At 44.0% G+C, this 144179-nt stretch overlaps 1 protein-coding gene and 1 long non-coding RNA gene across 2 annotated transcripts; both read left to right on the top strand.

Annotated features, from left to right (window-relative positions):
- Window positions 1–25859: 25859 nt before the first annotated feature.
- RBM15 (RNA binding motif protein 15) lies at window positions 25860–31728 on the top strand. The gene has a single exon (XM_069756316.1). It carries the CDS (start codon window positions 25904–25906, stop codon window positions 28424–28426), a length of 2523 nt encoding a protein of 840 aa, XP_069612417.1. The 5' UTR covers window positions 25860–25903; the 3' UTR covers window positions 28427–31728.
- A 67-nt stretch (window positions 31729–31795) lies between these two features.
- Window positions 31796–121049, top strand: LOC138669656 (uncharacterized). The gene is made up of 6 exons (XR_011319216.1): window positions 31796–36499; window positions 78411–78572; window positions 94569–94707; window positions 97672–97745; window positions 117156–117349; window positions 118251–121049. It is a non-coding gene; the product is annotated as an uncharacterized lncRNA (long non-coding RNA).
- The last annotated feature ends 23130 nt before the right edge of the window (window positions 121050–144179 follow it).

Below are 144179 nucleotides of genomic sequence, written 5' to 3'. Positions count from 1 at the left end.
CTGATCCTTTATGTGCGTCAAACTTTGCATCAGCAGACGCATTAGGGGGATGCTCATGCTTATTATGGCGTTGTCTGCACTAACCCGCCGTGTGCATTCCTCAAAACACTGAAGGAATTGACACATGTCTTGAATCTTCGACCACTGCACACCTGACAACTCCATGTCTGCCATCCTACTGCCTGCCCGTGTATGTGTATCCTCCCACAAAAACATAACAGCCCGCCTCTGTTCGCACAGTCTCTGAAGCATGTGCAGTGTTGAGTTCCACCTTGTTGCAACGTCTATGATTAGGCGATGCTGGGGAAGGTTCAAAGAACGCTGATAGGTCTGCATACGGCTGGAGTGTACGGGCGAACGGCGGATATGTGAGCAAAGTCCACGCACTTTGAGGAGCAGGTCGGATAACCCCGGATAACTTTTCAGGAAGCACTGCACCACCAGGTTTAAGGTGTGAGCCAGGCAAGGAATGTGTTTCAGTTGGGAAAGGGAGATGGCAGCCATGAAATTCCTTCCGTTATCACTCACTACCTTGCCTGCCTCAAGATCTACAGTGCCCAGCCACGACTGCGTTTCTTTCTGCAAGAACTCAGACAGAACTTCCGCGGTGTGTCTGTTGTCGCCCAAACACTTCATAGCCAATACAGCCTGCTGACGTTTGCCAGTAGCTGCCCCATAATGGGAGACCTGGTGTGCAACAGTGGCAGCTGCGGATGGAGTGGTTGTGCGACTGCGGTCTGTGGACGAGCTCTCGCTTCTGCAGGAGGACGAAGAGGAGGAGGAGGGGGTGCGAACGGCTACAGCCAACTGTTTCCTAGACCGTGGGCTAGGCAGAACTGTCCCAAACTTGCTGTCCCCTGTGGACCCTGCATCCACCACATTTACCTAGTGTGCCGTGATGGACACGTAACGTCCCTGGCCATGCCTACTGGTCCATGCATCTGTTGTCAGGTGCACCTTTGTGCTCACAGATTGCCTGAGTGCATGGACGATGCGCTCTTTAACATGCTGGTGGAGGGCTGGGATGGCTTTTCTGGAAAAAAAGTGTCGACTGGGTAACTCGTAGCGTGGTACAGCGTAGTCCATCAGGGCTTTGAAAGCTTCGCTTTCAACTAACCGGTAGGGCATCATCTCTAACGAGATTAGTCTAGCTATGTGGGCGTTCAAACCCTGTGTACGCGGATGCGAGGCTAAGTACTTCCTTTTTGTAACCATAGTCTCATGTAGGGTGAGCTGGACTGGAGAGCTGGAGATCGTGGAACTAGCGGGGGTGCCGGTGGACATGGCAGACTGAGAGACGGTGGGAGATGGTATTGTTGCCGCCGGTGCCCTAGATGCAGTGTTTCCTACTACGAAACTGGTGATTCCCTGACCCTGACTGCTTTGGCCTGGCAAAGAAACCTGCACAGATACTGCAGGTGGTGCGGAAAATGGTGGCCCTACACTGCCGAAAGGGATGTTGCGTTGCTGACTAGCTTCATTGGCCGAGGGTGCTACAACCTTAAGGGACGTTTGGTAGTTAGTCCAGGCTTGCAAATGCATGGTGGTTAAATGTCTATGCATGCAACTTGTATTGAGACTTTTCAGATTCTGTCCTCTGCTTAAGGTAGTTGAACATTTTTGACAGATGACTTTGCGCTGATCAATTGGATGTTGTTTAAAAAAATGCCAGACTGCACTCTTTCTAGCATCGGATACCTTTTCAGGCATTGCAGACTGAGCTTTAACCGGATGGCCACGCTGTCCTCCAACAGGTTTTGGCTTTGCCACGCGTTTTGGGCAAGATACGGGCCCGGCAGATGGAACCTGTTGCGATGTTGATGCCTGCTGCGGCCCCTCCTCCTCCGCTTCAGAACTGCTGCCGCCTGCACCCTGTTCCCCCAATGGCTGCCAATCGGGGTCAAGAACTGGGTCATCTATTACCTCTTCTTGTAGCTCGTGTGCAACTTCGTCTGTGTCACCGTGTCGGTCGGTGGTATAGCGTTCGTGATGGGGCAACATAGTCTCATCAGGGTCTGATTCTTGATCATTACCCTGCGAGGGCAATGTTGTGGTCTGAGTCAAAGGACCAGCATAGTAGTCTGGCTGTGGCTGTGCATCAGTGCACTCCATGTCAGATTCAACTTGTAATGGGCATGGACTGTTAACTGCTTCACTTTCTAAGCCAGGGACGGTATGTGTAAAGAGCTCCATGGAGTAACCCGTTGTGTCGCCTGCTGCATTCTTCTCTGTTGTTGTTTTTGCTGAAGAGGACAAGGAAGCGACTTGTCCCTGACCGTGAACATCCACTAACGACGCGCTGCTTTGACATTTACCAGTTTCACGAGAGGAGGCAAAAGAGCTAGAGGCTGAGTCAGCAAGATAAGCCAAAACTTGCTCTTGCTGCTCCGGCTTTAAAAGCGGTTTTCCTACTCCCAGAAAAGGGAGCGTTCGAGGCCTTGTGTAGCCAGACGACGAACCTGGCTCCACAGCTCCAGACTTAGGTGCAATATTTTTTTTCCCACGACCAGCTGATGCTCCACCACTACCACTACCCTCATTACCAGCTGACAATGAACGCCCCCGGCCACGACCTCTTCCACCAGACTTCCTCATTGTTTTAAAAACGTAAACAAACTAACGGTATTTGTTGCTGTCACACAAATTACACGGTGAGCTATAACTTCAGTATGATTTAGCTACCCCTTTACAGGTGAGTGAGACCACAACGAAAATCAGGCACAATGTTACACACTCTGTTGTTGGTGGCAACAAATGAGAGAGATGCCACACACGCAGGACTGTCACTGAAGCACAAATGTAAATATTAATCTCCCACTGATTTGATTTTTTTTTTTTTTTCAGGGAGACTTTAGGAAAAAAAAATAATAGAATAAAATGATTTTTTCAGGAAGAATTTAGAAACCAAATAAAATAAAATGATTTTTTCAGGGAGAATTTAGAAAACAAATAAAACAAAAAAAGGCTTTCTATGGCCCACTGAGTGAGAGATGACGCACACAGGAGTCAGGAGTGGCACACAAGCCCAGAGGCCAATATTTATCTCCCACTGATTGATGTAGTGATTTTTTCAGGTAGATTTTGGAACCCAAATCAAGCTAAAAAAATAATAGGCTTTCTATGGCCCACAATTGGAGAGAGAGAGAGAGAGATGGCACACCCAGGAGTCAAGACTGGCACACAAGCAGAAAGGGCAATATTAATCTCCCACTGATTTGTTGTTTTTTTTTTTTTCAGCGAGACTTTAGGAAAAAAAAATAATAGAATAAAATGATTTTTTCAGGAAGAATTTAGAAACCAAATAAAATAAAATGATTTTTTCAGGGAGAATTTAGAAAACAAATAAAACAAAAAAAGGCTTTCTATGGCCCACTGAGTGAGAGATGACGCACACAGGAGTCAGGAGTGGCACACAAGCCCAGAGGCCAATATTTATCTCCCACTGATTGATGTAGTGATTTTTTCAGGTAGATTTTGGAACCCAAATCAAGCTAAAAAAATAATAGGCTTTCTATGGCCCACAATTGGAGAGAGAGAGAGAGATGGCACACCCAGGAGTCAAGACTGGCACACAAGCAGAAAGGGCAATATTAATCTCCCACTGATTTGTTTTTTTGTTTTTTTTCAGCGAGACTTTAGGAAAAAAAAATAATAGAATAAAATGATTTTTTCAGGAAGAATTTAGAAACTAAATAAAATAAAATGATTTTTTCAGGGAGAATTTAGAAAACATATAAAACAAAAAAAGGCTTTCTATGGCCCACTGAGTGAGAGATGACGCACACAGGAGTCAGGAGTGGCACACAAGCCCAGAGGCCAATATTTATCTCCCACTGATTGATGTAGTGATTTTTTCAGGTAGATTTTGGAACCCAAATCAAGCTAAAAAAATAATAGGCTTTCTATGGCCCACAATTGGAGAGAGAGAGAGAGATGGCACACCCAGGAGTCAAGACTGGCACACAAGCAGAAAGGGCAATATTAATCTCCCACTGATTTGTTTTTTTTTTTTTTTTCAGCGAGACTTTAGGAAAAAAAAATAATAGAATAAAATGATTTTTTCAGGAAGAATTTAGAAACCAAATAAAATAAAATGATTTTTTCAGGGAGAATTTAGAAAACAAATAAAACAAAAAAAGGCTTTCTATGGCCCACTGAGTGAGAGATGACGCACACAGGAGTCAGGAGTGGCACACAAGCCCAGAGGCCAATATTTATCTCCCACTGATTGATGTAGTGATTTTTTCAGGTAGATTTTGGAACCCAAATCAAGCTAAAAAAATAATAGGCTTTCTATGGCCCACAATTGGAGAGAGAGAGAGAGATGGCACACCCAGGAGTCAAGACTGGCACACAAGCAGAAAGGGCAATATTAATCTCCCACTGATTTGTTTTTTTGTTTTTTTTCAGCGAGACTTTAGGGAAAAAAAATAATAGAATAAAATGATTTTTTCAGGAAGAATTTAGAAACCAAATAAAATAAAATGATTTTTTCAGGGAGAATTTAGAAAACATATAAAACAAAAAAAGGCTTTCTATGGCCCACTGAGTGAGAGATGACGCACACAGGAGTCAGGAGTGGCACACAAGCCCAGAGGCCAATATTTATCTCCCACTGATTGATGTAGTGATTTTTTCAGGTAGATTTTGGAACCCAAATCAAGCTAAAAAAATAATAGGCTTTCTATGGCCCACAATTGGAGAGAGAGAGAGAGATGGCACACCCAGGAGTCAAGACTGGCACACAAGCAGAAAGGGCAATATTAATCTCCCACTGATTTGTTTTTTTTTTTTTTTTCAGCGAGACTTTAGGAAAAAAAAATAATAGAATAAAATGATTTTTTCAGGAAGAATTTAGAAACCAAATAAAATAAAATGATTTTTTCAGGGAGAATTTAGAAAACAAATAAAACAAAAAAAGGCTTTCTATGGCCCACTGAGTGAGAGATGACGCACACAGGAGTCAGGAGTGGCACACAAGCCCAGAGGCCAATATTTATCTCCCACTTTTTTTTTTTTGTTCCAGGGAAAATTTATAAACCCAATAAAAAAAATAATAAATAGGCTTTCTATGGCCCACTATCTGAGAGAGAGAGAGAGATGGCACGCTTAGGACTGGCACACAAGCCCAAAGGCCAATATTAATCTCCCTTTTTTTTTTCAGGGAGAATTTATAAAACCAAAAAAAAATAAATAAATAGGCTTTCTATGGCCCACTATTTGTGAGAGAGATGGCACGCTCAGGACTGGCACACAAGCCCAGAGGCCAATATTAATCTCCCACTTTTTTTTTTTTTGTTCCAGGGAAAATTTATAAACCCAATAAAAAAAATAATAAATAGGCTTTCTATGGCCCACTATCTGAGAGAGAGAGATGGCACGCTTAGGACTGGCACACAAGCCCAAAGGCCAATATTAATCTCCCACTGATTGATTTATTGATTTTTTCAGGTAGAATTTAGAACCCAAATCAAGCAAAAAAATAAATAGGCTTTCTATGGCCCACTGACTGAGAGATGGCACACACAGGAGTCAAGAGTGGCACACAAGCCCTGAGGCCAATATTTTTCTCCCACTGATTGATGTAGTGATTTTTTCAGGTAGATTTTGGAACCCAAATCAAGCAAAAAAATAAATAGGCTTTCTATGGCCCACTGACTGAGAGATGGCACACACAGGAGTCAGGAGTGGCACACAAGCCCTGAGGCCAATATTTTTCTCCCACTGACTGATGTAGTGATTTTTTCAGGTAGATTTTAGAACCCAAATCAAGCAAAAAAATAAATAGGCTTTCTATGGCCCACTGACTGAGAGATGGCACACACAGGAGTCAAGAGTGGCGCACAAGCCCTGAGGCCAATATTTTTCTCCCACTGATTGATGTAGTGATTTTTTCAGGTAGATTTTATAACCCAAATCAAGCAAAAAAATAAATAGGCTTTCTATGGCCCACTGACTGAGAGATGGCACACACAGGAGTCAAGAGTGGCACACAAGCCCTGAGGCCAATATTTTTCTCCCACTGATTGATGTAGTGATTTTTTCAGGTAGATTTTAGAACCCAAATCAAGCAAAAAAATAAATAGGCTTTCTATGGCCCACTGACTGAGAGATGGCACACACAGGAGTCAAGAGTGGCACACAAGCCCTGAGGCCAATATTTTTCTCCCACTGATTGATGTAGTGATTTTTTCAGGTAGATTTTATAACCCAAATCAAGCAAAAAAATAAATAGGCTTTCTATGGCCCACTGAGTGAGAGATGGCACACACAGGGATGGCACTCTAGCAGAAATGTCAATCTTAATCTCCCACAAAAAAAAACAAAAACAAAAAAAAAAACAGGGAGTGTCCTTCAATTACTATCTCCCTGCAGTAATCTCAGCCAGGTATGGCAGGCAGCAATAAGGAGTAGACTGATGCACAAATTAAATAAAAAGTGTGGACAAACAAAAAAGATAGCTGTGCAGAAAGGAAGGAACAAGAGGATTTGTGCTTTGAAAAAAGCAGTTGGTTTGCACAGCGGTGTACACACAGCAATGCAGCTATCAGGGAGCCTTCTAGGGCAGCCCAATGAGCTACAGCGCTGAGGGGAAAAAAAAAAAAAAATGTAGCTTCCACTGTCCCTGCACACCGAAGGTGGTGTTGGGCAGTGGAAATCGCTACAGCACAAGCGGTTTGGTGGTTAATGGACCCTGCCTAACGCTATCCCTGCTTCTGACGAAGCGGCAGCAACCTCTCCCTAAGCTCAGATCAGCAGCAGTAACATGGCGGTCGGCGGGAACGCCCCTTTATAGCCCCTGTGACGCCGCAGACAGCAAGCCAATCACTGCAATGCCCTTCTCTAAGATGGTGGGGACCAGGACCTATGTCATCACGCTACCCACACTCTGCGTTTACCTTCATTGGCTGAGAAATGGCGCTTTTCGCGTCATTGAAACGCGACTTTGGCACAGGGGTCGGATCGGGTTTCATGAAACCCGACTTTGCCAAAAGTCGGCGACTTTTGAAAATGAACGACCCGTTTCGCTCAACCCTAGTTGTAGCGTTTTGACTAAAATTTTAATTTTTTTTCCGCTTGAGTTTTTCGGTTAAAGCATGGCAAAGGCAAAGCTAAATTTATCACCAGATATCAGGAAGCTCACTATTCTAACAGTGAAGTCAGGCAAAAGCCCAAAAGAGTTAGCTATGGAATTCAACTGCTCTCAGAGTCAGGTGTCACATTTAATAAAGAAAGAAAAAGAAGGTTATGGAACAGCTGACAAACTTAGAAGTGAACGACCATGGAAAACTTCTTCATAAGTTGATTGCATTATAAAGAAAAAGTTAGTATCTGATGTCCATGAAAGTGCTGTACAGATTTCGCACTAAATGAACAAAGTATATAGGGACAGAGTTGTCAAACGGTGGAGCAATGGCTAAGAGCAGTAGGGTTAAATGCATGACTTCCAGGGAAGAAGCCTTTCATCTCTGCAGGAGATGTAAAGATGTACAGTCATAGGTACATCATAGGTAGACCACAACTTTGAGAGTCAAAATTAAAAAAACAAATCCAGAAAATCACCTCGTCTGATTTGGCAAAATTTATTTTTAACATTCAACAGGAAATGTAATTTTATCATTTTAATACTTTTTCTGGCCATGTGGTTTCTGAGACATCATCAGGCACAATGAAAGTCGCAATTTATTTTTTTAACGCCATCACTAGTTGCAGAGGGCCATCAGAAGGACCTTTCTATTTTTTACCCCTTGGTAAACTCTATCTTGGTCTCATCTGTCCAAAAAACACCTGCAGGCCTTCTAACAATATGAGTTTTTTTGGCTCTGCGCAACATTTTACTGTTTACTGCAAATGGAATGAGGCCTACAAATAAAAGATAGCAGTAATTACAGTCAAATATGGTGGAGGTTCAAGATATTTTTTAATTGTTTTACTGCCTCTGACCCTGGGTGCCATGACTGTGTGCAAGGCATCCTGAAATGTGAATATTCCCAAAGGATTGTACTGCCAAAGAAAGCTGGGTTTGCATCATAGGTCATGGGTCTTCCAGCAGGACAATGACCCCAAACACACTTCAAGAAGCACCCTAAAATAGATGAAAACAATGAAAACAAAGCAATGGAAAGTTCAGAAGTGCCAATTCCAGCTCCAGTACCGTAAAGTCTCCCACCACTACCTCTTACATACACCTGCTAAAGAAACTGTAAATGGACACATTACATCAGCTTTCATGAATTTCTGAGTACAAATTACCGTATAAAACATCAATTGCTCAATGTGTCCATGGAAAAAACAGCAGCAAGGCTTACAATTTAGAAAACAATAATCCCTGACTAGATGCCTGTCATACACTATACTTACTGCAGCACCTCACTGTAGACGAATTGCAGATAAGAGCAGTATTATTATAACAAAATAGAGTCTATTTGACTTAGCCATGAAAAAAGCTATTACGGTAGTTTAACGTAGCAGCATCAAGTACTATTATTTCATCATCCTGCTGGGTAAGATAGCGGAGCGTTTCACATCTACTAGCCTGATATAGAGGATACCAGGCTCTTCTGTACATATTATACAAACTCTCCTGTCCAGGCTGTGAAATCCTGTATGCAGTTGTGACGCCCAGGAGACCGGGATACCCAGCACCGGACCAATGGAGTCTGTCTCTTGAGGGGGATGTCACGGGTGGCTTGACCCGGTGCTGTGGCCTCAGGCAATGCACAGTGTAAGGGGTATCATGAGGGGACAGGCACTTACTTGATCAGCAGCAGGTTCTCCCAGCGGTGACGATCTCGATCCTGGATAGATGGCTATTGTCCAAATGAAAGACTGAGGCACTGAAACGTTTAACCAGTTTACTTTAACATAAAAGGATTTACAACCAGTCCTGTCACCGGAGTCTGTATGGGAACTCTGAGTTACTTTGACCCTGCCGGGGTCTTCGCCTCTTATTGTGCGCAATTTCTGTGTGGCCCTGCTGCTGTATGTGAACTGGCTGCCGGCCCAATCTGTCCCCTCCGGGTCCTGGTTCGACGGGCAACCCGAGTCCTTTTATAGGTTTACCCCCTCTGGGAGTACCGCTGAACTCTGTGTCTGTTGCTGCATCCGACCCTAGTGAAGCTGATATCACCTCACGTTTTTCCGGTTGCTGTATTATATATAATGAATACAGCCACGGATCCGGTATCCGTCTTTGCGCCTGTTCTGGGTAGTGATTAATGCTACCCGGTTCTCACAATGTCCTTTTTCTCTATCCCTCTACTCCTCAGGCCGGTGATTTAGGCCTGGTAACAGTCACAGGGCTGTTAGAGATTCAACTGTATGACCTCTCACTATCAGCTCCTTGGCCCAACTGCCATTTCTTCTCTCAGACCAGAATGGATCAAGGGGAGTCTCTGGAGCTCCCCCTTCTGGCCGGAGGTGGTAGTGCAGTCTTGCTATTTTAGTATTTGTACTTACTGTCAGTAACTATTTTTGTGGCAAATACCCCTAGGGGTGCCACACAGTGTGAGAACTCCCTATGTGATGACCACCTGACAGCCCACAACAAATATACTAATAGAAAGCATCATCTCTTTTAGTTTAAAAAGAAATTCCCTCAACTAAAAGGTGGATCCACAGGAAAGCATTTTTTTTCCCATTACTAAGGAGTGGGTCTCCTACACTTGTAAAGTGTATGCACTAAGTGCAAGGGATGCCAAAAATTAGAAGGAGGCGTTCAAACATTGACATTACACACCAGTCGGTGAGCTGCAAGTTTCAAACACTGCTGCAGCATTGCCAGGGCAGCAGCAACTGTAACCAACTTGCGGAAATGGGCACACATGGCATACTTTCACAAGTAGCTCAGGCACATCTGGGTAGATTTTGAGAAACCGCTGAACCACTAAGTTGAGCACGTGGGCCAGGCATAGTACATGTGCAAGGTTGCAAAGTTTCAGAGCAACCACCAGATTACTGTCACTGTCACACATGACCATGCCTGGTTGCAGGTTCAGGAGTGAGAGACACAGATCAGTCTAGTCTCTAAGGGTACCGTCACACAGTGGCATTTTGATCGCTACGACGGCACGATCCGTGATGCTCCAGCATCGTAACAATATCGCTCCAGCGTCGTAGACTACTGTCACACTTTGCAATGTACGACGCTGGAGCGATAATTTCATGACGTATGTGCGATGTAGAAGCCGTTGGTTACTATGCGCACATCATATACAATATCGTGCACACCTTTGTTACACCATGCGATCATGCCGCCACAGCGGGACACTAGACGACGAAAGAAAGTTTTAAACGATCTGCTACGACGTACGATTCTCAGCGGGGTCCCTGATCGCACGAGCGTGTCAGACACAGCGAGATCGCTGGAACGTCACGGATATATCGCTGGAACGTCACAAATCGTGCCGTCGTAGCGATCAAAATGCCACTGTGTGACGGTACCCTTAGACCTTTCAACAATGGCGGTGTGAAATTTGTCACCTAAGCAGATTAGCTTCAGAAGAGCTTCCTGCCACTTGGCCAAGGCAGTGCTGCAGTGCTTCCAGCTTGAGACTGATATGGATGTTTGTGAGATGAAGGGTGAGGACGAGAAGGAGGTGCAGGAACTTTTGTAGATGGTGGGGAAACCCTGATTGAACCAGGGCCCACAATCCTCAGTGTAGGTAGCACATGTTCCGTCCAAGGGTCCCACTGGGTCCCGATTTCCACAATGTTCATTCAGTGCTGTCAGGGAAATGTAGCATCCCTCGCCACAAGCAATTGTCCAGGTGTCCATGGTTAAGTGGGCCTTCCCAGACACAGCGCTGGTCAGGGAATGGCTAATGTTATGTGACACGTGCTTGTGTTAGGCAGGGATGGAACACATGGAGAAATAGTGGTGGACGGGGACCGAGTACTGAGGGATGGCCTCCGCCATGAGGTTGCAGAAAGGTTCCATCTCCCCAAGCCTATGGCAAAGTTTCCAGGGCAAGCAGTCTGGAAATGTGGCAATTTAGTATTGTAGACTGTGGGTGAGTGGCTGCATATTTATGCTTGCGGTCCAAACTCTGGGGTAGGGACAACTGAATGCTGCGCTGGGACAAGGACGTGGTTGCTGATGGTGGTTGCAAGTGTGCAACGACAAGTGCAGGGTGGGAGGCATCTTCGCCTATGTCATGAACATGGAATTGGCATGCACGTAGAACAGGAAAAGAGCCAGTGGTGGCACCTGCAGACACTGTCGAGTGCTTTGCTTGCATGTGCCTTAGCATGCTGGTCGTAGTCAGGCTGGTAGTTGTGTGCCACTGCTGATACTGGCATGGCAGATGTTGCAAATAGCTTTTTTGGGGTTAACTGGACTATCTTTAAAAAAGCACCAGACTCGTGAACACCTAAACCTTGGCTTGGTAACTTCACTTATGTTGGTGTCCTGGGGAACAGTTGCCTGCTTTGAGTATCTGGCCACCCCACTGCCTCTTCCTGCCTGTTGTGGAGCTGTGGATCCCTCCCTCTGTGCGCTGCTGTCCTTGCTCTGCATGTCACCTTCTCAGAGTGGGTCAGTGACTTCATTGTCCACCACCTCATCTTCCATTTCCACACCCTGGTCCTCCTCTTGACTTGCTGTTGTAACAACACCACATTTTGGCAATTGTGCCTCATCATCATCATCATCATCCTCTACGACTGGCGACAGTAATTGCATTTTCCCACAGTTACCTTCTTGTGAGAGTGGCTGCTCAAGTATTTGGGCATTTCTACATGCAATTTCCCTCATGTCCAACTTGAATTGGGCAGGGCGAGAGGCCAGAATTCCTAAATGGAAATGTGAACAGCTCTGCAAAGTGTCCAAGAGCGGGATCACTTGTTTCCGGGCACTCGGCATGGTGGGAGGAAGGAGGATCAGGGTGAGGATTATCTAGTCCAGAATCACGGCTACTCAGACTGGACCATGTGGTAGACAAGTTGGTGCTCGAAAAGTGACTGGAAGCATTATCTGCAATACATTCAACAACTTTTTTACACTGGTCTGGCTTCAAAAGTGGTGTTCTGCGCCCCACCTACAAAGTGGGACAAGAAGCTTGATTGACATGATATGTGTGTTTGTTGTGCTCCCGTGGCAGGCACAGTTTCACCCTGCCCACGGTCTCGGCCTCTGCGCTTACCATCAGCATCACGTCCACTTCCCTGTCTCTTACCACACGCCTTCCCATTTTAATTTACGGATGATATATCCCTGTTGAGAGAACATTGCAGAGAGTATTACAGTGCCCCAGGGTCCTGGTCGTTGCAGTTATATCGTTCTCCTCTAGGGGGGGAGTGATGTTATGTTTGGAGGCAATAAAGGAGATCTCTTTACCAGGTAACACCAACATACAACACATTTCATACTCCAATCCACCAGGGGGAGCTATGCTCTTATTTATTAGGGCACTCTTCACAATTAGATAAAACTGGTGGCCTGGATAGGAAGTTAGGCAGATGCTGGCTGAGCTTTGCTCTGGCAGTTGCTAGCTGAGCTCCGCTCAGGTAGTTGGTCCCTGACAGGGGTGGGATCCTGTCAGAGGCCTAGACAGAAGGACAAGGAGCTGCGCCTGCCCCACGTGCGGCAGTTCCTAAGGAAGGACACGAACAGAGAACTGTATTGTAGAGAGTGAGAAGAAGTCATAGCAAAAGGAGTGGAAACCAGAAGGAGTTCTGCCCTGTACAGGCTGCCTCCTTCTGAGGCGCAGGATCCGGTAGCCGGAACACCGAGGGAGCAACAGTCCTTTATGCTAGAAACCAGCAGGACAGCTAATTTCACGTTACTGATCTGCCCCATACCCAGGAGGCAAGGTGGCACCCACGAGAGGCCGGGGCGTGCTACAGTCCCTGTAAAAAGCCTCAGGCCACCGGTCCAATCCATCTGGGGGACAGAGAGAGACATAACATCTAGAACATCAACAACAGTTGTGAGGACCTTATGAGAGGCTCAGCAGTAAGGTACTACAACACCCAGACACTAGAGGAAGGCTACTGATTTCCACCTGGATAAGGGGACTCTGGATTTGCCTTCAAACAGGTCGGACTCTGCCTGCCCTATGATCTGGTGCTCTGGACTGTGGATGCTGAAGTCTTCAGTAAAAAGGTAAAGAGACTGCAACCTTGTGTCCTCATTCTTCACTGCGCCTTACACCATTCACCATCCACCATCTACGCACTGGGAAGCCTTGGGGACATACTTCACCTGTGGGAAGGTATACCATCTAGCTGCCATAACATCACCCCAGCGGACCCCTTAAAGCAGCGTCGGTCATCCTGACCGAATACCACAGGTGGCGTCATGAACATATCCCTTTAAAGACCTTTCCCTTTTACACGGACCTCCCGAGGGCCACGGACCGGGTCAGCCACCGTGACATCCCCCTTGAGAACCGAAGGACCCGGTACCAAGTATCCCCTAGCTCTTGGGGGCGCTCCAGTATTACAATGCCAGCAAAATTTGCCAACTACAGATGGACGCATAAGACTGCAGTATCAATATAGCAATGCAATATTATTAGCCCTGATAAGGGTTTTGGCACGAGTTGTAGGATGCAGCATAAAGGACTTGCAATTCACTGTATCCTGACCTACACGATCCCTTCGACACAATCTCTCCCTAATTGCTGCTAATAGCAGTATTACTATTGATTATCATTAGCTTTAAGAAGGGATGTTGTTGAACTTAAAAGAAATATAATTGTGGTTGAATACCTGCCTATACCCAGTTTCAATTCTGTCCCTCTTTTAGCTGCTCCTTTCTCTACGCTGCCTGTGTTCGTGGTACAGTATGCCGACCAAGGCGTCACAATTTTTATATAGACCTGATGACACTATGCAGCCAGCCAATCACAGTAATGCCACAACCAAGATGGCTGCTATCAGTGAGGATATTAATGGTCGTGTGAGGAAGGTTCTGCTGCAAAATGCAGTGGAGAAATAATCAAGATCCACTGCTGGCAGCTCTTGTCATCCAAGATGTGCTCAATGTGAGATAAGTAGACCCTGCAGACCGTGTTAGCAGGTAAGGCCATTAAAGGGGTTGTCCAGGCTTGGTATGTAAGTCTGCTGTCACTCTATGTGACTGCAGACTTGCGAATCCCCACAGCGCAGGGCCGGGGTCAGCACCCGGGCAAGTGCCGGGGCCCTGGCGAGAAGGAGGGGCCCATTCACGGTACGGTACACTGAGGCTCCGGGGGGCCCCTGAAGGCCTGTTAGGGGCAGGCAGCTGCCTAGGGCCCCCGTCCCCTCAGGGGCCCTCAGCTAGCGGCACATCACGCGGTTGCTATGGGGTCACTGTGAGGCAGGGGGGCCCACCTGCCACCGGAGCCGACTCCCCCACCGCCGCCGCATTGAACTATACCGGCGTCTGCCAGTACAGTTCAAAGCAATGATGGAGGAGAGAGCGTCATCTGACACTCCCTCTCCCATCATTCCCCGCTCTGCCTCTGACACTGCGGGTGCGCGATGTCGTCATTGCGCACTCACTGTGTGCCAGGCAGTGCAGCCGCTGAGACTGGAGCAGCGCGGACACGACGAGGTGAGGAGTGGTTTTTTTTTACTATAATAGTGAGTACTGGACTGTTGGGCCATACTCGAGGGGGGAGATGCGGGCTGTGTTATATGCTACGTGGCTGTGCTATATACTACGTGGTCTGTGCTATATACTATGTGGGCTGTGCTATATACTACGTGGCTGTGCTATATACTATGTAGGCTGTGCTGTATACTACGTGGGCTGTGCTATATACTACGTGGGCTGTGCTATATACTATGTGGCTGTGCTATATACTACGTGGACTGTGCTATATACTACGTGGGCTGTGCTATATACTACATGGCTGTGCTATGGTACTATGTGGGCTGTGCTATATACTACATGGGTTGTGTTATATACGTGGCTGTGCTATATACTACGTGGCTCTGCTATATGCTACCCATTTTGCACTTTTACAAATGTTCTATGTTAATACTTTTTAATGTTTACGTCACGCGAGTCTCTCGCATTAAGTCCAGGCACTGCCGCCGGCACTCGGGACCAGAGCATGCGGCTGCATAGAAATACAAGAAGTTGGAGGGGGAGAGGGGTTGATGTCAACAGGTGAGGTTAGTAATAGAGAGGCGTCAATAAGCTGCCCCCATTACTGTCCCCATAGTTACATTGTAAGGAAACAGACACCCAGAATAAGGTCCTTTCGTTGAAAGAAACACACAGATTCCTTTATTATTCTTAATTAAACCATACTTACAAGCACACCTAATTCCTGCGAAGCCCTTTATCTCCTGTAATAAAAGTAAAATAACTAACCAACAATATACCCATACCTGTCCATCGCTGTTATGATCTGGTGGTTTATGAGCAACATGGAACGAGCTCTGAAGGAAGTGGTATCTGTACTGACCACAGTCCCTAAGCTCAACACAACACTAGAAGTAGCCGTGGGAGGCTCCTAACACTCCCTAGGCACCTCGTCACAGCCTAAGAACTAACTACCCCTAAAGATAGAAACAGGAAAACTATCTTGCCTCAGAGAAAATCCCCAAAGGATAGATAGCCCCCCACAAGTAATGACTGTGAGTTGAGAGGAAAAAGACATACACAGAATGAAACTAGGATGAGCATAGGAGGCCAGTCTAGCTAGATAGATAGGACAGGATGGAATACTGTGCGGTCAGTATAAAACACTACAAAAAATCCACACAGAGTTTACAAAAATCTCCACACCTGACTAAAGGTGTGGAGGGTAAATCTGCTTCCCAGAGCTTCCAGCATCACAGAATTAATTCATACTGACAAGCTGGACAAACATAGAAAGCACAGAACAGATAAGTCCACAACCTGTGGACAGAAAAGAGCAAGCAATGACTTAGCTTTGCTGAACTGGTCAGGATAACAGGGAAATCCAAAGAGATGTGAATCCAACCAGGAACCATTGACAAGTGGCACAAGCTGAAGGAAAGAGCCAGGCTAAATAGCCGAGCAGAAAAGACAATCAGTGGAAGCAGCTGCTGACAGCTAAATCCAAGGAGCAGCCATTCCACTTAAAACCACCGGAGGGAGCCCAAGAGCAGAACTCACAAAAGTGCCACTTACAACCACCGGAGGGAGCCCAAGAGCGGAATTCACAACACATCGCTGTGTCCCACACCGTAATCCATATCTGGAGAATATCTGGAGAATATACAGTTTTCAACCTGGACGGTGCACAGATGCGACTGTCCTGGCTGAAAACAAATGATGAATGAGCTGCTGGGAGCGGAGCTTCAGTGACTAGAGGTGACGTCACTGAGGCTGCCCTCCCAGCCGTGCTGAACTGCGGTGAACTCTGGACCGTGGGAAAATGCCCGTGCATTGTACTCGCATGACACTCCCATAGCACACGTCCGTTTTTCTGGTCCAGATTACGGACCGTTTTTTTTCACATGTGTATGAGCCCTAATACTGATTTTACGTGAGAACCACAGCATGCTGCGTGTGTATCCGAACTCATCACACCCATACAAGTCTATGGGTGCATGTGAAACATCGGACTGTACTTGGATGTCATCTGAGTGCAGTCCGATTACTGCGGACGCAGGCAATGAAGATAAAGAAATTAATTTCTCCTTATTCTCCGCACTGGTGCTCCGATTCTCTCATGCGAGAGAATCGGATCACAGTAGAATGACACTAGGCTCAAATTCTGACAGAGTTTAAGCTAAGTGTCATTTACATACTCGACCCAATTCTCTTGCATGAGAGATCATACGGCCGTCTGACCCCGGCCTTAGATCCTTACATGATATTGGGCTATGCACCAGAAGCCCAGCTACAGGTGTCCATTAACCTCATGTCTCAAAGGCTATCAAGACAGCAATGGAGGATGGGCTAGAGGTACCGTATGTCCTCTTCAGCGATGTCTTCATTTTTTCTTGAATGCAATGACAACCTGAGATTGGCCTGAGGACCACGTGGGAGGCCTTCGTGAAGGGACGTTACATCAATCCTACTCCCAGAATCATGGTGGCACAATTTACAGTAGGAGGACCCCTTTAGCCTTCATTCCAGGTGCACGAATAGCTCGGCATTACATTTGATTCGGCCGTGGAACCAGTGGTGCGGCCATCTCTCCCTGAAGTCATTATTCCACATGACAACACCAGACATCGCAATGTGTTGCTGTAGCTACTGTGAGCAGCCTGTGTGGATGATCGCAGCATCTACTGTAGTCTCTCAAGGAGGAACCTCAGCAGATGACCGGGCTGTTACTGAAGATAATCTCTATATAAAGACCAATATTGATATTACCGCCATATGGTCAGTGGTAGATACCAGCCCTACAGAAAATCTAAGAGATCACAGCAGTTACAGATAATGACTTACCGCTGACGTTCTTTCTGATGGAACTGTTCACTTTTCCATCTGCCCCAGACCGACATGACATCTTCTTCCAGCAACGACTCACCTGCAGAGAATACAACAAAGACACATTTCATTTCTCATATTCCAGCCATCACCATCTATTCCAAACCTGCACAAACTCCTCATCCTGCTGATACCCCAAATACTGAGCCGCTGCTGCCGTATGTGTCCCTATTACTGCCCCTGATACCGCAATACTGAGCTGCTGCTGCCATATGTGTCCCTAATACTGCACCTGATATCCCAATACTGAGCCGCTGCTGCCGTATGTGTCCCTATTACTGCACCTGATACCCCAATACTGAGCTGCTGCTGCCGTATGTGTCCCTATTACTGCACCTGATATCCCAATACTGAGCCGCTGCTGCCGTATGTGTCCCTATTACTGCACTTGATACCCCAATACTGAGCCGCTGCTGCCGTATGTGTCCCTATTACTGCACCTGATATCCCAATACTGAGCTGCTGCTGCCGTATGTGTCCCTATTACTGCACCTGATACCCCAATACTGAGCCGCTGCTGCTGTATGTGTCCCTATTACTGTACCTGATACCCCAATAGAGAGCCGCTGCTGCTGTATGTGTCCCTATTACCGCACCTGATATCCCAATACTGAGCCGCTGCTGCCGTATGTGTCCCTATTACTGCACCTGATACCCCAATACTGAGCTGCTGCCGTATGTGTCCCTATTACTGCACCTGATATCCCAATACTGAGCCGCTGCTGCCGTATGTGTCCCTATTACTGCACCTGATACCCCAATACTGAGCTGCTGCTGCCGTACGTGTCCCTATTACTGCACCTGATACCCCAATACTGAGCCGCTGCTGCCGTATGTGTCCCTATTACTGCACCTCATACCCCAATACTGAGCCTCTGCTGCCGTATGTGTCCCTATTACTGCACCTGATACTCCAATACTGAGCCGCTGCTGCCGTATGTGTCCCTATTACTGCACCTGATACCCCAATACTGAGCTGCTGCCGTATGTTTCCGTATTACTGCACTTGATATCCCAATACTGAGCAGCTGCTGCCGTATGTGTCCCTATTACTGCACCTAATACCCCAATACTGAGCCGCTGCTGCCGTATGTGTCCCTATTACTGCACCTGATATCCCAATACTGAGCTGCTGCTGCCGTATGTGTCCCTATTACTGCACCTGATACCCCAATACTGAGCCGCTGCTGCTGTATGTGTCCCTATTACTGCACCTTATACCCCAATACAGAGCCGCTGCTGCTGTATGTGTCCCTATTACTGCACCTGATATCCCAATACTGAGCCGCTGCTGCTGTATGTGTCCCTATTACTGCACCTGATACCCCAATACTGAGCTGCTGCCGTATGTGTCCCTATTACTGCACCTGATATCCCAATACTGAGCCGCTGCTGCCGTATGTGTCCCTATTACTGTACCTGATACCCCAATACTGAGCAGCTGCTGCCGTATGTGTCCCTATTACTGGACCTGATACCCCAATACTGAGCTGCTGCTGCCGTATGTGTCCCTATTACTGCACCTGATACCCCAATACTGAGCCGCTGCTGCCGTATGTGTCCCTATTACTGCACCTCATACCCCAATACTGAGCCTCTGCTGCCGTATGTGTCCCTATTACTGCACCTGATACCCCAATACTGAGCCGCTGCTGCCGTATGTGTCCCTATTACTGCACCTGATACCCCAATACTGAGCTGCTGCTGCCGTATGTTTCCCTATTACTGCACTTGATATCCCAATACTGAGCAGCTGCTGCCGTATGTGTCCCTATTACTGCCCGATACCGCAATACTGAGACGCTGCTGCTGTATGTGTCCCTATTACTGCACCTGCTGTGTGGTTCTCTGTGCCCTCTAAATTCTAAGGCTGCCGTCACACGCTCAGTATTTGGTCAGTATTTTACATCAGTATTTGTAAGCCAAAACCAGGAGTGGAACAAATAGAGGAAAAGTATAATAGAAACATATGCACCACTTCTGCATTTATCACCCACTCCTGGTTTTGGCTTACAAATACTGATGTAAAATACTGACCAAATACTGCTAGTGTGACGGCAGGCTAAAGCAACCTTCTATAATATAGTAATGCTGGGCGCAAGTGCCGTAGAAAACAGTGCCCACATTTTGCCCCCTAGAAATATTAAAAAGAAAGCAGCGAACAGAGAATATAAAATCAAAAGGACAAAAATAATAAATGTAAAATAAAAAATAAGAAGTAATAAATAATGAATATCACCTCAAAGTAGTGTATTAATGTCCAAGTGAAAAAATATGTATATATACACAATATGTATACGTGACCACTACTTAGAAGCTGAATGGAAGACCATTCGGTGATTTGAAACAAAGGAAAATCCCTACTTAAGGAAATAAACTCGTATATAGAGAAAAATGATACTGACCAAATTAGAAACCAAAAATAATATAATACCAAACAGGTATAGTATATTAAAATGCCTTTATTACAAATATATATATATATATATATATATATATATATATACTGGGCAAAAATGGCAACAGCAGTAATGTGCCTGTAGCTGGAGGTAAAGGTATACAAAACAAAATATAAAGCAAAAAAGCAAGGATAAAAACGGACGCAAAAAGGAGGCAAGGTACGTATGAAACAAAAATAATAAAAAAATAAAAAAATATATATAAGACAGACAATTGTCATATGCTAAGAGAAGGGAATCCACATATAATACATCAAAGATGGTTATAATGATATACAGTTATGCTGCAAGATGTGAAAAAAATACATTCAAATGTGAAAAACAAAAAATGTAGTATAACAATATATAGAAAAATACAGTTAGGTCCATATATATTTGGACAGAGACAACATTTTTCCAATTTTGGTTATAGACATTACCACAATGAATTTTAAACAAAACAATTCAGATGCAGTTGAAGTTCAGACTTTCAGCTTTCATTTGAGGGTATTCACATTAAAATTGTATGAAGGGTTTAGGAGTTTCAGCTCCTTAACATGTGACACCCTGTTTTTAAAGGGGCCAAAAGTAATTGGACAGATTCAATAATTTTAAATAAAATGTTCATTTTTAGTACTTGGTTGAAAACCCTTTGTTGGCAATAACTGCCTGAAGTCTTGAACTCATGGACATTACCAGACTCTGTGTTTCCTCCTTTTTGATGCTCTGCCAGGTGGTTTTCAGTTGCTGTTTGTTTGTGGGCCTTTCTGTCTGAAGTTTAGTCTTTAACAAGTGAAATGCATGCTCAATTGGGTTGAGATCAGGTGACTGCCTTGGCCATTCAAGAATATTCCACTTCTTTGCTTTAATAAACTCCTGGGTTACTTTGGCTTTATGTTTTGGGTCATTGTCCATCTGTAGTATGAAACAACGACCAATCAGTTTGGCTGCATTTGGCTGGATCTGAGCACACAGTATGGCTCTGAATACCTCAGAATTCATTCAGCTGCTTCTGTCCTGTGTCACATCATCAATAAACACTAGTGACCCAGTGCCACTGGCAGCCATGCATGCCCAAGCCATCACACTGCCTCCGCCGTGTTTTACAGATGATGTGGTATGCTTTGGATCATGAGCTGTACCACGCCTTCGCCATACTTTTCTCTTTCCATCATTCTGCTAGAGGTTGATCTTGGTTTCATCTGTCCAAAGAATGTTCTTCCAGAACTGTGCTGGCTTTTTTAGATGTTTTTTAGCAAAGTCCAGTCTAGCCTTTTTATTCTTGATGCTTATGAGTGGCTTGCACCGTGCAGTGAACCCTCTGTATTTACTTTCATGCAGTCTTCTCTTTATGGTAGATTTGGATATTGATACGCCGACCTCCTGGAGAGTGTTGTTCACTTGGTTGGCTGTTGTGAAGGGGTTTCTCTTCACCATGGAGATTATTCTGCGATCATCCACCACTGTTATCTTCCGTGGGCACCCAGGTCTTTTTGCATTGCTGAGTTCGCCAGTGCTTTCTTTCTTTCTCAGGATGTACCAAACTGTAGATTTTGCCACTCCTAATATTGTAGCAATTTCTCGGATTTTTTTTTCTGTTTTCGCAGCTTAAGGATGGGTTGTTTCACCTGCATGGAGAGCTCCTTTGACCGCATGTTTACTTCACAGCAAAACCTTCCAAATGCAAGCACCACCCCCCAAATCAACTCCAGGCCTTTTATCTGCTTAATTGAGAATGACATAATGAAGGGATTGCCCACACCTGTCCATGAAATAGCCTTGGAGTCAATTGTCCAATTACTTTAGGTCCTCCTAAACCCTTCATCCAATTTTAATGTGGATACCCTCAAATGGAAGCTGAAAGTCTGAACTTCAACTGCATCTGAATTGTTTTGTTTAAAATTCATTGTGGTAATGTCTATAACCAAAATTAGAAAAATGTTGTCTCTGTCCAAATATATATGGACCTAACTGTATATGAATGGATAAATAATAAAAACAAAAAATAAATAAAAAATAAAATAAAAACTGTGTTGTATATAGACAGAAAACACAAAAAATAAAAATTATAAGCAACTGAAGACCGTGGTGATATTGAGGGCAGTGTATAACAAAGTGTAAAAATGTGTTACAAACGGCTCATCAATATAGAATGAGCTGAACGGTAATTGCAAATATTAGTGCAAAAATAACAATAAAGTGCGATGCGCAGCAAAACCTGCAGCACCTAAATACAGGAGAACATGTGTAAAAGCCGGCCCATAGATCTAGAATGGGCTGTACGACAATTGCGTATGTTTGTGCAAAAAATTGAGCTGTGCGCCAATTGCGTATACTTGTGTAAGAAGATGGGTGCAATGCGTAACGAAACATGCGGCGCCTAAATATCGGAGAGCATGAATCTGAGAATAGCTCACAAGCAAAACAGCTCACAAGCAAAAAGTGCAAGTACACACAATAAAGTGTGGGTGATGCAGCATGAACTGAAAAGTATGGAAACCAATCCAAAGTAGTATACAAAAAGCAGTAATATTACCTCCTCCTAAGTGCCGTCCGGACCTCCAGGTACAGAGCACCCCGACGCGTGTGTCGGACAGTGTCCTTTGTGAGGGGGTGATTATTTTATTTTTTATTTATTTTTTGTTTTTATTATTTATCCATTCATATATTTTTCTATATATTGTTATACTACATTTTTTGTTTTTCACATTTGAATGTATTTTTTTCACATCTTGCAGCATAACTGTATATCATTATAACCATCTTTGATGTATTATATGTGGATTCCCTTCTCTTAGTTAGCATATGACAATTGTCTGTCTTATATATATTTTTTTATTATTTTTGTTTCATACGTACCTTGCCTCCTTTTTGCGTCCATTTTTATCCTTGCTTTTTATTTTGTTTTGTATACCTTTACAGCCAGCTACAGGCACATTACTGCTGTTGCCATTTTTACCCAGTATATATATATATATATTGTAGCATGGCTAAAGGGTGTGTAGTCGACGGGAGGTATGTGCCACATAAGTGCCTTGTTGCTGTAATGTAGCCTGGAGTATTTCTTTGTTGTACATAACCATGTATATATATGTGTTTCAGGACCTGTGGTAATGTCAGACCACATGGCTAATCATGTGATGGGTTACTGGGTGTGGTTAGCTCTATATAAGACTGGCTAATGCTTAACACAGCAGATATGTGTGGAGGTGAAACCCTCCTGAGTGTGCTAAGGCTCCAGGACTGAGCCTGGTGGACCGGACACTTTGTTTTCTTTTCCTGAACTAAAGGCTATTTGCTGTTATTTTGCCATGTGGTTTATGAAGTAATAAACCCTGTGAACTTTTAAAGGAACGTGCCTCCTGAGTGTCAGCCGTCGCACCTGAGTGAGTGAAATCCCTACAATATATATATTTGTAATAAAGGCATTTTAATATACTATACCTGTTTGGTATTATATTATTTTTGGTTTCTAAATTGGTCAGTATCATTTTTCTCTATATACGAGTTTATTTCCTTAAGTAGGGATTTTCCTTTGTTCCCCTAGAAATATTGCCGTGTGCCCATTTGATAGTCACTGTAACCTGAGTTCCCCTATAACAATAAGTACCCACTTTACATTTAATAATGTAACGAGTCTCCCCCTGTACAGCTCCCCTATACACAGTATAATGCTCTCTTATACACAGTATAATGCTCCCTCACTGTATAGTACCACCCATATACTGACCCCTTAGTAGCCTTCAAACTGTTTGATGGCTCCAACACTGTATGATGGCCCCTTCAATGTAATCCCCACACTGTATGACGGCCCCATAGATAACCTCCATATAGTGTAATGTGCCAGATAGTCCTCAATATAGTACAAGGCAGCACCTCTATAGGCAGACCCTGTAGTATAAGGCAGCACCCCATAGGTAGACCCTGTAGTATTAAGCAGCACCCCCATAGGCAGACCCTGCAGTATAAGGCAGCACCCTCATAGGCAGACCCTGTAGTATAAGACAGTACCCCTATAGGCAGACCCTGTAGTATAAGACAGTACCTCCATAGGCAGATCCTGTAATATAAGACAGTATCCCCATAGACAGATCCTGTAGTATAAGACAGCACCCAACAGGCAGACCCTGTAGTATAAGGTTGCACCCCCCATAGGCAGACCCTGTAGCAAAAGGCAGCACCACCATAGGCAGACCCTGTAGTATAAGACAGTACCCCCCATAGGCAGAGTCTGTAATATAAGACAGCACCCCCCATAGGCAGATCCTGTAGTATAAGACAGCACCCCCCCATAGGCAGACCCTGTAGTATAAGGCTGCACCCCCCCCATAGGCAGACCCTGTAGTATAAGGGGGTACCCCCCATAGGCAGATCCTGTAATATAAGACAGCACCCCCTATAGGCAGGCCCTGTAGTATAAGGCTGCACCCCCCCCCATAGGCAGACCCTGTAGCAAAAGGCAGCACCACCATAGGCAGACCCTGTAGTATAAGACAGTACCCCCCATAGGCAGAGTCTGTAATATAAGACAGCACCCCCCATAGGCAGATCCTGTAGTATAAGACAGCACCCCCCATAGGCAGACCCTGTAGTATAAGGCTGCACCCCCCCCATAGGCAGACCCTGTAGTATAAGGGGGTACCCCCCATAGGCAGATCCTGTAATATAAGACAGCACCCCCTATAGGCAGGCCCTGTAGTATAAGGCTGCACCCCCCCCCCATAGGCAGACCCTGTAGTATAAGGCTGCACCCCCCATAGGCAGATCCTGTAATATAAGACAGCACCACCATAGGCAGACCCTGTAGTATAAGACAGTACCCCCCATAGGCAGATTCTGTAATATAAGACAGCACCCCCATAGGCAGACCCTGTAATATAAGACAGTACCCCCCCATAGGCAGACCCTGTAGTATAAGGCAGCACCCATAAAAAAAAATACAATACTCACCTCTCTGCTTGTTCCTGCGGTGCTCCCTGCTCCCGCTCATCTCTTGACAGCGGGCAGAGACGTCATCGCGCTGCTGTCAGTGTCGGCAACGTCAGACACTGACAGGGGATGATGGGAGGAGCGCAGCGCTCCTTCCCTCATCAATGCGGTGAGCTGGATCGGCTAGATGCCAATACAGCTGACCTTGCGATGATGGGTAGGGGCCCACTGCTGGAGTGGCCCCTAAACCCTCCCCCGCAAGCTCAGGGGCCCCATAGCGGCAGAGCAGGGAGATGGATTCTCCCTGCTCTGCCGCAGAATGTAACTGCATCGGCGCGCTCCGGGTGGGCCCCTCTCAGGGTGTGGGGCCCTGGGCGACCGCCCCCTGTAGCTACGCCACTGGGTCTTGGACATCTGCTGAATGTCCCTCACTGCCAGCGCCCCTCTCTGACATCTCCGGGCAGGGAAGAAAGAAACGGTAAATGGGCGTGGATTGGGGGGTGGTCAGGGCATAGATTGGGGGGTGGTCAGGGCATGGATTGGGGGGTGGTCAGGGCATGGATTGGGGGTGGTCAGGGCATGGATTGGGTGTGGTCAGGGCATGGATGGGGGGGGGGGTCGGGGCGCGGTCACAATTTGCCACCACACTTAGAGCGCTGCATGGTTTGTCTTCCTATTCTGTAACCGTAGGGTGCATTGGTCAGCCACTGACTACTCTGTGGAGGCGGGTGGGATTAGGGTGCCCCTTATAAATAGCATAGGGAATGACACTGACTGGGCGCCACACATTCCTCACAATTAGCTCTGAAGCGCTTCCGACGTGATGCAGTGAAAGTGCCAACAGCGCCACGGACACCGTTGTGGACACAGCAAACATTACACCTACATGCGCTCAGCCAGCACCCGCCTCACCACTAGGCCCCGCCCACCGACTGCACGGACACGACGTTCATCCGCGTTACGTGTGGCAGATACCGCCTGATGCGCTGCGATTGACAGCCCAATCGACCTATAGAAATTCTAGGCTGAAGCATTTTGTCCAATCAGAACACAGGGTGTACCCGATTCAGCAAAAACTGCAAGATGGCGCTGAGCAGCCGTGTTTGAGGACGCGAGCCCTCCACAAGTCACCATGAAAGGAAAAGAGCGCTCCCCGGCTAAGGCCAAACGGTCCCGGGGGGCGGACGAGCCTTCTCGGGAGCGGTGCGGGAAAAAGCTCAGCTCTGCTAGTGGCAGTAACGGCAGCGGGTCGGTCGGCAAATCCTCCGAGAGCAGCTCCGGCCGCCGAGGCCTGCACCTAGACAAGAGCCTCTCCAGCAGCCGAGAGTACGAGCCGTCCGGGAGAGCCGCCGGCCTGCACAGCTATGCCTCCCCCGGAGCCAGCAGCGGCAGCAGCAGCAAGGGCGCGGAGGGCAGAGCGGGCGCCCGGAGCGCGGAGGCCCGCGGGGAGTCCGAGTACAAGTCGCTGCGCATCAGTGAGCTGGGCTCGTCCCTCAGCGATGAGGCCATAGAGGACGGCCTCTTCCATGAGTTCAAGAAGTTCGGGGACGTCAGTGTGAAGATCTCCCGCACCGGGGATGAGCGGGTGGCGCTGGTCAACTTCCGGCGCCCCGAGGATGCCCGCGCCGCCAAGCACGCCCGCGGCCGCCTGGTGCTGTATGACCGGCCGCTGAAGATCGAGGCGGTGTACATGACTGCCAGCACCCGGCGCCGGAGCAGGTCGCCGGCAGACAAGGACACGTACAGCGGCCTGGCCACAGCCGTGCCCTCCCTGCCCGCACACCGGCAGCCGCACGGCCAGCGGGCCCTGTCCCCGGGCGGCCTGGGCTACAGGGACTACCGGCTGCAGCAGCTCGCCCTAGGCCGCCTGCCGCCCCCTCCTCCCCCACCGCTGCCCAGGGACCTAGACCGGGACCGCGACTACAACTTCTATGAGGGCCGGGTGCGGCCTGCCTACCCCCTGGACTCCCGGCTGAGCCTCCGGGAGGAGGGGAGCTCGCCCGAGAACGACATGCGGGCCAACAGGACTCTGTTCCTGGGCAACCTGGACATCGATGTGACCGAGAACGAGCTGCTCAGGGTGTTCGAGCGCTTTGGGACAATTACTGAGGTTGACATCAAGAGGGCGGCTCGTGGGCAGACGTCTACCTACGGATTTCTGAAATTTGAGAACCTGGACATGGCACACAGAGCCAAGGTGGCAATGTCTGGCAAGTGTATCCTTCATAACTGTGTGAAGATTGGCTATGGCAAGGCCACTCCAACCAACCGCTTGTGGGTAGGAGGGCTCGGCCCCTGGGTGCCCATGGCATCCCTTGCCCGGGAGTTTGACAGGTTTGGTACCATCAGATCCGTTGATTACAGGAAGGGGGACAGTTGGGCCTACATTCAGTACGAAAGCTTAGATGCCGCCCAGGCTGCTTGCTCGCAGATGAGAGGCTTTCCACTGGGAGGTGAACGCAGAAAGCTGCGTGTGGACTTTGCTGATACAAACCTTATGTATCAGCCCCCCTACCTCCAGACGTTGCCTGTACCCCACTATGACTTGGTGGGAGATGGCTTTGGCCATAGGGCACCTGATCCTTTACGAGCCAGAGACCGCACACCGCCTCTGTTGTATAGGGACCGAGAGAGAGACCTGTACTCGGACTCTGAATGGGCTCCCCTTCCTGTTAGAGACAGAAACAGAGTTGCTTATGAGCCTATAGAGACATTAGATCGACGAACTGATGGTTGGTCTTTGGACAGAGAACGTGGGAGAGATGGCGTAAGCAAAGACCAACCTAGAAAAAGGAGACTCATGGAGGAAAGTCGTCATATTGACCGATCTCCTGAAAGTGATCGGTCCAGAAAGAGACACTGTAACAGTCCCGGCAGAAGTCCTGATGGCAATGGTGGACGGGACAGTCGCTACAGTGATATAGAGCGCCCCGCCGTCCGCACTGAGCAGGCGTCGCCCCCCAGAGACTGGCGCAGCAGCCTTGAGCGGGGCGTCGTAGACAAGCGTGACAAAAAGAACTCAAACTCTGTTGAAAAAGAAAGAAAGCATCGTATTGTGGAAAGTAAGAGCCCTGTCAGGAAAGACGAGCGCTCTGAGCTCAACAGTAAAGTCAAATCCCCCCAAAAACCTGATCCAACTCAAAAACTGTGCCTGGCTTGGCAAGGTATGCTGCTCCTGAAGAACAGTAACTTTCCGTCCAACATGCATTTGTTACAAGGGGATCTTGCTGTCGCTACCGGCCTGCTTATTGAAGGACCCTCCGGTGGGAAAGTCGCCCAGTTGAAAATTACACAACGTTTACGCCTGGATCAACCCAAGCTGGATGAAGTGACGCGTCGCATCAAAGTAGCCGGTCCTAATGGCTATGCCATATTGCTTGCAGTTCCTGGTACATCTGATGGCATTTTCACTGGAGATCAAGCAAGTTCAACTCAACGTCCTCTGAGAAACCTTGTCTCCTACCTAAAGCAAAAACAGGCAGCAGGTGTCATTAGCCTTCCAGTGGGGGGCAGTAAAGATAAAGAGAACACTGGAGTTCTTCATGCATTTCCACCTTGTGAATTTTCCCAGCAGTTCTTGGATTCTACAGCTAAAGCCCTTGCCAAATCTGAAGATGACTACCTTGTAATGATAATAGTGCGTGGGGCGTCCTAATTCAGTGTTTGTTCTCATGACCTGTCTACATGGTATTATGGGATACAGTACAAAAGTTTAGTTTTGCTAATTCATTTTGTGCAGTGATATCGTAAGGAATATACAAGTCCACTATCCCATATGCTTAAACATGCTATTCCTATGTGCTTTTTTTCTGTCTCTATTTCTGCTTTTCTGCTGTCTATAATTTTCTCACTAACTGCTTTAACAATTTATTCCTAGATATTTACAAGCATTTTTTATGCAGATGTAACATTTCTGAATCTTTCCAGCTTATGCTTAGATTTAACTGTGACATATTATGTGCTCTGTCATGGATAGAAAATGTACTCTATAAAGTTTTTATTTCTGCCAGTAGAACAGATTACTGAAGTTTCAGCTAACATACAAGCTGTCATAAAACAGGTCGTCCCCATCAATTCAGTGTTCATGATGGGGAATGGTAAATTCTTCCTTTGCCCTGCAGGCTCACACATTGGAAGGTTAGGGCAGTAGTAATTTAATGTTCCCATGTCTCTCTCCACCTGCTTGCCTCCCTCTCCCTTGCTTTCCTGCCTGCTCTCCTCCCTCTCGCTTTCTTTGCTTGCCTCCATTTCTTGCTTCCTTTGCCTGCTTGCCTCCCACTCTCCCTTCCTTTGCCTGCTTGCCTCCCACTCTCCCTTCCTTTGCCTGCTTGCCTCCCACTCTCTCTCCTTCTCCCATTCTTTGCCCAGCTTGCCTCCCACTCTCCCTTCCTTTGCCTGCTTGCCTCCCACTCTCTCTCCTCCCATTCTTTGCCCAGCTTGCCTCCCACTCTCCCTTCCTTTGTCTGCTTGTCTCCCTCTCTCCTCACTTTGCCTGTTTGCCTCCCTCTCTTGCTCTCTGCCTGCCTCTCTCGCTGCCTGCCTCACTCTTAAATACGGTAGGTCATGTTCACATTAGTAGTGTTGGAGCGGGTATCTTCTGTTTACAAACCGTCCAAGCAGAAAGTAGTGCCCACTGCCATTTGCCTGTATGTAGACACTCTGTTTTAGGTATGTATCCTGTGTTATGACAGCTTGAATGTTACCTTAAGTTGTCCCCGAAATCCCATTGTCTTCAAGTTGTAAGAACTTATAATAGTTTTACGTTTTGGTTAGTTTTTAATAGAAGGTAGCTTGAAACTTACCTTTAACACAAAGTATGAGTCTCTGTCAGACGTAACTTATAAAATAGTAATTTAACTCTCCAGGCATGGTCTGTAACAAGCAGGTAGTTCTTAAATTTTTCTAGTTATTTCTCAAGTGTTTGTCGTTCAGTACAACTTGCTCAAAGTATCCCAATTCATCTCCAGCCAGATGTTTCCTTTGAACTTTGATCATACAAAGTAAGGTGTCACACACAAATGGGCTAGAATTGGTCAAAGTGACGACGACTGATATGGGTGCTAATGTTGGGGATCTAAAGGAGTGTTTTTTTTTTTTTTGTCCTTAAATGACACTACATTCCTATATGATTGCATGGTATAGCTATTTAATTTCTTTGAATGTTGCGCTTTTTAGAATAAGTCTGACATTTCAGTAAGAGCAGGGGATAGCTCATGGCTAGCCTGTGGACATCATGGAACTGCTTATACAATGGCTGTTGCCTACCTCGTGCTTCATACACATCCATTAGATAATTGTGGTATATTTATTACCTTGTTAGTGGCTACCTAAAGCATGAAAGCCATTGTATAAGTGTTGCCGCTATACTGTTCTGTATCTATACTGTATCCCATAATGCAGTCCAGGGTTGTAGCTGTTCCTACATTTGGTAAATGTAGAAGAAACCTGTTTAAACTGCTAGAACGTGCTATACATTAGAAATTGTCATCCAGTCGTCTGACAATTGCGGAGACGGGCATAATGGTTTTGAAATGTTAAACTGTGTTCTGCACATTCCAACTTGGGAATGAGTTAACATTACATCTTAACTGCTTGTTATCAGAAAGAACTCAAGCTGTGTGAGCAAATATATATTCACTTGCATGATCTAAAGAGCCAGTGAATAACAGAAACAAAGGGTATCTGTCACCGGGATTATGCTTCTCTACACGAGATCATGTTCACAGTGGCATATTATATGCAACGTATTCAGGTGTGTAAAATGCGTAGCATTCTACAGTACCAGTGTAAATGATGAGAAAGCTGAAATTTTGCAGCACTTTTCACCCATTAAAATGAGTGCGTGAAAAACGCACATAAAAATAAAACCATCATGTCTATTGTATGCAGAAATGTAATGTGTGAACGTACCCTAAAGTAGTGGCAGATACCATGACCATAGCGCTGTCACCAGCTTGTCGATATGGTATGGTTTTCATATCATCAGTGCCAAACAAGCAGTGTGTGAACTCAGGGGTCCTCCCTAGTCACAGACTGTGGTCCCCCTCACCCACCCATCATTGCCTGCTTTCTCCCTAATCTGCAGAGGAAGGAAGCTGTCAATCAGTGATAACCTGATTTTCTGAAAACTATACTGTATTGTCACATAGCACTGAAATTAGAGTTTGTCTTCTACTTTATGCTGCCCTCCTGCAGCATAAACCTGGTGACAGTCAGTGTCCACACTAGACTGCTGACATCCTTGGAAGAAAAAAACTAGTTTTTTGTTGAGGATTTTGTAACAAATACGAAGGGTTAAATCTGTGAAAGTGCAGTTTCAATTGATAAGTGCAAATTAAAGGTAATCTGTCAGCAGGTGTTTGCTATGTAAGCTGAAGACCACATGCTGTAGAGGTTAACACCCAGATTTTTGTGACGCTCGGACACAGCGGGTCATGCCTCCTGGTCCAGCAATGCCACCTCCTGTGATGAGCAGAGCCTGTTGTGGGCGAGTTAGCTTTCTCTGCTCTCCTTCATTGCTAAAGTTAATAACTCTGTTAGATCTGCTGCCCAAAATAAACCAAGTGATACATCATGGATTCAGCTTCTCATTGCCTACACCATGCTGCTATAGGATGAGATAGCAAAAACCTGCTGATAGATTCCATTTAAATATCCGCCCCACAAGTCAATTTACTAAGATTTTTTATGCAGTATGTGGATGAGATTTGGTGAAATCTCAGCAACACTGCTGCTATAATAATGCACTGAACTTTCTGCCCACAAAATCTGGATAAAAAAAACTGCAGCATATAAATCCTGTGTGGACATGATGTGCAAGTTTGTCAGAAATTCTATTCTTTATACATTTTTATTATCTATATGGTTATTATAAGTCTGTGCTCCCACAATGAGGTTTTGGTGAGTTCTTGATGTTGCAGACTTACTGCACCCTTAAAGTAAAATAGCTTACTTGAGATATATATATATATATATATATATATTTTTTTTTTTTTATTTTTTTTTTTAAATACGCAGCGTAAGTCAACAAAACCTCATTGTGGGACCTCTCATGTCCCCTAACAATGTTAGGCCATTTTCACACCTCAGTATTTGTAAGCCAAACCCAGGAGTGGGTGATAAATCCAGAACTGGTGATGAGTTTCTATTATACTTTTCCTCGGATTGTCCAACTCCTGGTTTTGTCTTACACATATTGAACGTGTGACCGTGGCCTTAAAGGGACTTTGTCAGCACAGGATGACTGTTAAAAGTACAGGCACTCAGTGCTTCACGGTGGGGCCAGTCATTAAAATATGCCTTCCCACCTGCTCATTTTCCTCCATTCCCTCACCCTTTTGAAGCCAAAGCTGTTGGTCAAGGAGGAGAGGGTGGAGATTGAGGGAAAACAAGCAGATGTATGTAAATGATTGGCCCTGTCATGAAACACCGAGTGGTGGGACTTGGTTTGAACAGTCACTCTGTGCTGACAGTCCCTTTAACCTGCCATTATAGGGTCAATTTGCTGCTTAAGAGCATTACAATGGTGTCCGCCCATCGCACTGAAAAATGTAGTGCAACTGTAAATAAAATACTTATTCCTTCCCGGGAGCTGCCAGCTTTCACTCATTGTTTAGTGTCGCTGTCCTGTACTCACTTCTCTGTATTTTGGCAGCTCATCTAGCACAGATGTGCTGCAGAGCGAGCAGTCAACTAGACGGCCAACACTGTGTACTGAGTGGTGACTGTGGCTTCTCCAGGCTCTCCTCTGACTGAAAGCCAGCAGCTCCTGGATGAAATAAAGTTAGTGTGACTACTTCAGTAATGTAGGAGGAAAGCTTTTTAACACTATTAACATGCAGATTAACGCCAAATCTTCAGGTTAATAGCGTTTGGGGACATGACGGTTCCCTTTGGAACCTGTTGGGGGCCAGTAGTCGGGCATCATTTTAGACCTGCATCTTGGCCCTATAGAAAGTCATACACCAGTCTGGGTGATGTCGCTTATCCATGCCAGCCCTAAAAATAAAGATCTAAACATAACATAGTGACTTACGCTAATCCAGAAACACTGGCATATTGCACACTACTCATTAGACACACAAGACCCTTCCGGTCTCGTTCAGTAGCTCCATCTGTATGGGAACATCTCGTCTGTCTGCATATGAACATGATGGCACATGATTTGTTCTGTTCAACAGCATTGAATCTTTCTGTTACCAACACCAGTTTTTATTCTAGTCCTTATTGTGATTATTCTGCATCAACTGTTCCCATTATAACCTGGTACTACGTACATGAGGACTTTGTGTGCTTGTATATGAAGAGTTTGGTTTCCAGTCACCCATGTGCTTTGACTGTAACTTCTGTTCCTTGTTAAAAAGAAAAAAAGTGAATTTGTGTAATATCCTGAGTAGTTGTTCTATGCAGGAGATCTCTGCACAGGCTGGGAATGAAAGCGTAGGTCTGATTTTTCTGAGATGTATGGTTGCTATTTAGGGTTCTGACAGAAGCTGCCACAATGTCTGCATGTTTAGTTCATTGTTAAGCAGCATTTTACGGAGTGTTAAATGTTTGGTGAATCTCCGCAAAACCCGGGCCTACCTTTCCATTCTCCTAATGAGAACAGTGATGACATAAGATCATGACGTATCGTATATTTAATCTATGGCATTGCTGTAGATGTGGTCCGAACAGATCTCCATAACATAACATATCTCGGCATCACATGGTGTTTGGGATTGATATCACAGACATATGTGCTGTTAGTTGATCATTGTCAACCTCCAGTTTTTTAGACGTACAGTTTTTTTTTTTTTTTTGTATTCCCCTCCCCCCTCATAGATTCTGCCTCCTAATATGTGAGAAGTGTTTAGCACGACGGGCTGTAGTCAGATATTCTCCCATGGAAGTTTTGATTTTAAGATAAGAATATAATTTCTCCTAATACATGCAATCCATGTACCTACCATATGAGGTCTGTGCACATGACATTGTGCATGATCCTTATGTTCTGGTTCCTATAAGTAGGGTTTTTTATTGTTAAAGTTGGCAGAACAATTGGGGTGTATGGCAATATTAAGAGAATCCAGCTTACATTGGATATGTACATACATTAAGGCAAGGGAAATGTATAAAAGGGAATCTGTCTAATATCAATCCCCCAAACTGCATATTACAGCATGCTGGTCTTTGAAATGTAAATCCAGAGACCCCTTTATATTTTGTTGCTGCATTCCTGATTTATTAAGCATTTTCATTAATATGCAAATGAGTCTTAAGTGCTCTGGGCGTGACAGAGCACTGAAGAAGTCACTGTCTGCTGATGTTGTTTCACTGTCCTGCACCAGATTCTTCAGCTTGATTGCATTAACTAGCACATAACGTCGCACAGTGAGCCATTAGTGTTGAGCGAATGTACCCGGGTGCTAACAGAACAGTGTGGCTTCGGCGTGCTTGAAAAATATGTTCGAGTTCCCGCAGCTGCATGTCTCAGCTGTTAGACAGCTGGACCATATGCATGGATTGCCTGTTTTTTAGGCAATACCTGTATGTTGCAGCTGTCGAACAGCCTCGTGACATGCAGGCGCTGCGACATGAACATATTTTTCGAGCACGCCAAAGTCGCTCTGTTAGCACCCAAGCTCGTTCGCTCATCAATATGAGCTATCGATCAAGCTACAGAGGCTGGTGCTGGGCTTAATCTCAAGAGGTAGTGGTTCCTTAAGTTCAGTCATGCCCTAATGTCTTGAATACCTCATTTGCAGCAACAGAGAACATATAAGGGTGTCCATGGATTCACATTTGGAAGACCTGCATGCTATATATCCGGTAGCGGGGTGGTTGATCTTACGGATATATTGCCATTAATATAGAGCTGGGATTTATTTAGCATGTAGATTATTTGTTCAGTTGTGTAATGTCAGTATTGTTTGACTTGTATCTGTGTGCACAGCGGACTATCATCGTTTGTATACAAACCTGGCAGTCAGTGTCATAGCACCAAACACTGCCTGAAAATAAGGATGAGTCTAGCAAATAGTATCTGGATCTCGGTGAGGACAGTTCTGTTCTCCAGCAGTATAGTCTCAGTCCTTCTTTCACAGACTTTTTCCACAAATGAAAGTGCCGGGTGGGTTTCTAGAAAAGCTTTGGTGTTCTGAGCACACCATACATTTCATGGGTTGCTATTTGACAGAACCCATGCCATTTTTGGGTTCAGTGATGCAGAATAATCTGAAAGGTGTTTGAAACGATTTCTACACTCCACTGTAATGATTTTGTTTGCTATTTAACTCTCAATTTCACTTCCTCCATGTACAGCACAAGTTGGGAGAAAAGAAGATTCTGCTCCTCATGTGGCTGTTAACAGATGGAACATTGATGGAGGAAAGTGTCTGTTAGTAATTGCGCATTTTACTCTTCTGGCAGCAAAAAAAAAAAAAAAGAAAACCCAGAAAAATATGCATATTGTGTATCTGCTTTTGTGATGCCAGTTCCCGTGTTTTAAGTGAAAACGTGATGACTTCATTGCTTTGTGGTGTATACACAAGATTTCTGGAAAGTGAGGCGTTACCCACTCTGGCTCACAAGTTATCATAATGGTCATACAACGCGTGCACACAGTTCCGACTGGTTTTGTTTTCATTCTCAATAAATTGTTTCTTATGAGGAAAATGTCTTTCTGCCTGGAAGTGAATTGACAACAAACGGCTGATGGTTTTGGTTGAGGGGTACACAATTCCTGAATGCTTGAATTGTAGCAGACAAAATGATGTTTCATAATCTTCAGGAAGTAAAGCATTGACATCCTCATTTTAAAGTCTATTTTTCTTTTTCCTTTTGTTTTTTTTTTAATTTGAAAACATTGTGTTGTGCAAGTGGAGTAACCTCTTGTTCTGATTGCTGTATCTATTGAACGGATCATGATGGCTGCTGATTGTCCTTAGGAGGGATCCGTAATAATCTTCAAGAAGCAGAAAACCGTCTTCATTACTCACTGTAACATGCAGCTGTTTGGAGAATCCAGTAAAGATTTTGATTTGTTGGATCATCAGCAATGATCCTGATTTGTTTTCATTTGAAATTTTACTTTTATATCATATTTCGTTTTCAGCAGTCAGAACCCAAATCAATCTCCGTAGCAGATTTAAAAAAAAAATGCTGTAATAAAGTGTTCCATGACAAGGAGAAGAATCGTCCGCTTCGGGGATCCGAGCTCTGTTTGTGCATAGGTGGTGTTGGCCCTGCAGGAGAAGATTTTCTGTGCGTCACCAATGAGTAATCCTTTTAATTGGTCCTTGTGAGACCATTTGGGAAGGGTTCTGTGACACACTGGATATGCTTTCATTCTGTTATTTAGCGTGAGGAGCCACTGTGTGTGCCTTATATCTCTGAGGTCAAGCATGAATTCTCTGGAGCCTTCCTTGAAATGAAATTTGCTACATCCTTCTGTACCATGTTTCGCACTTTGTAGCTCCCTGTTGGAAGTCATTTGCGGTTACAAAAGCGTAGAGTGTTACAGCAGGATATGCCCACAGCGCCTAGTGAAGAACACATGGAGTCTTCTGTCTCTTGCTCTAATCTTGGTCAGGATGCGGCACTGACAGAGGTGGTGAAGTCGTGCATGCGTTGGTCACTTGCAGCTGATACTGTTTCCATCTACCAACGGATGGGAAGTTGCATCCACGTGAGCGGTCCGCTGCTAGGAGACAGGTGATTGGCCGCTTCCCTGATATCATATCTGCAGGTGGGTTCCATGGAAATCTCTTGTACAAAGGTAAGGTAGTGAAAGCTCAAACTGCAAATCGGCTATTTTGTTAAGCTCTCGGTGCCAATGATGCAAGCTTTCAGTTCACTGTATAAGGCAAGCTTCACAAATTTTGTAAATGTATCCCAGATAAGAAATATATTACTTTTTACCATCCTAAGTGTAAGATACATGTAATTGTGAATCTGTACTGACTCATTTTATACCTTTTTTTTTTTTCAATTCCATTTTTTTTTTCCATTTTTCAGTGAATCTTGTTGATAAGGAAAATTTGTGCTAAGTCTACATTTTCTACAAGACTAAGTGCGGAGTCGTTTGCTGGTTTTAGACTTGTAAGGGTATATTCACATTACATTCATGATCTCTGCTTACCGTAAACATCTGGGAAAGCTCCTTCCATATAAATGAAATGGGAACCATAACCGTGGCATCATCACTCCGGCTACAATGGAATCTCGTATAGATCTATCAGTGAAACAGATGCCTTTGTAGCTTCCAGGTGACGGCGCCATTGTTAGCTTATAATTGTATTATGGCCAGTATAACCCTATAGATTGTGTAGTGTGTACGCTGGGAGCTCCTAATATCTGCTGTAGATTTTAATCCTTTGAATTACCAGATTAAAAAAAATCCACAAAGTCTGAAACAAAGAATGTGAGAATGGGCTTGAACCCCCTTTTACCTACATCGTACAGGGCGATGGTACAGCATAAGAAATGATAATGTGCCACATCCACAGTCATGTTTCACTTTTGGGGTGAAGCCAAAGAGCGGCTGATCTCATGTTTGCAAAATCAATGTAGCCATTTCCCACGACAGGTGACCGTTGTTTTTGTAATCCTGTGTTCAGCTGTGCCATCTGGTTCCACCCTTGTAGTGGGTAGTATTGTGCGGTATGTAAGGAGCTTTTCTTTGATTCAGTGAATGACCTAACACCTGTTTACTCTCCTATGTGTTATATCATGTTCTACACCTGATTTCTATACCATAAACTAGTTTTTCTGCATTAAAGAACAGGAAGAACCCTGGCCCATTCATCATCAAGACCGGTGATTTTTCTCAGCAGTCTTCCTGATTCATGAAGAAATGCAGCATACTTTGTGAATCTGAAGCGTCTGAGTGGTGTGCGCCTATGTATGCCATAAATCTCACTCCAGTCAGGTACTGGCATAGGGAATGCCCCAGCTCGCCATGAATATAGACAATCTGTGGCTTCATGGCACCACGCCAGCTCTGCCCATTTCGGTAGATCTGGGTCAAAATACCAAAAGTCGCAACATTTTAGCACAACTCCCAAGTTGCACCAAAATGTCTTGCCTTTTCAAAGTTTTTACGCAACTTAATGGGTAAAAGCTTTGATGAATCTGGGCCTGTGTGTGATTGTGGCATTAGCCATCGGTTTGTGATCATAGCATTTGCCTGTCGTGTGGACGCAGCATAGGTGTCGTTTCCTGACTTGCTTTCACATCACTACATGGCATTATAAATGGAGGACTGGTGGCAGAAATAGTAGTAGTGATAAGCGAACGTGCTCGGATAAGGTGTTATCTGAGCACGCTCGTGTCCTAATAAGTATCTTTGGGGTTCGGGTCATTCCATGTCAAGTGAACCAATGATTTTTACCTCTATATTTTTAATTCTTTTGAGATTTTGTTATTTGGTAATAGTGTGTCAGAGAATGCAAAATGTAAAGAAGAAAAAATTTTAGAAATTTTTTTTTATTGATTTTCAAAGTTCGGAAAAAGTGCGAATTTCGGTGTTGCCTGCCTTTACATTTCTCATAGCTCAGGCTAGAAAAAAGAGAGAAACAAAATAAACACCATTCTACTCAGAACTGTACATGCTTTCACCAGATATGTCACAAGAGTATGTTTGATAATATTTTACCCATGCGAATGCAAAATTTTAAAACGCATTTCCGAAAAAAGCGTTTAATTTCAAAATTTCAAAAACTGCACATGTGCCTGGCATGCTCTTAGCCACATCCGTACCAAAATACAAGCTGGAATCGTGATCGGATCATATTTTAAAAAATGAAAACTATTACAGTCTCAATTCGAAGATCTTGATTTCAGATCTGTTCTATATTTACCAAATAATCCATGATTTTTAGATATTACTGTATTATTTTCTTACGTTAGAGTATTAGAAGCAGGAGAGGACAGAGGAGAAAGCTTTGTTAGGGCTGAGAATGAGCAGGGGTAGCCAGTGAATGCAGAGCAGATGACCGGCCAGCAGCTCGAGCTATCCTCCAGAGGTCATATTCACACCAAATCTTAACACCCATGCAACTCCTCAAATGGAGGGAGAAAAATATTCTTAACATCCAGCTCATGTAGTGAACAAACCAGGACTACGAAGAGGAGGAGAGTTTGTGAAAACATCGGTTACAGGAAGCAGAACCCATCAGAGGGACTCGGCAATTACCAGACTGTCATCCCATGTAGGGAAACATAAATAAAAACAAGGATTTCTTCATTCAGCAAAGACCATGAAGTGGTAGAAGGCGGCACGAGATCGGCAATGGATGACATAACTGGTGATGTGACCTGTGAATGATTGGCGCTGATGGCGGCTACTGGACTCTCCAAAGATTGTGAAAATGAAGACGTAGAAGTGACTTTTCTGCACCTTTGTGTATCCAAGAAAACCAGACATTGTAAGAGTTACAAAAATCAGATATTAACTCAGGTGGAGCCGAGCACCATGACAGGCCGCCAATGCTAGTAAGTGCTTATGGACAAGATGACATTTCACCCACTAGAAGGGACACATCTACTATATAATTGTCTAAGGGTCACTTCCGTCTTTCTGTCTCCTTTCTGTCGCGGATATTCATTGGTCGCGGCCTCTGTCTGTCATGGAAATCCAAGTCGCTGATTGGTCGCGGCAAAACGGCCACGACCAATCGGCGACGGGTACAGTCCGGAAGAAAATGGCCGCTCCTTACTCCCCGCAGTCAGTGCCCGTCATCCGCATACTTCCTTCCAGTCACCGCTCATACAGGGTTAATGACGGCGGTAACGGACCGCGTTAGGCCGTGTGTACCGCACTCCGTAACCGCTTCTATTAACCCTGTGTATCCCCAACTTTTTACTATTGATGCTGCCTATGTGGCATCAATAGTAAAAAAATGTAATGTTAAAAATAATAAAAATAAAAACCTGCTATTCTCACCCTCCGTAGGCCGCCGAGCCGCTCGCGCCGGCCGCCATCTTCCACTCCCGGCGATGTATTGCAAAATTACCCATAAGACTTAGCTAAGTCATCTGGGTAATTTCGCAATGCATCCTGGGAACGGAAGATGGCGGCAGCCGCGCGCGTATCGCTGGAGTTTCGGTGGATCCCAGGGGGTGAGTATATAACTATTTTTTTTATTTTAATTATTTTTTTAACAGGGATATGGTGCCCACACTGCTGTATACGTGGGCTGTGTTAGATACCGTGTGGCTGCTATATACCAGTGTTATATACTATGTGGGCTGTGCTATATATTACGTGGCCACTGTTATATACTGCGTGGGCAGTGTTATATACTACATGGCTGCTATATACTGCGTGGGCAGTGTTATATACTACGTGGCTGCTATATACTGCGTAGGCAGTTATATACTACGTGGCTACTATATACTGCGTGGGCTGTGCTATATATTACGTGGCCAGTGTTATATACTGCGTGGCCTGTGTTATATACAGTCATGGCCAAAAGTATTGACACCCCTGCAATTCTGTCAGATAATACTCAGTTTCTTCCTGAAAATGATTGCAAACACATTCTTAGGTATTATCTTCATTTAATTTGTCTTAAATGAAAAAACACAAAAGAGAATGAAGCAAAAAGCAAAACATTGATCATTTCACACAAAACTCCAAAAATGGGCCAGACAAAAGTATTGGCACCCTCAGCCTAATACTTGGTTGCACAACCTTTAGCCAAAATAACTGCGACCAACCGCTTCCGGTAACCATCAATGAGTTTCTTACAATGCTCTGCTGGAATTTTAGACCATTCTTCTTTGGCAAACTGCTCCAGGTCCCTGATATTTCATGGGTGCCTTCTCCAAACTGCCATTTTTAGATCTCTCCACATGTCTTCTATGGGATTCAGGTCTGGACTCATTGCTGGCCACCTTAGAAGTCTCCAGTGCTTTCTCTCAAACCATTTTCTAGTGCTTTTTGAAGTGTGTTTTGGGTCATTGTCCTGCTGGAAGACCCATGACCTCTGAGGGAGACCCAGCTTTCTCACACTGGGCCCTACATTATGCTGCAAAATTTGTTGGTAGTCTTCAGACTTCATAATGCCATGCACACGGTCAAGCAGTCCAGTGCCAGAGGCAGCAAAGCAACCCCAAAACATCAGGGAACCTCCGACATGTTTGAATGTAGGGACCGTGTTCTTTTCTTTGAATGCCTCTGTTTTTCTCCTGTAAACTCTATGTTGATGCCTTTGCCCAAAAAGCTCTACTTTTGTCTCATCTGACCAGAGAACATTCTTCCGAAATGTTTTAGGCTTTTTCAGGTAAGTTTTGGCAAACTCCAGCCTGGCTTTTTTATGTCTCGGGGTAAGAAGTGGGGTCTTCCTGGGTCTCCTACCATACAGTCCCTTTTCATTCAGATGCCGACGGATAGTATGGGTTGACACTGTTGTACCCTCGGACTGCAGGGCAGCTTAAACTTGTTTCCATGTTAGTCGAGGTTCTTTATCCAACATCCACACAATCTTGTGTTGAAATCTCTTGTAAATTTTTCTTTTCCGTTCACATCTAGGGAGGTTAGCCACAGTGCCATGGGCTTTAAACTTCTTGATGACACTGCGCACGGTAGACACAGGAACATTCAGGTCTTTGGAGATGGACTTGTAGCCTTGAGATTGCTCATGCTTCCTCACAATTTGGTTTCTCAAGTCCTCAGACAGTTCTTTGGTCATCTTTCTTTTCTCCATGCTCAATGTGGTACACACAAGGACACAGGACAGAGGTTGAGTCAACTTTAATCCATGTCAACTAGCTGCAAGTGTGATTTAGTTATTGCCAACACCTGTTAGGTGCCACAGGTAGTTACAAGTGCTGTTAATTACGCAAATTAGAGAAGCATCACATGATTTTTCGAACAGTGCCAATACTTTTATCCACCCCCTTTTTTATGTTTGGTGTGGAATTATATCCAATTTGGCTTTAGGACAATTCTTTTTGTGCTTTTTCATTTAAGACAAATTAAATGAAGATAATACCAAACAATTTGTGTTTTCAATCATTTTCAGGAAGAAAATGAGCATTATCTGACAGAATTGCAGGGGTGTCAATACTTTTGGCTATGACTGTACCACGTCGCCTGTGTTATATACTGCGTGGCTGCTATATACTGCGTGGGCTGTTATATAGTACGTGGCTGTGTTATATATTGCGTGGCCTGTATTAACACATCGGGTATTCTACAATATGTATGTATATAGCAGCCACATAGTATATAGCACAGGCCACGTAGTATTTGCTATATACTACATGGCTGCTATATACTATGTGGCTGCTATATACATACATAAATACATATTCTAGAATACCCGATGCGTTAGAATCGGGCCACCATCTAGTTGACGATAAAAGGCCAGTTTAAAAACCTATTAATTTGATTAGTTCATATTTTATAGAACGAGGATTTAACTACTGTACTATTCTTCTTAAACACTTCAGAAATGACATGTTTAGTGATATCGTAGAAAAAAAAATTGTTACATGTATAAATAGGTGGTAAAAATATTGGTTCTTTTAATCTGGTTTTTAACATATAATTAGGATGAGACTGTATTTAGAAAACCACACTTAAGGATGTGATCACCTTTTTTCTTTTGGCTTGTTCAATGCATTCAGGTTGAAAATGCTGGGCAAGTTGTTATGATGATTAAGATGTATTCTGGCACTTCGGTATTTGTTTTTTGTGTTTCTTTATTGTTGCATATATATGTTGAATTCAATAAGTTGTAATTTGAAAAGAAAAAGGAAAGAAACTCGCACAAACATAAAATCAGATGATTCAAGGCTTAAAAAAAAAAATACAAGTTTGATAGGTCCCAAGTTGAGTCTCTGTACAAATATAAACAAGGACACGAGTAACACACATGCATGTTTTCACAATTTTAAAGCCTACGCTTTTTCATAATTGCGCAAAAGTGCAAAATTTTGAATTTGATTTCTCCAAAACAAATTATAAAGAAGCAGTCTTGTGACATATCAAATGAAAGCCAGTACCGTTCCGAGAAAAATGATGCCTCTCCCACCTCTTTTATCTTAATTCTAGCCCGAGATATGATAAAAAATGTAAAGCCATAATAGGCCAAAATCCACGCTTTTTCAGAACTTTAGAAATCTGTAAAAAAAAATTAACTGATGAAGAAAAAAAATCAAAACTTTTAATTTGTAATTAAAGTTGTACTTCATAAAAACAAACAAAAAATCTAAAGACGTCAGGTAAACAAATATTCATATTTGGATCACTTGATATGGAATGACCCGTGCTCGAATACTACTAACACATGTGCGTGCTCGCTCATCACTAGTAGTGATGAGTGAATATACTCGTTGCTTAGGTTTTCCCAAGCATGCTCGGGTGACCTCCGAGTATTTGTTAGTGTTCGGAGATTTAGTTTTCATCGCTTCAGCAGCATGATTTACAGCTATTAGCCAGGCTGATTATATGTGGGGATTTCCTAGCAACCAGGCAACTCCCACATGTACTCAGCCTGGCTAATAGCTGTGAATCATTCAGCTGCCGTGATGAGAACTAAGTCTCCGAACACTAACAAATACTCAGAGATCACCTGAGCGTGCTCGGGAAAACCTGAGCAACGAGTACACTCGCTCATCACTAGTTGTGATCTATTTTATGAACCGTTGACTCATTTTATTTTCCTATAAACTACCATACAGCTTACTGCAGTTTTGCTAAAAATTCATTATATCTGTTGCAGATCTAGGAGATCTCTGAAGGCTGAGCTCTGTATAACCCCACTGATTTGCAGCTTTCTGTGTACTGTGCATAGGCAGCAGCTGCTAATCAGTGGGGGGTGGTGTGGTTGGACTACGTGGCAGCAGATATATTAGCAGACTAGTGATTTGCTGATAAAACAGTGATTTTATAAAGACTAAACAGCACAGTAAGGCCGGCTTCACACTAGCGAGTTTTACGGACGTATGAGCGCATAGAATATGTCCGTAAAACACGCATTACACACGGCCCAATGCTTCTCTATGCCCCTGCTCTTATCTGCCGTATTTTACTGATCCGTATTATACGGTCTTCTACGGCCGTAGAAAATCGCAGCATGCTGCGTTTGTCACCGTATTGCGCAAAAAATACGCCAATGAAAGTCTATGGGGGCCAGAAAAATACGGATTACACACAGACCAGCAGTGTGACTTGCGAGAAATACGCAGCGGTGTTAGAGAGAGAAGCCGGTAATTCAGTGCGGTGTACAGTAAAATCACACTGACAGCTTACAATAGAATAGGTAGAATAAATGTGTACACATAGTGTGTGTGTATATATATATATATATATATATATATATATATATATATATATATATATATATCCTATGTCAGTGAGACACATATATGTGTATATATATATTAATATTTCATACAGCGCTAGATAGCTTAAAAGCCGGTCATTCAATTGCCAGCTTTTGCCATCTCCTTCCTAAACCCGACATGATGAGACATGGTTTACATACAGTAAACCATCTCATATCACCATTTTTTTTGCATATTCCACACTACTAATGTTAGTAGTGTGTATGTGCAAAATTTGGGCGCTCTAGCTATTAAATTAAAGGGTTAAATGGCGGAAAAAATTGGCGTGGGCTCCCGCACAATTTTCTCCGCCAGAGTAGTAAAGCCAGTGACTGAGGGCAGATATTAATAGCCTGGAGAGGGTCCATGGTTATTGGCCCCCCCCTGGCTAAAAACATCTGCCCACAGCCACCCCAGAAAAGGCACATCTGGAAGATGCGCCTATTCTGGCACTTGGCCACTCTCTTCCCATTCCCGTGTAGCTGTGGGATATGGGGTAATGAAGGCTTAATGTCACCTTGCTATTGTAAGGTGACATTAAGCCAGATTAATATTGGAGAGGTGTCAATTATGACACCTATCCATTATTAATCCAATTGTCTGAAATGGTTAAAAAACACACATTAGTAACATAGTTAGTAAGGCCGAAAAAAGACATTTGTCCATCCAGTTCAGCCTATATTCCATCATAATAAATCCCCAGATCTACGTCCTTCTACAGAACCTAATAATTGTATGATACAATATTGTTCTGCTCCAGGAAGACATCCAGGCCTCTCTTGAACCCCTCGACTGAGTTCGCCATCACCACCTCCTCAGGCAAGCAATTCCAGATTCTCACTGCCCTAACAGTAAAGAATCCTCATCTATGTTGGTGGAAAAACCTTCTCTCCTCCAGACGCAAAGAATGCCCCCTTGTGCCCGTCACCTTCCTTGGTATAAACAGATCCTCAGCGAGATATTTGTATTGTCCCCTTATATACTTATACATGGTTATTAGATCGCCCCTCAGTCGTCTTTTTTCTAGACTAAATAATCCTAATTTCGCTAATCTATCTGGGTATTGTAGTTCTCCCATCCCCTTTATTAATTTTGTTGCCCTCCTTTGTACTCTCTCTAGTTCCATTATATCCTTCCTGAGCACCGGTGCCCAAAACTGGACACAGTACTCCATGTGCGGTCTAACTAGGGATTTGTACAGAGGCAGTATAATGCTCTCATCATGTGTATCCAGACCTCTTTTAATGCACCCCATGATCCTGTTTGCCTTGGCAGCTGCTGCCTGGCACTGGCTGCTCCAGGTAAGTTTATCATTAACTAGGATCCCCAAGTCCTTCTCCCTGTCAGATTTACCCAGTGGTTTCCCGTTCAGTGTGTAATGGTGATATTGATTCCCTCTTCCCATGTGTATAACCTTACATTTATCATTGTTAAACCTCATCTGCCACCTTTCAGCCCAAGTTTCCAACTTATCCAGATCCATCCGTAGCAGAATACTATCTTCTCTTGTATTAACTGCTTTACGTAGTTTTGTATCATCTGCAAATATCGATATTTTACTGTGTAAACCTTCTACCAGATCATTAATGAATATGTTGAAGAGAACAGGTCCCAATACTGACCCCTGCGGTACCCCACTGGTCACAGCGACCCAGTTAGAGACTATACCATTTATAACCACCCTCTGCTTTCTATCAGTAAGCCAGTTACTAACCCATTTACACAAATTTTCCCCCAGACCAAGCATTCTCATTTTGTGTACCAACCTCTTGTGCGGCACGGTATCAAACGCTTTGGAAAAATCGAGATATACCACGTCCAATGACTCACCGTGGTCCAGTCTATAGCTTACCTCTTCATAAAAACTGATTAGATTGGTTTGACAGGAGCGATTTCTCATAAACCCATGCTGATATGGAGTTAAACAGTTATTCTCATTGAGATAATCCAGAATAACATCCCTCAGAAACCCTTCAAATATTTTACCAACAATAGAGGTTAGACTTACTGGCCTATAATTTCCAGGTTCACTTTTAGAGCCCTTTTTGAATATTGGCACCACATTTTCTATGCGCCAGTCCTGCGGAACAGACCCTGTCGCTATAGAGTCCCTAAAAATAAGAAATAATGGTTTATCTATTACATTACTTAGTTCTCTTAGTACTCGTGGGTGTATGCCATCCGGACCCGGAGATTTATCTATTTTAATCTTATTTAGCCGGTTTCGCACCTCTTCTTGGGTTAGATTGGTGACCCTTAATATAGGGTTTTCATTGTTTCTTGGGATTTCACCTAGCATTTCATTTTCCACCGTGAATACCGTGGAGAAGAAGGTGTTTAATATGTTAGCTTTTTCCTCGTCATCTACAACCATTCTTTCCTCACTATTTTTTAACGGGCCTACATTTTCAGTTTTTATTCTTTTACTATTGATATAGTTGAAGAACAGTTTGGGATTAGTTTTACTCTCCTTAGCAATGTGCTTCTCTGTTTCCTTTTTGGCAGCTTTAATTAGTTTTTTAGATAAAGTATTTTTCTCCCTATAGTTTTTTAGAGCTTCAATGGTGCCATCCTGCTTTAGTAGTGCAAATGCTTTCTTTTTACTGTTAATTGCCTGTCTTACTTCTTCGTTTAGCCACATTGGGTTTTTCCTATTTCTAGTCCTTTTATTCCCACAAGGTATAAACCGCTTACACTGCCTATTTAGGATGTTCTTAAACATTTCCCATTTATTATCTGTATTCTCATTTCTGAGGATATTGTCCCAGTCTACCAGATTAACATTATTACAAAGTCTTTTAATGAAATAAAGACACAGGTTGTTGTAATATTTTTAGTTTCTTTTACCAACTCATCCTCTTACCGCCACCTTCTATACAACACCAAAGGTGCACAAAGGATTGAATCCAATAAAAGGCCGGCCAATTGTCAGGGTCTGACTCTCTAACTCAAAACTTCGGGATTTATATAGATGAAATTTTAAGACCATTTGTTCTAGCCCTCCCGTCATACATCAGAGACACCTCAGACCTGCTCCTCAAACTGGAAGGGATACATCTAGCCGAGGGTTCCTTCTTAGCCTCGATTTGACGTGGAGGCTCTCTACAGTAACATCCCACACAACTTAGGCCTGGAAGCAGTAGGACACTTTCTGAAAACGAGAGCAGTTCAGTGTACAGCACATAGTCGATTTGTACTGGACCTCCTGCATTTCACACTCAGGAGAAATTATTTTATTTTTGACATGAAGTACTTCCACCAGCTCAGGGGCACAGAGATGGGGAGCCCCTGCGCCCCGTCGTATGCTAACTTGTTCCTGGGCTGGTGGGAGGAAACCATTGTCTTTCCTGATGAGGTGAAATGGTGGCATCAATATGTGGGGGTCTGGTACAGATTTATAGACGACATCTTTATCTGGCAGGGGACACGAGTCATTTGGTGACTTCATCCAACAATTAAATGACAATACTATTGGCAAATTGTTTCTGCAATTTAACCCTTTAATTTAATAGCTAAGAGTGCCCAAATTTTGCACATACACACTACTAACATTAGTGTGGAATATGCAAAAAAATGGGGATGTGAGATGGTTTACTGTATGTAAACCATGTCTCATCATGTCGGGTTTAGGAAGGAGATAGCAAAAGCCGGCAATTGAATTACCGGCTTTAAAGCTGTCTAGCGCTGTATGAAATATGTGTCTCACTGACACATTATATATATATATATATATATATATATATATATACTAGATGGCAGCCCGATTCTAAAGAATCGGGAGTCTAGAATCCATATATACTTGAAATTCGGCAGGAGCTTGAAGAGCAACGTCACTGGGCCCGCCTCCACGCAGTAGAAACTTGCTGTGAGGTAAAAATTCAAAAATCACACCAAAATGGCGGGCGGAGTGTGTCATAGTACGGCACGTTTCTGATTGGTCGCTCGCAGCAGGCGGCAACCAATCAGACACTGGACACTGTTGACGTCACTTATCTCCGGACATTAGCTCCGGACGGAAGTTGGCACAAATTGCAGGAAGTAGTATTCTAGGCAATTATATATAAGATACATGAGTATATATGATGTTACGATTTTTTGAGAACGTGGATCCATTGTATGTCCGTATGTCGGTTTTGCAAGCCTGCGAGAAAATCTCGCAGTACGGATGAGATACGGATTACATACGGAGGATGCCATGCGCAAAATATGCTGACACACCCTGCCTAAGGAGGAGATACGGACCACTATTTTGGGGACTTTTCTGCGTATTACGGCCGTAAATTACGGACCGTATTTTTATACGTTGAGTGTGACGCCGGCCTAAGTGACATATCGCTGGAATTACGGTAGGGCAAAAACCTAGTGACAGATTCCCTTGCAGTAAAGACTCTGTTTTTTCCAGAAGACTTGAAGGCCTACTCTAGTTCATTAGCAAGATTTTATTTAGATTAGTTCTGCATAGCTTTTATTTTATGGCTAGGTGATTTTCAAGTGGTGGTGGGGGATTATTGTAATGACTCCTCAAATGTAAACTTCTGACCAATACCAAGTGCATTATGGCTGTCTTGAAAGGGGTTATCCTCTATTTGGACAGCTGTCTCTTTAAATGCATGAGTCCCGCCAAGTGAAAGGAAAGCTTTTACTCCCCTCCTGCACCAGAGCTGTTGTAGAGATGGTGGAAACAGGTCTCCAATCGCTCGCATGACATTGTCACGAGTGCTGCAGAAAGTTCATGGCTACTGATGGGCTGCAGCATTTACTATTTTACCAAAGTCCATGTCCGCTCTGAATGAATATTAATGAGCAGTCAGTGAGGGGAATTTGTCTTTCTTATTGGGGCGTTTAAGAAGAGGTTATCCAAAGAGTGGACAACCCCTTTTAAGGCATCCATACACATTAGGTGAAAGTCGACCAAATCGGTCTATGACCTGGTGTCCATTCCTGACTTTCCCCCAACACTTTCTTGGAATTTCAACATCCAATCTTTGTTTTCCAAAAGATACACAGCGTCTCCTCTGCTCGCACCCTAGTGCAAAACACGAGAGTTTGACCAAAACATAATTTAATTTTTGTCGGCAAAGCTGTTTGACCATTTTTTTTTTTCCACTTATTTTATGGCCGGACAAGTTGGAGTTTTGAATCACACCATTCACTGAACCATAAAATGTGCCAAAAAATAATTCTTAACGTTACTTTGTTATACGTGTCAGTACAGTTATGGTGACAAATTGTGTATACATCTATATAGTATATATCTTTAAAAATGGCTTGTCACAGTATTGAAAGGCAGAACTTTTATTTTTCCGTTGATCGTGTGCTAGGAGGGCTTATGTTTTTAGAGAATGAGCTATAGTTGTATGAATCCCATAGTTTGTATTGTAACAAGTATCTGCTGGTTTTTTTTTTTTCCTCAGTTTTTGTTTTAGTAGGCAAAGTGTTTCTGCCATTTCACTTTTTTGTTATTGTCAGTTCACTGCATGGGATAAATAGTATGATATTTTATTAGCTGGACTGTAACAAACGTAGCTATATCAAATCTCAATTTTTTTGGGGGGAATTCAGTTCTATTTCAGAAATATTTTTATGATATGATTGACAGACAATTAACCCCTTCACACCGCTGGCAATCTTTCCTTTTTCTTCTTCCCTCTCTTCCAGTAAACAGCTGAGTGCTCAGCCAGCACCCCAGTGTATTTAGCCTGTTACTGCTTTATACACCCAGTGCACACCTCATCACTGGATTGCTACACAGCTGTTTTCAACTGTAACTTAAGGTACCGTCACATTTAGCGACGCTGCAGCGATCTAGACAACGATCCCGATCGCTGTGTGGTCGCTGGAGAGCTGTCACACAGACAGCTCTCCAGCGACCAACTATGCGAAGTCCCCTGGTAACCAGGGTAAACTTAAAAACAAACAAACGCGACATACTTACATTCCGGTGTCTGTCCCCCGGCGCTGTGCTTCCTGCACTGACTGTGAGCGCCAGCCGGAAAGCACAGCGGCGGTCTCTGCTTTCCGGCCGGCGCTTACACAGTGCAGAGATGCACAGCGCCGGGGGACAGACAGCGGAATGTAAGTATGTAGTGTTTTTTTTTTTTTTACATTTACGCTGGTAACCAGGGTAAACCTCGGGTTACTAAGTGCGGCCCTGCGCTTGGTAACCCGATGTTTACCCTGGTTACCAGTGAAGACATCGCTGAAGCGGCGTCACACATGCCGATTCAGCGATGTCTGCGGGAGTCCAGTGACTAAATAAAGTTCTGGACTTTCTGCTCCGACCAACGATGGCACAGCAGGATCCAGATCGCTGCTGCCTGTCAAACTCAACGATATCGCTAGCCAGGACGCTGCAACATCACGGATCGCTAGCGATATCGTTCAGTGTGACGGTACTTTTAGGCTGAGCTCTATAGGAGACAGATTTTCACTATATATTGGAAAATTCCATCACTTAAAAATCGAAAAAATACACATCCATGAAGTTTTATCCAACGTCTGATCTATGTTCATCTTAAGACAGTAACAAAAAAAAAAAAAACTCAACATGGCAAATAAAAATAGATTATTGATCGGCTCCCTCCCCTCCGCCAAGTCTAGATCTTGTAAAATATCTTTCATTAAAAGCGTGCAGGCCCCTCTTGAACTACTTCAATGAATCAATTACCCCAACATGTGGTAGAGTTCCATAGTCTCACTGCAAATACACTTTCCTCTTTAACTAGGGCTTCTAGAGCCTAAGGCTACAATCACACTATCAGTATTTGACCTCCGTATTTGTTCCACTCCCGGTTTTGGCTTACAAATACTGATGTAAAATACTGATAGTATAACTGTAGCCAAAGGCTGAGTTTCACAGGAGTACTGGGATAACAGCAAAGTACACCTTTAGCAGCCCTCTTGCTGCCTTGTTACCCATTGGTCCTATATGGTTGCATCATGGTGGATTAACCCCTTAGTGACAGAGCCAATTTGGTACTTAATGACCGAGCCAATTTTTGCAATTCTGACCACTGTCACTTTATGAGGTTATAACTCTGGAACGCTTCAATGGATCCCGCTGATTCTGAGATTGTTTTTTCGTGACATATTGTACTTCATGTTAGTGGTAACATTTCTTCGATATTACTTGCGATTATTTATGAAAAAAACGGAAATATGGCGAAAATTTTTGCAATTTTCAAACTTTGTATTTTTATGCCCTTAAATCAGAGAGATATGTCACGAAAAATAGTTAATAAATAACATTTCCCACATGTCTACTTTACATCAGCACAATTTTGGAAACAAAATTTTTTTTTGTTAGGGAGTTATAAGGGTTAAAAGTTGACCAGCAATTTCTCATTTTTACAACACCATTTTTTTTAGGGACCACATCACATTTGAAGTCATGAGGGGTCTATATGATAGAAAATAATGAAGTGTGACACCATTCTAAAAACTACACCCCTCAAGGTTCTCAAAACCACATTCAAGAAGTTTATTAACCCTTTACGTGCTTCACAGGAACTGAAACAATGTGGAAGGAAAAAATGAACATTTAACTTTTTTTTTGCAAACATCTTAATTCAGAACCATTTTTTTTATTTTCACAAGTGTAAAAACAGAAATGTAACCATAAATTTTGTTATGCAATTTCTCCTGAATACGCCAATACCCCATATGTGGGGGTAAACCACTGTTAGGGCGCACCGCAGAACTTAGAAGTGAAGGAGCGCTGTTTGACTTTTTCAATGCAGAATTGGCTGGAATTGAGATCGGACACCATGTCACGTTTAGAGAGCCCCTGATGTGCCTAAACAGTGGAAACCCCCCACAAGTGACACCATTTTGGAAACTAGACCCCTTAAGGAACTTATCTAGATGTGTGGTGAGCACTTTGAACCCCCATGTGCTTCACAGAAGTTTATAACGTAGAGCCGTGAAAAAAAAAAATTGCATTTTTTTCTACAAAAATGATCTTTTTGCCCACAAATTTTTATTTTCACAAGGGTAAAAGGAGAAATTAGACCACTAAAGTTGTTGTGCAATTTCTCCTGAGTACGTCGATACCCAATATGTGGGGGTAAACCACTGTTTGGGCGCACCGCAGAGCTTGGAAGAGAAAGAGTGCCGTTTTACTTTTTCAATGTAGAATTGGCTGGAATTGAGATCGGACGCCATGTCGCGTTTGGAGAGCCCCTGATGTGCCTAAACAGTAGAAATCCCCCACAAGTGACCCCGTTTTGGAAACTAGACCCCCCAAGGAACTTATATAGATGTGTGGTGAGAACTTTGAATGCCCAAGTGCTTCACAGAAGTTTATAATGCAGAGTCATAAAAAAATATATATATATATTTTTCCACAAAAAGGATTTTGTAGCCCCCAAGTTTTTATTTTCACAAGGGTAACAAGAGAAATTGGACCCCAGAAGTTGTTGTCCAATTTATCCCGAGTATGCTGATGCCCCATATGTGGGGGTAACCCACTGTTTGGGCGCACGGCAGAGCTCAGAAGGGAGGGAGCACCATTTGACTTTTTGAGCGCAAAATTGGCTGTCGTCTTTGGAGACCCCCTGATGTACCTAAACAGTGGAAACCCCCCAATTCTAGCTCCAACCCTAACCCCAACACACCCCTAATCCCAACCTGATCCATAATCCTAATCACTAACCCTAACCATAATCACAACCCTTACCCCAAAACAACCCTAATGTCAACCCTAACCATAACCCTAATCAAAACCCTAAATCCAACACACCCCTAGTCCTAATCTCAACCCTAACCTCAAACCTAACCCTAATCCCAATACACCCCTAATCACAACCCTAACCTTAACCCTAATCCCAAACCTAACCCTAATCCCAAGCGTAACCCTAATGCCAACCCTAACCCTAATCCCAACTCTAACCCTAACTTTAGCCCCAACCCTAGCCCTAACTTTAGCCCCAACCCTAACCCTAGCCCTAAGGCTACTTTCACACTTGCGTCGTTTGGCATCCGTCGCAATCCGTCATTTTGGACAAGAAACGGATCCTGCAAATGTGCCCGCAGGATGCGTTTTTTGCCCATAGACTTGTATTGCCGACGGATCGTGACGGATGGCCACACGTCGCGTCCGTCGTGCACTGGATCAGTGTTTTGGCGGACCGTCAGCACAAAAAAACGTTCAATGAAACGTTTTTTTGTACGTCGCATCCGCCATTTCTGACCGCGCATGCGTGGCCGTAACTCCGCCCCCTCCCCAGGACATAGATTGGGCAGCGGATGCGTTGAAAAACTACATCCGCTGCCCACGTTGTGCACAATTTTCACAACGTGCGTCGGTATGTCGGGCCGACGCATTGCGACGGCCCCGTACCGACGTAAGTGTGAAAGAAGCCTAACCCTAAATTTAGCGCCAACCCTAACTCTAAATTTAGCCCCAACCCTAACCCTAAATTTAGCCCTAACCCTAATCCTACCCCTAACCCTAGCCCTAATCCTACCCCTAACCCTAATTTTAGCCCCAACTGCTCTTCTCCTGCCGGCCGGCAGATGGGGACAGATGGCGGGCGCACTGCGCATGCGCCCGCCATTTTCTTTTCCCCAGAAGACGCCGGCGGCCAGGAGGAGCAGCAGGAGGACCCAGGGACACCGGTAAGTATGATAGGGTCCCCGAATCCCCCTATTTCTCTGTCCTCTGATGTGCGATCACATCAGAGGACAGAGAATTGCACTTAGCTTTTTTTTTTCTTTTTTTTTTTTGCGGTCGCCGGTAAACAGTTAATTACCGGCGATCGCAAAACAGGGGTCGCTAAAACCGACCCCGATCATGCTCTTTGGGGTCTCGACCCCAAAGATTCTCGCGGGGCCGGGAGCCACGAGGAGCATCGGGGGAGACAGTTGAGTATCGGGGGGCTATCTGGGACCCCTTTTCTCCCCTTTTCTCCCCTTTTCTCTGTCCTCTGATGTGCGATCACATCGGAGGACTGAGAAATTAAAAAGAGATCGCATTTTTTTTTTTTTGCGATCGCCGGTTAATTACCGGCGATCGCAAAAGCGGGGTGGGTAAAAAAAACCCCCGAATCATGTTCTCTGGGGTCTCGGCTACCCCCGGTAGCCGAGACCCCGGAGAAAATCCGACTCTGGGGGGCGCTATTCACTTTTTCCACAGCGCCGTTAATTAACGGCGCTGTGGTTTAAGTACCCTTAGCGGCCGCCGTTAAAAGGCGTATCGGCGGTCGCTAAGGGGTTAATGTACATGAGCACCAGCAAGCATTCCATTTAAGTGCCGCTGTCCGAGATTGATGGTGACATCTAAATGGTTAACTGTGTCGTTGAGGTCTTCTCGACTATTTAGAATGAGTCGCACATCTCGCGTCCAAAAATTGTGTTATGCTCCTGCGAAGCACACTGTAATGTAAGTGAATGCTTTTAATTCTGGTTACAAGGCAGCCAAAGGTCTTCTTTTCCCAATGTTTCTTATTTGCACGACTGCATTCACCAATGATACCATTGCGTTCTAGCTACAGCTAATGTGATCATTGACTACACGTGTGACTATCAAGTCCAAGGTGGGCACATTATTGCAGCCCAATATTATGTACCTTCTTGCAAATCAATTCTTAGACATTTAACTACGCGCAATTCCATGTATTAAATAGCATTTCACACTTATACTACCAATCCACAGCTGTACTTAAAGTGAGGTAGAAATCATCCGCGTGACAGCCCACCTGCAGGTTCTGTCCTGAGGGTTAGAAATTAATTTAGGCCATACCATATAATTGCATATTTTACATTCAGCGCGAAGGACCTTTGTGCAAGAATTGTGTTTGGGCCTTCCACAGCTAAGTAACACACGGCATACAATAGGACCACATACATACTTTAGAATATCATAGTACATGTATCAGAAAATCCCTGCGCACTCAAGTGCAAAGTATACATTCCAAACTACTACTTCACCAGCCATATTATTAACATGTCAGAAAAGCATCAGTCACATGTTATGATTACTTGCCAAATCCTGTCACTCCAGCTCTCCCGATTGCTGGAGCAGTCTGTTGCCTTCTGTGAATTTGGACAGCGTGCCCATTGGTAGTCTGCCTGGTTAGGCAGACCCTCTCTATTATATTGATCTATAGGTGATGCCTATACATAGATAAATCGAGATCACAACATGGGATGGTCACAGCACACCTCCTCCTCCTTCTGGCACAACGACCATCGTGCAGGTCGCAAAATAAAAAAAAAAAAAAAAAAAAAAAAATTATATATATATATATTTGTTGCCTAGAGTGAAGTTACCAAGAATATAGGGGTACTCGGAGAGACTGAATTGAGGCTAATCAAAGTATTAATGGCACATCAAACAAGAAATGGTCGTGATGCAACAAATATGAGAATTACAAATAAGTACATATAATCCTGTTGAGGTAGTATCAGGGCAGCGCAAAAGTAATTCAGAAAAATACACATGAATGATAATAGTAATAGAAGGAAACGGATCCATCAAAGATCCTCTTCTGCTGGAATGGCGCCATTGCGTTTGGATTAAATTACCAATAGTGTAAACAGAAAAGCACCATCACATCTTACCCTTCCATGCTTGGGTACCATGCATGTAGAAACCACTTTCTGTGCCTCACAAACACATGGTTGGTAGCGCAAATTTCAAATTTGACTTGTTATTCCACAATATAGATATCCACTGATCTACAGTCCAGTCTTTGTGCTGTGTGGCCTAAACTAGTCTCCTCTTGTTTGCGGTCCTCAGTTATGGCTTCTTAGTCTCCTTTGGATAGCTGCTGCTGAGATGTCTGCCCCATGCCCCCTGCTTTTGAGGATACTTGCAAAGTTCTAGCCATTTCCATATTGACTGACCTTCAAGTGTGAGGCTATGTGCACACGTCAGGATTTCTTGCAGAAATTTCCTGAACAAAACCGACATTTTCTGCAAGAAATCCGCATGCGTTTTTTTGCGTTTTTTGCACTTTTTCAGAGGTTCCCAATGCAATAATATAATGGAAAATCCGCAAAATTAATGAACCTGCTGCGTTTTTTACTGTGATGCGTTTTTTCCACGGAAAAAAATGCAACATATGCACAAAAATTGCATAATGCATTATAAATGATGGGATACATATGTATGCGTTTTTATAGCGAAAAATAACGCGAAAAATCCTGAACATGTGCACACAGCCTGAATGGGAGTCAGTCACCACTAATGCACATAACCATTGGGGGAGGGATATAGGGGACTTGGCCCCAATAACGGTCATCCTAGCATGCTATATTTTATAGAATCGTAGAATGTTAGAGTTGGAAGGGGCCTCACTGGTCATCGGGCCCAACCCCCTGCTCAATGCAGGAATCACTAAACCATCTCGGACAGATGCCTGTCCAGCCTCTGTTTGATGACTTCCATGGAAGGAGAACTTTCCACCTCTCGTGGCAGCCTGTTCCACTCATTGATCACCATAAGGCTGTGTGCGCACGTTCCGGATTTTCACGTTTTTCTCGCTATAAAAACCCCGAAAAAATGCTCACATTAAGCATCCTATTAAAAGAATGCAATCCGCGTTTTGTATGCACATGCTGCGTTTTTTTTCCTGAGCGGAAACGCATTCCGGAAAAAAACGCAGCATGTTCATTAAAGGGAACCTGTCACCCCGTTTTTTGAGATTGAGCTATAAATACTGTTAAATAGGGCCTGCGCTGTGTGTTCCTATAGTGTATGTAGTGTACCCCGATTCCCCATGTATGCTGAGAAATAACTTACCAAAGTCGCCGTTTTCGCCTGTCAATCAGGCTGGTCAGGTCGGGAGGGCGTGGTGACATCGCTGGTTCTTCCTCAGCTTTACGTTGGTGGCGTAGTGGTGAAGACACAGCGCGCGATCTGCGCTGTCATCCCTTTCGTCGGTGGGGGCGGCCATCTTCCTGGGGCCGCGCGTGCGCAGATCGAGTGCTCTGCTGCACGGGGCTTCAGGAAAATGGCCGCGGGATGCCGCGCGTGCGCATTAGAGATCGCGGCGGCCATTTTCCCAAAGCCGAGTTTGCATCTCGGCTTTGGGAAAATGGCCGCCGCGATCTCTAATGCGCACGCGCGGCATCCCGCGGCCATTTTCCTGAAGCCCCGTGCAGCAGAGCACTCGATCTGCGCACGCGCGGCCCCAGGAAGATGGCCGCCCCCACCGACGAAAGGGATGACAGCGCAGATCGCGCGCTGTGTCTTCACCACTACGCCACCAACGTAAAGCTGAGGAAGAACCAGGAAGTAAGCGGATCGTGCGGATGGTACCACAGGGTGGAGGAGAGGACATCTCCACGGGCTGGGCAACATATCACTGTTTAAAAAATAAAAAAATAATAATTATACTCACCTTCCAATGGCCCCCGGAGTCCTCCCGCCTCTCAACGGTGCACACGGCGCCTTCCGTTCCCAGGGATGACAGTGCCGTCATCCCAGGTCCTTCGCAGAAAGCATCCCTGGGAACGGAAGCCGCCGCATGCACCACTGAGGAGATCGGGGGCCGTCTGAAGGTGAGAACTTTTTTTAATTTTTTTTAATTTTTAAGATTGGATCTTTTTACTATTGATTATAGGCAGCATCAATAGTAAATGTTTGACATGTGTGACCAACTTGTCGATCAGTTTTCCAAGCGATACTACAGATCGCTTGGAAAACGCTAGCATTCTGCAAGCTAATTATGCTTGTGAAACGCTATTGTTTAGCGGGAAAACGCATGCAAATTCTGCATGCGATATACCCGCGGCAGGAGTTGCAGAATTACTGTGGAAATTTCCGCGGCAATTCTGCAACGTGTGCACTTAGCCTAACTGTCAAAAAGTTTTTTCTAACATCTAATCTGTATCTTCTCCCTTTCAGTTTCATCCCATTGCTTCTCATGTTTCCATGTGCAAATGAGAATAAGGATGATCCCTCTACACTGTGACATCCATTCAAATATTTGTAGACCACTATTAAGTCTCCTCTTATCCTTCTTTTTTGCAAGCTAAATATTCCCAGATCCTTTATTTGTTCCTCATAGGACATACTTTACTGCCCACTTACCATCCTGTATCTCTTCTCTGAACTTGCTCAAGTTTTTCAATGTCTGTTTTTAAAATGTGGTCCAGAAATGGACACAGTATTCCAGATAAGGCATGACCAAGGAGGAGTAGAGGGGGATAACTAATTCACGTGATCTAGACTCTGTGCTTCTCTTAATACATCCTGGAACTGGTTACCTTTTTTTCTGCTGCATGACACTGTTGACTCATGTGCAGTCTGTGATCTATTAGTATACAGTCTTATTCACACATTCTGTTTCTTAGTTCTATTCCTCCCTTTCTATAGATGTAATTTCTGCTTTTCTTGCCCAGATATAGAGTCTTGCATTTCTCATTGTTAAATACCATTTTATTAGTCACTGCTCGTTGTTTAAGCTTATCTAGATTCTTCTGAATCCTTTCTCTGTTTTCTCAAGTGTTGCTATCCACTCTAGCTTTGCATCGTCTGCAAATTTGATTAGTTTACCTTCAGTTCCCTTACCTAGATCATTTATATTAAGGTACCGTCACACTAAGCGACAACGATCCGGATCGCTGCAGCGTCGCTGTTTGGTCGCTGGAGAGCTGTCACACAGACAGCTCTCCAGCGACCAACGATGCCGGTAACCAGGGTAAACATCGGGTTACTAAGCGCAGGGCCGCGCTTAGTAACCTGATGTTTACCCTGGTTACCATCGTTAAAGTTAAAAAAAACAACCACTACATACTTACCTTCTGCTGTCTGTCCTCGGCACTGTGCTTCTCTGCTCTGGCTGTGAGCACAGCGGCCGGAAAGCAGAGCGGTGACGTCACCGCTCTGCTTTCCGGCTGCCCGGCGCTCACAGCCAGAGCAGAGAGGCAGAGCGCCGGGGACAGACAGCAGAAGGTAAGTATGTAGTGGTTGTTTTTTTACTTTAACCCCTTCATGACCCAGCCTATTTTGACCTTAAAGACCTTGCCGTTTTTTGCAATTCTGACCAGTGTCCCTTCATGAGGTAATAACTCAGGAACGCTTCAATGGATCCTAGCGGTTCTGAGATTGTTTTTTCGTGACATATTGGGCTTCATGTTAGTGGTAAATTTAGGTCAATAAATTCTGTGTTTATTTGTGATAAAAACGGAAATTTGGCGAAAATTTTGAAAATTTCGCAATTTTCACATTTTGAATTTTTATTCTGTTAAACCAGAGAGTTATGTGACACAAAATAGTTAATAAATAACATTTCCCACACGTCTACTTTACATCAGCACAATTTTGGAAACAAAATTTTTTTTTGCTAGGAAGTTATAAGGGTTAAAATTTGACCAGCGATTTCTCATTTTTACAACGAAATTTACAAAACCATTTTTTTTAGGGACCACCTCACATTTGAAGTCAGTTTGAGGGGTCTATATGGCTGAAAATACCCAAAAGTGACACCATTCTAAAAACTGCACCCCTCAAGGTGCACAAAACCACATTCAAGAAGTTTATTAACCCTTCAGGTGCTTCACAGCAGCAGAAGCAACATGGAAGGAAAAAATGAACATTTAACTTTTTAGTCACAAAAATGATTTTTCAGCAACAATTTTTTTATTTTCCCAATGGTAAAAGGAGAAACTGAACCACGTACGTTGTTGTCCAATTTGTCCTGAGTACGCTGATACCTCATATGTGGGGGTAAACCACTGTTTGGGCGCACGGCAGGGCTTGGAAGGGAAGGAGCGCCATTTGACTTTTTGAATGAAAAATTGGCTGCACTCTTTAGCGGACACCATGTCACATTTGGAGAGCCCCCGTGTGCCTAAAAATTGGAGCTCCCCCACAAGTGACCCCATTTTGGAAACTAGACGCCCCAAGGAACTTATCTAGATGCATAGTGAGCCCTTTAAACCCCCAGGTGCTTCACAAATTGATCCGTAAAAATGAAAAAGTACTTTTTTTTCACAAAAAAATTCTTTTAGCCTCAATTTTTTCATTTTCACATGGACAACAGGATAAAATGGATCCTAAAATTTGTTTGGCAATTTCTCCTGAGTACACCGATACTTCACATGTGGGGGTAAACCACTGTTTGGGCACATGGTAAGGCTCGGAAGGGAAGGAGCGCCATTTGACTTTTTGAATGAAAAATTATCTCCATCGATAGCGGACACCATGTCGCGTTTGGAGAGACCCTGTGTGCTTAAACATTGGAGCTCCCCCACAAGTGACCCCATTTTGGAAACTGGACCCCCCAAGGAACTTATCTAGATGCCTAGTGAGCACTTTAAACCCTCAGGTGCTTCACAAATTGATCCGTAAAAATGAAAAAGTACTTTTTTTTCACAAAAAATTTATTTTCGCCTCAATTTTTTCATTTTCACATGGGCAATAGGATAAAATGGATCCTAAAATTTGTTGAGCAATTTCTCCCGAGTACGCCGATACCTCATATGTGGGGGTAAACCACTGTTTGGGCACACGGCAGGGCTCGGAAGGGAAGGCGCGCCTTTTAACTTTTTGAATGGAAAATTAGCTCCAATTGTTAGCGGACACCATGTCGCATTTGGAGAGCCCCTGTGTGCCTATGCAATGGAGCTCCCCCACAAGTGACCCCATTTTGGAAACTAGACCCCCCAAGGAACTTATCTAGATGCATACTGAGCACTTTAAACCCCCAGGTGCTTCACAGAAGTTTATAATGCAGAGCCATGAAAATAAAAAATAATTTTTCTTTTCTCAAAAATGATTTTTTAGCCTGGAATTTCCTATTTTGCCAATGGTAATAGGAGAAATTGGACCACAAATGTTGTTGTCCAGTTTGTCCTGAGTATGCAGATACCCCGTATGTGGGGGTAAACCACTGTTTGGGCGCACGGCAGGGCTCAGAAGGGAAGGCACGCCATTTGGCTTTTTAAATGGAAAATTATCTCCAATCATTAGCGGACACCATGTCGCGTTTGGAGAGCCCCTGTGTGCCTAAACATTGGAGATGCCCCACAAATTACCCCATTTTGGAAACTAGACCCCCAAAGGAACTAATCTAGATGTGTAGTGAGCACTTTGAACCCTCAAGTGCTTCACAGAAGTTTATAACGCAGAGCCATGAAAATAAAAAAAAAAAATTATTTTCTCAAAAATGAATTTTAGCCCGCAATTTTTTATTTTCCCAAGGGTAACAGGAGAAATTTGACCCCAAAAGTTGTTGTCCAGTTTCTCCTGAGTACGCTGATACCCCATATGTGGGGGTAAACCACTGTTTAGGCACATGCTGGGGCTCGGAAGTGAAGTAGTGACGTTTTGAAATGCAGACTTTGATGGAATGCTCTGCGGGCGTCACGTTGCGTTTGCAGAGCCCCTGATGTGGCTAAACAGTAGAAACCCCCCACAAGTGACCCCATTTTGGAAACTAGACCCCGAAAGGAACTTATCTAGATGTGAGGTGAGCACTTTGAACCCCCAAGTGCTTCACAGAAGTTCATAACACAGAGCAGTGAAAATAATAAATACGTTTTCTTTCCTCAAAAATAATTTTTTAGCCCAGAATTTTTTATTTTCCCAAGGGTTACAGGAGAAATTGGACCACAAAAGTTGTTGTCCAGTTTCTCCTGAGTACGCTGATACCCCATGTGTGGGGGTAAACCACTGTTTGGGCACACGTGGGGGCTCAGAAGGGAAGTAGTGACTTTTGAAATGCAGACTTTGATGGAATGGTCTGCGGGCGTCACGTTGCGTTTGCAGAGCCCCTGGTGTGCCTAAACAGTAGAAACCCCCCACAAGTGACCCCATTTTGGAAACTAGACCCCCCAAGGAACTTATCTAGATATGTGGTGAGCACTTTGAACCCCCAAGTGCTTCACAGACGTTTACAACGCAGAGCCGTGAAAATAAAAAATCATTTTTCTTTCCTCAAAAATGATGTTTTAGCAAGCAATTTTTTATTTTCTCAAGGGTAACAGGAGAAATTGGACCCCAGTAATTGTTGCGCAGTTTGTCCTGAGTATGCTGGTACCCCATATGTGGGGGTAAACCACTGTTTGGGCACACGTCGGGGTTCGGAAGTGAGGGAGCACCATTTGAATTTTTGAATACAAGATTGGCTGGAATCAATGGTGGCGCCATGTTGCGTTTGGAGACCCCCTGAAGTGCCTAAACAGTGGAAACCCCTCAATTCTACCTCCAACACACCCCTAACCCTTATCCCAACTGTAGCCGTAACCCTAATCACAACCCTAACCCCAACACACCCCTAACCACAACCCTAACCCCAACACACCCCTAACCCTAACCACAACCCTAATTCCAACCCAACTCTAAGGCTATGTGCCCACGTTGCGGATTCGTATGAGATTTTTCAGCATCATTTTTGAAAAATCCGCGGGTAAAAGGCACTGCGTTTTACCTGTGGATTTACCGTGGATTTCCAGTGTTTTTTGTGCGGATTTCACCTGTGAATTCCTATTGAGGAACAGGTGTAAAACGCTGCGGAATCCGCACAAAGAATTGGCATGCTGCGGAAAATACAACGCAGCGTTCCCGCGCGGTATTTTCTGCACCATGGGCACAGCGGATTTGGTTTTCCATATGTTTACATGGTACTGTAAACCCGATGGAACACTGCTGCGGATCCGCAGCGGCCAATCCGCACCGTGTGCACATAGCCTAATTCTAAAGGTATGTGCACACGCTGCGGATCCGCAGCAGTTTCCCATGAGTTTACAGTTCAATATGAACCTATGGGAACCAAAAATCGCTGTACACATGCTGCGGAAAAACTGCACGGAAACGCAGCGGTTTACATTCCGCAGCATGTCACTTCTTTCTGCGGATTCCGCAGCGGTTTTAGAACTGCTCCAATAGAAAATCGCAGTTGTAAAACCGCAGTGAAATGCGCAGAAAAACCGCGGTAAATCCACGATAAATCGGCAGCGGTTTAGCACTGTGGATTTTTCAAATCCGCTGCGGAAAAATCCGCATAGGACCAGAATACGTGTGCACATACCGAAACCCTAGCCCTAACCCTAACCCTACCCCTACCCCTAACCCTACCCCTAACCCTAACCCTACCCCTAACCCTAACCCTACCCCTAACCCTACCCCTAACCCTAACCCTAGTTCTTACCCCAACCTTAGTGAAAAAAAAAAAAATTCTTTATTTTTTTTATTGTCCCTATCTATGGGGGTGACAAAGGGGGGGGGTCATTTACTATTTTTTTTATTTTGATCACTGAGATAGGATATATCTCAGTGATCAAAATTCACTCTGGAACGAATCTGCCGGCCGGCAGATTCGGCGGGCGCACTGCACATGCGCCCGCCATTTTGGAAGATGGCGGCGCCCAGGAAAGAAGACGGACGGACCTCGGGCGGCCAGGTAAGTATAAGGGGGGGGAGATCAGGGCACGGGGGGGGCGTCGGAGCACGGGGGGGTGGATCGGATCATGGGGGGGGTGGATCGGAACACGGGAGGGAGGATTGGAGCACGGGGAAGGATTGGAGCACGGGGTGAGGGATCGCTGTGCGGGGGGGGGGTGGATCGGAGCACGGGGGGGGGGTCGCTGTGTGCGGGGGGGGGATCGGAGTGCGGGGGGGTTTGATTGCAGCACAGGGGGTGTGATTGGTGCACGGGGAAGCGGACAGGAGGACGGGGGAGCGGAGCACAGGACGGAGGGGAGCGGACCACAGATCGGGGGGCTGGGGAGGCGATCGGAGGGGTGGGGTGGGTGCACATAAGTGTTTCCAGCCATGGCCGATGATATTGCAGCATCGGCCATGGCTGGATTGTAATATTTCACCAGTTTTTTAGGTGAAATATTACAAATCGCTCTGATTGGCAGTTTCACTTTCAACAGCCAATCAGAGCGATCGTAGCCACGGGGGGGTGAAGCCACCCCCCCTGGGCTAAACTACCACTCCCCCTGTCCCTGCAGATCGGGTGAAATGGGAGTTAACCCTTTCACCCGGCCTGCAGGGACGCGATCTTTCCATGACGCATATGCTGCGTCATGGGTCGGAATGGCACCGACTTTCATGACGCAGCGTATGCGTCAAAGGTCGGGAAGGGGTTAACGATGGTAACCAGGGTAAACATCGGGTTACTAAGCGCGGCCCTGCGCTTAGTAATCCGATGTTTACCCTGGTTACCAGCGAAGACATCGCTGAATCGGCGTCACACACACCGATTCAGCGATGTCAGCGGGAGATCCAGCGACGAAATAAAGTTCTGGCCTTTCTTCCCCGACCAGCGACATCACAGCAGGGGCCTGATCGCTGCTGCCTGTCACACTGGACGATATCGCTAGCCAGGACGCTGCAACGTCACGGATCGCTAGCGATATCGTCCAGTGTGACGGTACCTTAAATGTTGAACATCACTGAGGACAGAACAGAGACTTATGGTACCCCACTTGAAATACTTTTCCAATTGGATATGCAACCATTCACTACCACTCCTCTGTGAGTATAATCACTGAGCTAGTTATGACTAGAGATGATCGCTGAATCAGAGTGTGCCATATTCGTGCCAAATTTTTGCTTGATTATCGGTTCCCGAACATATTCGTTCATTTTTACTTCCATTGACTCCAGTGACGTTTGGGGAATATTGAAAAAAACAATATTCGGCACCGATCACAATCGGAACCAAATTTTGAAAAATTTGCTTAATTCAAGTTATGAATAAAGATCAGCGATTATGTGTGGGTCCTTCATTATTCGGCAAGCACTTATCAAATAAGCTGCAGAGGGACCCCGGCTACCTGGATTGCTCCTTCTGATCAGCTGTCCGGTGCTGCAGCTGCATGTGTCCGCGGCTGTTTCACTGTCACAACACGCATGGAGAGCCTGTTTAGTGTAGGACTACATAATGGCTTCTCGTTCATATGCAAATAAAGGATCTTCTGTATCAACATTTTGGGGACTTCCACTTCTGTTTGAGATATCTCACTTACCAAGAGTGAGCACTGCTTGAACCCTGCCCATGGGTATGTGCACACTGATGCTTCCTTAGCTCAGTCTTGCGCACACAGTGAGGGTGGGTGCGGTTCTTTTTCTGGCTCCTCTCTTCATCTCAAACAGTTTGTGAAGGCCGGAGATCCCAGAAATGAACCCTTGACAAGGCATATTCATTGCCTATTCATTGGAAGCCATTCCAGGAGACTCCAGAAGCTTCATCAGGTAATGCCGAGGGTGTGTAAAGCTGTCATCAGAGTGAGTGAGACTTTTTGAGTAACTAAGGTTTAACGTATATTCTGGTCTGTCACATGTTTTTTTTCCTTGTTTCCATATGTTCATATTCCTTTATGATTTTGCTGCTTTAAGTCTGAATCTACATAAGAACAAGGAAAACCATTGCATGGACAGGAGTGCCCATATGTGTGACTGGTTCTGTACACCACTTAAAAATAGAACCTATGTTGAAAATGGTATAAAGTCTGCAGATGCAGTGTTCTAGAGCAGCAGGATCTGATTAAGTGTATCATTTTGTGGGAAAAGTTTCAGTAAAACTTGTATTTTATTCATTGAAATCCCAGGTGTTCTATACATGAGTCCAGTGGGCGGTCCTATTAAGTGATTGACAGTCTCCCCTGACTATGTGCTCAAGATATGGCATGACTCACAACATAGACTTTTTCATGGCCAAGTCTGATCCAGAATACCATGAGAATAGGACTTGCTCGGAGCTTCATGGACTCCTTTTTAAAACTGATGTATGTATGGATAAGTGAAACTGTATGGGTGAGTGTGCTGTCAACATAAAAAAAATCATGGATGTAAACATAGCCTAATGTTACATACAGTTAGGTCCAGAAATATCTGGACAGGGACCAAATCTCTTGATTTGGGCTCTGCATTCCAATATTTTTTTTTTTTTATTTAAAATGAAACAACTGAGACACAATTGAAGTGTAGAGTTTACAGTTTAATTAAAGGGGTTGAACAAAAATATGCTACAAAACATGTAGGAGTTGCAACCATTTTTCTACAAAGCCTCCTCATTTCAAGGGCTCAAGTAATTGGACAAGTTAACTTTACCATAAAGAAAAAATGCCTTAAAGGGATTTTCCCACAAACAAAAATTAATTTTAATCATTGGTCTTGGAATAATAAGTCCCACAATTGGATGTGTTTAAATAAAATGTTTCTCTCTTGCCCAGGAGATGTAGCATGATCAGACCATGTTCCTACATGGTATGACACGGCCATTACACAGTACACAGGAGGGGCACATTTATAAGATTATCTCAGCGCAGGAACATTTTCTTTAAAAACATTCAATTGTGGGACTTATTATTCCAAGATCTAGTGATTAAAATGAACTTTTGTTTGTGGGAAATCCCCTTTTAAAGGGGCGGTCCCGGTCCGGCTCGATGGGCGTCACGGTCCGGTCTGGGACCTCCCATCATCATAGGATGACGTCCTCTTCACGCTGTGGCTCCGGTGCCTTTCCCGGTGCCTATGCACTGCAGTACTTTGCCCTCAACAGGGCAGACAAAGTATGCCTGCGCCGTTGCCGCAGCGTGAAGACAAGAGGAGGACGTCATCTTATGAAGATGGGAGGCGCTGGACCCGGACCGCGATGCCCATTGGATCGGAACCCAGCGGGAACGCCCCTGGGTGAGTATAATCTAACCTTTTTCTCATCTTTCAGGTTACATAGGGGGCTTATCTACAGCATTACATAATGCTGTAGATAAGCCCCTGATGCCGGTGGGCTTAGCTCAACTTCCATTTTGGGGGTGACAGGTTCCCTTAAAGTTTTGTCTTAAACCTGTGAAATGCATGATTAATGAGTTTGTGATCTGGTGATTGACTCAACCATTGCAGAATATTCTACTTGCATTAAAAAAAAAAAACTCCTGGGTTGCTTTTGCAGTATATTTTGGGTCATTGTCCATCTGTACTGTGGCGTGCCATCCAATCAGCATTGCTGCATTTGCTTGAATATGATTAGAAAGTGTAACCCTGTACACTTCAGGATTCATTCAGCTGCTTCTGTCTTCAGTCACATTATCAATAAACACTAGTCACCTAGTGACATTGGATGCCTTGCATGCCCATGCTATCGCACTGCCTCCACCATGTTTTGCAGAGGATGTGGTGTACTTGGGATCATGAGCTTTTCCAAGCCTTCGCCATACTTGCTCTTCCCATCAATCTGGTGCAGGTTGATCTTTATCTGTCTATGGAATGCTCTTCCAGAACTGGGCTAGCTTATTTAGATGTTTGTTGTGTTTTTTTTTTTTTTTCTTTTAGCAAAATCTAATCTGACCTTCCTATTTTTAAGTGTGATTAATAGCAACTTGTGGTGAACCCCCTGTATTTGCTCCCATGAAGTCTTCTCTCTATGGTACTACCTGGAGAGTGTTCTCCCCTCGGGTGGATGTTTTGAAGGGGTTTTTCTTCAATATTGAAATATTTCTATGATTATCCACCACTGTTGTCTTCCATGAATGTCCAGGCCTTTTTGAGTTCCCAAGATCACTAGTGCATTTTTTTTTCAGAATGTACCAAACTGATCATTTGATCACTCTTGATATTTGTGCCATCTCTCTGATGGATTTTTTTTTTTAAGCCCAATTCTGTTCTGTTTCTCTTTGATTGAGAGCTCCTTTGACCGCATTTTGTGGGTTCACAGCAACAGATTCCAAATGCAAATTCCACACCTGGAATCAGCTATAGACCTTTTACCTGATTAAATGATGATGAATTGACAAGGGAATTGGCAATACAGCCCATTAAAGAGCTTTTGAGATAATTGTTCAATTACTTTTGGTCCCTTTGAAAAGAGGCAGCTACATATTAAAGATCTGTAAACCTTTCCTAAACCATTACTCAAATAAAAGGGAATAAATGCTGCATTCTGTGAAGGTGGCTCTTCTTTTTGTGCTCCCTTCCAACGCAGCAATATTAATTTTTATCATTTTCGTGTCATACCTTTAGTCTGTCTGGGGGGGGCACGTCTTTTCCCCTAGACACAACTACCTCCCGGCCATCAGTCAGCCCCTCCGAGATGAATTCCATCAGGTGATGTGAGTCGAAGGGCAGCGTAAACGGCGCATGCGCAAAAAAGAAAAGCACAGCGCAGGCTCCGGGTACATTACTGAAGACAGAGGAGGCGGCACCCGGCACACGGAGGGGCTGACTGATGGATGGGAGGCAGTTGTGTCCCGGGGAAAAGATGTGCCCCCCAGACAGACTAAAGGTATGGTGCGAAAATTATAAAAATTAATATTGCTGCGTTGGAAGGGAGAACAAAAAGAGCCACCTTCACAGAATGCAGCATTAGTGCTGCACAGGGTGGCTCTTTTAGTTAAAAATGCCAGAGGGGGTTGACAGGTTCCCTTTAAGATATGAATACCCTCCAAATAAAGCTTAGAATCGGCACATTAAACCAATATTGATTATATAATTGTATCTTGAATATGTTTTAGTAAATAGCCAAAACTTGTAATTGTTCAAATATAAGGAATAAGGCTGTAGCGCCCCCTGAGTCGGAAAATCTCCCGAGTCTTGGCTATCGGGTGTAGCTGAGACCCCGGAGAATATGGTGTTCGATTACAAAAAAAAAAAAAAGTATGCCAGCTGTTTCAATAATTCTCTTTTGACATGATATATGTCAGAGGAGAGAGAAATGAGATCTCCCGAACCCTTCTGCTCTGTTCCCCGACCTGGCGTCATCTTCCTGGGAAAAAAAGTAATGCGCAGTGCGCCCGCTGAAATTTGCAGGCCGGTACCCGACAACAATAGGTAGAGAAAATTACGATATTACGGCTAATGTTGAGCGCAAGTGCTTGCTACTCTAGTTTGCATCAGGTGCTCAAATATGCACGAAGTATTGCAGATCACTGCTTATTTTTGGGGGGCGTCTAACAGCCGTGTAATATGCGGAACAGAGACTCGGGCATCTCAAGATATTTGGTGTATACCCGAGCGCCCAATGCAAAAGGTGGAAGCGAGCACTTGCACTCAACATCAATGACTTTATATTCAGTATGATGACTTATGTTTTCAAATTCTGCGTCGTACCTGTGTATTCAAAATGCTCCCTATACTCCTGGATAAAATCCTTAAGGGGTGTGGTTTCCAAAATGGGGTCACTTGTGGAGGGGTTTCCACTTGTCAGGTACATCGGGCTCTCCAAGCGGAATATGAGGTCTGCTAATTATTCCAGCAAACTTTGCATTCAAAAAGCCAAATGGCGTTCGTTCCATTCTGAGCCTTGCCGTGCTGCCAAACAGTGTTTTTATTCGTCACATATGGAGTATCAGCATGCTCAGGAGAAATTACACGATAAATTTTGGGGTTGATTTTTTTTTTTCCTGTTATCCTTGTGAAAATAAAAAATAAAGTGGTCTAAAGTATTTCCCTTTTCATCTGAAGAGTTAATAAACTTTTTTATTTTTTTGAGTATCTTGAGGGGTTCAGTTTTTAGAATGGTGTCACTTTTGGGTATTTTCTGTCATATAGCCCCCTCAAAGTCACTTCAAATGTAAGGCTAGGTTCACATTTCGTTAATGGGTTAACGCTAGCGGACGCCGTTACATGGCGAAATTGTCGCAATTAACACCATGCAACGGATCCGTTAGCGCACCCATTGACGGCAATGTGCTAACTGATCTCTAGCGCATGCCATTTTCCTCACGCGCTAGTTATGTCCCGTTAGTTTCGGACGGACCGCGGACGCTGCTTGCAGATCGGGTATCTGCGCTAGCGGGATCGGCAAACGCGATCCCCTTTCAGACATTGCGTTAGCGCAGTACGTAGCGCTATGCGCTAAACGGACTGCCCTAACGCAATGTGAACCTAGCCTAAGGTGGTCCCTTAAAAAAAAAAAAAAAAAAGTTTTGTAAATTTTGTAGGAAAAATTAGAAATCTCTGGTCAACTTTTAACCCTTTCAACTTTTTCACTTTGACGTTATAGCTCTGAAACACTTCAAGGTATCCCACTTATTCTGCGATCACATCACATTTTTTGCGGTCACCGTTATTTCGTTAATAATAGCGATCGCAACACTGGGGTCATGTTCTCTGGGTTCTCAGCTACCCCCAGTAGCTGAGACCTTAGAGACATTCCAACCCTGGCGGGGGCACTGTACACTTATTTCTCAGCGCTGTCAAAAAGCAGCGCTGAGGCATAAGTACCCTTAACCGCCGCCATTAAAAGGCGTATTGGCGGTCGTTAAGGGGTTAAACACTGGAACCTGATTACATTGGAATTCTGACCTGTTTTTGTGGCTGGGGCCTGAAACGATCAGTTACCCTTTGCTTAAAGGGAATCGGTCACTCCAAAAATCGTATATAAGCTAAGGCCACCGGCATCGGGCTTATCTACAGCCTTCTGTGATGCTGTAGATAAGCCCCCGATGTAACCTGAAAGGTAAGAAAAACAGGTTATATTATACTCACCCAGGGGCAGTCCCGCTGCGGTCCGGTCCGGGACCTCCCATCTTCATACGATGACGTCGTCTTTTTGTCTTCACGCTCCGGCGCAGGCTTACTTTGCCCTGTTGAGGGCACAGCAAAGTACTGCAGTGCGCAGGTGCCGGGAAAGGTCAGAGAGCCCCGACGTCTGCGCACTGCAGTACTTTGCTCTGCCCTCAACAGGGTAAAGTATGCCTGCGCCAGAGCCTCGGCAGGAATACAAGAAGAGGACATCATCGTATGAAGCTAGGAGGAGCTGGACAGCGATGCCCATCAGACCCAGACCGCAGCAGGACCTCCCCTGGGTGAGTATAATATAACCTGTTTTTCTTACCTTTCAGGTTACATCGGAGGCTAATTCTCAGCATTACAGAATGCTGTAGATAAGCCCCTGATGACAGTGGCCTTATCTCATATGCGATTTTTGGGGTGACAGATTCCTTTTAAGTAGTGATGAGCGAGTGTACTCGTTGCTCGGGTTTTCCCGAGCACGCTCGGGTGACCTCCGAGTATTTGTTAGTGTTCGGAGATTTAGTTTTCATCACTGCAGCTGAATGATTTACAGCTGCTAGCCAGCCTGAGTACATGTGGGGGTTGCCTGGTTGCTAGGTAATCCTCACATGTAATCAAGCAGGCTAATAGCTGTAAATCATGCTGCTGAGGCGATGAAAACTTAATCTCCGAGCAGTCATAAATACTTGGAGACCACCCGAGCGTGCTCAGGGAAAACTCGAGAAACAAATACACTCGCTCATCACTACCTTTAAGGCTTCAATTAGATGTCCATAATGTGACAGCATTTTAGAGTATGTGTTATGGTTAGAACCCTAATGATCAGCACTAACTGCATTGTTATAATTTTAGATTGGGACATTAAAGGGTTTGTCCAGTGCTCAGAAAACCCTGATGACTGCACTGGCTCTCCAGGGACTCGCGTGATGTTGTGCCACGTGAGCCTTGTATCCAATCTGTGTCTGCTTCACTCTTCCTTTGGATGTAACTGACATTTGGTGGAAGTCAGAGACCAGCAGCAGCGCTCGTTTCTTGAAGTCGTCAGTTTAATTTTGAAGGAAGCGACAATGAAGCTGTCACTGATTGGCTGCAGGGTTCACGTGGCATAACATCACATGAGTCCCGGGAGTCCAGGCACTGACATTTCTGGAATGACCCAGGCACCAAAGTTGAGTAGAGCTGTTATTTTATAAAGGGAATATACCAATTGATAAATGGTTGTCCGAGGAGAGAACCCCTTTAAGGCCACATTCACATGTTGCGTTCTGTCCTGCGGGTTCTCCCGCAGCGGATTTGATAAATCTGCAGGGCAAACCCGCTGCGGTTATCCCTGCAGCTTTATCGCGGTTTGTCCTGCGGGTTCCGCTGCGGGATTTTACCTCTACTATTGATGCTGCATATGCAGCATCAATAGTAATGTTAAAAATAATAAAATTATATACTCACCCTCTGACGTCCCGATCTCCTCGGCGCTGCAGGCGGCAGTCCGGTTCCAAAGATGCTGTGCGACCAGGACCTTCGTGACGTCACGGTCATGTGACCGCGACGTCACCGAAGGTCCTGGTCGCATAGCAAACCTGAGACCGGACGGCTGCGTGCAGCGCTGAGACTTCAGAGGTGAGTATAGCTTATTTTTTATTTTAATTCTTTTTTTTTTTTACCACAAACAGGGTGGATTTGATTTAATTCTAACTGATTTAAATCACGATTTAAATCACTAGTCAGTAAGGCTTGATTTAAATCAGTGATTTAAATCAAAGTTTCTACCTAACTGAATTTGACTCCGCAGAGGTCCCAGCCTCTTCTTCACGGCAAAAATGTTACAACACGAACAGAGTTGAGAAAAAGACCTTAATCCTATTGTTCTACAAACCTATGAATACAGAATCAACCCCTTCAGTGCCAAGTCCAAGAAGTTAGACAATATGTTTCTGAATGTTTGGAGTGGAATAGATCTGCACAACACAAGAAGAATGTGAATCTAAGTGTGTGCCTGCCTTACCGATAGGCGAAGGAGCTTCATTAAAATATTCCCAAACTGGGTCTCTTTTACGGCCTGCTGCCATTATAAGGAAAGAATGTAATAAACCTCAGATCGTACACACAAACAGATCCAGACTTGTCTGTCTGTGGCTGTGCTGCAGTATTGTGCTCAAAGTTTCACTTTCATTTTCTTGTCTGCTTGCCCTTCCTCCTCCTCACACTTAGATTCACATTCTTCTTGTGTTGTGCAGATCTATTCCACTCCAAACAATCAGAAACATATTGTCTAACTTCTTGGACTTGGCACTGAAGGGGTTGATTCTGTATTCATAGGTTTGTAGAACAATAGGATTAAGATCTTTTTCTCAACTCTGTTCGTGTTGTAACATTTTTGCCGTGAAGAAGAGGCTGGGACCTCTGCGGAGTCAAATTCAGTTTTGAGAACTGTGTAAGTAAAGCGAGCGTCTGTGATAATATAGGAGAGAAACTGCCCACTAATCCTACAGAAACCTCTGGAAGAGCATGGCATTGTGAATGTTACACATATACAGCCTATATTCTACTGAGTTAAACAACTCAGCTTTATCTCATGATGGAAGAACCTTTGGATGGTAAAATATTTTCCTCAAAAAGCAGTTTATTGAAAAAAATCCGATTTAAATAAAAAAAATCTGATTTAAATAAAAAAAATCCGATTTTTTTTTATTTTTTAAAAAAAAAACATTGATTTTTATCCACCCTGACCACAAATATGGTTCCCGGGGCCTGGAGGTGATTCTCCTCTCCTCCACCCCGGGTATAACCCGCACATTATCTGCTTATTTCCCGCATGGTGTGCACAGCCCCATGCGGGAAGTAAGCGGATCAATGCATTTCTATGGGTGCAGAATCGCTGCGATTCTGCACAAAGAAGTGACATGGTCCTTCTTTTTTTCCCGCAGCAATTCAGCGCGGTTTTTTTCGGGATTTTCCGCATCATGTGCACTGCGGTTTTTGTTTTCCATAGGGTAACATAGTACTGTACCCTGCATGGAAAACAGCTGCGGACCCGCAGCGGCAAAATCGCCGCGGTTCCGCAGTAAAAACCGCATAGTGTGAACATAGCCTAAGGCTATTTGAATAGGACATGAAGCCCTGAAGACAGCATTCCAATTGAACATTGTTTCAGAGTTCAGAAGTTATTGGGGCCAATTCATCAAAGCTTTTATTCTAGAATTGTGTCATACAAACTCTGTGTAGTCGTAGAGTATATGAGTAATGCGGAGTTGGGCAAAGATATTAAGATTCTTTGACATTTTCATGACACTTTCGATCAGCTTAGCCAACATCGACCGAGCTGGGGAAGAGCCTGGGCAGAGGGCATGGCTATGTTCGGCATCAAATTAACCAAAAATGCCTACGTTTTCTATGCCTGAATTGCTACTTGAGTCGCTGACAGGAGAAGTGTTTCCGGTGTAGCACACAGTGGCGCCTACTACTTGCCAAATTCATTGTGATGTGAAGAATTTGGTGCAATGTACTCTGTCAAGACTGATGTAGCACCATCTTGCACTATGTCTTCATATATCCACTCCATTGGTTCCACATTTGGGCACTTGTTAATTTATATACAGTTAGAGGTTGAAGAAAGACCTAGGTCCATCAAGTTCAACCTTTTGTGCATTTTGACACTAAATTAACTATAACCTGCAATTTTATGTATATCGAGGAAATCATCTAGCCCTTTATTAAATCTGTTGTAGTGTCTGCCAGTACCACCTCTTGTGGTCGGGCATTCCACAGTCTGACTGCTCTAACTGTAAAGAACCCTTTCCTATTTATCTGCTGGAATCGCTTTTCTTCCACACGTAATGAGTGCCCCTGGTCCTTAGTATGGTCTCTGGAAGGAATAAGGGTATGTGCACAAGTTGCAGATTTCCTCTGGATCCGCAGCGTTTTTTTCCGAAACGCTGCAGATCCGCAAGTGAATTACAGTACAATGTAAATCAATGGCAAAAAAAAAAAAAAATGCTGTGCTACTGGTGCGGAAAAATCCGCACTGAAAACGCAGCAGATTCAAAAAAGGACCATGTCAATTCTTTTTGCGGATCTGCTACGTTTCTGCACCTATTCATAGAAATCCGCAAGGATTAAAAAGGAAGTAATCCACACAAAATCCACAGCAAATCCGCAAAAAAAGCGCAGATTCTGACCTGCGTTTTCTGCCAAGAAATGCAGAATCTGCGCAGAAAATTCCACATTCAAATCTGCAACGTGTGCACATAGCCGGAGTCGTGTGCCAGTCCTTTGTACTGACCACACATATATTTATACATTGATGCTGGTAATCTGAGAAGACATGACCGGTGTCTTCCTAACTTATTTCTGTATACAGACCACTGATATCTGTGACCGTGATCTGTTTGCATGGAGATGGGGGATTCACAGATCATTTTTCCTTTGCCATAATAATCCCAGAATGAATCAGCATGTATTGGGTGTGCTTATGCTTTGCCCCATAGAAACTGATAAACGACAAATGGGACAGCCTTTATAAAATGAAGATTGCATTTGATATTTAATGACGTGCAGTAGCATTGCACCAGCTACATAGGTAAAAACTAATGAGCGGTTCTCTTTAAGGGCAATGCATTTATAAATAAAAAGGAATAGCCTCTTACTGCACTTACCTTCACATTAATGATTCACAGGACAATTTGAGGATTTAATGATTTGGCCACCAAACCCTTTCATTATTTCTTACTATTGCACAATAATATGCATAAATAGCTGTATATCCAGTGTGGCCTATTTTTTTCCCCCACATATAAGAGTTCAATGTATCCTCTTGTGAAAAAGGATGCTGCTGTATTTCGGCATATTATGCCTGTCAGCATGATGCTGGCAGGTCCTCTGCTGCCATACTTGCTATTCCCTCGGGCTTAATGAGGGAGCCCTTCCCTCTGTCTGATCAAATCAGTGTTGCAGCTCCTACTGAATCCTGAATTTAAAGGGTTAAACTGCTTGGATTTGTGTTCTCTCCGATCCATGAGCCCAGCTGTAGGTACAAGCCACAGTCATGGAGCGCTAATTAACCCTTGCTCATGGCAGACATATACATCCTCTAGGATGAGATTTTTTTTATACTGTACAATGAAAAGAAAGAAAATTACCATAGCCTCTAATGAAGCTTTAGCAATAATTTTTAGTGCAGCATTAGATCAATTTCTGCATATGTTTTTATAGACCGAATCCGTTTAACCTCTTTTCGGCAGCTGCTTACACGGCACAGGCTCAGGAGTGTGCCCTGCTCCAGGCAGCAAGGCTGCTGGCTCTTGCATAGCTGCCACGTTAGAGTTATTGATGCCATCAGTGCTAGCTTTGACCATAATACCGTACATACTCGAGTATAAGCCGACCCCCCTAATTTTGCCACAAAAAACTGGGAAAACTTAATGACTCGAGTATAAGCCTAGGGTGGGAAATGCAGCAGCCTATTTAAAAGAACACGGTTACAGCTGGCGCTCTGTATAGTCAAAGCAGTGACTGAACCAGCACCGCCGCCATTACTGAGACCAAATGCCTGGGAGAATAAAGATAATTTTCTCCCCTCAACGTTCGGCCAAGTGCAGGTGTCAGGCAGGTTAGTAACGCTGTAAACCTGCAGATAAACCCCATATCCCAATATCTGCAGGCTAAAAGCATTTTTCTGGTGGCAGGTTCCCACTAATAGCGATTTCGGCTGCCCCTCGGCAGCATGCAAACATTATTGGTGTAAAAAACGCAGACAATTCTGCAGGAAAAAACGCATAAAAAGCGCACCTGCGTTTTCTGCCAAGAGATGCGGATTCAGTGCGGAAAAATCCGCGGTTAAATCCGTAACGTGTGCACATAGCCTTAGTTACCGTCCTTTTTATTTCATAAATCAATCGTACATGTGAAAATAAGTAACTTTTTAATATATTTTACCAGATAAAATGCTTTTCTCTGCCAAAATTGATGACTCGTTATCATTGTTCTCCATTCTGAGGTAAAATGTGTATTTAGGGAGGACAGCGCCTCCCATTACTGAGAGGAGATAGCGGCTGCTACTGGTGAGATTCTGTGTAGGTAGGAGGAGGAGGAAGGAGCTCCATCTCTAGCTCCTCTCTTCATCTGTCTACATAGAATCTCACCAGTAGCAGTGACTAGGGTTGAGCGACCTTGACTGTTTTAGGGTCGAGCCGGGTTTCGCGAAACCCGACTATCTCAAAAGTCGAGTCGAGTGAAATCGGCCGATTATGGCGAAAAGTCGAGGATCGACCGAAACACGAAACCCAATGCAAAGCCAATGGGAATTATTTTTTTTTTTTTTCTCTCTCTCTCTCTCTCTCTCTCTCTCTCCACGCCCCTAAGACCTGTGACATCACTCTGCCCACGCCCCTTCATTGGCTGAAAAAAATGGCGCCAAGCGCGTCATACGAAACGCGACTTTGGCGCGAAAGTCGCGTACCGCATGGCCGACCCCACACAGGGATCGGGTCGGGTTTCATGAAACCCGACTTTGCCAAAAGTCGGCGACTTTTGAAAATGAACGATCCGTTTCGCTCAACCCTAGCAGTCACCATCTCCTCTCAGTAATAGGAGGCGCTGTCCTCCCTAAATACACATTTTACCTCAGAATTGAGAACAATGATAACGAGTCATCAATTTTGGCAGAGAAAAGCATTTTATCTGGTAAAATATATTACAAAGTTACTTATTTTCACATATACTTTTGATTTATGAAATAAAAGTGAAAACAACGGCTACTTAAGAGAATGAAGTTGCTGTTTTGACTGACAAGGGGGACTTTTTAACATAAGGGTGCTTACTGTGCGCAGAAAGCATCTTGTAGCACAACGCTGACTCCTAAGGTCACAGACTAATTTGGTGTCACTGATATGAGCCATTACTATGTGGTGGCAGCCGTCTGTCACAATGGAAGTTAAAAAAGTTATCCCATCAAGGGTTTTCAATAACTCAGTGTATGTAATGTAGTGAGTGTATTAGTCTCTCCCTTACCACCGCCTTCTCTGGGAGCCAGCACTGTTGTGCTGCCCGTCTCAGTGACGCCACCGCTCTGCTTGACCCAGAAGTGGCATTTACATAGTAAACCTCCGGCTGTGTGAGGGCTTGTGTTGAGCTGATGTTTGGAGGAAGTCCAAGAGCAGCATCCGCTCACACTTCTTCCTGGTGTCGGTTTTGTCTGAAGGAAGTGAGAGGGAAGCGGCTGCTTATTGGGGCTGCAGAGCTCACGTAGCATAATGATATCATGTGAGCCCGAGTAGAGCAGGCACTGACATGGTGGAATGGTGCCCGCACCAGAGGTGGATATAGGTGGTTGCACATGGGGAAAATCTAGTGTCTGAGTAGTAGACAACCCCTTTAATTAATGATGTATAGAAACGGATGACTGGGTCATCTTAAGCTAATATTCTCAGGCATGGCCTACCCCGCAATATTAGGGGTTGAAATGTGAGGTGCAGGTGTGTGGCACCTCAGCGCTACCACTAATTTATGATCTCACGTGGCGGGGTCATGACTGCAGAGACATGCAAAAAATGTTAAAGAAAATCGGTCTAAAATCATGCGAAAAAATAAGCCCTTTTTTGTTTTACGTAAACAAAAAAATAAAAATTAACCAATGAACCAGACTTTGAGGCAACGTTCCCGTGATGAGCTTTTGGTGAGTTTTTCATGTTGCAGATTTGCAGTTTTTATCAAGTTTTCGATGCTATGGTTTATTTCTCTTTAGCATGTCATGTTTTCTACAAACCTGTTTTATTTTTGATACTTCCTGGTATTTGGCTTGGATAAAACTTTATTGATCTAGCCTTGTGCCGATTACATGCCTTTTTTGATATGTTTCTGCAGTGAAAACACACTAGAAACATGTTTTTTTTACCTGTGAATTTTCCCCATCTAGTGCAAGTCTAAGCGGAAAATCTTCACTTAAACTATTCGTACCCGTAAGAGAAATTGACACATTACGGAGAAGAAACCTGCACATCATCACAGAAAAAATAACATGTTTTGTGGCTTTTAGAAGATGGTGACACAAAATACTTTTCTTAAGTGGCCTTTTATTGTGAGTATGAAATGAAGTGTAAATCAACTATACATATTTGTTATTGCGGTGCTTATATGAACCTAAACTAAAATGAGCTTGCTATTTGACTCGCCCATCACCCACAGTAAAAGCCATAAAAAAATGCAAGAATTACTGTTTTATGATCATTTTGCAAAAAAAAAAAAAGTCTCCGAAACCTTAAGATGGTACCAAGAAAAACTTCAGTTTGTCATGCAAAAAATAATCTATCTCACAACTTTTAAATAAGCATGCCAGTATACCAAAACATGGTACTAAGAAAAACGTACATTTTTCCTTAAAAATTGAGCCCTCCTACAACTACAGCTGTAGAAAAGCTCCCAGATTCTGGCGACACTAATATGATTTTTTTGCTAGATATTTTGATTGTTCAAACATAGAAAAATGATACATTTCTTACCTTGTTAGGACAGCCAAATGGCTGGAAGCCATCAGCTCCCTCTTCCATAATTGAGCCAGTGCAGCAGACACAATTAAATCACTAGATCCACATTAGGTCCACATGCTGTAAAAAGTCAAGCAACACATCAGGGGAGTCGTGCTAGGTGAGGGTTTTTTTTCTTTCGTCGATCGAGACTTGTGGGTGAGAAGCTGTGGTGATATCATACTGTGTGTGTTTGAGGATGGTGCTGTGGAGGTATCATACTGTGTGCAATGAGGGTATTATACAATGCTGAAGCAGTGTAGCATTGTACTGTGTATGGGACTGTGTGGTCATCCTACTGTATGGGAGTTGTGTTGTCCTCATACTGTGTGGGGAAGTTGTGGGGGACAATATACTGTGTGGTGGCCATTATAAGGGCGTGGGAAGGAGAACTGTGGAGGCATCATACTGTGAGGAAACTGGGGGCCAACATACTCTGGGGGGGTCTGTTGTGGCCATTATAGTGTGTGTGGGAGGGAGAGATGTGGAGGCATCATACTGTGTGAGGAAACGGGGCCATTATACGGGGTGTGGGAAGGAGAGCTGTGGAGGCATCATACTGTGTGAGGAAACTGGGGGCCAATATACTGTGTGTGTGGTGGCCATTATACGGGGTGTGGGAGGGAAAGCTGAGGAGGCATCATACTGTGAGGAAACTGGGGGCCAATATACTGTGTGTGGTGGCCTGTTATGCTGTGCTATCAGGCAACACAGTGTGCAGTAATCAGCGCACATACAGTGATATGGCAATAACCCAAAAACAATAGAACAAGCTCTGAGACGTGGAATCTCTGCAGACTGCAATACCTGAACCTATCCTCACACAACTAAAAGCAGCAGTGGATTGCGCCTAACACTACCTATGCAACTCGGCACTGCCTGAGGAGCTGACTAGCCTGAAGATAGAAATACAAGCCTGACTTGCCTCAGAGCAATACCCCAAAGGAATAGGCAGCCCCCCACATATAATGACTGTTAGCAAGATGAAAAGACAAAACGTAGGAATGAAATAGATTCAGCAAAGTGAGGCCCGATATTCTAGACAGAGCGAGGATAGCAAAGAGAACTATGCAGTCTACAAAAAACCCTAAAGCAGAACCACGCAAAGGGGGGCAAAAAGACCCACCGCGCCGAACTAACGGCACGGCGATGCACCCTTTGCGTCTCAGAGCTTCCAGCAAAAGAGAATAGCACAGCTGGACAGAAAAAACGGAAACAAAAACAAAGTAACACTTATCTAGCAGAGCAGCAGGCCACAGGAAAGATGCAGAAGCTCAGATCCAACACTGGAACATTGACAAGGAGCAAGGAAGACAGACTCAGGTGGAGTTAAATAGCAAGGCAGCCAACGAGCTCACCAAAACACCTGAGGGAGGAAGCCCAGAGGCTGCAATACCACTTGTGACCACAGGAGTGAATTCAGCCACAGAATTCACAACAGTGGCCATTATATGGGGTGTGGGAAGGAGAGCTATGGAGGCATCATACTGTGTGAGGAAACTGGGGGCCAATTAACTGTGTGTGTGGTGGCCATTATACGGGGTGTGGGAAGGAGAGCTGTGGAGGCATCATACTGTGAGGAAACTGGGGGCCAATATACTGTGTGTTGTGGCCATTATACGGGGTGTGGGAGGGAAAGCTGTGGAGGCATCATTCTGTGTGAGGAAACTGGGGGCCAATATACTGTGTGTGGTGGCCATTATACGGGGTGTGGGAAGGAGAGCTGTGGATGCATCATTTTGTGTGAGGAAACTGGGGGCCAATATACTGTGTGTGGTGGCCATTATACGGGGTGTGGGAGGGAAAGCTGTGGAGGCATCATACTGTGAGGAAACTGGGGGCCAATATACTGTGTGTGGTGGCCATTATACGGGGTGTGGGAGGGAAAGCTGTGGAGGCATCATACTGTGAGGAAACTGGGGGCCAATATACTGTGTGTGGTGGCCATTATACGAGGTGTGGGAAGGAGAGCTCTGGAGGCATCATACTGTGAGGAAACTGGGGGCCAATATACTGTGTGGTGGCCATTATAAGGGGTGTGGGAAGGAGAGCTGTGGAGGCATCATACTGTGTGAGGAAACTAGGGGCCAACATGCTCTGGGGGTCTGTTGTGTCCATTATACTGTTTGTGGGAGGGAGAGATGTGGAAGCATCATACTGTGGGGTGAAAATACTGTGTGAGGGATGTGGAGACCATTATACTGTACTGTGTGGGGAACATCATTCTTTGTGGTGGCAGTGGGGGTTTCATGCTTTGTGGGGGAGAGTGAGAGGGGCATCATGTTGTGTGTATTGATCAAGAGTCATTTATATCTTTTGATTAGCTGATACTGATAAGCCCTATTATGACATGTATAAGCAGTAGCAGCGAGTCAGCATACTTAAGTCTGCTAATATTAAAGGGAATCTGTTACCAGGCCTTTGCTATGTAATCTCAGAGCACCATAATGAATGAGCTGAGAGTCTGATTCCAAGGATGTGTCACTTATTAGTTTGGGTTGTAGTTTCAATACAATCAGAAGTCTTAGCTCTGCTACATCTACATAAGAATCATTGTTTTCTTTCATCAAAACTACACCTAGCGAATGATACATTCCTAGAAACATTCCTCTTGTTTGTACATTTTGCTATCAGATTCCATAGCAAAAGCCTGCTGACAGATTCACTTTAAGTGATAACATTAATATAAAATAATGAGCAAAATTAAAGGAGCTGTCCAATACTAAGACATCTCCTTTTCATTCCCTATGTTTGGCCCCGTTAGGCTACGGTCACACTATCAGTATGTGGTCACTATTTTACATCAGTTTTTGTAAGCCAAAACCAGGAGTGGAACAAACAGAGGGGAAAGCTATTATAGAAACTTGTCACCAAGTCTGTATTTTTGACCCACTCCTGGTTTTGGATAACAAATACTGATAGTGTGACGGTAGTCTTAAAATAAAAATAATTGGGCGCAGGGCTTGACACTGCTGGAACGGTGCCGGAATGGAAGGTGAGTGTTATTAATTTATTTAGGCCTAGTAGTGGACAACCCTTTTACGTTTGGCCTTTTAGTTGTGCCCTCCACAACAGTAACGTTTCTAAGGGGCATAGTTTCCAAAATGGGGATCACTTATGACTGGTGGAGGGAGAAGGGAGTTCCCTTTGTATTGACACCTCCAGGGCTCTACAAATGCAAAATGGGATGATTTGTTTGGATGGAGCTTCTAATATAACAGCCCCTAACATTTTCTTGAAATTTGAAAAATTGCTGATAAACCTACAAGTCTATAAAATAATTCTATGGAGCATCTTATGGGGCCACCAACCTTTATGGAGCAGCATATGGGGCATCTTATAGGGCCATCAACTTTTATGGAGCATTATATGGGGCATATTATTCTATGGAGCATCTTATGGGGCCATCATTAAAGGGGACCTGTCACCCCGTTTTTTCAGATTGAAATATAAATACTGTTAAATAGGGCCTGCGCTGTGCGTTACTATAGTGTATGTAGTGTACCCTGATTCCCCACCTATGCTGAGAAATACATTACCAAAGTCGCCGTTTTCGCCTGTCAATCAGGCTGGTCTGGTCAGGTGGGCGTGGTGACATCGCTCTTTTCTTCCCCAGCTTTCCGTTGGTGGCATAGTGGTGTGCGCATGTCCAATTTCCGAATTCCCTGCGCGCACGTGAAGAAACAGCGCGCGATCTGCGCTGTAATCCCTTGCATCGGTGGGGGCGGCCATCTTCCTGGGGCCGCGCGTGCGCAGATGGAGTGCTCTGCTGCACGGGGCTTCAGGAAAATGGCCGCGGGATGCCGCGCGTGCGCATTAGAGATCGCGGCGGCCATTTTCCCAAAGCCGAGTTTGCATCTCGGCTTTGGGAAAATGGCCGCCGCGATCTCTTCTGCGCACGCGCGGCATCCCGCGGCCATTTTCCTGAAGCCCCGTGCAGCAGAGCACTCCATCTGCGCACGCGCGGCCCCAGGAAGATGGCCGCCCCCACCGATGCAAGGGATTACAGCGCAGATCGCGCGCTGTTTCTTCACGTGCGCGCAGGGAATTCGGAAATTGGACATGCGCACACCACTACGCCACCAACGGAAAGCTGGGGAAGAAAAGAGCGATGTCACCACGCCCACCTGACCAGACCAGCCTGATTGACAGGCGAAAACAGCGACTTTGGTAATGTATTTCTCAGCATAGGTGGGGAATCAGGGTACACTACATACACTATAGTAACGCACAGCGCAGGCCCTATTTAACAGTATTTATAGCTCAATCTGAAAAAACGGGGTGACAGGTTCCCTTTAACCTTTGTTCAGCATTATATGGAGCATTTTTTAATATGGAGCAGCTTATGGGGCCATCATTAACCTTTGTCCAGGATTATAAGGGGCATATTTTTGTATGGAGCATCTTATGGGGCCCGTCATGAACTGTATGGAGCATTATATGGGGCTCCTGATTCAATATGGATATTCAAAAACACTTAACCTACTGATGTCTCAATCAATTTTACTTTTATTGATATCCTTATTTTTGAAATTTACCAGTAGCAGTTGCATTTCCCACCCTAGGCTTATACTCGAGTCAATAAGTTTTCCCAGTTTTTTGTGACAATTTTTTTTTAATGAATTTGAGTTTTTTTTCACCACTTAAAAAACTCTAAGTTTTGGTATCTACTGTAATCTTATGGACCTGGAGAATCCTATTGAAAAGTTATTTACCAGAAAGTGAATACCTTTAAAAAGAAAACCCCAAAAACCAATGCAGAATTAGGAGGTTTTTTTTACAGTTTCCCAAAACTTGGAATATTTTTTTTCCTGCACATTCATTGGTATAATGATTGGTGCCAAACAAAACTACGACTTGTCCTTCCAATCAAAATCACCTCATATAGCTTTGTTTGGTAGAAAAGTGAATAAATTATAACACTTTGAAGAAAAGGAAGGAAAAAATGAAGGTGCAAAAAAAAGGAAAATCACCAAGTTGGAAGGGGCTAGATCTTAATTTCTACTTGGGCCATGCATTTAGCCACTAATCTACATTTTTTACTTATAAAAATTGCTTGAAGGTGCCTGTGTGTATAAAGTGCTGAGTGTCAGGTGTCTTTCAGAAAAAAATATAGGTAAGGAGGGGATTAATATCAATTTATTTTATCTAATAACTAGCTGAAGAGCCCGGCGTTGCCTGGGCATAGTAAATATCTGTGGTTAGTTATAGCACCTCACTTCTCTTATTTTCCCATCACGCCTCTCATTTTCCCAATCACATCTTTCATTTTCCCCCTCACATCTCTCATTTTCTCCCTCACACCTCTCATTTTCTCCCTCACTCCTCTCATTCCCCCCTAACACTTGTCATTTCAACCTCACATCTGTCATTTTCTGATCACTCCACTATTTTTCCTCACTCCTCTCATTTTGCACTCACACCTTTTCATTTTCACCTCACACCTCTCATTTTCACCTCATCACCTCAGTATATACATGTTTATCATCTCCCTTATATATAGTATACATCTGTATGTCATCTCCTGTATATAGTATATACCTGTATGTCATCTCCCCTGTATATAGTATATACCTGCTGTGTGTCATCTTCCCTATATATAGTATATACCTGAATGTCATCTCCTTCTATATATAGTATATACCTGTATGTAATCTCCTCCTGTATATAGTATATACCTGCATGTCATCTTCTATATATAGCATATACCTGTATGTCATCTCCTCCTGTATATAGTATATACCTGTATGTCATCTCCTCCTGTATATATATGTACCTATATGTCATCTCCTCCTCTATATAGTATATACCTGTGTGTCATCTCTCCTGTATATAGTATATATCTGTGTGTCATCTCCCCTGTATATAGTATATACCTGTGTGTCATCTCCTCCTGTATTAGACCTCGTTCACACGTTATTTGCTCAGTATTTTTACCTCAGTATTTGTAAGCTAAATTGGCAGCCTGATAAATCCCCAGCCAACAGGAAGCCCTCCCCCTGGCAGTATATATTAGCTCACACATACACATAATAGACAGCTCATGTGACTGACAGCTGCCGTATTTCCTATATTGTGCAATTGTTGTAGTTTGTCTGCTTATTAATCAGATTTTTATTTTTGAAGGATAATACCAGACTTGTGTGTGTTTTAGGGCGAGTTTCGTTTGTCAAGTTGTGTGTGTTGAGTTGCGTGTGGCGACATGCATGTAGCGACTTTTGTGAGATGAGTTTTGTGTAGCAACATGCGTGTAGCAACTTTTTGTGTGTCGAGTTGCATGTGACAGGTTAGTGTAGCAAGTTGTGTGCAGCAAGTATTGCGCATGGCGAGTTTTGCGCATTGCGAGTAATATGTGTGGTGCCTTTTGAGTATGTGCAAGTTTTGTGTGAGGCAACTTTTGCATGTGTTGCAACTTTTGTGCATGTGGCAATTTTTCCGCGTGTGCAAGTTTTGCGTGTGGCGAGTTTTTCATGAGGAGAATTTTGCACTTGTGGCGAGTTTTGCAAGAGCCTAGTTTTTGCATGTGGCGAGTTCTGCGCGTGGCGAGTTTTGAGTGACGACTTTTGTGTTTTGACTTTTATATGGAGAGGTTGGTGTATTTGTGGTGAAATGTGTGCTGAGGGTAATATGTGTTCAAGCACGTGGTAGTGTGTGGCGCATTTTGTGTGTGTTCATATCCCCGTGTGTGGTGAGTATCCCATGTCGAGGCCCCACCTTAGCAACTGTACGGTATATACTCTTTGGCGCCATTGCTCTCATTCTTTAAGTCCCCCTTGTTCACATCTGGCAGCTGTCAATTTGCCTCCTACACTTTTCCTTGCATTTTTTCCCATTATGTAGATAGGGGCAAAATTGTTTGGTGAATTGGAAAGCGCGGGGTTAAAATTTCACCTCACAACATAGTCTATGACGCTCTCGGAGTCCAGGCGTGTGACTGTGCAAAATTTTGTTTCTGTAGCTGCGACGCCTCCAACACTTTTCCTTTCACTTTTTTCCCCATTATGTAGATAGGGGCAAAATTGTTTGGTGAATTGGAAAGCGCGGGGTTAATATTTCACCTCACAACATAGCCTATGACGCTCTCGGGGTCCAGACGTGTGACTGTGCAAAATTTTGTTGCTGTAGCTGCGACGCTTCAAACACTTTTCCTTTCACTTTTTTCCCCATTATGTAGATAGGGGCAAAATTGTTTGGTGAATTGGAACGCGCGGGGTTAAAATTTCGCCTCACAATATAGCCTATGACGCTCTCGGGGTCCAGACATGTGACTGTGCAAAATTTTGTGGCTGTAGCTGCGACGCCTCCAACACTTTTCCTTTCACTTTTTTCCCCATTATGTAGATAGGGGCAAAATTGTTTGGTGAATTGGAACGCGCGGGGTTAAAATTTCACCTCACAACATAGCCTATGACGCTCTCAGGGTCCAGACGTGTGACTGTGCAAAATTTTGTTGCTGTAGCTGCGACGCTTCCAACACTTTTCCTTTCACTTTTTTCCCCATTATGTAGATAGGGGCAAAATTGTTTGGTGAATTCGAACGCGCGGGGTTAAAATTTCGCCTCACAATATAGCCTATGACGCTCTCGGGGTCCAGACGTGTGACTGTGCAAAATTTTGTGGCTGTAGCTGCGACGGTGCAGATGCCAATCCCGGACACACACACACACACACACACACATTCAGCTTTATATAGTAGATTTATCCTAACACTGTAAAAAGAAAACCCTGGTAGCAAAAAGGTCAATGACTTCTGCAGTCTCAGAATTATTCAACCCCTTCATAAGTGTCTTCAGTACTTATCAGAGCTCCTTTGGCTTTTATGACCTGCTGTAATCATGATGCGTAACCAGACACATCTTGTGGCAGTGTTTCTGAGGAACCTTCTTCATGGCAATGGCCTGCAGATCACTAATATTCTGTAGATGCATAGGCATTGGATGTTCCTATTGATTCAGTTAGGAGCAAAGTTTCACAGTTAAAGGAACACTGGTAACATTACTATGACATGGAAGAAAGAGGAAACTGGCTGCTACCAGATTCCTGAGGTGGCCAGTGGTCAAAACCCATCAAATAACTACAAAAGTTCTGCAGAAAGAATTGGTGGCAGCAGGCACTGAGGTTTCTTTGCACAGTCAGGCGCATACTAAATGTTGAAAATCTCCATGCCCAACTAAGATGTGCACTTCTACTGAACCAAAAGCACAAGAAAAGTCAACTCTAATATGGTCAAATCCATATAAATAAGCCCCACAAGTTTTTATATTCTGTTCTGTGGAGCAGTGAAACAAGACTGGGGCTTATTGGGCCTCTGGCTAAGCGGTATGTCTGGAAAAAGAAGAATAAGGCATACACCAAAAAGAACACTGTGCCTTTGGAGAAGCATGGTGGTGGTTCAGTGATGGTCTGGATCTGCAATGAAAACCTGCAGCGTGTGGAGAGCAAGATGGGTTCAATCAAGTATTAGGAAATCCTAGGAGAAAACATCATGCCTACAGTGAGGAAGCTTGGGCATCATTGGATCATCCAACAGAGTGAATCAAAGTATAACTCAAAGTCCTCAAAGACTTAGTTTCAGAAAAAGATCTGGAAGATTCTGGAGTGGTTGTCACAATCATCTGACTTAAAACCCATTGAACAGTTTTGATAGATTTGAAGAAGGTGGTACTGGAGGCCATTGCACTTGGGAAATGGGCTAAGATTTCTCAGGAACACTGTCAGAAGTTGATCTACGCATCATGTTTGCAGCAGTTCACAAAAGCCAAAGGTGCTCCAGCTAAGGATGCTAGTGATAAAATAAAAAAAATCTAAAATTCTTACAACACATGTTTAAGTTGATTTAATCAATGGGTAATTTCTGATCATACCTTAGCTTTAAGGAACTAGCATATCGATCAGTGTCCAGCATCCAGCACTTCTCTCCCCCATAGAGAGCTACCAGAACTTCCCTCCCCCCAGCTGATATAAGCACATTATATAGCCTGGAGAACTGCAGCTCTGTACATTTAGTGGCCACTGCCACTTTTTTTTTTGTCTTTCTGGTATGTCATGTTTGACAATGTTGTTTTTATGTCTCTTTCTAATACGTTTTATTCATTAGCAAAAAAACACTAAAATATGCTAGGGTACCCAGACCCCAGTTGTGACTATAGCTCGCAAATATCTCACTTCATCAATAGTATAGCAGCAGGTGAGTGTCAATAACTTAACTTTTAATAAAGTCTGTAAAAAACTTTTATAAAGTGTAAGTGACACATTCATGAATAAACACACCAAAGGTTACACAGGTTTTTTTTAATCTGTTTTGGACACAGTGGTTGAGAAAAAGTCAATAAAATATAGAGAATTATTACACTACCAGATGGCTCCTATGACAATGGTCATAGAATTATATATTAAGAAAAAAAAAAAAAAAGAGCATGAACCGCACATCCCAAAATCATACGTTGATCTAAAGCCACTAGGCAAAAATTAATATAACTGAATATGAGGTTTTCAGTTTAACATTCTGATCAGACTGTATGAAGCCCACTGCCCCTTCACGGCAAACCTCGTAGTGGGTCCTATCGCCCTAACGGCGATTTTTTTTTTTTTTTTTTTTTTTGTACAAAGCATGTTCTTGTCTTCTTCTTGGACCAGCACTCCTCCCATTTGGCACAGGTGATTTTAATTAGCAGGAGACTGCAAAGTAAGGGGTCTAGCCCATTTTGGCTCTCACTGAAGAGCTGGAGGAAGGTGAGTTTCAATGCTCCTTTCATTTTGGTGCTGGTGCTGTGTGGCGGCCATTGTTGTTGTGGCCTTGTGCTGGTGGGGCGGCGCGGTCTGGAGTCATGGGGGCTCAGTCTCGCAGCATGGGTGCTGTTGGGCAACAGGCCGTCCGCCCTGCTGGTGCGTGGCCGCTGTGTCGGTGGTCGCCGCACGGCTCCGCTCCGTTAGGGCGATAGGACCCACTACGAGGTTTGCCGTGAAGTGGCAGTGGGCTTCATACAGTCTGATCAGAATGTTAACCCCTTTACCCCCAAGGGTGGTTTGCACGTTAATGACCAGGCCAATTTTTACAATTCTGACCACTGTCCCTTTATGAGGTTATAACTCCGAAACGCTTCAACGGATCCTGGTGATTCTGACATTGTTTTCTCGTGACATATTGTACTTCATGATAGTGGTAAAATTTCTTTGATAGTACCTGCGTTTATTTGTGAAAAAAATGGAAATTTGGCGAAAATTTTGAAAATTTCGCAATTTTCAAACTTTGAATATTTATGCAATTCAATCACAGAGATATGTCACACAAAATACTTAATAAGTAACATTTCCCACATGTCTCCTTTACATCAGCATAATTTTGGAACCAATTTTTTTTTTTGTTAGGGAGTTATAAGAGTTAAAAGTTGACCAGCAATTTCTCATTTTTACAACACCATTTTTTTTTAGGGACCACGTCTCATTTGAAGTCATTTTGAGGGGTCTATATGATAGAAAATGCCCAAGTGTGACACCATTCTAAAAACTGCACCCCTCAAGGTGCTCAAAACCACATTCAAGAAGTTTATTAACCCTTCAGGTGTTTAATAGGAATTTTTGGAATGTTTAAATAAAAATGAACATTTAACTTTTTTACACAAAAAATTTACTTCAGCTCCAATTTGTTTTATTTTACCAAGGGTAACAGGAGAAATTGGACCCAAAAAGTTGTTGTCCAATTTGTCCTGAGTACGCTGATACCCCATATGTGGCAGTAAACCACTGTTTGGGCGCATGGGAGAGCTCGGAAGGGAAGGAGCGCTATTTGACTTTTCAATGCAAAATTGACAGGAATTGAGATGGGACGCCATGTTGCGTTTGGAGAGCCACTGATGTGCCTAAACATTGAAACCCCCCACAAGTGACACCATTTTGGAAAGTAGACCCCCTAAGGAACTTATCTGGATGTGTGGTGAGCACTTTGACCCACCAAGTGCTTCACAGAAGTTTATAATGCAGAACCGTAAAAATAAAAAATCATATTTTTTTACAAAAATTATATTTTTGCCCCCAATTTTTTATTTTTCCAAGGGTAAGAGAAGAAATTGGACCTCAAAAGTTGTTGTCCAATTTGTCCTGAGTACGCTGATACCCCATATGTGGCAGTAAACCACTGTTTGGGCGCATGGGAGAGCTCGGAAGGGAAGGAGCGCAGTTTGACTTTTCAATGCAAAATTGACAGAAATTGAGATGGGACGCCATGTTGCGTTTGGAGAGCCACTGATGTGCCTAAACATTGAAACCCCCCACAAGTGACACCATTTTGGAAAGTAGACCCCCTAAGGAACTTATCTAGAGGTGTGGTGAGCACTTTGACCCACCAAGTGCTTCACAGAAGTTAAAAAAGGAAGAACCGAAAAAATAAAAAATCATATTTTTTCACAAAAATTATATTTTTGCCCCCAATTTTTTATTTTTCCAAGGGTAAGAGAAGAAATTGGACCTCAAAAGTTGTTCTCCAATTTGTCCTGAGTACGCTGATACCCCATATGTGGCAGTAAACCACTGTTTGGGCGCATGGGAGAGCTCGGAAGGGAAGGAGCGCAGTTTGACTTTTCAATGCAAAATTGACAGAAATTGAGATGGGACGCCATGTTGCGTTTGGAGAGCCACTGATGTGCCTAAACATTGAAACCCCCCACAAGTGACACCATTTTGGAAAGTAGACCCCCTAAGGAACTTATCTAGAGGTGTGGTGAGCACTTTGACCCACCAAGTGCTTCACAGAAGTTTATAATGCAGAACCGTAAAAATAAAAAATCATATTTTTTCACAAAAATTATATTTTTGCCCCCAATTTTTTATTTTTCCAAGGGTAAGAGAAGAAATTGGACCTCAAAAGTTGTTGTCCAATTTGTCCCGAGTACGCTGATACCCCATATGTGGCAGTAAACCACTGTTTGGGCGCATGGGAGAGCTCGGAAGGGAAGGAGCGCCGTTTGACTTTTCAATGCAAAATTGACAGGAATTGAGATGGGACGCCATGTTGCGTTTGGAGAGCCACTGATGTGCCTAAACATTGAAACCCCCCACAAGTGACACCATTTTGGAAAGTAGACCCCCTAAGGAACTTATCTGGATGTGTGGTGAGCACTTTGACCCACCAAGGGCTTCACAGAAGTTTATAATGCAGAGCCATAAAAATAAAACAAAATTTTTTTCCCACAAAAATTATTTTTAGCCCCCAGTTTTGTATTTTCCCTAGGGTAACAGGAGAAATTGGACCCCAAAAGTTGTTGTCCAATTTGTCCTGAGTACGCTGATACCCCATATGTGGGGGGGAACCACCGTTTGGGCGCATGGGAGGGCTCGGAAGGGAAGGAGCATCATTTGGAATGCAGACTTAGATGGATTGGTCTGCAGGCGTCACATTGCGTTTGCAGAGCCCCTAATGTACCTAAACAGTAGAAACCCCTCACAAGTGACCCCATATTGGAAACTAGACCCCTCAATGAACTTATCTAGATGTGTTGTGAGAACTTTGAACCGCCAAGTGTTTCACTACAGTTTATAACGCAGAGCCGTGAAAATAAAAAATCTTTTTGTTTTCCCACAAAAATTATTTTTTAGCCCCCAGTTTTGTATTTTCCCAAGGGTAACAGGAGAAATTGGTCCACAAAAGTTGTTGTCCAATTTGTCCTGAGTACGCTGATACCCCATATGTTGGGGTAAACCCCTGTTTGGGCACACAGGAGAGCTCGGAAGGGAAGGAGCACTGTTTTACTTTTTCAACGCAGAATTGGCTGGAATTGAGATCGGACGCCATGTCGTGTTTGGAGAGCCCCTGATGTGCCGAAACAGTGGAAACCCCCCAATTATAACTGAAACCCTAATCTAAACACACCCCTAACCCTAATTCCAACGGTAACCCTAACCACACCTCTAACCCTGACACACCCCTAACCCTAATCCCAACCCTATTCCCAACTGTAAATGTAATCTAAACCCTAACCCTAACTTTAGCCCCAACCCTAACTGTAGCCCCAACCCTAACCCTAACCCTAGCCCTAACCCTAGCCCTAGCCCTAACCCTAGCCCTAACCCTAGCCCTAACCCTAGCCCTAACCCTAACCCTAGCCCTAACCCTAGCCCTAACCCTAGCCCTAACCCTAGCCCTAGCCCTAACCCTAGCCCTAACCCTAGCCCTAACCCTAGCCCTAATGGGAAAATGGAAATAAATACATTTTTTTTTATTTTTCCCTAACTAAGGGGGTGATGAAGGGGGGTTTGATTTACTTTTATAGCGAGTTTTTTAGCGGATTTTTATGATTGGCAGCCGTCACACACTGAAAGACCCTTTTTATTGCAAAAAATATTTTTTGCAATACCACATTTTGAGAGCTATAATTTTTCCATATTTTGGTCCACAGAGTCATGTGAGGTCTTGTTTTTTGCGGGACGAGTTGACGTTTTTATTGAAAACATTTTTGGGCACGTGACATTTTTTTATCGCTTTTTATTCCGATTTTTGTGAGGAAGAATGACCAAAAGCCAGCTATTCATGAATTTCTATTGGGGGAGGCGTTTATACCGTTCCGCGTTTGGTAAAATTGATAAAGCAGTTTTATTCTTCGGGTCAGTACGATTACAGTGATACCTCATTTATATCATTTTTTTATGGTTTGGTGCTTTTATACGATAAAAACTATTTTACAGAAAAAATAATTATTTTTGCATCGCTTTATTCTCAGGACTATAACTTTTTTATTTTTTTGCTGATGATGCTGTATGGCGGCTCTTTTTTTGCGGGACAATATGACGCTTTCAGCGGTACCATGGTTATTTATATCTGTCCTTTTGATCGCGTGTTATTCCACTTTTTGTTCGGCGGTATGATAATAAAGCGTTGTTTTTTGCCTCGTTTTTTTTTTTTTTCTTACGGTGTTTACTGAAGGGGTTAACTAGTGGGACAGTTTTATAGGTCGGGTCGTTACAGACGCGGCGATACTAAATATGTGTACTTTTATTGGTTTTTTTTTTTTATTTAGATGAAGAAATGTATTTATGGGAATAATATTTTTTTTTTTTTTTCATTATTTTGGAATATTTTTTTTTATTTTTTTTACACATTTGGAAAAATTTTTTTTTACTTTTTTACTTTGTCCCAGGGGGGGACATCACAGATCAGTGATCTGACAGTTTGCACAGCACTCTGTCAGATCACTGATCTGATAGGAGTGCAGGCTGCTTCACAGTGCCTGCTCTGAGCAGGCTCTGTGAAGCCACCTCCCTCCCTGCAGGACCCGGATCCGCGGCCATCTTGGATCCGGGGCTCGAGCAGGGAGGGAGGTGAGGAGACCCTCGCAGCAACGCGATCACATCGCGTTGCTGCGGGGGGCTCAGGGAAGCCCGCAGGGAGCCCCCTCCCTGCGCGGTGCTTCCCTGCACCGCCGGCACATCGCGATCATCTTTGATCGCGGTGTGCCAGGGGTTAATGTGCCGGGGGCGGTCCGTGACCGCTCCTGGCACATAGTGCCGGATGTCAGCTGCGATAAGCAGCTGACACCCGGCCGCGATCGGCCGCGCTCCCCCCGTGAGCGCGGCCGATCGGCTATGACGTACTATCCCGTCCAGGGTCAGATAAGCCCAGGGCACCTCGACGGGATAGTACGTCTAAGGTCACAGAGGGGTTAAACTGAAAACCTCATGTTCAGTATATAAATTTTTGCCTAGCGGCTTTAGATCAACGTATGATTTTGGGATGTGCGGTTCATGCTTTTTTTTTTTTTTTTTTTTTTTTTTTTGTACAAAGAATTATATATTATACCCCATAACTCTGTCCATATGACCATTTATGCCTTTATGATAAACATTATTAGATGGTTAATCATGGTTTATTGTAAATAAATCTGGAACAGTCTCATCATGGTTTCATTCGCGACACAAGAGGAAAGTTCTATCATTTCATCGTCCAATGAACCATTGTCTGTAAAGATGGGGCAGAGTCCGGACCTAGCCATATCGAGCCCTACACAGGACTAAATGGCCCTAAACCTAAATTATTCCAGCACTTACAAGGGCAGCAGCTCACCCTAGTGGGGATATGCCCTTGGGAAGAACTGCATGCCTGTCGATGCATTTCTCCCTTGTTGGGTCTTCAGGGGAGGACATATGCGTGTGCACGCTGACATGGCCATGTCAATAACATTTATTACATAGATACTAATGGACAGGGGACACTGTTTTTTTTTTTTTTTTGCGTGCATATGTCCTTCCCTGTAGGCACAACAGAGGAGAAACATGTCAGGAGTTAAAAAAAAAAAAGGCAAGCGGTTAGATAATGTACTTAGGGAATGATAGAGAATTTTTAATATATTAGAAAATTGTTTATTTTATGGCATTAAATAGGCATTTAGGATGAAAATTAAGCTTTATTCCAGACCACCCCTTTAAACAAAGCAGTAAAAAAATAAGTAAGCCAAATAACATTAAGCAAGAAAAAGTCAGTACCTCCTTCAAGCATTTTTCACTCTGACAGCACAGATCTTGTGAACAGTCCTGTTGTCCCTGTTATGCTTTTGTATTCTCAGCAGGCTACACGTGAAGAGATACAATCGGCTCATGCGTGGGATCACCGCAAAGAGTACACTCGGATTAGGCCACCTTGGTATACTGCAGCAGATGGAGTAAACGGTCTCTAACGACCAGTGGTGAGGAGCATATTACAAAGTAAGGAATTCACCTGACCAGCAGAGATTGTTCTAAGTATATGTTTAACTTTTAACAGAGACATGGATATATGGAAAAATTGTTGTCTCAGATTAGAAAAACATGGCTGCCTTCTTTTAGAAACACCACCAAATATATCCATGGGTGGTGTCTGGTACTGTAGATCCCCTCTAGTGGAGTGGATGGGGTTCAGCAAACCTTCCTATGAAGATAGGAAAATGGATATGTTTTTCTAATTCGACACAACCTCTTTACGGTGCCTTCACTTACAGCATTTATAGGATATGTGCACATATTTTATGTTTTTCTTTAGAATGTTATTTTTTACAGTAAGACACTGTGGCCAGATGGTAGCTGGCAGTCATGAAAGAAGCACATATATATATATATCCTCATGTCCAATGGTAATCATTCTCCTGGACAACTCCAGGCTGTAGGTTCCCTCTCCAAGGACAGGAAATGCCACCCTTTTATACTGTAAGTTTCCTGTCCTAGAATGGCAGATCCTCAGTCTCAGGTGGTGCAGTCATGAACGAAGGAAATATAGACCAAAAGTTTGGACACACCTTCTCATTTAAAGATTTTTCACACTGAAGGCATCAAAACTATGAATTAACACATGTGGAATTATATACCGTATTTTTCGCTTTATAAGACGTTCCGGATTATAAGACGCACCCCAAATTTTGAGGAGAAAAATAGGAAAAAAACATTTTTAATAAAATGGTGGTGCTTCTTATAATCCATGCATCTTATTGCTTACCGGGGTGGTGGCTGTGGTGAAGCGGGGTCTCAGCATTGCTGCAGGAGGTGGGTGTTGCCGTCGCACTCTGTCCCATGCTGCCGTGTGCTGCCGCCATGCTGTGTCCCCGAAGCTTGCCATTGCACTCTGTCCCTTGCTGCCGGGTGCTGCCACCATGCTGTGTCCCTGATGCTTGCTGCCACACACTTTTTTTACTGGGTGCTTCTACCACGCTGTATCCCTGATGCTTGCTGCTGCGCTCTTTTACCGGGTGATGCTGCCGTGCTGTGTCACCGATGCTTGATGCCATGGTCTGTCTAATGCTGCCGGGTGCTGCCGCTGCTCTCTGTCCCGTGCTGCATGGGGGAGCTCTGCAGTTCCATCCATGCTTTCCTGTTCGTTGGATTCCTTCCGGGAAAATGGCCGCCGGGAGGTGGCGCATGCGCAGATGAAGATCTCGGCAACAAGATCTCGGGAGATGAGATTTCAGCACTGAGATCTCATCTCCCGAGACCTCCCGGCGGCCATTTTCCTGGAAAGAATCCACTGCACAGGAAGGCATGGATGGAACTGGAGAGCCCCCCCCCCATGCAGCACGGGACAGAGAGTGGCAGCAAGCACCTGTGACACAGCGCGGCGGCAGCAGCACAGGGGACACAGCGCGGCGGCAGCAGCACAGGGGACACAGCGCGGCGGCAGCACAGGGGACACAGCGCGGCGGCAGCATCGGCGATAGTGTGGCGGCAAGCATCGGACACCCGCAGCGGCAGCACCGATAAGGTATGTCCGCATTGTAAGACGCACCCCCCATTTCCCCCCCAAATTTTTGGGGAAAAAAGTGCGTCTTACAAAGCGGAAAATACGGTACTTAACAAAAAAAGTGTGAAACAACTGAAAATATGTCTTATATTCTAAGCTCTTCAAAGTAGCCACCTTTTGCTTTGTGACTTTTGATTGAACTCATCCAATTTGTACGCAGATGAGTGTGAGCCCTTGGGAGAAGGGTTCTACAGGCTGTTGTTACACCCTAAGTTTAAAGTTTCTCTGTATGGATTTTGCAGAAGCCATAACAGCACCTATATATTCCCTTCCTTCATTGGTAATGGGTCGTCACTTCGTTTCCTTAGTGTTGTTGGATTCACAGTGTGATTAAAATAAAAAATTGTGTTCTTTAATGGTGTATATAACTATTAAGTGGTATTCTATTATGCTCTGTAAACAACTGATGCGGTGGAGAGGCACCAGTCTTTTATTCTGTAGGATTCCTGTCTGTGAAGGGCACATCCCCCTCTCCCTCAGATGGTGTTGTCATGGGTTTTGGAAAATCCCATTACTGGTATGTAATTTGTAATTTTTTGTTAATTAGAAGTGTGTGCATGTAATGTAGGTTGCGTGTATTAATATACTTGACAATTGCTGCTCTCTCTGGTGTCCAGCACCGCTCTTCTCCTCTTGTGAGTGATGTCACGGCTCTGCAGGCTCTCCAGGCCTCACTACATTCTGCGTGACCTAGAAGTGACTTTGACAATGTAAGTCTATGGAGAGGTAGAAGGAGGCACCATAGGCTTACATTGTAACAGAGACTTCCTGCTCACGCATAGAGCACAGAGCGAGCCGCTAGTCACAATTGTGGTGACATCACTGAGAAGTGAAGGAGAACGGCGCTGGACACCGGAAAGAGCAGCGGTAGGAGAGTACATTAATACACTCACACTGCATTGCATGCACATATACACACATTTAATAAAAAAAATTATAGCTGGAAGTGTTTCCTTAAGAAACACAATAAAACATTGCAGGGAATTTTGTGCCATTTTAAGTTTTTATTACTTTTTTTTGCTTTATGTATGGCTTTTTTATAGAGTTTTGTATGGTAATAAACCATGAAAAATCTGTATCTCAATAGTATGACAAAAAGAAAAAGGTAATTAAAAATGCCTTTAAAGGGAACTTGTCACCCCTCCCCCCCCTCAAGGGCATTTTTAAGTAAAAGATCCCCCTTCAGCAGCACTAAGGCTGCATTCTGTGAAGGTGGCTCTTATGTTTTATGATCCCTAGTAACACTGAAATATTGACTTTTATAAATTGCGCCCCATACCTGTATTGAGTCCCAAAGGTATGGCGTCTCCCCCTGCACGTCTGTCTGTTTAGCAGCTGTATGCAAAAAAAACAAACTGCACATTGCCATTAAATTCAATTTGTCTGCTGCTCATTCCTTTCAGAGACTTCATAAATAATTGATAACTCAACTTTAGCCTGCAGGTGAAACGATTGGAATGATAAACTATGAAAACAGGTGAGAAAAAAATTTTTTTATTTGCATTTAAACAAATTGTTTTATTTCCGAATTATGACTTGGGCTCTGTTCACAGATCACTTCTTGTTCCGCCACATTCGCCAAGTTGTATCCACAGGGTGCTTTTGGCATAAACCTGTTCTGGATTGTCTTTGCTTAACTTTTTTTGTACCGTATAGGGAAGCATAGTTTGCTGTGCTTTCCTATACAGTGCCATTGGCTTTTTACCTATTTTGTTACATTGCAACCTGTGGTCTAAATATTTTTGTAATCCGATTTGTGTGTGATGCATCAGCACTAAATAGTCTAAGTTAGTGAAGTGACAAAAATATAGGCATAAATTAAATTTATGAGCCCAAATACCTAAAAATTGGAATGTGCATATGTATTAATCCCTTATACAATTACGTCTGGTGGAAGCAATTACCTTCATAAGTCACATTCTTGGTAAAAGGAAGTCCACCTGTGTGGAATTTAAGTGTCACGTGGTTTGTCAGAATAAACCCACTTTTATTGAAAGGCCACAGTGGCTGGTACACCATTAAGCAAGAGGCACCACTAACCAAACAACACCATGAAGACCAAGGCGATCTCCAAACAAGTCAGGGACAAAGTCAGGGTTGGGTTATTAAAAAAAAAAAAAAAAAATAATAATAATATATATACATACACACATATATATCCCAATTTCTGATGATCCCCAGAGCACCATCAAATCCATTATCCGCAAATGGAAAAAATATGGTACCACTACAAACCTACCAAGAAAGGGCCACCCACCAAAATTTTAATGCCCTCCTTGCCTGGGATGAATCACAGAGACCAAAGTAACTCTGAAGGAGCTGCAAGCAGGAGTACCCAAGCAGAAACTGGAGTATCTGTCCATACAACCACACTAAGCCTTCATGGAAAAATGGGCAGAAAAGAGCCTTTACTTACACACACAAATTATGGGACTCATTTTGAGCTTGGCAAAAGACCTGAGAGACTAACCATATGTATGGAGGAAGGTGCTGTGGTGAGATGAGACCAAAATTTGAACTTTTTCGCCACCAAGTTAAACGCTATGTATGACAGCAAGCCAAAATAGCTCATCTCCCCAAGAACACCATCTCCATAGTGAAGCACGGTGGCAGCAACATGTAGGGATGTTTTCCAGTAGCAGAGATGGGAAAATGGTCTGAGTTGGAGGGAAGATGGATGACGTGAAATACAGCGATATTCTTTAGCAAAACCTGTTTGTCAGTGCTTTGGGACTGTCACGGAGGTTCACCTTCCAACAAGACAGTGACCCAAAGCATACTGCTAAAGTAACAATTGTATAAGGGGAAATGTGTGAGTGTTTTGGAGGGCCTAGTCAAAGCCCAGACCTTAATCCAATTGAGAATCTGTGGTCAGACTTGAAGATTGCTGTTCACAGAGGAAATCATCTAACTTAACCTCTTAATTCCATATGAAGTACTATCCCGTCAAGGTGACCTGGGACTTAGTTCCCAGGGACGAGATAGTACGTCATAGCGATTGGCCACGCTCACGGGGGGAGCGTGGCCGATCGCGGCCGGGTGTCAGCGGACTATCGCAACTGACATCCGGCACTATGTGCCAGGAGCGGTCACGGACCGCCGTCCCCTGGCACATTAACCCCCGACACAGTGCGATCAAACATGATCGCAGCGTTTCGGGGGCATAGGGAAGCATCGCGCAGGGAGGGGGCTCCCTGCGTGCTTCCCTGAGACCCTCGGTACAAGGCCATGTGCTCACCTTGTACCGAGCGTCTCCTCCCTGCAAGCCCCGGATCCAAAATGGCCGCAAGGCTACATCCGGGTCCTGCAGGGAGGTGGCTTACCAGCGCCTGCTCAGAGCAAGAACTGGTAAGCCTGCAGCCCTGCATGTCAGATCGCTGATCTGACACAGTGATCTGACCTTCTAACATGACGACCCCCCTGGGGCAATGTTATAAAGTAAAAAAATATATATTTAGATGTGTAAAAAAAAAAAAAATTCCTAAATAAAGAAAAGATATATATATATATATATATATATATATATATATATATATATATATATATATATATATATATATATATATATATATATATATATATATATATATATATATATATATACTAGATGGCAGCCCGATTCTAAAGAATCGGGAGTCTAGAATCCATATATACTTTATTTATTCAAATGTAAGAATAATACAATTAATAAATAATAGTAAGAAAGAACAAAAAATGGCTGCACTCACCAGCTCTTGACAATTCTTGTTATTTAAGGTACAGTTACACAGGATCCATGAACATGCTTATGAGGGGAGGGATGAAAGACATCAGACGACAACTTTGCGTGTTGTGGCAAATGCCACAACAACGGTTCTTTGCTTAAGAACAATAATGTAAATAATAAATAATATGTATCAATAACTATGTATATTGGTATGTTCTATGACATTTTAAAATATTTCATTATTATGTGGAAAGGCTCTTAGTACCCATACTGGCGCATACTTGTGTGCCCATCAGGTATTAAATAGGCAGTTTATATTGCAGAGAAATTGCTGGGCAATAATGGACAATGTCCTTATGTGGCAAATAATAGAGCAATATACCCAATGTGGCAAAGAAGAGGTTAATAAACGGCAGTCTCTCAGTATAACAGTCAGTGAATAATAGGCAGTATATGGAGAAAACACCAAACAAAAGTTCAAAATTGGTGTGAAAATGTCACTGAACCACTTCACAACTAAATATATATAGTTTTGGTAAATGGTATTATCATTTTTTTGACGAAATTCGGCAGGAGCTTGAAGAGCAACGTCACTGGGCCCGCCTCCACGCAGTAGAAACTTGCTGTGAGGTAAAAATTCAAAAATCACACCAAAATGGCGGGCGGAGTGTGTCACAGTACGGCACATTTCTGATTGGTCGCTCGCAGCAGGCGGCAACCAATCAGACACTGGACACTGTTGACGTCACTTATCTCCGGACATTAGCTCCGGACAGGAAGTTGGCACAAATTGCAGGAAGTAGTATTCTAGGCAATTATATATTAGACTAGATGGCAGCCCGATTCTAAAGAATCGGGAGTCTAGAATCCATATATACTTTATTTATTCAAAATGTAAAAATAATACAATTAATAAATAATAGTAAGAAAGAACAAAAAATGGCTGCACTCACCAGCTCTTGACAATTCTTGTTATTTAAGGTACAGTTACACAGGATCCATGAACATGCTTATGAGGGGAGGGATGAAAGACATCAGACGACAACTTTGCGTGTTGTGGCAAATGCCACAACAACGGTTCTTTGCTTAAGAACAATGTCAGGTAGTAGGAAAATAGCCAGTTAATAATAGGCAATAGTTCTTTGCAGGAATGCAGATATTAATAAATAGGCAGTTTATATTGCAGAGAAATTGCTGGGCAATAATGGACAATGTCCTTATGTGGCAAATAATAGAGCAATATACCCAATGTGGCAAAGAAGAGGTTAATAAACGGCAGTCTCTCAGTATAACAGTCAGTGAATAATAGGCAGTATATGGAGAAAACACCAAACAAAAGTTCAAAATTGGTGTGAAAATGTCACTGAACCACTTCACAACTAAATATATATAGTTTTGGTAAATGGTATTATCATTTTTTTGACGAAATTCGGCAGGAGCTTGAAGAGCAACGTCACTGGGCCCGCCTCCACGCAGTAGAAACTTGCTGTGAGGTAAAAATTCAAAAATCACACCAAAATGGCGGGCGGAGTGTGTCACAGTACGGCACGTTTCTGATTGGTCGCTCGCAGCAGGCGGCAACCAATCAGACACTGGACACTGTTGACGTCACTTATCTCCGGACATTAGCTCCGGACATTATCTCCGGACATTAGCTCCGGACAGGAAGTTGGCACAAATTGCAGGAAGTAGTATTCTAGGCAATTATATATTAGATATATATATATATATATATATATATATATATATATATATTGCTCCCATAAATTCATTCCTTTATCTAAATAAAAAACAAAAGTACACATTTAGTATCGCCATGTCTGTAACAACCCGACCTATAACTGTCCCACTAGTTAACCCCTGCAGTGAAGACCGTAAAAAAAGAGGCAAAAAACGCTTTATCGGCAAAAAACGAGCCGCCATACAGCGTCATTAGCGAAAAAATAAAGTTATAGTCCTCATAATAAAGCGATGCAAAAATAATTATTTTTTCTATAAAATAGTTATCGTATAAAAGCGCCAAAACATAAAAAAAGATATAAATGAGGTATCGCTGTAATCGTACTGACCCGAAGAATAAAACTGCTTTATTCATTTTACCAAACGCAGAACGGTATAAACGCCTCCCCCAAAAGAAATTCATGAATAGCTGGTTTTTGGTCATTCTGCCTCACAAAAATCGGAATAAAAAGCGATCAAAAAATGTCACGTGCCCGAAAATGTTACCAATAAAAGCGTCAACTTGTCCCGCAAAAAACAAGACCTCACATGACTCTGTGGACCAAAATATGGAAAAATTATAGCTCTCAAATGTGGTAATGCAAAAAAATGTTTTGTAGTAAAAAGCATCTTTCAGTGTGTGACGGCTGCCAATCATAAAACTCCGCTAAAAAACCTGCTATAAAAGTAAATCAAACCCCCCTTCATCATCGCCTTAGGCCAGTTTCACACGTCAGTGGCTCCGGTACATGAGGTGACAGTTTCCTCACGTACCGGAGACACTGACACACGTAGACACATAAAAATCAATGCATCTGTTCAGATAGTAACATAGTAACATAGTTAGTAAGGCCGAAAAAAGACATTTGTCCATCCAGTTCAGCCTATATTCCATCATAATAAATCCCCAGATCTACGTCCTTCTACAGAACCTAATAATTGATAGTAACATAGTTAGTAAGGCCGAAAAAAGATGTCATTGATTATTTGCAGACCGTTTCTCCGTGTTCCAAACACGGAGACATGTCAGTGTTCGTGGGAGCGCACGTATTACACGGACCCATTAAAGTCAATGGGTCCGTGTAAAGCACGTACCGCACACGGATGTTGTCCGTGTGCAGTCCGTGTGCCGTGCAGGGGACAGCGCTACATTAAGCGCTGTCCCCCCCCACTGGTGCTGAAGCCGCGATTCATATTTTCCCTGCAGCAGCGTTTGCTGTAGAGAAGATATGAATAAGTGTGTTTAAAATAAAGATCTATGTGCCCCCCGCCCTCCCACCCCCTGTGCGCCCCCCTCCCCCCGCTGTTCTGAAAATACTCACCTGGCTCGCTCCCTCGCCGGCGCTGCTTCCTCTCCTGGCCGCATCTTCTCCTGTATGCGGTCACGTGGGGCCGCCGATTACAATCATGAATATGCAGCTCCACCTCCCATAGGGGTGGAGCCGCATATTCATTACTGTAAATGAGCGGCCCCACGTGACCGCTCATACAGTACAAGGTGCGGCCAGGACAGGACGCTGAGAGGGATCCGGAAGCCGGGTGAGTATTTTAATCACAGCGGGGGGGCTGGGGGGGGGTTAGGTGGAGGACAGGGGGCGGGAGGGGGGTGATGACCTGGATCTGCATTTTACACACTAATATTCATATCTTCTCTACAGCAAACGCTGCTGCAGGGAAGATATGAATGGGGCTTCAGCACGATGCCGGGGACAGCGCTAAACTTTAGCGCTGTCTCCGGCACGGTGCGTGTGGTACCCAGTGGGCACACGGGCGGCACATGTGTGCCGAACGTGTGCCACAGAAACGCACCGGCACACGGACACAGATAATTCCGGTACCGATTTTTCCGGTACCGGAATTATCTGGACGTGTGAGACTGGCCTTACTTAGGTAAAAATAAAAAAAATTAAAAAATGTATTTATTTCCTAGGGTTAGGGCTTCGATTACATTTACGGTTGGGATTAGGGTTAGGGGTGTGGTTGGGATTAGGGGTGTGTTGGGGTTAGGGTTTCAGTTAGAATTGGGGGTTTACACTGTTTAGGTGCATAAGGGCTCTCCAAACGCGACATGGCGTCCGATCTCAATTCCAGCCAATTTTGCATTGAAAAGTCAAACGGCGCTCCTTCCCTTCCGAGCTCTGCCATGCGCCCAAACAGTGGTTTACCCCCACATATGGGGTATCCGTGTACTCAGGACAAATTGCACAACAACGTTTGGGGTACAATTTCTTCTGGTAACCTTGGGAAAATAAAAAATTAGGGGCGAAAATTTCGTTTTTGTGAAAAAATATTATTTTTTATTTTTACGGCTCTACATTATAAACTTCTGTGAAGCACTTGGTGGGTCAAAGTGCTCACCACACATCTAGATAAGTTCCTTAGGGGGTCTACTTTCCAAAATGGTGTCACTTGTGGGGGGTTTCAATGTTTAGGCACATCAGGGGCTCTCCAAACGCAACATGGTGTCCCATCTCGATTCCAGTCAATTTTGCATTGAAAAGTAAAAAATGGCGCTCCTTCGCTTCCGAGCTCTGTCATGCGCTCAAGCAGTGGTTTACCCCAAGATATGGGGTTTTGGTGTACTCAGGACAAATTGTACAACAACTTTTGGGGTCCATTTTCTCCTGTTACCCTTGGTAAAATAAAACAAATTGGAGCTGAAGTAAATTTTTTGTGAAAAAAAAGTTAAATGTTCATTTTTTTTAAACATTCCAAAAATTCCTGTGAAACACCTGAAGGGTTAATAAACTTCTTGAATATGGTTTTGAGCACCTTGAGGGGTGCAGTTTTTAGAATGGTGTCACACTTGGCTAATCATATAGACCCCTCAAAATGACTTCAAATTAGATGTGGTCCCTAAAATAAAAAAATGGTGTTGTAGAAATGAGAAATTGCTGGTCAACTTTTAACCCTTATAACTCCCTAATAAAAAAAATTTTGTTTCCAAAATTGTGCTGGTGTAAAGTAGACATGTGGGAAATGTTATTTATTAAGTATTTTGTGTGACATATCTCTGATTTAAAGGCATAAAAATTCAAAGTTGGAAAATTGCGAAATTTTCGCCAAATTTCCATTTTTTTCACAAATAAATGCAGGTAATATCAAAGAAATTTTTCCACTATCATGAAGTACAAAATGTCACGAGAATACAATGTCAGAATCACTGGGATCCGTTGAAGCGTTGCACAGTTATTACCTCATAAAGGGACAGTGGTCAGAATTGTAAAAATTGGCCCGGTCATTAACGTGCAAACCACCCTCGGGGCTTAAAGGGAAGGTGCCGCAATTTTGTTTTTGTATTAAAAATAATTGTTTATATAAACAATTATTTTTTAATACAAAATTATTTTTTTTAACTTTAATATATTTTTTATTATTAATTATTTTTGCAGCCACTGGGCGCCGCCATTTTGCTTTGCAGCAGTGTAAGAGTCCCAGCACGACACTTACACTGTGCAAATACGGCAGTCCTGGACATAGGAGGCTGCGGTCGGGAGGCGACCCCATAGCTAGCAATGCATTATAAGCTCAGCTGCTCTCTGCTCTGATGTGGCCCCCTGGGCGGTCTCCACATCACAGCAGAGGCAGGAGATCGGCGCCATCTTGCTTCAGCCTACAGTGGAGTGTACCTGTGAGCTCCACTGTGACTGAGAGCTGTGCTGTTGGAGGGGCAGCTACATCTGTCTCCCCTCACACTGTCAGCGGCCGTTCCCTGTCCTCTGCTGCCTGGTGTGTGGCTGAATCTCTAGAATCGCTAGAGAGGGTGAAGTGCTGTGGTCTGATGTTCTCTTATCAGGAGCTGCAGAGAGGTAACAGAGGGGGTGGGGGAGGCTCTGTGCTGCTCCGACCTCACTGCAGCTCCTCACAGGACATCAGACCTGTATCTAATCCTCTCCTGTGTAATACTGTCTGCTGGCCCCTGTATCTAATCCTCTCATGGGTGATACTATGCTGAGCTCTGCATCTAATCCTCTCCTGTGTGATACTGTCTGCTGAGCCATGCATCTAATCCTATACTGTGTGATATTATGCTGAGCCGTGTATCTAATCCTCTCCTGTGTGATACTGTCTGCTGAGCCGTGTATCTAATCCTCTCCTGTGTGATACTGTGCTGAGCCGTGTATCTAATCCTCTCCTGTGTGATACTGTCTGCTGAGCCGTGTATCTAATCCTCTCCTGTGTGTTATTATGCTGAGCCGTGTATCTAATCCTCTCCTGTGTGATACTGACTACTGAGCCGTGTATCTAATCCTCTCCTGTGTGATACTGTCTGCTGAGCCGTGTATCTAATCCTCTCCTGTGTGATACTGTGCTGAGCCGTGTATCTAATCCTCTCCTGTGTGATACTGTCTGCTGAGCCGTGTATCTAATCCTCTCCTGTGTGTTATTATGCTGAGCCGTGTATCTAATCCTCTCCTGTGTGATACTGACTACTGAGCCGTGTAGCTAATCCTCTCCTGTGTGATACTGTCTGCTGAGCCGTGTATCTAATTCTCACCTGTGTGATACTGTCTGCTGAGCCGTGTATCTAATCCTCTCCTGTGTGATACTGTCTGCTGAGCCGTGTATCTAATCCTATACTGTGTGATATTATGCTGAGCCGTGTATCTAATCCTCTCCTGTGTGATACTGTCTGCTGAGCCGTGTATCTAATCCTAAACTGTGTGATATTATGCTGAGCCGTGTATCTAATCCTCTCCTGTGTGATACTGTCTGCTGAGCCGTGTATCTAATCCTCTCCTGTGTGATACTGTCTGCTGAGCCGTGTATCTAATCCTCTCCTGTGTGATACTGTCTGCTGAGCCGTGTATCTAATCCTATACTGTGTGATATTATGCTGAGCCGTGTATCTAATCCTCTCCTGTGTGATACTGTCTGCTGAGCCGTGTATCTAATCCTCTCCTGTGTGATACTGTCTGCTGAGCCGTGTATCTAATCCTCTCCTATGCACTCCTCTCCCCCCTGCATATCTTTCCCCATTGCACACACAGCTCAATGCGTGCGATAACAGGAGCTGCGGGCGTCATGCTGTATTATGGCATTATGTGAGATCTATATGACGGTATTATGTGATCTGTATGGTGGTATTATGCTTGATCAGTATTGTGAGAATTATATGGTGGTATTGTGTGTGATCTATATGGCGGTATTATGTGAGAACACTGGCAGTATTATGTGTGATCTATATGGCGGTATGTGAGAACACTGGTGGTATTATGTGTGATCTATATGGCGGTATTATGTGAGAACACTGGCAGTATTATGTGTGATCTATATGGCGGTATGTGAGAACACTGGTGGTATTATGTGTGATCTATATGGCGGTATGTGAGAACACTGGTGGTATTGTGTGATCTAGATGGCGGTATTATGTGAGAACACTGGCAGTATTATGTGTGATCTATATGGCGGTATGTGAGAACACTGGTGGTATTATGTGTGATCTATATGGCGGTATGTGAGAACACTGGTGGTATTATGTGTGATCTATATGGCGGTATGTGAGAACACTGGTGGTATTATGTGTGATCTATATGGCGGTATTATGTGAGAACACTATGGCAGTATTATCTTCAGAAAAAGCGGACCCATTCTATGGTGGTTCTGGCTGAGCACCTGCACGTGGGTCTGGGGTAATAGAGGGGGCAGCATGACCTCCAGTTAGGTGCAGTCAGGGGAAGGCTGGTGAGGCAGCTGAAGAGAGGGGTCTCATTTTTATTGTTACTATATGGCTACATTTCCTTCCCAGCGTCACCCCAGACTGCGCCTGTCGCCTCGCTTTCACATATTGCCAGGACAGGATGGATAAGACAGGATCTGAGGAGGGGAATGGTGTCTGTATGCAAAGTCTGGATCAGAACAGGCCATCAATCCGCAGAAATGTTTCCTGGATTTCTGTGGAGCAGACGGTCCATCCATGTGTATAAAAGACAGCGCTCTATGTACAATCCCTGGCTGCTCCGCGCACCAAACAGGGGGCCCCCCCATAGACCTGCACACTGCTCTCCTGAAATACTCTGTGCTGCTGTCACCCTGCTCCCTCCACCACATATCTCCCAGAATCCTTGCTGCCTGCCATCCTCGGTGACCGTCTACTTGTCAGTATAAGGCTGCTTTCAGACTAGCGTCGGTACGGGCCTGTCGCAGTGTGTCGGGCCGACGTACTGACGTATGCTGTGAAAGAAATGTCCGACGTGGGCAGCAGAAGCAGTCTTACGACTCTTCTGCTGCCCCATTGTAAGGTCTGGGGAGGATGGGGTGGAGTTTCTGCCGTGCATGCGCGGTCGAAAATGGCAGACTCGACACACAAACAAACGTTACATGTAACTTTTTTGTCGTGGCGGTCCACCAAAACATGACTCAACCGTCGCACGACAGTTGCAACGTGTGGCAATACGTCGGTAATGTTAGTCTATGGGGAAAAAACGCATCCTGCAGACAACTTTGCAGGATGTGTTTTTTCTCCTGAACGACGCATTGCAACGTACAGCCAACAACGCTAGTGTGAAAGTAGCCTAAGGCTGCCGTCCACTATCAGTATTTGGTCAGTATTTTACCTCAGTATTTGTAGCTAAAACCAGGAGTGGGTGATAATTGCAGACGGGGTGCATATGTTTCTATTCTACTTTTCCTCTAATTGTTCCACTCCTGGTTTTGGCTTACAAATACTGAGGTAAAGTACTGACCAAATACTGATAGTGTGACGGCAGCCATACTCTGCAGTCACCAACAAAATGGCTGCTCATTTGGTTCCTGAATCTCATCCTCTCTAATCCCTTAGCAAACACCCAGAAGGGGAGGAGAGGAGACATCACACACGTCAGCAGACTCCGCCCATAATTACTGCAGTGCAGTAATGTGAGCTATTTGTACACTAGGTTTTTCTGAAATTTCAGCAGCTGCTCCCCCTAGTGTTGAAAAGTGGAAATTCCAACACTTTTCAAATTATTTTTCATATTTTACTAAATTATAAACAAATGATAATATTTTTTAAGAAAATGTAATCATTAATTCTTTACATTTTTACAATTTCTGAAAAAAATTTTTTTTTGATGGCACCTTCCCTTTAAGGGGCTAAAGGAGCTGGAGCATTTCTTTGCCTTGAGAAATGAGCAAAAATCCCAGTTGCAAGATGTGGAAAGTTCATGGAGACTTATTCAAAGCGATTTGCAGCTGCAATTGCCACAAAAGGAGGCTCTACAAAATACTTTAGGGGGATGAATACTTATGCACACTGAAGTTTTCAGTTAATTTGTCCTATTGTTGCTTCACAATAAAAAGAAAACCAAATGTTCAAAGTTGTAGGCATGTTTTTTACGATGACCAGAAAATTGCCCACACGGAAAATTGCACAAACAGAAAATTGCCAATTGCAGCATCACAAAGTTTCAGATCTATGATATTTGAGGTTCAAGGTGAGGATGTTCTCATGATATGTGAAAAATGCCCACAGAAAGTTTCCCACAGAATTATGAATTATAGGTTAAATGCTCTGCAGGACAGGGCATAGTATATGCATGTATACGTGAGATACTCTGCAGGGCAGAAGAATAGTATATAATTATAGGTGAGATGCTCTGCAGGGCAGAAGAATAATATACAATTATAGGTGAGATGCTCTGCAGGACAGAATAGTATAGAATTATAGGTGAGATGCTCTTCAGACAGAGAATAGTATAGAATTATAGGTTAAATGCTCTGCAGGACGGGGATAGTATGCATGTATGCGTGAGATGCTCTGCGGGGCAGAATAATATATAATTATAGGTGAGATGCTCTGCAGGACAGAATAGTATAGAATTATAGGTGAGATGCTCTGCAGACAGAATAGTATAGAATTATAGGTTAAATGCTCTGCAGGACAGGGGGATAGTATGCATGTATGCGTGAGATGCTCTGCGGGGCAGAATAATATATAATTATAAGTGAGATGCTCTGCAGGGCAGTAGAATAATGTATAATTATAGGTGAGATGCTCTGCAGGGCAGAAGAATAATATGTAATTATAAGTGAGATGCTCTGCAGGACAGAGAATAGTATAGAATTATAGGTTAAATGCTCTGCAGGACAGGGGGATAGTATGCATGTATGTGTGATATGCTCTGCAGGACAGAATAATATAGAATTATAGGTTAAATGCTCTGCAGGACAGGGGGATTGTATGCATGTAGACGTGAGATGCTCTGCAGGGCAGAAGAATAATATATAATTATAGGTGAGATGCTCTGCAGGACAGGGGGATTGTATGCATGTATACGTGAGATGCTCTGCAGGGCAGAATATATAATTATAGGTGAGATGCTCTGCAGGACAGAGAATGGTATAGAATTATAGGTTAAATGCTCTGCAGGACAGGGGGATAGTATGCAGGTATACAAAGAGATGCTCTGCAGGCCCGGAGAATAAGGCTATATTCACACTTAGTGGTTTTTACCGCGGAACCGCCGCGATTTTGATGCTGCGGGTCCGCAGCAGTTTCCATAGCGTTTACAGTAACATGTAAACCCTATGGAAACCGCAAACCGCTGTGCACATGCTGCGGGAAAAATCGCGCGGGAACGCAGCGGTTTACAACCCGCAGCATGTCACTTCTTTGTGCAGAATCGCTGCGATTCTGCACCCATAGGAATACATTGAACCGCTTACTTCCCGCATGGGGCTGTGCCCACGTTGCGGGAAGTAAGCGGATAATGTGCGGGTGGTACCCGGGGTGGAGGAGAGGAGACTCTCCTCCAGGCCCTGGGAACCATATTTGGGGTTAAAAAATAAAAAATCTGGTTATACTCACCCTCTGATGTCCGGAGCTCCTGGGCGCTGCACGCGGCCGTCCGGTCAGAGTTGCTGTGCGACCAGGACCTGCGGTGACGTCGCGGTCACATGACCGTGACGTCACGAAGGGTCCTTCTCCCACAGCATCTTTGGAACCGGAACGCCGGGTGCAGCGCCCAGGAGATCCGGACATCAGAGGGTGAGTATAACCAATTTTTATTATTTTTAACATTACTATTGATGCTGCATATTGCTGCATATGCAGCATCAATAGTATAGGCGGAAACCCGCAGCGGAAAACGCGGAACAAACCGCGATAAATCTGCAGGGAGAACCGCAGTTGTTTTGCCCTGCAGATTTATCAAATCCGCTGCGGGAGAACCCGCAGGGACCCGACGCAAGGTGTGCACATAGCCTAATAGTTATAGGTGAGATGCTCTACAGCGTAGAAGCATGTTGGCGAAAATTGCCCACACAGAAAACTACCCACAAGTTTATTAAGAACAGTTTATTAAGGAGGTCTAATAACAATAACTCCGGTTTATTAAACAATCATTGCACAGCTGCAAATAATTAGCCGCCAGGTGACAGTCCTTTACTTCCATGGGCTCTATTGAAATACAATACAGCACAACCACAGGCAGCAAAGAATATGCAGAATGGATTTCAGCAAAGGGCCCAGTTTACTTCTCCCGGTTCGGTTCACTCATCCCTAGTCCCAGAGTACGGATTCTGTTCTTAGGAGTTGTCATGTGCTAACAATAAATCCACTCTCATTGTGGTGTGTGTGGGCCTTAACCCCTTTACCCCCAAGGGTGGTTTGCACGTTAATGACCGGGCCAATTTTTACAATTCTGACCACTGTCCCTTTATGAGGTTATAACTCTGGAACGCTTCAATGGATCCTGGTGATTCTGACATTGTTTTCTCGTGACATATTGTACTTCATGACAATGGTAAAAATGATTTGATAGTACCTGCGTTTATTTGTGAAAAAAACGGAAATTTGGCGAAAATTATGAAAATTTCGCAATTTTCCAACTTTGAATTTTTATGCAATTAAATCACAGAGATATGTCACACAAAATACTTAATAAGTAACATTTCCCACATGTCTACTTTACATCAGCACAATTTTGGAACCAAAATTTTTTTTTGTTAGGGAGTTATAAGGGTTAAAAGTTGACCAGCAATTTCTCATTTCTACAACACCATTTTATTTTAGGGACCACATCTCATTTGAAGTCATTTTGAGGGGTCTATATGATAGAAAATACCCAAGTGTGACACCATTCTAAAAACTACACCCCTCAAGGTGCTCAAAACCATATTCAAGAAGTTTATTAACCCTTCTGGTGCTTCACAGGAATTTTTTGAATGTTTAAATAAAAATGAACATTTAACTTTTTTTCACAAAAAATTTAATTCAGCTCCAATTTGTTTTATTTTACCAAGGGTAACAGGAGAAAATGGACCCCAAACATTGTTGTACAATTTGTCCTGAGTATGCCAATACCCCACATGTGGGGGTAAACCACTGTTTGGGCGCATGGCAGAGCTCGGAAGCGAAGGAGTGCCATTTGACTTTTCAATGCAAAATTGACTGGAATTGAGATGGGACGCCATGTTTCGTTTGGAGAGCCCCTGATGTGGCTAAACATTGAAACCCCCCACAAGTGACACCATTTTGGAAAGTAGACCCCCTAAGGAACTTATCTAGAGGTGTGGTGAGCACTTTGACCCAACAAGTGCTTCACAGAAGTTTATAATGTAGAACCGTAAAAATAAAAAATCATATTTTTTCACAAAAATTATCTTTTCGCCCCCAATTTTTTATTTTCCCAAGGGTAAGAGAAGAAATTGGACCCCAAAAGTTGTTGTACAATTTGTCCTGAGTACGCTGATAGCCCATATGTGGGGGTAAACCACTGTTTGGGCGGATGGGAGAGCTCGGAAGGGAAGGAGCGCCGTTTGACTTTTCAATGCAAAATTGACAGGAATTGAGATGGGACGTCATGTTGCGTTTGAAGAGCCACTGATGTGCCTAAACATTGAAACCCCCCACAAGTGACACCATTTTGGAAAGTAGACCCCCTAAGGAACTTATCTAGAGGTGTGGTGAGCACTTTGACCCACCAAGTGCTTCACAGAAGTTTATAATGCAGAGCCGTAAAAATAAAACAAAATTTTTTTCCCACAAAAATTATTTTTTTAGCCCCCAGTTTTGTATTTTCCTGAGGGTAACAGGAGAAATTGGACCCCAAAATTTGTTGTCCAATTTGTCCTGAGTGCGCTGATACCCCATATGTGGGGGGGAACCACTGTTTGGGCGCATGGGAGGGCTCGGAAGGGAAGGAGCTCCATTTGGAATGAGGACTTAGATGGAATGGTCTGCAGGTGTCACATTGCATTTGCAGAGCCCCTAATGTACCTAAACAGTAGAAACCTCCCACAAGTGACACCATTTTGGAAACTAGACCCCCTAAGGAACTCATCTAGATGTGTTGTGATAGCTTTGAACCCCCAAGTGTTTCACTACAGTTTGTAACGCAGAGCCGTGAAAATTTAAAAAAAAAATCTTTCCCCCCAAAATTATTTTTTAGCCCCCAGTTTTGTATTTTCCCGAGGGTAAGAGGAGAAATTGGACCCCAAAAGTTGTTGTCCAATTTGTCCTGAGTACGCTGATACCCCGTATGTTGGGGGAAACCAACGTTTGAGCGCATGGCAGAGCTCGGAAGGGAAGGAGCGCCATTTGGAATGCAGACTTAGATGGAATGGTCTGCAGACGTCACATTGCGTTTGCAGAACCCCTAATGTACCTAAACAGTGGAAACCCCCCAATTATAACTGAAACCCTAATCCAAACACATCCCTAACCCTAATCCCAACAGTAACCCTAACCACACCTCTAACCCTGACACACCCCTAACCCTAATCCCAACCCTATTCCCAACCGTAAATGTAATCTAAACCCTAACTGTAACTTTAGCCCTAACCCTAGCCCTAACCCTAATCCTAACCCTAGCCCTAACCCTAGCCCTAACCCTAACCCTAGCCCTAACCCTAGCCCTAACCCTAACTCTAACCCTAGCCCTAATGGGAAAATGGAAATAAATACATTTTTTTAATTTTTCCCTAACTAAGGGGGTGATGAAGGGGGGTTTGATTTACTTTTATAGCGGGTTTTTTAGCGGATTTTTATGATTGGCAGCCGTCACACACTGAAAGACGCTTTTTATTGCAAAAAATATTTTTTGCGTTACCACATTTTGAGAGCTATAATTTTTCTATATTCTGGTCCACAGAGTCATGTGAGGTCTTGTTTTTTGCGGGACGAGTTGATGTTTTTATTGGTAACATTTTCGGGCACGTGACATTTTTTGATCGCTTTTTATTCCGATTTTTGTGAGGCAGAATGACCAAAAACCAGCTATTCATGAATTTCTTTTGGGGGAGGCGTTTATACCGTTCCGCGTTTGGTAAAATTGATGAAGCAGTTTTATTCTTCGGGTCAGTACGATTACAGCGACACCTCATTTATATCATTTTTTTATGTTTTGGCGCTTTTATACGATAAAAACTATTTTATAGAAAAAATAATTATTTTTGCATCGCTTTATTCTCAGGACTATAACTTTTTTATTTTTTTGCTGATGATGCTGTATGGCGGCTCGTTTTTTGCGGGACAAGATGACGTTTTCAGCGGTACCATGGTTAGTTATATCTGTCTTTTTGATCGCGTGTTATTCCACTTTTTGTTCGGCGGTATGATAATAAAGCGTTGTTTTTTGCCTCGTTTTTTTTTATTTTTTTTCTTACGGTGTTTACTGAAGGGGTTAACTAGTGGGCCAGTTTTATAGGTCGGGCCGTTACGGACGCGGCGATACTAAATATGTGTACTTTTATTGTTTTTTTTTTATTATTTAGATAAAGAAATGTATTTATGGGAATAATATTTTTATTTATTTTTTCATTATTTTGGAATATTTTTTTTAATTTTTTTTTACACATTTGAAATTTTTTTTTTTTTACTTTGTCCCAGGGGGGGACATCACAGATCAGTGATCTGACAGTTTGCACAGCACTCTGTCAGATCACTGATCTGACATGCAGCGCTGCAGGCTTCACAGTGCCTGCTCTGAGCAGGCTCTGTGAAGCCACCTCCCTCCCTGCAGGACCCGGATCCGCGGCCATCTTGGATCCGGGGCTGGAGGGAGCAGGGAGGGAGGTGAGACCCTCGCAGCAACGCGATCACATCGCGTTGCTGCGGGGGGCTCAGGGAAGCCCGCAGGGAGCCCCCTCCCTGCGCGGTGCTTCCCTGTACCGCCGGCACATCGCGATCATCTTTGATCGCGGTGTGCTGGGGGTTAATGTGCCGGGGGCGGTCCGTGACCGCTCCTGGCACATAGTGCCGGATGTCAGCTGCGATAAACAGCTGACACCCGGCCGCGATCGGCGGCGCTCCCCCCGTGAGCGCTGCCGATCGCATATGACGTACTATTGCGTCCTTGGGAAGTAAAGCCCACCCCACATGGACGCAATAGTACGTCTAATGGCAGAAAGGGGTTAAACAGACATGCTGTGTTCTGGAAAGATGCGCCGCATGTCCGTTTACGCGGGTCTGCTGCCTGCGTCTTTTAACCCATAGTGGAGACGGGATTTCAGGAAATCCCCTCCGCTATGCTGTAACATCTGGACGCTGCGTGTTTGGCGCTGCGGCTCTATGCAGCATCAAACACGCTGCGTTTCCTGACCATGGAAACACACCCTTACACGTAGTCATAAGTGGACAGGGAATGAAGTGCAGGTGCCAGATTCACTGCCACTGAAATCAATGGGAGAGTGACGCTGCTATGGTTCTGCAGGCTCCTCTGACAGAATTTAATCTTTCTGCGGTGCCTTCTGGGCTTCCTGGACCATCTATCTCTCCCAGCAGCACACTGCTTTTGGTGGGCACCCACTGAGATGATGTATTAGATGTGACCTGCAGTCTCCTGTAACTCCACAGATAACACAGTGATACTTTTGTGAGTACTGATAGCAGTGATGGCTCCTCTGGATCACACTGCTGCTGGTTCTGCATGTGCTGCTGGTTTGGGCGGTTGGGAGTAAGGCAGAATCAGTGAGAGATGAGAGCAGACTAGATCTATCTATTGCTGATGACAGACTGCTACAAACCACAGATCTTCATCATATTTGCAGTTTTGCACTAGGTCAGCTGTAAATCACAAGTTGATCACACACCATGTGAACATCCTCACCTTGCACCTCAAATATCATAGATCTGAAACTTTGTGATGTTGCAATTGTGCAATTTTCCGTGTGAGCAATTTTCCATGTGGGGAATTTTCCATGTGGGCAACTTTCCGCGTGGGCAATTTTCCTGTGGGCATTTTTCCTGAGAGGATTTTTTAGGGAACCTTTTTTTACATGAACTGATGCAAACCCTAAAAAAAGTGAAATTTCAGATTGAGGTAGTAAAAAATGGTAAAATGAAAGGGGGGGATTCTTTTCCAGGCCATTATTTACAGGCATTCTGGAATTTACTGCAACATATACAATTTTTTTAAAATTCTAATATAGAAGGGCAGGTGCAAGCAAGAGTATTTGCAGTCCGAGTGCGATCCAAACAAACAGTAGCTTGCACTCAGACCAATGCTGGCCCACAGGGCCATGCAAGTGTTTTTTCCCCAGTCAGGGTCTGTCCGGTGACATTGCATTATTTCATGAGAAGAGTTTTCCTTGCCTCTACACTGCCCATTACCATCAGAGTAGTACTTTATCAGTGTTCCCGCTTCTCTGCAGCACTTCAGTGTCAGTGACAGTTATACGCTGCTCTGATCAGTTTGAGAACAGTCCGATCCAAGCACAGAGCAGTGTGACAGTCATGGACACGACAGCAGCGTGCTTCTTGTTTCTTCTGCATGTGCATTGTAAGCATGCGTGATGCATAGAGATCAATGAGAAGCCGTGCCAGGTACAATGGCATGTAAAAGTTTTTTGCCCCCTGGTCAAAATTACTGTTTTTGTGAACAGTTAAGCAAGTTGAAAATTAATTGGTCTTTACAAGGAACAAAAGTTGTAGATGACACATTTCCATTGTATTTTATGTCAAAAAATATATTATCTTTTTTTCCATTTTAAAAATTACAAAAAAAGGAAAATTGGTTGATGCAAAAGTTTTGGCACCCTGGGAGATTTGTGTGCTCAGATAATTTTGACCAAGGTTTTAGATCTTACTTATCCTGTTAGTGTTATGGCTTGTTCACTATCATCATTACAATAGGCAAGAGGATACAAATTTCCCAGCTTTATAAAAACCCAGCCTCCTCTAACCATGTGCCAAGTAGCACATGGGTTCTTCTAAGTAGCTGCCTAGCTCTCTGAAAATGGAAATGGTGGAGGCCCACAAAGCAGAAGGAGGCTACAAGATGAAAAAAATATATAAATATATATATTTTTTTGCCTAAAATACAAAGGAAATGTGCCATCTTTAACGTTAGGCCTTTTACCGATCATTTCATCTTCAACTTGCTTAACTGTTCACAATATCAATAATTTTGATCAGGGGTGTCCAAACTTTTACATGCCACTGTATAGTCAAATGTTCTTAGGAAAAAACTGACTAATTGGAGCGTGGACATGACAGGTTACCCTTCTGGATTAATTAAAGCGGTGCAGATTTTCTTGCAGAAAATCAGCGACTGCCTCGTTCATCTGGAGCAACCCCATTTGGATGAATGAAAATGATTTTCAGTCGCAGAAGCAAAATCTGTGCTCCGTTGGATGTGAAACTCCATGGCAGAGAACGCCGCCTACGCACAGGCACCTCTCCTGTCACTGCGATCGGTGGAATATCCTTTTGCATTGCCGTTATTGTCAGTCAGGTGAGGTTCATTTTGTATTATCTGTTAGAATCTGTTCTTGCTTTTAGTAAAACAAAATTCAAGGAGTTAACCGACATATCTGATGCTAGTGTTAAAGCGGATCTGTCCGGATTTCACATTACAACCTGCAAACCTTATTAAGCAGACCTTAGACCTGCTATGTACTTACCGTGTACTTCAACTTAAAACCCATGTCAGAATGTCTGTACCATCCTGAAATTAAACTGAGCATTTTATGCATCCAGCTGAAGAGTGAGAGCTCATGAGTCCAAGGGTATTCAGTCTCAACATTTTTTAGTAATAATAATCTTTATTTTTATATAGCGCTAACCTATTCCACAGCGCTTTACACGCATTATCATCACTGTCCCCGATGGAGCTCACAATCTAAATTCCCTATCAGTATGTCTTTGGAATGTGGGAGGAAACTGGAGTACCCGGAGGAAACCCACGCAAACACGGAGAGAACATACAAACTCTTTGCAGATGTTGTCCTTAGTGGGGCTTGAACCCAGGACTCCAGCGCTGCAAGGCTGCTGTGCTATCCACTGCGCCACTGTGCTGCCCGTACTGCTTGCTGCTTGTACTGATCAGTGTGAGATCTCAGCAGCAGGGAGGAGTAACATTTTCAAAAATCATTATGCTGCCATTCTGATATGAATTTCCAAAGTACATATCGCTACCTAGTTAGGTCTAGCATGTATTATACAGTGTGTGCACTTTGTATTGTGAAATTGGTTGAAACGTCCGTTTTAAAGAGCATCTTGAGCAGACACATGAAATTGTTTCCACCGCTCGTTGAACGTGTCCATATCAATGTTGTTCTTTTATTCCTCATGCCACCTCAAATTTGATTTTTTGAATATAATAATCCAGCTTTTGTCTACCATTTTGACTGTAGAAATCACTGTCTGCACTGGTAAATGCATGTCCCATGATGCCTTGTCCAGTCATGAAAAAGGTAGGAGTGAAAATAACCATCAGAATCTCAAGTTGTAGAATTCATTCCAAATTGTGAGCAGGCGGCTGGAGAACCACAGATGCCGGTTTGAAGCCCACCATACACGGACACTCCTTATTATAAAGCTGTTTTCCCCCCAGCCCACCATGCAGTTCAGTCTGCCAAACTGATCTGTCATTTTCAAAACAGAAGGAAATGCAAAAGCAACTGGTATCTCTACATAACCAAGACTATCCCTCACTCCTCCTGTACCAGTTGTGACTTGTATTGTTTAAGATTATTGTACTTGTTTTTATTATGTATACCCCTCCTCACATGTAAAGCGCCATGGAATAAATGGCGCGATAACAATAAATAATAATAATAATAATAATCCCTGGGACTGTCACCAGCAAAATCTGCCGCATCTCAATATACCTGTGATTGTGGTTAGCCGGTAAGAGGTGGGACCACCATGGATCTGATAGACTATTATTTATATTACAAATCTAAGCCTACTCATAACAAGCAGAGGTGAGTCTAGTCTTTAGATAATTTTACCTTACAATGAGATGTACAGATTCTAAAGATTTGATGCATTTTACTCTATTATCAATTATCAAAAAATCATTCCACCTCCGCCAAATTAAAAGTCTTTAGTTGTAGCATACACAAACCGATGTAAATTGTATAACACTGCAAAGAACACACGGGCATTGAAAATGTAATCGGGTTATGCTTAATGCTGAAATATATCTCAAGTGCATGGTAAGTTGCCTGTGAGTTGATGGTAAGGAAAATGGCTTGATATTTAAACCTTTTTGGAATATATTTATGTGGAATATTTGCCCTTTTGCCAAATACAAGGTATAGAATTGTGTCGGCGTGTTATTTTTACACATGTTCTTGTTCACACAGTAAAGGTTTAATGCAGTTTTTTTTTTTTTTTTTGCGGGCCGCAATGCAGCGACCATTTGTCTAATCTTACGGGCAGGCAGATTGTACATCTCTACAGTAAAGATTAGAGTTCTCTCCAATAATTAAATTGCTGTTAAAACCATAAATAATGCAAACACACAATCGCCACAGATTTGCGTCTGTTTACTCAGCTCCATCGACAAGAATCAGGCTGCATTCTGCCTTTAAAAATGCTGGAAACCTTGAGGAACATTGAGAGACCCACTAGAAGTCTACATATGATAGATTCTGCAAACGTACGCCACGATGCAGATCTGAACATAGGCTTAGGCTTAAGAAATTCAGACTAATGGCAGGTAGTAAAATAAATATTTGTTTCACCTCCGTACTTTTGGCAAAATTAATCCTGTGGTGACATTGGGAGTGCATGAAAGTGACACTTTGAGGTTGGGGTGGAGAGCAAGTTTTCAGCTTCTATTCCTAACAAAGTTTCACCCATTTGATTCCCGTTGATTGAGGGATATCTTCTTGCAGACTGATTCATGGGGGATTGATCATTGACCTCATACCTGTTTCCTGGCATAAAAATTGCAAATTATAAACACTGACCATATATGCAACTTTTTTCCACTGTTAACATCGCTTTTCTGAAAGTTGGTTGATCTTTAGCAGAAGGGGCAAAGCCAAATTTACAACAATTTATGCCACAAGAGTGGTGTATATTATAATGCAAATCTGTGCCAGTCCATGACTGTTAGGCTACGTTCACACTAGCGTTGTGCGCCGCTGTGTCGGCGACGCACAACGCACCGAAAAACGCGTGCAAACGCACGCAAAAACGCTGCGTTTTTCGACGCGTGAGTCGTTTTTTGATGAAAATCGGACGCAAGAAAAATGCAACTTGTTGCGTTTTCTTGGTCCGACGCTAGCGTCAAAAAAGACGCACGTGTCGGAAAACGCAACAAGCAAAAACGCATGCGTCCCCCATGTTAAACATAGGGGCGCATGACGCGTGCGTCGCCGCTGCGTCGCCCGACGCTAGCGCGACTGTTATGAAAGGCAATTCAGTACCACAATGGACATAGCGGTCAGAGCACATACAGTGATCTGACAATAACCCAAAATCATAGAACGAGCTCTGAGACGTGGGAACTCTGCAGACCGCAATCCCTAATCCTCTCCAAACAACACTAGAGGCAGCCGTGGATTGCGTCTAACTCTGCCTAGGCAACTCGGCACAGCCTGAGAAACTAACTAGCCTGAAGATAGAAAATAAGCCTACCTTGCCTCAGAGAAATACCCCAAAGGAAAAGGCAGCCCCCCACATATAATGACTGTGAGTTAAGATGAAAAGACAAACGTAGAGATGAAATAGATTCAGCAAAGTGAGGCCCGACTTTCTTAACAGATCGAGGATAGAAAAGGTAACTTTGCGGTCTACACAAAACCCTAAAGAAAACCACGCAAAGGGGACAAAAAGACCCTCCGTACCGAACTAACGGCACGGAGGTACACCCTTTGCGTCCCAGAGCTTCCAGCAACAAAATAGACAAGCTGGACAGAAAAAATAGCAAACAAATAGCAAAGAAGAACTTAGCTATGCAGAGCAGCAGGCCACAGGAATGATCCAGGGAAAAGCAAGTCCAACACTGGAACATTGACAAGAAGCCAGGATCAAAGCATTAGGTGGAGTTAAGTAGAGAAGCACCTAACGACCTCACCAGATCACCTGAGGGAGGAAACTCAGAAGCCGCAGTACCACTTCCCTCCACCAACAGAAGCTCACAGAGAGAATCAGCCGAAGTACCACTTGTGACCACAGGAGGGAGCTCTGCCACAGAATTCACAACAGTACCCCCCCCTTGAGGAGGGGTCACCGAACCCTCACCAGAGCCCCCAGGCCGACCAGGATGAGCCACATGAAAGGCACGAACAAGATCGGGAGCATGGACATCAGAGGCAAAAACCCAGGAATTATCTTCCTGAGCATAACCCTTCCATTTAACCAGATACTGGAGTTTCCGTCTAGAAACACGAGAATCCAAAATCTTCTCCACAATATACTCCAATTCCCCCTCCACCAAAACCGGGGCAGGAGGATCAACAGATGGAACCATAGGTGCCACGTATCTCCGCAACAATGACCTATGTTATACGTTATGTATGGAAAAAGAATCTGGAAGGGTCAGACGAAAAGACACAGGATTAAGAACCTCAGAAATCCTATACGGACCAATGAAACGAGGTTTAAACTTAGGAGAGGAAACCTTCATAGGAACATGACGAGAAGATAACCAAACCAGATCCCCAAAACGAAGTCGGGAACCCACACGGCATCTGCGATTAGCGAAACGTTGAGCCTTCTCCTGGGACAAGGTCAAATTGTCCACTACATGAGTCCAAATCTGCTGCAACCTGTCCACCACAGTATCCACACCAGGACAGTCCGAAGACTCAACCTGTCCTGAAGAGAAACGAGGATGGAACCCAGAATTGCAGAAAAATGGCGAAACCAAGGTAGCCGAGCTGGCCCGATTATTAAGGGCGAACTCAGCCAAAGGCAAAAAGGACACCCAGTCATCCTGATCGGCAGAAACAAAGCATCTCAGATATGTTTCCAAGGTCTGATTGGTTCGTTCGGTCTGGCCATTAGTCTGAGGATGGAAAGCCGAGGAAAAAGACAAGTCAATGCCCATCCTACCACAAAAGGCTCGCCAAAACCTTGAAACAAACTGGGAACCTCTGTCAGAAACGATATTCTCTGGAATGCCATGTAAACGAACCACATGCTGGAATAACAATGGCACCAAATCAGAGGAGGAAGGCAATTTAGACAAGGGTACCAGATGGACCATCTTAGAAAAGCGATCACAGACCACCCAAATGACTGACATCTTTTGAGAAACGGGAAGATCAGAAATAAAATCCATAGAGATATGTGTCCAAGGCCTCTTCGGGACCGGCAAGGGCAAAAGCAACCCACTGGCACGAGAACAGCAGGGCTTAGCCCGAGCACAAATCCCACAGGACTGCACAAAAGCACGCACATCCCGCGACAGAGACGGCCACCAAAAGGATCTAGCCACTAACTCTCTGGTACCAGAGATTCCAGGATGACCAGCCAACACCGAACAATGAACCTCAGAGATAACTTTATTGGTCCACCTATCAGGGACAAACAGTCTCTCCGCTGGACAATGATCAGGTTTATTAGCCTGAAATTTTTGCAGCACCCGCCGCAAATCAGGGGAGATGGCAGACACAATTACTCCTTCCTTGAGGATACCCGCCGGCTCAGACAAACCTGGAGAGTCGGGCACAAAACTCCTAGACAGAGCATCCGCCTTCACATTTTTAGAGCCCGGAAGGTACGAAATCACAAAGTCAAAACGGGCAAAAAACAGCGACCAACGAGCCTGTCTAGGATTCAACCGCTTAGCAGACTCAAGATAAGTCAAGTTCTTATGATCAGTCAATACCACCACGCGATGCTTAGCTCCTTCAAGCCAATGACGCCACTCCTCGAATGCCCACTTCATGGCCAGCAACTCTCGGTTGCCCACATCATAATTTCGCTCAGCAGGCGAAAACTTCCTGGAAAAAAAAGCGCATGGTTTCATCACTGAGCAATCAGAACCTCTCTGCGACAAAACAGCCCCTGCTCCAATCTCAGAAGCATCAACCTCGACCTGGAACGGAAGAGAAACATCTGGTTGACACAACACAGGGGCAGAAGAAAAATGACGCTTCAACTCCTGAAAAGCTTCCACAGCAGCAGAAGACCAATTGACCAAATCAGCACCCTTCTTGGTCAAATCGGTCAATGGTTTGGCAATACTAGAAAAATTGCAGATGAAGCGACGATAAAAATTAGCAAAGCCCAGGAACTTTTGCAGACTTTTCAGAGATGTCGGCTGAGTCCAATCATGGATGGCTTGGACCTTAACAGGATCCATCTCAATAGTAGAAGGGGAAAAGATGAACCCCAAAAATGAAACCTTCTGCACACCAAAGAGACACTTTGATCCCTTCACAAACAAAGAATTAGCACGCAGGACCTGAAAAACTGTTCTGACCTGCTTCACATGAGACTCCCAATCATCCGAGAAGATCAAAATGTCATCCAAGTACACAATCAGGAATTTATCCAGGTACTCTCGGAAGATGTCATGCATAAAGGACTGAAACACTGATGGAGCATTGGCAAGTCCGAATGGCATCACAAGATACTCAAAATGACCCTCGGGCGTATTAAATGCAGTTTTCCATTCATCTCCTCGCCTGATTCGCACCAGATTATACGCACCATGAAGATCTATCTTGGTGAACCAACTAGCCCCCTTAATCCGAGCAAACAAATCAGATAACAATGGCAAGGGGTACTGAAATTTAACCGTGATCTTATTTAGAAGGCGGTAATCTATACAAGGTCTCAGCGAACCATCCTTCTTGGCTACAAAAAAGAACCCTGCTCCTAATGGTGACGATGACGGGCGAATATGCCCCTTCTCCAGGGATTCCTTCACATAACTGCGCATAGCGGCGTGCTCAGGCACGGATAAATTAAACAGTCGACCTTTTGGGAATTTACTACCAGGAATCAAATTGATAGCACAATCACAATCCCTATGCGGAGGTAGGGCATCGGACTTGGGCTCATCAAATACATCCCGGTAATCAGACAAGAACTCTGGAACCTCAGAAGGGGTGGATGACGAAATTGACAGAAATGGAACATCACCATGTAACCCCTGACAACCCCAGCTGGACACCGACATGGATTTCCAATCTAATACTGGATTATGGGCTTGTAGCCATGGCAACCCCAACACGACCACATCATGCAGATTATGCAACACCAGAAAGCGAATAACCTCCTGATGTGCAGGAGCCATGCACATGGTCAGCTGGGTCCAGTATTGAGGCTTATTCTTGGCCAAAGGCGTGGCATCAATTCCTCTCAATGGAATAGGACACTGTAAGGGCTCTAAGAGAAACCCACAACGCTTAGCATACTCCAAGTCCATCAAATTCAGGGCAGCGCCTGAATCCACAAATGCCATGACAGAATACGATGACAAAGAACAGATCAAGGCAACGGACAGAAGAAATTTTGACTGTACCGTACCAATGGTGGCAGACCTAGCGAACCGCTTAGTGCGCTTAGGACAATCAGAGATAGCATGAGTGGAATCACCACAGTAGAAACACAGCCCATTCAGACGTCTGTGTTCTTGCCGTTCAACTCTGGTCAAAGTCCTATCGCACTGCATAGGTTCAGGTAATACCGCCAAATGGTGCACAGATTTACGCTCACGCAAGCGTCGACCGATCTGAATGGCCAAAGACATAGACTCATTCAAACCAGCAGGCATAGGAAATCCCACCATGACATCCTTAAGGCTTCAGAGAGACCCTTTCTGAACATAGCTGCCAGCGCAGATTCATTCCATTGAGTGAGCACGGACCACTTTCTAAATTTCTGACAATATACCTCTATCTCATCCTGACCCTGACAAAGAGCCAGCAAATTTTTCTCTGCCTGATCCACTGAATTAGGTTCATCGTACAGCAATCCGAGCGCCAGGAAAAACGCATCGATATTACTCAATGCAGGATCTCCTGGCGCAAGAGAAAATGCCCAGTCCTGAGGGTCGCCGCGCAAAAAAGAAATAACAATCAAAACCTGTTGAACTGGATCACCAGAGGAGTGAGGTTTCAAGGCCAGAAATAATTTACAATTATTTTTGAAACTCAGAAACTTAGTTCTATCTCCAAAAAACAAATCAGGAATAGGAATTCTTGGTTCTAACATAGATTTCTGATCAATAGTGTTTTGAATCTTTTGTACTCTTGCCGAGAGCTGATCCACAAATGAAGACAGACTTCTAATGTCCATCGCTACACCTGTGTACTGAACCACCCAAATGTCTAGGGAAAAAAAAAGGCAAAACACAGTGCAAAGAAAAAAAAATGGTCTCAGAACTTCTTTTTTCCCTCTATTGAGAATCATTAGTACTTTTGGCTTCCTGTACTGTTATGAAAGGCAATTCAGTACCACAATGGACATAGCGGTCAGAGCACATACAGTGATCTGACAATAACCCAAAATCATAGAACGAGCTCTGAGACGTGGGAACTCTGCAGACCGCAATCCCTAATCCTCTCCAAACAACACTAGAGGCAGCCGTGGATTGCGCCTAACTCTGCCTAGGCAACTCGGCACAGCCTGAGAAACTAACTAGCCTGAAGATAGAAAATAAGCCTACCTTGCCTCAGAGAAATACCCCAAAGGAAAAGGCAGCCCCCCACATATAATGACTGTGAGTTAAGATGAAAAGACAAACGTAGAGATGAAATAGATTCAGCAAAGTGAGGCCCGACTTTCTTAACAGATCGAGGATAGAAAAGGTAACTTTGCGGTCTACACAAAACCCTAAAGAAAACCACGCAAAGGGGACAAAAAGACCCTCCGTACCGAACTAACGGCACGGAGGTACACCCTTTGCGTCCCAGAGCTTCCAGCAACAAAATAGACAAGCTGGACAGAAAAAATAGCAAACAAATAGCAAAGAAGAACTTAGCTATGCAGAGCAGCAGGCCACAGGAATGATCCAGGGAAAAGCAAGTCCAACACTGGAACATTGACAAGAAGCCAGGATCAAAGCATTAGGTGGAGTTATGTAGAGCAGGGGTCCCCAACTCCAGTCCTCAAGGCCCACCAACAGGTCATGTTTTCAGGATTTCCTTTGCATTGCACAGGTGATGCAATGATTACCTGGGCAAGACTAAGGAAATCCTGAAAACATGACATGTTGGTGGGCCTTGAGGACTGGAGTTGGGGACCCCTGATGTAGAGAAGCACCTAACGACCTCACCAGATCACCTGAGGGAGGAAACTCAGAAGCCGCAGTACCACTTCCCTCCACCAACAGAAGCTCACAGAGAGAATCAGCCGAAGTACCACTTGTGACCACAGGAGGGAGCTCTGCCACAGAATTCACAACACGCGACGCACACTAGCCGAACGCTAGTGTGAACGTAGCCTTATAGATCAGGTTTTTTTACGCACAGCTAGAGATGTGCCTAGTTTATTAGGAGGCATTGGCCTCTTCATAAAATCACGCTGAATAAGGATGTGTCTAATTTATTAAGACTGGTGTAAATAAGACCAGTCTTATTAAAATTCCCCAATGATCCACTCCGTGTGATTTGTACATTTAGAAGCTAAGGGATAACGTTTCTCCATGTGTAGAGTGACAAGCCAGGCCTGGCATGTCAGAGTGAGGAGACATACATGCTCCTCTGGGAAATTAAATATGCAAATTGCCTCTTCAGGGAGGAAGAAGACTTGCACTCTAGTGCCACCTATTGGAAGTAGCAATCCTAAAAGTCAATATTGACCCTTTAACGACCCTTGCTACACAATGTAGGATAAAGGCTAAACCAGCATCTCCTTTTGCAGACAAAATGTTTCAGGGTTTTGCCCCTTGTGACTGCAAAGTATGAGATCTTATTTGGATAGGTGAGAGGCGTAAGACTGGAATCTAAGGAGTAACATTTCTCTTTGTGGAGATTCACAAGCCAGGCCTGGTGTGTATGTCTCCTCACTCTGACATACCATTCCTGGCTTGTCACTCTCCATGATTTAAGGCTAGATTCGGGAAGCCAAATTTTTGGTCAGTGGGCCGTTTGTGTGTTTGATGGACAGCCCAGTGATCAAATAATAACCAGTGTTTTTGTGCACACCAATCTATAGCCCATGTAAAAGACAAAAAATAGCATGCACTAACTTGGTCCTATAAACACGTCAGTAATAGGCATCTGCTGCTCTGATCCTCTATGCCAGGGGTGGGGTACCTTAGGCCCCAGGGGCCCTCGATGGCCTTTTATCAGGCCCCCGAGCAGATTCTCAGGGACCGCATTTTTGGGCCGGGAGGTGTATTTTGATTACAACCAGCTCATTAATTTCTTGCTCTGTTAGCACATAGATGCAGTGTTCACTACTGAACACTGAAGGGCATGCAATGAAAGATTACGTCCTGAAAGCAGTGCCAGAGTCAGGATGTACTTTGTGGGCGGAGTTTGTACGGTCCCCGAAGGATGGTATAAATATCCAAATGGCCCTTCGCAGAAAAAAGATTCCCTACCCCTGCTCTATGCGGACAATAACACCGAGCGAGTGATGTCTGCAATTTGTGGATATAACTTGCCAGTTTTAGTATAGCTGTCTGAACCTGGTCTTACAGTTAGCCAGTTTAATTAATAAAGTCCATAGCAATGGAATTTAATTTTTTTTCCTCTAAAATCTTCTAGGATTAACATGTGATTGCAGGCCAGCTGGTCATCTGCACAAAGAAGTAAGTCTAAATACAAACTGTTTTTGCTAGTGTTAAAACTTCAGATCAATGACTACTGTAATGAATTACTCCTAATATCAATAAAGTCAAATATTTATTAAAATTGCTTGCCTCGTTATTTTGTTGTCTTAAACTATAACTCGTCCAGTGCTTTTTTTTTAGTATTTTTATAGGTGTACATTTTTTGTTTCGTTTGGGCTGGAAGTATGTAGAAAAAAGTCATAGGCAATTAGCTTTTACCATGTACAAAAAATATGTTAACTAAGTTTCCTTTGTTATTTTTCATGCACTATTGCTATTTATTTACTGCAGGGCATTTGCTCAATTTGTTTTTTATTTTAGGTTTTGTATGGTTCCCCTACTGCAGACTTCATTTTGTGCCAGGGTCTAATTTTTCTAGTTTGTATGTTATTGTTGACTGTCGCTATCTAATGGTTGTCAGTGATACATCAGAGACATAGAGCTGCTGTCCTTTGATGTACAGGACATCACATCCTATGTGATGTGAATACAGCAGTCTCGGTATTTCCAATATGAAACAGCACTCAGTGTATCCTATTTGATGTATACACAGCAGTCTTGATGTAACTTGTGATGTATATACAGTAGTCTCATTGTATAACATGTTATATATACTGTAGTTGGTGTGTCCTATGATGTATGCAGCAGTTTTAATGTATCCTTTGTGATGTATACAGCAGTTTGTGTATCCTGTGTAGTGCAACTTCTGCTTGTTTCATGTAATATCTCTGCTGTCATATATAATGAAGAAATTAAATTGATTAATCTGGGAAATTGTTTGAAAAAAAAAACAGCTGTAATTGCTGGTGAAAACAACGAATCACAGAACAGATTTTCTTTCAAGAGCATAATACAAAATGAAAGCTTCTATGATTGGTTGGTATGGACAACAAAAAATGTTTATTTTTTGGACAGTTTCATGATTTGTCACCCGTATCTTTAGTTGCAAGTGGGAACATGTGAAAAGTTTGTCAGGTTTTGGAAAAATGCTGCAAACTAAGAATGATTCCAAAATACAAAAGTTAATTGATCTGTTCAATCACTTCAAAATTTTTAAAAGAGAAATTTAAATCCTATCAATAATTGGTGTGACCACCCTTTGTCTTGAAAAGAGCATTAATTTTTCCCTATACACTTACCCAAAGACAGGGATTTTTTAGGATTATAGTCGGGTGTATAAGTAATCAGTTATGCCAAATGTGGTAATGATCATAATTTTCATATTTAGGTTGAAACACAGTGATTAACTGAAATAGAAACAGCTTTGTAATATGTTTAAAGGGACTCTGTCACCTGAATTTGGCGGGACTGGTTTTGGGTCATATGGGCGGGGTTTTCGGGTGTTTGATTCACCCTTTCCTTACCCGCTGGCTGCATGCTGGCTGCAATATTGGATTGAAGTTCATTCTCTGTCCTCCATAGTACATGCCTGCGCAAAGCAATCTTGCCTTGTGCAGGCGTGTACTATGGAGGACAGAGAATGAACTTCAATCCAATATTGCAGCCAGCATGCAGCCAGCGGGTAAGGAAAGGGTGAATCAAACACCCGAAAACCCCGCCCATATGACCCAAAACCAGGCCCGCCAAATTCAGGTGACAGGTTCCCTTTAAAACTGAGTGAGGAGCAGCCAAACTCGGCTACAAAGTGAGGTTGTGGAAGACCGTTTCATGTCACGGGTCATACACCATGGCAACACTGACCACAGTAATAAGACACAAGGCAGTTATACTGCATTAGCAAGTTCTCTCCCAGGCAAATATTTCAGAGCAGACTGGGATATTAATATTTTGTGTTTAAACTCTTTTGAAGAGGCACAACAGAAATGGACAACACTAAGGACTATAGATGCAGTGGTTGGCCAAGGAAACTTCGTTAAACAGATGAAAGACATATCATGCTGTTCTTAGAAATTGGAAGATTTTCAGCAGTGCCATCATGTAAGAACTGACAACAGCCAGTGGGTCCGTGCTATACCCATCTAGTGTTTGGAAAAGTTTGGCCAGAAGTTGTCTTTATGGAAGAATTCTGTTCAAAAAGCCAGACCTTCAAAATGGAAACAAGGCAAAGCACGAAAACATAGTCCAACGGTGCTCTGGACCAATAAGTAAAAATGTTATACATATTTGGCTATAGGCAGTTTGTTCACTAAGGCTATATTCACACTTTGCGGATTTTGCTGCGGATCCGCAGCGGATTTGACCGCTGCGGATCCGCAGCAGTTTCCCATGAGTTTACATTTCAATGTAAACCTATGGGAAACAAAAAACGCTGTGCACATGCTGCAGAAAAATCCACGCGGAAACGCTGCGGATTACATTCCGCAGCATGTCACTTCTTTTCTGCGGATTTTCAGCTGCTCCAATAGAAAACTGCAGTTGAAAATCCGCAGAAGAAAACGCAGTAAAAACCGCGATAAATCCGCAGTAAAAACCGCGATGGGTTTTCACTGCGGATTTTGCAATTCCGCTGCGGAAAAATCCGCAGTGGAATCTGCAAAGTGTGCACATAGCCTTAAGGGCTGGAAAACAGCTCAATAATGAGTATTTATAGACCTGAAAATGGTGTTTAGAAACAATAAAATATAGAGGGAGGGGTTGTTCAAATATGCCTTCCAAAGAGTAATAAAAATGATTTAAAAAGTTGCATCTACAAAGTAGCACCAAGGAAAGTTACAGCCTGTCACACAAGTCCTCACACAGCTCTGCCAAAGGAACATTATAAACTTTATGGCTCTTAGAAACCAAAAATATTTGTTCCAAAGAGAGTAGTGTACAAAACTGATAGAGAATGAACCCATAAAATTTGGTATTGCCATAATCGTGCGGTCCCACAAAATGTAAATAACACCTTTTACTTGTGCTGCACGGCGAATAGCATAAAATGTACTTTAAAATGCAAAAAAAAAAAAACAGTGACAGTTTGGTTATATTCCTTACCATAAAGTTATTTATTTACTATGCTTTGCTTAAATAGCACGACCATATTCTGCAATGCTTCATCTCTATCTCAATTGGGGCTCACAATCTAAATTATTTTTAATATGTCTGGAATGTGGGAAGAAATCAGAGTAGCCGGAGGAAATCCCACACAAACAAGGGAAGAACATACAAATGTCCTTGGTGGGATTTGAACTCGGGATCCCAGCACTGCAAAGCAACAGTGCTAACCAATGAGAGATGATGTTGCACAGTTAATAAAAGTTTGTAATAAGTTATATGTACCTCAGAATGTTGCCACTGGCAAGCACAAATAAACTTTAAAAAAAAGTGTAATTGTTCCACAATAACAAAAAAAAGTAAAGGAAAAAAGCGTGTATAAGCGGAGACGTATCAATCCAGGACAGTGGTGGGGAGAAGCCACTGGGGACCAACCTGACTGACTTACCTACAGTGGACCTCAGTCCCCTTGACACTTGAGTGTCTATAGAGCACATAACTGAGTACAGTAGGTTAAAGGGAAAATATGCAAATTAGATGATATATTTGAATCTGACAAATATTGCAGCCACAAAGAAAGGTGGACTGCATACTCTGGTCACTCAGTGCCACATCTTCTCAGCGCAGCTTCTGTGTGTGCAGATAACTTTTTAAAAAGCTAGTCAGAGATTTATTGCTGATTTCTGGTCTAAAACTGTAGAAATTGTTTGGGAGATCCAAAGTCTGCATAAATGTTTTCCAGGAGTAGACCAGTGTACAAAATTGTTCTGCAGTGGCTGCGAAGTGTTCTGGATCTATAGACAGAAGAATTTGGTCTCAATTCATAAGTGTTTCCACGTTATACACTTTGAAAAGTTGCTCAAAAACTTGGTGACTTTTGTTGTTTTCAAAATGGGCGTACCTGGAGACTGGGGAGGAGTGGCTATACCTACCCATCAAAGTGGAGGCATTTCATATGCCAGAAATTTTACTCCAGTCTGCAACTGGATCAATGTTTCTAGTGAGGTGCGCCAGCTTTAAGTAGTCTTAATTTGGTACGTCTTATTTCTGCCCACCCCTCATTAAGACTGGCATTCAAAACACCAGTCTTAAAGCACCACTCTAGCTTTTTTTATTTAACCGCTGGAGTGGTGCCACTTATCTAAGTTCCCAAGACCTAGTATACTTACCTTCCACCATCTTCATCTGTTATCAGCATCTCTGCGATCGGGCTTCTACAGGTTTTGACTTGCTTGATCGCCCAGTGTTTTCTAAAGCAATTCAGAAGTCACAGCTCAATGTAAATCTATGAGAAGCAGAAGGAGGCTGTCGTAGACTTACACTGAGAGCTGGTCAGTCAAAACTTGTAGTCACAAGATCGCAAATCCGTACCAGAGTGGCACCAGAAAGAGCTGAAGACTGTGGCCGATCAGGAAACTGAGACTAAAGGCACCACACCATCACTGAAATAAAAAAAGGTAGTGGTGTTTCAGAGTTAAGACTGATCCTGATGGATCAGATTTCCTGTGTAGCTTCTGCTCCAAATATATATCAACCAATATATGCTGATTTTTTTAGTTCTCGGTAAAGATTTATTTTTTACAGTCAATTTCGAGACCATCTAGTCGAGCTCTACCTATGCTGCTTCTGCTTGCTAAATTCCCATTGTTGTGCTGATGGTTAGGACATACTGGAAGTGTTGATTTTTTGTATGGCAGCAGCACAAGTAACCTGCCCTAATTTGTACTTTATAATAAACGAGAAAACCAAATGGTTGAACTGAGGTCTGGTGTCAAATATATAGACCAAAACAAAAAAAATCTAAAAATTTGCTTTTATTAGGCTCCTCTAAAAAAGCTCAATATGTAAAAACACATATTGGTCAGTGGATCAGACACAGGTGCTAAATATTCAAAAACTAAGTCAAAATATTTAATGATTTATGGAAAGAATCTAGGGGAACAGGTAGCTAATACTCAGTTTCCCTACCTGGCACCGAAGGTTGGCACCCTATGGGGAAACGTAATGGCGCCCCCACTCAATGTAGGCTAACCCTGCCTGACCCTAAAAAGGTCTATTTTTTTATTTTGGTCTATGCACTTTATAATAAACACAAGGTGGGAAATATTAGGCACTAGGCAGACTTATACGGTCAGGAAGCACTGGCTTATTATATTTTAATTTGTGTCATTAGTTATTCCATCTGTCCTACTAGATCAGAGGGGGCAGACTTACCCCATTGCTGCGCTGCTGTTAGAGCTTGAGATTGCCACCATTGTTTACTGGTATTGTGCGCAAAACTTCTTCCAGATTTTTGTGTATGTTGCCAACGTCACAGGCTTCCTACTTCTCTGGCTAGTGGATATGACAGTCTGAAAAGTCCTTTGGATCTCAGTGTTTCACAATACAGGCAGATAATTGAAGGAACCTCACATTGGGATTGAATATTGGCCCTTGAAAAAGGAGAAATCAGCCTCTCTTGGGCCAAAATAGTAGTATCACTATTACTTTGGCCTGATCCCTTCAGTACTGCTGGAATTAGTGAATTATAATTGTACAAAAATCGCCCCCGGTTTCTTTTTTGAGAACAGATTTGAGTAGTATCCGAGAAACGATTCTGGTACTGGTATTACTACTCATGAATCCACCAACTTTTTTACGTCTCTTAGCAGACTTCTGTAGACCTGCGGTGACTGGGAAGTCGTGAGATAGAATCTTCCTTGAGACTTCTGCATCAACGCTATCCTGTACACTTTTGACATTGATGTATCCATGGAGTCTGGGATACTTTTATCCAGGCCCTGTGAAAGGATTACAGTCTTCCTCCCACTTTTTTGGCATCATTGTCTTCTTGCGTTGTCGGATTGAAAACGGTATGCCTTCCTTTGTCTATTTGGGTAGCTCCATCTACCTGTTCTCTCTTTACCTGTATAATGCAGTTTCTGATGGAACAGGTCCTCTGAAATGACGATTCGCTCTTTCCTTTCTCCTTTGGAAACCATATTTTCTCATCTGAGGATCTCTAATATGTCGTCCAATACTGGACTAAATACTTGGGAGACCAGAAAAGGGAATGGAACACAGCTTGTTTTTTGAGTGGCTTTCCCCTCACCACGTCTTCAGCCATATAGCTCGTCATACAGTAATAGAGAGCACCCCACTCCTTGCGGCGAATTGGATTGATTCAGCTTAGGTGTCGGCCATAAATCCCATTGCCATTTTGGGTAAAGGAATGGATTCCAGAATCTCATCTATGGATGTCTTTATTCTAAGTTGACCCTCTTAGCTCCTCTATCCATAGGTTCATGGATCTTGCTACAGAGGTAGCAGCTATGTTACTTTAATAATTGGTGCTGAAGTTTCCCAAGTTCTCTTGAGTAGCGCATCTGCCTTCCTGTCCATAGGATTCCTCAAGCATGATGAATCCTCAAAAAGAATAGATGTCTTTTTGGCCACTCTGGCTATGGGAATGTTGATATTGTTCCCATAATTTCATCTCTGACACGAATGGCAGACAAGAACTGAAACTCCTTGGTATAATCAATCTTTTTTTTCTCTGTGTCTTCCCATTACGCTAACATGATAGCCTTTATATGGTTTTTGACATAGAATATGCCATTCCTCCGGGACCTTAAAGGGTATCTGTCACCCTGAATTGTATATGAGATAAGGCCACCGGCATCAAGAGCATTTTGTAATGCTGTAGATAAGCCCCCGATGTAACAGGGCAGACAAAGTACGCCTGCGCCGGAGCCGTGGCAGGAAGACAAGAGAACATCATCGTATGAAGATAGGAGGCCCCGGACCGCGACGCCCATTGGACCCAGACCACCCCTGGGTGAGTATAATCTAACCTGTTTTTCTTAAGGTACCGTCACACTAGACTATATCGCTAGCGATCCGTGACGTTGCAGCGTCCTCGCTAGCGATATCGTCCAGTGTGACAGGCAACAGCGATCAGGCCCCTGCTGTGCTGTCGCTGGTCGGGGAAGAAAGTCCAGAACTTTATTTGGTCGCTGGACTCCCCGCAGACATCGCTGAATCGGCGTGTGTGACACCGATTCAGCGATGTCTTCACTGGTAACCAGGGTAAACATCGGGTAACTAAGCGCAGGGCCGCGCTTAGTAACTCGATGTTTACCCTGGTTACCATCCTAAAAGTAAAAAAAACAAACACTACATACTTACCTACAGCCGTCTGTCCTCCAGCACTGTGCTCTGCACTCCTCCTGTACTGGCTTTGAGCGTCGGTCAGCCGGAAAGCAGAGCGGTGACGTCACCGCTCTGCTTTCCGGCCGCTGTGCTCACACAGACAGTACAGGAGGAGTGCAGAGCACAGCGCTGGAGGACAGACGGCTGTAGGTAAGTATGTAGTGTTTGTTTGTTTTACTTTTAGGATGGTAACCAGGGTAAACATCGGGTTACTAAGCGCGGCCCTGCGCCTAGTTACCCGATGTTTACCCTGGTTACCGGCATCGTTGGTCGCTGGAGAGCGGTCTGTGTGACAGCTCTCCAGCGACCAAACAGCGACGCTGCAGCGATCCGGATCGTTGTCGGTATCGCTGCAGCGTCGCTAAGTGTGACGGTACCTTTACCTTTCAGGTTACATCGGGGCTAATCTACAGCATTACAGAATGCTGTAGATAAGCCCCTGATGCCGGTGGCCTTATCTCATATGCGATTTTTGGGGTGACAGATTCGCTTTAACCCAACACCCCCCCCCCCAAACAAAAAAAAAGTCATCTTGTATTGAGGGGGACAGGTGGGTCTCCTCACCTTTCATGGTGTCCCTCAGTGCCTGAAGGAGCAGATCAATGTCTTCCAAGAGAAAAGGTACGGTATTTATTTTTCTCCTTTGGTAAGGCTGGGATTAACCCTTCCCCTGCCTCCTGTTCGGGGTCAGTATAATATGAGAATTCATCCTCCTCTGAAGTCGACTGCATATCCCATTGCAACCATTTTTGCCTAGGTGCAGCCTAGGAGAACTGAGCGGAAGCTAGCTCCGTAATGGAATTTTGAACCTCTTCTCTTATCAGGGCCCACATATTTAAGGATTATGGAGGCCACTGTGCTCTTAGGAACCTTTGAGTACTGCAGAAATTCTGTTGTAACCTTGGCCAGATCTGTGCCATACCACAATTCTGTCTCTGAGCTCCTTGTCCAGTTCTTTTGACCTCATGATTCTCATTTGGTCTGATATGCACTGTGAGGTCTTAAATAGACAGGTGTGTACCTTTCCAAATCAAGTCCTATCAGTTTAATTAAACACAGATAGACTCCAATGAAGGAGTAGAACCATCTCAAGGAGGATCACAAGGAAATGGTCAGCATGTGACTTAAATATGAGTGTCTGAGCAAAGGGTCTGAATACTTATTACCATGTGATATTTCAGTTTTTCTTTTTTAAATTTGCAAAAATTTCTACATTTCTGTTTTTTTCCATTAAGATGGGGTGCTGAGTGTACATTAATGTGAAAAAAATGAACTTTTTTGAATTTACCAAATGGCTGCAATGAAACAAAGAGTGAAAAATTTAAAAGGGTCTGAATACTTTCCGTAACCACTGTATCTGCTAGGAATGTTGCGGCTCCGTACAACAGACATGTTTGACAAGATTCTGTCCTCTTGGCACCTTGGACTTAAGCTGTTCCTCCAGCTGTTGTAGAACATTGGAACGTGCGGTACAAGTTCTGGCGATCGCTGGTTTCAGACCTCCTACTGCCGCTTCCCATGTATGCATTAGATAAGTGTCTGCCTTCTTATCTAATGGGTCCCTGAGTACCCCCGAAACTTCCAAGGGAAGTGCTGACCTCTTAGAAGACCTAGACACAGCGCCATCGATTCTAGGGACCTTGTCCCACAACTCTATCCTTTTCCTCAAAAGGATATCTCCTTTTCGAGGATCAGGGCAATGCACCAGATTTCTCCGGTCTCCTCTACTCTCTGCTTATGAGAGCCTGGACTTTAGCATTGACCGGGAAGGTGTGTTTCTTCTTTTCCTCTAATCCTCCAAACATCATGTCCTCAAGAGACTTGGCGTTCTCCTCCTTTAGGCTCAGTTCCAATGGCTTTAAGCAGCTTATCCGTGTCCTTCCCGAAAAAGCACGGTCTGCCACCTGTCATGATTCCAATGGCAGGGAATCACAAAAGGACAAGCACCAACGAGCTCTAGGGTGATGGAACCTGAGCTGACCGCGACCCTAAACCTGAACACACAAATAACAATAGCCGGGGAACGTGCCTACGTTGATCCTAGACGTCTCGCACCAGCCGAAGATCTAACTTCCCCTATTAGAAGAAACACAGACCTCTCTTGCCTCCAGAGAAATACCCCACAAATAGCAGCCCCCCACATATAATGACGGTGAAATGAGAGGAAGGCACATACACAGTATGAAATCAGATTCAGCAAAATGAGGCCCGCTAAAACTAGATAGCAGAGGATACAAAAGTAAACTGCGCTGTCAGCAAAAAACCCTTCAAAAAACCATCCTGTAATTACTTGAACTCATGTTCCAACTCATGGAACATGAGGAGCAATTACAGCCCGCTAGAGCAACCAGCAGCAAAGAAACAATTATATGCAAGCTGGACAAGACAAAAATAAATCAAAACGTGGAACAAGAAAATCAAAAACTTAGCTTGTACTGAAGATTACTGAAGCCAGAAGCTGAGGTAACAAAACACTCTGATAACCTTGATAGCCGGCGGGGAAATGACAAGAAAGCCCAGTTAAATAGGAAACTCCCAAATCCTAATAGAACAGGTGGACACCAGAGACAGCAGAACACAAATCACCCAGTACCATCAGTAACCACCAGAGGGAGCCCAAAAACAGAACTCACAACAGTATCCCCCCCCTTGAGGAGGGGTCACCGAACCCTCACGAGAACCACCAGGGCGACCAGGATGAGCCCTATGAAAAGCGCGGACCAAATCATCAGCATGAACATCAGAGGCAACCACCCAAGAATTATCCTCCTGACCATAACCCTTCCACTTGACCAAATATTGGAGTTTCCGTCTGGAAACACGAGAATCCAAGATCTTCTCCACAACATACTCCAATTCTCCCTCCACCAGCAACGGAGCAGGAGGCTCAGGCGAAGGAACAACAGGTACCTCATACCTCCGCAACAACGACCGATGGAACACATTATGAATAGCAAACGATGCCGGGAGATCCAAACGAAACGACACAGGGTTAAGAATTTCCAAGATCCTATAAGGACCAATGAACCGAGGCTTGAACTTAGGAGAAGAGACCTTCATAGGAACAAAACGAGAAGACAACCACACCAAGTCCCCAACAAGAAGTCGAGGACCCACGCGGTGACGGCGATTAGCAAACTGCTGAGCCTTCTCCTGGGACAACTTCAAATTGTCCACCACATGACTCCAAATCTGATGCAACCTATCCACCACCATGTCCACTCCAGGACAATCAGAAGGCTCCACCTGACCAGAGGAAAAACGAGGATGAAACCCCGAATTATAAAAGAAAGGAGAAACCAAGGTAGCAGAACTAGCCCGATTATTAAGGGCAAACTCGGCCAGCGGCAAAAAGGTAACCCAGTCATCCTGATCAGCAGAAACAAAACACCTCAAATAAGTTTCCAAGGTCTGATTAGTTCGCTCCGTCTGGCCATTCGTCTGAGGGTGGAATGCAGACGAAAAGGACAAATCAATGCCCATCTTAGCACAGAACGTCCGCCAAAATCTAGACACAAACTGGGATCCCCTGTCAGAAACGATGTTCTCCGGAATCCCATGCAAACGAACCACGTTCTGGAAAAACAGAGGGACCAACTCAGAGGAGGAAGGCAACTTAGGCAAGGGTACAAGATGAACCATTTTAGAAAAGCGGTCACACACAACCCAGATGACGGACATTTTTTGAGAGACAGGGAGATCCGAAATAAAGTCCATGGAAATGTGCGTCCAAGGCCTCTTCGGGATAGGCAAAGGTGACAACAATCCACTGGCTCGAGAACAGCAAGGCTTAGCCCGAGCACAAACCTCACAAGACTGCACAAAAGAACGCACATCCCTAGACAAAGAAGGCCACCAAAAAGACCTGGCCACCAAGTCTCTAGTACCAAATATTCCAGGATGACCTGCCAACGCAGAAGAATGGACCTCAGAGATGACTCTACTGGTCCAGCTATCCGGAACAAACAGTCTCTCAGGCGGACAACGATCAGGTTTACCCGCCTGAAACTCCTGCAAAGCACGTCGCAAGTCTGGGAAGACGGCCGACAAAATCACCCCATCCCTAAGGATACCAGTGGGCTCAGAATTTCCAGGGGAGTCAGGCACAAAACTCCTAGAAAGAGCATCCGCCTTCACATTCTTAGAACCTGGCAGGTATGAAACCACAAAATTGAAATGAGAGAAAAACAGTGACCAACGAGCCTGTCTAGGATTCAGACGCCTGGCAGACTCAAGGTAAATCAGATTTTTGTGATCAGTCAAGACCACCACACGATGTCTAGCACCCTCCAGCCAATGACGCCACTCCTCAAATGCCCCCTTCATGGCCAAAAGTTCCCGATTACCCACATCATAATTCCGCTCAGCGGGCGAAAATTTTCTAGAAAAGAACGCACATGGCTTCATCACCGAGCAATCGGAGCTTCTCTGTGACAAAACCGCCCCCGCTCCAATCTCGGAAGCATCAACCTCAGCTTGGAAAGGAAGCGAAACATCAGGCTGACGCAACACAGGAGCAGAAGAAAACCGGCGTTTAAGTTCCTGAAAGGCCTCCACAGCCGCAGGAGACCAATCAGCAACATCAGCACCCTTCTTAGTCAAATCCGTCAAAGGCTTAACAACACTAGAAAAATTAGTTATAAAACGACGATAGAAATTAGCAAAGCCCAAGAACTTCTGCAAACTCTTAAGAGATGCAGGCTGCGTCCAGTCACAAATAGCCTGAACCTTGACGGGATCCATCTCAATAGTAGAAGGGGAAAAAATATACCCCAAGAAAGAAATCTTCTGGACTCCAAAGAGACACTTTGAGCCCTTTACAAACAAGGAATTAGCCCGCAGGACCTGAAACACCTTCCTGACCTGCTGAACATGAGACTCCCAGTCATCAGAAAAAAACAAAATATCATCCAAATACACAATCATAAATTTATCCAGATATTCACGGAAAATATCGTGCATAAAGGACTGGAAGACTGAAGGAGCATTAGAAAGTCCGAAAGGCATTACAAATACTCAAAATGGCCCTCAGGCGTATTAAATGCGGTTTTCCACTCATCACCTTGCTTTATTTGTATAAGATTATACGCACCCCGGAGATCAATCTTAGTGAACCATTTAGCCCCCTTAATGCGAGCAAACAAATCAGTCAACAAAGGCAAAGGATACTGATATTTTACGGTAATCTTATTCAAAAGACGATAATCTATACAAGGTCTCAAGGACCCATCTTTCTTGGCCACGAAAAAAAAACCTGCTCCCAAAGGGGACGAAGATGGACGGATATGTCCCTTTTCCAAGGACTCCTTAACATAATCCCGCATAGCAGTATGCTCTGGCACTGACAGATTGAACAAACGACCTTTAGGAAATTTACTACCAGGAATTAAATCTATAGCACAATCGCAATCCCTGTGAGGAGGAAGCGAACTGAGCTTAGGCTCCTCAAAAACATCCCGATAATCCGACAAAAATACAGGAACCTCAGAAGGAGTAGATGAAGCGATAGAAATCGGAGGTGCATCATCATGAACCCCCTGACATCCCCAGCTTAACACAGACATTGTTTTCCAGTCAAGGACTGGATTATGAGTTTGTAACCATGGCAGACCAAGTACTAGAACATCATGTAAATTATACAACACCAGGAAGCGAATCACCTCCTGATGAACGGGAGTCATACGCATGGTCACTTGTGTCCAGTACTGAGGTTTATTCATAGCTAAAGGTGTAGAGTCAATTCCCTTCAAAGGAATAGGGACTTCCAGAGGCTCAAGACTAAACCCACATCGCTTGGCAAATGACCAATCCATAAGACTCAGGGCAGCGCCTGAATCTACATAGCATCGACGGAAATGGATGATAATGAGCAAATCAGAGTCACAGACAGAATGAACTTAGACTGTAAAGTACTAATGGCAACAGACTTATCAACCTTTTTTGTGCGTTTAGAGCATGCTGATATAACATGAGCTGAATCACCACAATAAAAGCACAACCCATTTTTCCGCCTATAGTTTTGCCGTTCACTTCTAGACTGAACTCTATCACATTGCATTGTCTCAAGTGCCTGTTCAGAAGACACCGCCAAATGGTGCACAGGTTTGCGCTCCCGTAAACGCCGATCAATCTGAATAGCCATAGTCATAGACTCATTCAGACCCGTAGGCGCAGGGAACCCCACCATAACATCTTTAATGGCCTCAGAAAGGCCATCTCTGAACTTTGCAGCCAGGGCGCACTCATTCCACTGAGTAAGCACTGACCATTTCCGAAATTTTTGACAATATATTTCTGCTTCATCTTGCCCCTGAGAGAGAGCTAATAAAGCTTTATCAGCCTGAATCTCTTGGTTAGGTTCCTCATAGAGCAAACCCAATGCCAGAAAAAACGCATCCACATTAAGCAACGCAGGATCCCCTGGTGCCAATGCAAATGCCCAATTTTGAGGGTCACCCCGCAGGAAAGATATAATAATCTTAACCTGCTGAGCAGGGTCTCCAGAAGAGCGAGATTTCAAAGAAAGGAACAGCTTGCAATTGTTCCTAAAATTCAGAAAACTAGATCTATCTCCAGCAAAGAACTCTGGAATAGGAATTCTAGGTTCAGACATAGGAGCATGTACAACAAAATCTTGTATATTTTGAACCTTAGCAGCAAGATTATTCAAGCTGGAAGCTAAACTCTGGACGTCCATGATAAACAGCTAAGGTCAGAGCCATTCAAGGATTAAGAGGAGGAAAAAAAAAAAAAAAAAAAATCAGCCAGGCTGCAATTAGGGCTAGGCAGCAACCTCAGAGGAGAAAAAAAAAAAAAAACTTCCTCAGACTACTTTTCCTCCTACTTCAGTCCAAACATTTTGTGGCCGGCTATACTGTCATGATTCCAATGGCAGGGAATCACAAAAGGACAAGCACCAACGAGCTCTAGGGTGATGGAACCTGAGGTGACCGCGACCCTAAACCTGAACACACAAATAACAATAGCCGGGGAACGTGCCTACGTTGATCCTAGACGTCTCGCACCAGCCGAAGATCTAACTTCCCCTATTAGAAGAAACACAGACCTCTCTTGCCTCCAGAGAAATACCCCACAGAAATAGCAGCCCCCCACATATAATGACGGTGAAATGAGAGGAAGGCACATACACAGTATGAAATCAGATTCAGCAAAATGAGGCCCGCTAAAACTAGATAGCAGAGGATACAAAAGTAAACTGCGCGGTCAGCAAAAAACCCTTCAAAAAACCATCCTGTAATTACTTGAACTCATGTTCCAACTCATGGAACATGAGGAGCAATTACAGCCCGCTAGAGCAACCAGCAGCAAAGAAACAATTATATGCAAGCTGGACAAGACAAAAATAAATCAAAACGTGGAACAAGAAAATCAAAAACTTAGCTTGTACTGAAGATTACTGAAGCCAGAAGCTGAGGTAACAAAACACTCTGATAACCTTGATAGCCGGCGGGGAAATGACAAGAAAGCCCAGTTAAATAGGAAACTCCCAAATCCTAATAGAACAGGTGGACACCAGAGACAGCAGAACACAAATCACCCAGTACCATCAGTAACCACCAGAGGGAGCCCAAAAACAGAACTCACAACAGCCACCCTCCACCCCCGTGTCACTGTCCGAGGAGGAGGACGAGGACTCAGTATAGCATTGTCCTTGTGATGATTTTAGAGAGGAGTCAAGAGTTAGAAGAACCCTCTCTGAGCATTTTCTTCTCTCTTTTTTTTTTTTTTACAGGGTTCTGAGGGAGCCCTCAGCTCCGGATCTAATAATGGACTGAAGGGTTGCTGCGAAGTCAGGGGTCTCCTCACTAATGGTCCTGTGGATGCACTCAGCAGAAGTCTTTCTGCTAGTCCACCGCTAGCAGGCTGTTGCATAGCGCACACTACCTGTTCCTTTTCTTAAAGCTAGCTTTCCTAGGCCTCTCCTAATGATTTAAACAAACAATAAGGGGCCTATTAACAAATGGTGACATTCATGGATATTACTACATGCTGTCATTCAAGGGTACCGGATTCGGAGGCTGTATTCTTTCTGGACACCAAGGAGTCTTGTGATGCCCTGCTCATCTAGCTGTGACGGCTGCCTCCCTTATGTCCACGCTGATGGTGAGTTGGCGGCTGTGGCTGTTAAAGATTGCCTTGGTCCATGTTCACCTGGTACGATGACTTGGAGCCTTTGGCAGCGACCTGCTCTGCTGTTCACTCTTAAGAAGGGGTAGCCAGCGCCATCTTGTGGGGCCTCCCTTGTGGTCCAGTTGATTGCCTTCCCCCTCCCCCACGAAAGCCAACCGGGCACGCCGTCCTGCTTAGAATCCCAGCTGGCGTCGCGTAGGGCGCCGACATCTTTTTCCTGTGCACCCTCCTGACTTCATTCAGGGACGCCCACACCCAGTGTGCCCTGCGCCCCTGACATCAGTGGTACTTGCCGGATATCACCCCCGCCACTCTACCACATTGAGACCAGGGGGAGCCGACAGGGTAAGAGCAGCAATGACTGCCACCAGCATGTGCAGCAGGCCCCAGGGGGACCCGTTGTCGGCGCTTCCAGACACCTGATGGCCGGCACCACAGGTATGCAGCCTGCTCTCCTGATGCCGGGACAGGCTTGAGACTATCATTTTCACCCATTACATCAAGGACAAGAACCCAACTGAAGCAGGTAAGAGGTACCACCCTTTTATTTCAGTAGGTTCTTGTCTAAATACTACTTAGCCATACGGAGAGACTCAGGAGGAATGGAGTGCTATTTCGCTTATTCATTCTCGTCTGGACTATTGTAACTCTCTACTAATCGGCCTCCCTCTTGCAAAACTCTCCCCGCTCCAATCTGTCCTGAATGCTGCAGCCAGGATCATATTCCTCACCAACCGTTACACCGATGCCTCTACCCTGTGCCAGTCATTACACTGGCTACCCATCCACTCCAGAATCCAGTACAAAACTACTACCCTCATCCACAAAGCACTCCATGGCTCAGCACCACCCTACATCTCCTCCCTGGTATCAGTCTACCACCCTACCCGTGCCCTCCGCTCCGCTAATGACCTCAGGTTAGCATCCTCAATAATCAGAACTTCCCACTCCCGTCTCCAAGACTTTACACGTGCTGCGCCGATTCTTTGGAATGCACTACCTAGGTTAATACGATTAATCCCCAATCCCCACAGTTTTAAGCGTACCCTAAAAACTCATTTGTTCAGACTGGCCTACCGCCTCAATACATTAACCTAACGATCCCTGTGTGGCCTATTTATAATAAAAAAAAAAAAAAGGTTCCTCGCATCATGTTCTCATACACTTTATGCAGTATTAGCCCTCTGTGTCTGTACTGCTACATACTGGTTCATGCAGCTTTACATGAACACCTGAGCCTTACACTATAGCTGGTCCGAATAACTAAAGCAATTGTTACCATCCACCTCTCGTGTCTCCCCTTTTCCCCATA

The sequence above is a fragment of the Ranitomeya imitator genome, chromosome 3 (assembly GCF_032444005.1).
Source record: "Ranitomeya imitator isolate aRanImi1 chromosome 3, aRanImi1.pri, whole genome shotgun sequence".
NCBI lineage: Eukaryota > Metazoa > Chordata > Amphibia > Anura > Dendrobatidae > Ranitomeya > Ranitomeya imitator.
This window is presented reverse-complemented; position numbering and strand designations above follow the sequence as displayed.

What these genes read in the sequence shown, in the direction of transcription:
- RBM15 (XM_069756316.1), top strand. Translation starts at nt 25,904, where the DNA reads ATGAAAGGAAAAGAGCGCTCCCCGGCTAAGGCCAAACGGTCCCGGGGG.